A 121896-nucleotide genomic window follows, 5' to 3' on the forward strand; every position below is an offset into this window, starting at 1 on the left:
ACCCCATGCCATCTCTAAATATATAGCCCACTACCATTAATCTATTCTAAGCCATCAAAGGGTACCCCACTGTTAAATGCATTGGGTACAACTTTGGCTATATAAGGGGGCGGCTCAAATATCCCATTTTTTAATGACCCTTTACACCAAAGATTGTATTAACATAATTGCCTAACTTAGTGGCAAACAACTCTACTCAAAATTTTCATATATTAATCACTTGTCGTCTGGTTCCTTGGATTTGAATATGCATCATATAGTTTTAGCACTTCTTTTATGGCCCTATTGCCTTTGTTTATGCTAACTTATGAAGGAACAAATGAATATTAGGCAACGTTTGCAAAAAAAAGCTACCCATATATCTTCTTCTTTTTTCAATGCTTTTTAGGGTACTAACAATTGTGTTTAATTCTATCCAAAGAAAAAAAAAAAAAAACAATTGTGTTTAAAACTTTGGTCAAATTTGGTTTTAGTCCCTCTGATATTTTCAACTTTAGAAATTAGTCATTACACTTTAATTTGATGTGATTTGATCATTTACTTTACTTCCATCATAAAAATATTTGTGTCACAACATGATAAGTTAGGCATGATCTTTTTAAGAAAAAAAATCATGTTAACATTTTAATAGATTATGTCAAACTAAAACATAGAGACTACTCGATTGACATAAGCCTTATTGTCAATGCAGGAGAATATGAGTTTGAGTGCGCTGAAGCGTATTATCCTCCTATTTATGGGTAGGGGAGGAACTATAGGTAATTCTAAGTATTGTATCAAAAAGAGCAGATATAATCAAAATCTATAATTAGATTTTTTTTTTTAAAAAAAAAACATAGAGACTAAATCATAAATTTAAGCATAATAGAAGGAACAAAACTAAAATTTGACCTAATCTTTTAAAGAGTCACGGCTTTTGCATGAAATACGCGTCCGCATGTTTTAATTAAGCTGCTAAAGCCAATCCACTTCTATATTGTATTTGCGAAAGCAAAGTGGGATGGTATAAATATGAGAAGCCTTCAAACGTTTGTACATTGTGGAAGTTGGCTAGATAGCTAGCTAGCAATCAAATTACAGGGTGCGACCAAGGGTTTTCCGGGCTTCGATTATTGGGAATGGCCATTAAAACTCGTACGTACTCTGTCGTCGATGGCAAGCTGGAAATGACGATGGATGAGTTCAAAAGATGGTTAAAGATATTTGATGATGATAAGGATGGAAGGATTAGCAGAGACGAGCTTGCCGATGCTATACGAGTCCCCCGCGGTGGATGGTTCACTAGGAGGAAGAGCAAGCTTATAATCGGATCGGTGGATGCCGATCGTAATGGCTTTATTGATGATAATGAGATCAAAAACCTTGCGGAATTTGCAGAAAAATACTTGAACATTAAAATTTTGTATTTGTAAAGTGATTATTTGAATCGTATCCCTTTATTTATTCCTTTTTGGTTGATCAAACAATGTTAATAATCCGAGTTCTTTTTACAGAAGATAAATCCAATAGATTCAATCATCTTTAAAATATTGCATTCATCTCAGTATGTACTTCAGAAAATTGGGTTGATTGGATTACAGATCTCCTATGAACTAACAATGAAATTTTATTTTGTAAGAGCAACATATATATATATATATAAACAAAAATTAAAACTACCCTTTTCTCCCATGAATGTATTCAACTTCACGAACTTAATAAGAAATTAAAATGGCTAAAAAAATAAATCTTGCATGAAAAGTTTAATCTGCTTGACACAATGTCTAGAACTACCTATAACTCCTCCTTAACCCATAAATAAAAGGATAATGCACATCAGCGCACTAAAACTCACATTCTCCTACATTAGCAACAATACTTATACCGATCAAGTGAAAACTCAATCAGTGATTAATACTTAGTTAATCTCAGGTAAGTAAAATTATTTAACTATTTAAGAGTAATTTAAGAAATCAACGGAGGAAAAAAAACAATCTTAAAATGCTCATTTTTCAATTAAATGAACTTGAAAATAAAAAATTTGTCATTCTAGAACCTATATTTATATTAAGCTTCTAACTTAGTTGGTGTCATATTTCAACCGGGCACCAGTTCATTTGGAAAAATATTAAAATACCCTTTTACATTTTATATAAAATCAATAACAACTCAACTATAGTAAGATTTGAACTTGTGTCACAATAAATTTTAAATATTTAAGTTTATCATTTCAACCAAATATTCATTTAATTTTTATATAAATTTTTAATAAATATATTTATTAGGTAATCTTTTGTACTCATATTGTAGGTGTGCTATAATCTAATTTTTATTTAAGACACTCGTTTTTCGTGTTAAAAAGAGACGCAATTCGAGGATAGAAGAAAAGATTAAAAATATCAAATTTTACAAATAAATATTAGTGTAATAATAAAATACATTATATTTTTAGGAAAAAAACTTAAGTTGAAACCTTAAAAGATGAAAAATATTTAATTCTACACAAGAAAAACTGGATTTTAAACCACAAATTTATGAAATATCAATAGCACTACCAAAGCCATCAAGGGGTACACAGCTTTGGCTCCTATAAAGTGGCTCAAATATCCTTTCTTTAATGCCCTTTTTTTGGCTACCAATGGCAAAGAACACGCATCAAACACTTTTAGTACTTTTTTATGGCTTTTATAGGGTTTGTTTATAATTAAGTTAAGAAGGAATAAAAGTATATTAGGCAAAGTTTGCAAAAAAAAACTATTGATAAATCTATTTCATTAATGTTTCCTATGGTATAAACAATTTTGAGTCTAAAATTTTGGACAAATTATGGGTTTAGTCCCTCTACTATGCTAATCTAAATAGTTAACACCGTTTTTGTCATAAAAAAATCCATGTCAGCATGATGTAGGGAGTATTGTTTTTAAGAGAAAACCCATGTCAATATTTTAATAGGAAAAGTTAGTGTTACTTATTTCAACTAACTAGTGACATTATAAAAGTAGAATACTAAATTATGCTAAGTTAAAGCATAGATATTAAATCCTAAATTTATGTTTAGTATATGGACCAAAGCAATATAAAAGGTTAATGGTGTTACCTATTTTGATTAATTAGTAACATTGTAAAAGTAGAATGTCAAATTATGTCAAATTAAAGCATAAAAACTAATTCCCAAATTTAAGTATAATAGAGGGACCAAAACTATAATTTAACCTTAAACTTTTAAAGACTTTTGCTTTTTCTTAAAATACGCTTCCGGCATGTTTAAATTAAGCTAAAGCCAATCATTTTCAATATATTGTATTGGCAAAGGCACAAAACACAAGGGAATGGTATAAATATTAGAAACCTTCAAACGTTTGTACATTGGGGAAGTTAGCAAGCAAATTACAGTGTGACGAAGGGATTTTCCGGGCTTCTATTTATCGGAAATGGCTTTAAAACTCGTGCGTACTCCGTTGATGGCAAGCGGGAAATGACGATAGATGAGTTCAAAAGATGGTTAAAGAAATTCGATGATGATAAAGATGGCAGGATTAGCAGAGACGAGCTTGCCGATGCTATACGAGTCTCCAATGGTGGATGGTTCACTAGGAGGAAGAGCAAGCGTATAATCAGATCGGTGGATGCCAATGGTAGTGGCTTCATTGATGATAATGAGATCAAAAACCCTGCGGAATTTGCAGAGAAACACTTGAATGTGAGAATTTTGCATTTGTAAAGCGTTCATTTGAATTGTATCCATTTACTTTATTACATTTTTTTGTTAATCAATGGGAAAATTCCGAGTTCCTTTCATCAGTGTACACAAAGGGTAAATCCAGTAGATTCATTCATCTTTAAAAGATAACATTCATCTTAGTATGTACTTGAAAGAATTGGGTTGATTGGATTACAAGCAATCCTATGAACTAATAATGAAAGATTTATTTTGTATAAGCAACAAATATATATATATAAACAATAATTAATACCCTTTTCTCCCATGAATGTATACATACTGGAAATGTTTGTGGGATCACAATAATTCACTATACAAATTATTAATCAAACTACAATTAAGCCAATATAAAGCTTCAGAGATTCTATAAAAAATTTCAAATAAATTATTTTCGACGATAACCGAGAATTGGCCGAAATCTGCACTTTCGAGAGCAGGGTGAAAGTTCTTCAAGCAGTCTTGATTATTTATAACCTGTAATTAGCTACCGTTATCGTGTTATGAACAGTTTATGGTAATAGCTGGTGGTATCTCGGGAAGTACAGGCAAAACCAACATCAAATTTTTATGCCTGGACAGCTCCGGAATGATCGAAGAAATCAATCATCCATCTATCTTGGCGTCCAAATGCTAAAGCAACATACTTGAATGTGAAAATTTTGTATTTGTAAAGTGGTTGTTTGAATCGTATCTCTTTATTTATTCCTTTTTCTTTTTTTTTTTTTGGTCTATCAGACAATGTTAACAATCAAGAGTTAATCTAATATCAAACCTCGGCATACACATTCATCTTATATTTATGATGTATGAACTTTAGAAAATTGGATTACAAGCAATCTCCTATGAACTAATAAATAATAAAGAAGGTATATTTTGTATAAACAACGGTAAACTACATATTTAGCCACCCAATTATCATTAATTTTTATTTTGGGTACTACAGATTAAAAATTTGCAAAAAGGGCACCATATTACGAACCATTTTCGTTTCGATTACCCGCCGTTAATTTGGGGTTAGACAATGTTATTGTACATTCATTTTAGTTACCCAATTTTAATAAATTTTCATTTTGTTTACTCGTTTTATACCAATTCAGGGTGTTGTGAAATAGTTGTACCTTCCTCTATCTTCTTGGTATAAAGTTGTTGCTTAAGGTAGAGTCGGTTCATCAATGACTTCGTCATGTACTTGCCATTTTATTGGAGCCACAAATAAGCGCGGTGGTCTCTTCAGCTACTCCTTGTAATGCTGTATCACTTACACATAGTAGAATAACACTATGTGCTGTCTCTATTATCCCCTTCTTCTATTTTTCAAGAGTGTGTTAGATAATTTAAGCAATCATTGGTGAACCAGCATTACCCGCATGTTGATGCATTATAGAATGAAGTTATTTTTGTCAATATATTTTCTCAACTTTGTATTTAGTTGATAACATACTTGTAATTATAGTAACGTTTTAAGTGAAAACAGAAGCAACAAAAAATAACACGAACACAACCGCTTTGTAAATACTATAAAAATAATTTAAACGAAGCTCTGATACTAATTTATCAAAAATAGATTGAACTAAGTATATTAATATGACCACAAATGAATTTACTAAGAATAAATAAGACTAACAACAAATAATGACAATTGAAACACCAAATATTTATTGCCACACCAATTTGTTGCCTAGAAATCTTAGACATTTTTTTCATTTCAAATTACAACTATATTAATAATTCCAATTAGAATCAATTATTATAAACATTAAATTGAATAACTACCTAAACACAAATTAATTAACATAATTAGAATAAATATGAAAATCCGGAAGTGAATGCAAGGGGTAAGCAATGATTTTGGTCCTCTCAAAATGGTAAAATTTCTTTTAAATCCCTTAAAAAATTTAAAAAATAATAAATTAGTATAATGTTAAAATTATCTTTTGACCCAAAAAATTTATAATATAATTCTAACCCCTAAATTTTTTGTTACCTCAATATTTACCCACACATTTATATAAAGTGAGACTTGAACGTAAAATATCGAGGCTTAAACATTGCCATTGAATCAATATCTTATTCACCGGATATTATCTTTTAAGTATGACTACCCTAACTAAGCTAAACTTTAATTCTTTGAACCCTCTATTCACGGTTAGCGATTGTGTAACAGCCTATTTCAGTGGTGTCGGAACAGTGATTTGAGATCACTAAATCCGACAAATGAGTAGGAAATATTATTAATTTAGTGAGTATAAGTTAAATGTGAAGTTAGGAAAATTTTTGAAATAGTGAAATGTACAAATATATATATATATATATATATATATATATTAAAATAATTAGAATTGAAAACGAGGTATCGAGACCTCGGGAATTTTAAATCGAGCCATAAATATTTTTATAAATATTTATGGAGTGTTAATAAGTTAGTATTAAAGTTTCGTCAAGAAATTTTAAAGTACTGATAGCTAATTGAACAACAAGGACTAAATTGTATCAAATGTAAAATTGTGGGAAATGATTAAATAGCTTAAATTATAAAAGAAAGAGGGTTTAAAAGGAAAATAGACCCAAGATCTATTTGGGCTGGACGTCAAGAGAATGAAATCACCAAGAAAATAAGGGTAAAATTGGAAAATTGTAAAATTTACTTAATAAAGCTAGGACTAAAGTGGAATTATCTAGATTTCTCTTTATTTTTCTGCATTCTCATCAGCAAAAACACCATGGAAGAGTTCTATTAAGCTGGTTTTTCATATTTTACTGCAAGTAAGTTCAATTCTTGATTATTTATTGAAATTTTTGTGTTTTTGTGACTTTTACAACTAGGTCCATTTGTTGAATTCATTAGTTCTTGATTCTATGAAAGAAATTGAAAGTTTCTATGAATATGTGCTGGAAGTATATGATGATTTGATATAGAATTAGAGCTTTAAATTGTTTATATGCTGATTTTATTGAAAGAATTGAATAGAAAGTGAATGTTTGGGACCTAAATTGTAAAAGAGTTTGAAGTTAGAGTTTTATGTGGAAATTCTGAATTTCAATAGTTATGAAATAACTTATAATGTCTAGGAAAAGTATTAATTGAGAAAATTAGTTTAATTGAGGGGTTAATTAAGTAAGGACTGAATTGTATGAACTGTGAAATTTGGGCTAAAATGAAAATCAACATTTTGCACTAAAACAGTTTTGGACAGCAGCAATAGTCTAATTTTGAAAAATCTCCAAAAATTGTATAAATCTAACTAGAGGATGAATAAAATATGAAATTAAAGCTTATTGAGTCTAGTTTCTTATAGAAGAAACGGTGTAAGCAATGGAATTGTAAATCATGAGATATAATAAGTTTTGTGAGATAATGTCAGAATGATTTCGGGTTCCCCTTTTCTGAATTTGGAAAATCAACAAAAATTGGAGAAAAATAATTAAGGGATTAAATTTATATGGTTAAAATCCTTAAAGAGTCTATTTTCAATAGAAATAAGTGGGAACATCATCCGAATCTCGTACGATGAGATAATTAATTCTTAGTGAAGAAGGGTCGGAACTGTCAGACAGCAGAACAGGGGCAACTTTAAAGAATTAACTATACTTATTGGATAAACCAAAAAATTCTGAAAATTTTATGGTAATAATATAAGTAAGTCTAGTTTCAGGGAAAATTAGCGGATCTTAATTTCGAGTTATGTAGCTTAAGATATAAATAATTTAGTGACTATGACGCAAATGGACAGTTTTGAATATACATAAGTAAATAGTGAAATTATTGATAATGTTACTTGTTGCATGTTATATAAATTAAGGATGTGGAATGGAGAGGAGGAGGAGGAAAAATATGTATGAATATTCATCTAGCATGGCTAATTTGCATGTTTTAGGCTCAGGGACTAAATTGAATAAAAGTAAAACTTTATGGGTAATTTTGTAAAAATTTCAGAAATGACCAAATTGCATGAAATGGATTATTTTATTATTTAAATTACAAAATTGAATGAAATTATTAATTTAGCTCAAGATCAGGGAAAAACATGTTATAAGGATTAAATTGAAAAGTATTGAAATTATAGAAAATTCTGACATTTTATAGAATTCATAGGTTGTTATCAATTTGTGTGAGAATAACGGCTGGAAATAAGGATTAAATTGCAATAATTTTATTTTATTTTAACCTAAGGATGAAATCGTCATTAATTAAAAGTTTAGGGGCAAAATGATGATTTTGTTTAGAGCATTAGTTGAATGTATTATAACATGAAATAAATGAAAACAACGATCAAATTTCTTTATAAAGATCTGGATGACTTGAATACGAGACTTGAACGTGGTAAAGAAAAGATATCGGATTAATGAAATATCTAATAAATGAATCGGTAACTCCGGTAATGCTCCGTAACTCTATTCTGGTGACGGATTCGGGTTAGGGGCATTACAGGTTGGCACAAACTAAGGTTTCCAATAAAATATATAAAGATGGTAAAAATACTCAAATCTAATAAATTTTAATTTGATTCGATTTGAGTTTTTTTTAAATCAAATTTTAATGTTGGTTTAAATTTTCAAAATACAGCTTTTATATATAATGTTAAATTAAAATATATAATAACAATTTTTTAATATTTACTCCAACATAATTATATTTAAAAATAATTAATAGTATAAGATAATAAAAATTAAAATTATTTATTCTATTTTGATAAAAATAAAATTAAAAATTATAACATATTGAATCGAGATGAGTCGAAATCGAATATAACTTTAATTTTTCAGATCGAATTTACTATGAATAAATTAATATCTAATTTCGAATGGAGTCCCCCATGCCATCTCTAAATATATAGCCCACAAACATTAATCTATTCTAAGCCATCAAAGGGTACCCATCTGTTAAATGCATATTGGGTACAACTTTGGCTATATAAGGGGGAGGCTCAAATATCCCATTTTTTAATGACCCTTTACACGAAAGATTGTATTAACATAATTGCCTAACTTAGTGGCTGACAACTCTAATCAAAATTTTCATATATTAATCACTTATCGTCTGGTTCCTTGGATTTGAACATGCATCATATAGTTTTAGCACTTCTTTTATGGCCCTATTGCCTTTGTTTATGCTAACTTATGAAGGAACAAATGAATATTAGGCAACGTTTGCGAAAAAAAGCTACCCATATATCTTCTTCTTTTTTCAATGCTTTTTAGGGTACTAACAATTGTGTTTAATTCTATCCAAAGAAAAAAAAAACAATTGTGTTTAAAACTTTGGTCAAATTTGGTTTTAGTCCCTCTAATATATTCAACTTTGAAAATTTATCACTACACTTTAATTTGATGTAATTTGATCATTACTTCACTTCCATCATAAGAATATTCATGTCACAACATGATGAATTGGCATGACCTTTTTAAGAAAAAAAACCATGTTAACATTTTTATAGACTATGTCAAATTAAAACATGGATACTACTCGATTGAGTCTTAGTTCGATTGGCGTAAGTATTATTGTCAATGCAGAAGGATGTGAGTTTAAGTTCGCTGAAGCGCGTTATCCTCCTAATAATGGTCGGGGAGGGGCTATGGATAATTCTAAGTATTGAATCAAAAAGAACAAATATGATTAGAATTTATAATGAGATTTTTTTTTTTTAAAACATAGATACAAAATTTTAAATTTAAGCCTAATAGGAACAAAACTAAATTTTTACCTAAACTTTTAAAGACTTTTGCTTTTGCTTGAAATACGCGTCCGCATGTTTTAATTAAGCTGCTAAAGCCAATCCACTTCTATATTGTATTTGCAAAAGCACAGTGGAATGGTATAAATATGAGAAGCCTTCAAACGTTTGTACATTGGGGAAGTTGGCTAGATAGCTATCAAGCAATCAAATTACAGGGTGCGACCAAGGGTTTTCCGGGCTTCGATTATCGGGAATGGCCATTAAAACTCGTACGTACTCTGTCGTCGATGGCAAGCGGGAAATGACGATGGATGAGTTCAAAAGATGGTTAAAGAAATTTGATGATGATAAGGATGGAAGGATTAGCAGAGACGAGCTTGCCGATGCTATACGAGTCTCCCGCGGTGGATGGTTCACTGGGAGGAAGAGCAAGCGTATAATCGGATCGGTGGATGCCGATCGTAATGGCTTTATTGATGATAATGAGATCAAAAACCTTGCGGAATTTGCAGAAAAATACTTGAACATTAAAATTTTGTATTTGTAAAGTGATTATTTGAATCGTATCCCTTTATTTATTCCTTTTTGGTTGATCAAACAATGTTAATAATCCGAGTTCTTTTCACAGAAGATAAATCCAATAGATTCGATCATCTTTAAAATATTGCATTCATGTCAGTATGTACTTCAGAAAATTGGGTTGATAGGATTACAAATCTCCTATGAACCAATAATGAAATGTTATTTTGTAATAGCAACAAATATATATGATTTGTCAAATTCGAATTGTCTTTATATGATTTCCAACGAGATTAGAAAATAAAAAGATCGGAAGGAATCCAACGAAATACTTTAAATGAAATGGGGTTCCCTCAAGAATGAACTCGGAGAAAATAGAGTAGAAATTAATATAATAAAAAAATTCTGATTCTAATAAGATCATCAAAACAAGAAGAGCGAAGACGCTCAATAAAAAAAAAAGTTTTTTTCTTCCCCAACCGGATTCTATTATTTTATTTGTTTTTTCTTACAACACGACAATTTTGATTATCAGATTTTTTGACTAAAGCATCAGTCTATATTTGATAATTTTGAATCAATTGAAAGGGTAAGCCTATTTATTTCTGGTTCTAAGAGCAATAATTCTAGCGGTCGATTCACTTCTTTCAAACAATAATTAAAACTACCCCTTTCTCCCATGAATGTATTCAACTTCTTGAGCTTAATCTAGTTGTTTAATCACACAATGCCTAGAATTAGCAATAATCCTTTCTCAACCCATAAATAAGAGAATAATGCGTTTCAGCACACTCGAACTCACATCCTTCTGCACTAGCAACAAAATCCATGCCAATCGAGTTAAGACTCAACTGATGACTAATACTTAGTTAACCTCAAGTAAGTAAAATTATTCAAGTGTTTAAGAGTAATTTAAGAAATTAAGGGAGGAAAAAAACAACCTTAAAATGCTCAATTTTCAATTAAATGGACTTGAAAACCGAAAATTTGTCATTCTAGTATCTATACTTATATTAAGCTTCTAACTTAGTTGGTGTCATATATCAATCGGGCACCAATTTAATTAGAAAAATATTAAAATACCCTTTTATATACAAAGTAAGTTAAAAAAAAAAGGTTGCAACTTGAGGACAAAAGAAGGGTTTAAAATTTTCATATTTTACAAATAAGTGATGGGTGCAATAATAAAACACATTGTATTTCTAGAAAAAGAACCCAAGTTCAATTATTAAAAATGACATTATTAGAACAACAACTATAAATTCCAAAATAATATATTTATATGTCGCAAAACAAATATGAAAAGTACTTAATTCTACACGAGAAAAACTGAATTTTAAACCACAAATTTATGAAATATCAATAGCACTACCAAAGCCATCATGGGGTACACAGCTCTGGCTCCTATAAAGTGGCTCAAATATCCTTCCTTTAATGTCCTTTTTTTGGCTACCAATGCCAAAGAACATGCATCAAACACTTTCCAAAGAACATGCATCAAACACTTTTAGTACTTTTTTATGGCTTTTATAGGTGTTTATAATTAAGTAAAGAAGGAATAAAAGTATATTAGGCAAAGTTTGCAAAAAAAAGCTATTGATAAATCTATTTCATTAATGTTTCCTGTGGTATAAACAATTTTGAGTCTAAAAGTTTGGACAGATTATGGGTTTACTCCCTCTATTATGTTAATCTAAATAGTTAACACTGTTAACTATTTTGGTTAAAATATTGTAGTAATTTTTTCTTTAAAATACTGTTTTTGTCATAAAAAAATCCATGTCAGCATGATAAGTTGGGAGTATTGTTTCTAAGAGAAAACCCGTGTCAATATTTTAATAGGAAAAGTTAGTATTATTGATTTCAACTAACTAGTGACATTATAAAAGTAGAATACTAAATTATGCTAAGTTAAAGCATAAAAATTAAATCCTAAATTTATGTCTAGTATATGTATCAAAGCAATACAAAAGGTTAACGATGTTACCTATTTCGATTAATTAGTGACATTGTAAAAGTAAATTGTCAAATTATATCAAATTAAAGCATAAAAAGTAATTCCCAAATTTAAGTCTAATAGAGGGATCAAAACTATAATTTAACCTTAAACTTTTAAAGACTTTTGCTTTTGCTTAAAATACGCTTTCGGCATGTTTAAATTAAGCTAAAGCCAATCAGTTTCTATATATTGTATTTGCAAAGGCACAAAACACAAGGAAATGGTATAAATATTAGAAACCTTCAAACATTTGTACATTGGGGAAGTTAGCAAGCAAATTACAGTGTGACGAAGGGATTTTCCGGGCTTCTGTTTATCAGAAATGGCCATTAAAACTCGTGCGTACTCCGTCGATGGCAAGCGGGAAATGACGATAGATGAGTTCAAAAGATGGTTAAAGAAATTCGATGATGATAAAGATGGCAAGATTAGCAGAGACGAGCTTGCCGATGCTATACGAGTCTCCAATGGTGGATGGTTCACTAGTAGGAAGAGCAAGCGTATAATCAGATCGGTGGATGCCAATGGTAGTGGCTTCATTGATGATAATGAGATCAAAAACCTTGTGGAATTTGCAGAGAAACACTTGAAGGTGAGAATTTTGCATTTGTAAAGCGTTCATTTGAATCGTATCCATTTACTTTATTCCATTTTTTTGTTAATCAATGGGAAAATTCCGAGTTCCTTTCGTCAGTGTACACAAAGGGTAAATCCTGTAGATTCATTCATCTTTAAAAGATAACATTCATCTTAGTATGTACTTGAAAGAATTGGATTGATTGGATTACAAGCAATCTCCTATGAACTAATAATGAAAGATTTATTTTGTATAAGCAACAAATATATATATAAACAATAATTAAAACTACCCTTTTCTCCCATGAATGTATACATACTGGAATTGTTTGTGGGATCACAATAATTCACTATACAAATTATAAATCAAACTACAATGAAGCCATTATAAAGCTTCAGAGATTCTATAAAAAATTTCAAATAAATTATTTTCGACGACAACCGAGAGTTGACCGAATCTGCACTTTTGAGAGCAGGGTGAAAGTTCTTCAAGCAGTCATGATTATTTATAACCTGTAATTTGCCACCGTTATCGTGTTATAAACAGTTTATGATAATAGCTGGTGGTATCTCGGGAAGTACAGGCAAAACCAACAACAAATTTTTATACCTGGACAGCTCCGGAATGATCGAAGAAATCATCATCCATCTATCTTGTCATCCAAATGCTAAAGCAACATACTTTAGCCGACAACTTCATATGTCGAATACAGGAGGTGGCAGTTTCCAGAAATTCCACGAATTGAAATCTTCCTGTAATCAATAGAAGTAAAGAACTTAAGCAACAACCCAGTACTAATAGTCGTTGTGAGATAAATGGAAAAGAAAACGGAGCAAAACCTGCTCGGAGGAGGTAGTCGGTGGAAACATGCCATGAACAAGAGCGTGAAGAGATGTATAAGATTTTGTGTCAACACGACGGTTCACGGCAACCTCACCCTACAAACACAAAACCATTAGAAGAGAAAGTTTGGGGTAAAAGTACCATGGAAGCTCTTGTATTATGGATCCTATACTCGAAAAACATGTACATAGATCACAAAGCAAATTAGTCCTTTTATTAAAAATTCCATCATTTTTACTGTTAAAAACTTGTCCTTGTGCACCAACATGAGGAGCACGTGATATGCCACATGTTACTGTCTGATTTTTCTATTAACCACGTCTTTTTAACAGTACAAAGGGATGAATTTTTAAAAGAAATAACCAATTTGCTATTTGATCTAATTTGCAGAGACTAATTTGCCCATTTTTTTAGTAGAAAGAGCAAAATACAATCTAATTCCTATCACAGGGGCTTCCATAGTACTTTTACCGAAAGTTTAGTGCAGTAACATCAGAAGTATACAGTCGCCTTTCTTTAAGCATGAAAGCGCTAATTAATTACCTTTGGGTTAATAATGAAGATTTTTCCTATCGGGATTCCAACCTTAACGTAGCTGATTTCATCGGTGTCTCTATTCCCGAAACCAGCATAGAATGGATTGCAATCAGATGGAAACAATGCCTTAATCTCCTGTAAATCAAATATATAGATAAATATATATATTAAAAAATTAAAATGTTCCGAATTTTGGACTCATAATGAGGAGCTCTTCTAATAACCGAGCAGAGAAACTAACCTCTAAGCAAGCAATCTTGAACTCATGAGGAGCTCTTCTAATAACTGAAAAATAAATAGGATGTTTCAGTTTAAATAATGTGGTTTGAGACATAGATGTGTAATAAACTCTGGTATGCTTGAAGGGTTAAAATCATATGACCCAAACCGGAATAATAACATATTGAATATGAATATGAAGCCCATTTAACTTCATAGGAAGCTTAATTCCTACATGATAGCAGAAACAAAATAAAATAGGACAAGGTTTCATTGAATTTATTGCAGCTCAAAGTGTCATAACAACTAAACTTTTGATTCTTTTTTTCAGGTTATAATTGCAGGTCTCAGTCTCATGCATCAGTTTCTGAAGGTACAGCTATGGCTTGTCATGTTATTTATTGCAGAAATGTCATAAATCTATTAAGTCACAGAAATGAAAGAGAGTTACCTTCTCGATATAGGGATGGAAAAAGTCCATCAGGGGATATAACAATTGGCCCATCTGGTAATGCCTTACCATCCTATAGATAAAAATCATGTTTGTCAAAAAGTTTCTCCCTTTTAAGAGCAATAGTGGTAAGTTAACACATAAGGACAACCGGAAACAAGAAACTTATAAAATATTTGAATTCACGGTTCAATAAAAGAAAAGCATTAGACTAGCATAGATTACCTGCTTAAGGTTGACTAAAAATTGTCTGGTGATATATGCCTGGGCTATTGCACGTGCACTAAGAAAAAGCAACTGATAACCATTTTCCTGTAATATGGAAGAAGAATTTTGATCCATTAATCATATTAACATTGTTATTCATATCCATGCATTAGAATCCATCTAAAATATAGTAAAGCACTTCTTTCTACGGTATGAAATAAGACAATGGTTGCACATATGCAATGGCCTCCACTAAGACCATATAAAGGTTGATACAATTCCTATACTACCCTAACACTTCGCGGACCCTTAAATCAAAGGATAATACATGCTTAAGCGCGCTTGAACCCATATCCTCCTAGTTGTTGCAACAACAACGATTAAATTTAGCTAAAGCTCAATCAGCACTAAGACCATATACGGTTCACAAACCAAAGGGATGTTTCTTTTTTTGGTTGTGCAAGGACTAGCAAAACCATGAACTAAGAAATTAAAATGGAAAATGAAGACAACCAACCTTAATAGCTGAAAATAAATGCGCAACACCTGTTTGTGACCAATCTATCCCGACCAAAGGCATGAACTGGCCAAGAACATCTGATCTGTAACCATATATATACAATTAGGGAAGCAAGAAATGACCAAGAGAAACCTTAGCTGCTGCACTTAAGAACTTAGGAAAGAACCAGATTATAAAAGAAAGCACTGTAAAAAAAAATTCAAGTAGGAATTCAAGACTATATTAAGTCATTCATTAACTTGAGCCAAGATTAAGACTTGCAGACAAAACAAAATATCACTGAAAGTTATCCAAAAGTTTATGTTAAAGCTGCATGTAAGAATAAATTAAATGCCAGTAAATCTAAGAAACATCCTTACTTTGTAATTGTCCCGTCAACGTCTGAGATTACTACACGAGTGTTCCATTTCCACAAATAGATTCTGGCATCAACCTGTTTATTACATGCTTTTGAGTGAGCACATCCAGGACAACAAGTGATAAATCAGGAATGATCTTAACAACATAAAACTAAATAAGATTTCAGAAAGAATATGTAACTTCAAGTAAGGATTCAACAAAAAGGACCTGCTGCTTCCCTAGCATTGGGGTTGAAAACGTGAAGGTTATATGATTCATCCCATCCTTTAGATTCAACGAAGCCAACTGTTCAGAGGTTGGAGTGATTGCCCTGATCATTTTCTTCATCTGCTTGGATTTAAGCAAATTTTTATCATCGTCAATAGCAGCAGTAACCTCTGCAGCAATCTCAGCATCCAAATCTCTGGTATCGGCTGGAGCCAGTTGCACAGCCTTCCTAGATCTTGATCTTTTCAAAGAAAAAGGCCAAAGCCTCCAGCTACCACTACGGGAAACATCTTTTGATGGATCCCCTTCAATGGATTTCTCCACTCTGTCAACTGGTATCATGCCTTTGGGTTCAAATATTTTTTCACTTCCAAACGCAACCATCCCTAAAATAATAGGTGCTGCTTCATCCCATGGAAAGTAATGACCCCCAATTCGAACAACAAGTTTATCATTCTTCACAACAGCAGCACCTAAAGAGCTAATTTTTTTGCTATCCAGTTTTTCAGCATCAAACACTTCACATGCAGCTTCGGCCCCCATCCCTTCATATAGTAAGTGTTTGCAAAGAGATATCTCTGCATAAAGCACAATGGATGTCACTTTCCACAATTTATAGCCTAGAGAGCAGTTACACCAAAAAGACAATATTTCTTTTAATGTTTAACCAAAAATCATAACAAGTAGTAGGCATGTTGTACTTTAGCATGATAATTAATTTCTTGAGTGCTTTCTATTGTCCTTTTGGGACCAAGAAATCTATTTTAATATAGTACATAGTACCCATGTTCTCTTAACGATCAAAGAAAAGAAAAATAAAAGGATAAAAAATTGCTCTTACCAACAGCAGGATTATAAAGAGTATTTTTCAGTTTCCCTGAAGTCTCGCTCTCATCACTACTAGACCTTTCATGTTCTAATGGTTGTTCCTGATCTGCATCCAACCTTTTACAGCTCATATCATCTTTCGTGCTTGATGTCCACTTCATGGTTCCAGAACTTGAGTCCATAGAATGGCTTACAGGACGATGGTTATTTGCGTCAAACTTGGCATCCAGAGACCACATATTAGGAAGTGATTCCACCTGCAACCCATTATTCTCACCAGCTAGTCTATGATTTCTGGAAATACTAATAGGATTAGATATAGTCCTTGACTTTCCTACAGAGTCTTCTAGATCATTTGACGGATTCTCCTGAACAAAATTATCAGGATTTAAATATGACTCGTTATTAACATTACACAAACCATTTCCTTCATTTTCTATACAAGCTGAAGGATGGAGATCTTTATTTACAGAATCTGGCTCACAAAGTTTGAGTTCATCGAGGTCACTAAAAAGGAATTGTTCATCATCAGAACTCTCTGATGGTGGAATACTTCTCTTGGGGTTACGATCATGATAAAAGTTTTGAGAATCATCAACGGACTCCAAAGAACAATGGACAACATCGTCAGTATTTTTCTCATCTTCAGCTTGATCACCCAAATCACTGATGGTGGAAGAGGTGTGAAAGCTATGTAACTTCATTTCTTCTAAACCAATTACAGGGTCAACACTAGCCATTTGAGAGCAGGATTCCGAGACTGTTATTTCCCCTTCAGAATCCAACTCCATGTCCTCCGTTTGCTTAAGAACCATAACCTGAGTTTAACCATCTATTCCATCAGTTTCAGTAACAATTTTTAATTATCAATCAAGAGAATATTATTCAAAGAAAAAGCTTAGGTTCTTATAAATTCAAGTGTGGTTGCCTTCAAAAGAGCAATGCATCATTAAATAAGGTGCAAAATACACTTAAAATCATATTTGTTTAAAATGTTTCGGCAACTATATTGAACATTTTGAATAAGCGTTTCACCTCTGGCACTAGCGCAGTCGTTGTAACCAGCGTTTCAGCATGAACACGTAATTTCCCATTTCCTACATCGGAAACGCTCATTATTTGATGAGTTTGTTCACTTGAACCATCCGAAGTTATTACCGAGCTCTCTGACATTTTGGAGTAAACAAATGGTTGAAGACTCTCTGGAACAACCTCCTTATTGGAATTCCCAAGGACTGGTAAAACAACATTCCTTTCAGTACCACCGGGTTCTTCATCAAACCGCTTGTCCGTAAATTCTTCAAAGTTATGTTGACATTGTAGATCAGGACCACTCATGTCTAAGACAGCACCCATGTCGTTCTCATTGTGATCAGAATTTACAACACTTTGGTCATCAATACTTACCGAATTATTGACTATTACTTTGCTTTTATCTTCCATAAAACCTTCACCTAATGATGAGGGTTCATCAAGTTGTTGCTCCACACCTAGATAAGACACTTGTATGCTAGATTCCTCGACAGAATACTCCACATTCTCAAGGCCGGAATGAGAACTGACCTTTTGCTCGTTGCAGCATTCAGTTTCCTCTAGTAATGTCTGGTGACCAACACCATTTTCCTCATCATGTACTGAAGAGTGAAACTGGTTTTCTTCAACATTATTCTTTCCCTCCTCATCATGTACTGAAGATTGAAACTGGTTTTCTTCACGAGTAATCGGTGTATGCTCTTCGGAGCCTTTATCATCCAATGCATCATTCGTTGAAGGTAATCCAGAACCATTAGTATTTGATCCATTAGATATAAGATTAGTAGACCACTTCACCTCCAACAAGTCAGCAGCAATTTCAGCACGCTCCAAAGGATCTAACCTCATTACATCAGCAGCACCTATAGCTTCCTGGTAACCATCCTCCTTCATCGACCTCCGTCCAAAAACAAGTCCAAATATCCGTGACCTCCGAGAAGTAGTCCTAGCCAAAATCTTCCCATTACTCACATCAACATCACCCGCGGAATTAGACCTATCAGCATCATAGTTACAACTTTTAGACTTCATTGGCATTCTATTAACAGACATAGGCTCATCCGTATCATATCCAGAAGGAAAAGGAAATGGAACACCTTCAGATTCCCCTTCTTCACCATCTACTTCCCTTAAAAAATATGCTTCCCCTTTATGATCAAGAAACATATGGAAATTCGCTTCAATTCCATTAACACAGATACTAACAACCTTTTCCCTGGTCTTTAAAACCCCTTGAAATTTACCAAACCGAACATACCAAGGTGATGTTTTAAAGGTCCCATCAGGTTGTTCAACTACAATTATATCAACAGCACCACCAAAGGGATGAAAGGGACCAGACACAGTATAAACACCACGAGATATATAGCTACCTAGTCTCCCCACAGCATACATCCTCTTCCCTTTGAAAATTCTAAAGACACACCCAGATCTTAAACAGTTGAAAATTCAACCATAATTTAAAATCCCAATCCCAAAAGATTGCCTTTTTGTCTATTGGGATTCTTCAAATCTCACTCCAAAAAGCATAGAACTTACAATTCTGCAAATACCCAGATTATAAAACTCAAAATCAATACATAATTCAAGAACCCGATCAATTAAAAAAATCCTTTTTCTTAGCTAAAGAAAAAATAACGCACCAGTTAGAAACTTACAAAACTGATGAACAAAGCAATAGCGAGACAATAACGTATAAACTTGGGAATTGTTCAATGCTCAGTGAACTCCACCAAAAAGAAACAAGAAAAACATGAATCAAAGCAAACCAAACAAGATTAATAAAAAAAAAAAAAACAGCTGAGAAACTCTGGGTTTTTTTCTATTTTATAGTATATTTCTCAGTTGTAAATTCAAAAGGAAAAAAGAAAAAAAGGGATTTGAATACTTGATTGAACCAATCAAAATAAAAATAAATAAATGGGAAAAAAAGAGGACAGTTGATGGAATTAAAGCATATTCGTTCTTTTGACCATTAGAATGTACCAAGAAACATTTATATCATTAAAAACCCAACAAATAAAAATTTTTAGAAAAATATGTATAAGAAAAAATTAAAGGAAATGAAACGAACCTGGGAAAATTCAAAGCTTATACAGTGAGGCTTATGAGCAAAATAGAGAGAGATTTTGTATGTTGGGTGTGTACCTCGGAAATGTCGAGACTCGAGTGAGTAAGAAAAAGAAGAGAAGAGATTACGTGTCAGCAGAAAACAGCCAAAGCCCATTTTGCTATTCTAAGTAAAGAGTCAAAATGTGTTTTGGTCCTTCTCTTATGCTCAATTTTCGCACTTAGTCTTTCTTTTAAGGGTATACTACACCATTAGTCACTAAACTATGAGTAAGTTTTCGTTTTGGTCACTTAACTAAAAAAGTTACAATTTGATCATTGAACTATTTAAAAGTTCTCATTTAAGTCATTGTACTGTTAAAATCAATGTTATATGGCTTTTTTTGTTCACACTGTTTGCACCAATCAAAGTTCTCTTTCTCCTTTTCTTCTATAATTTATTTTTTTTTCATGAAACAATTTTGAATGTTAAGAATTTGCGAATCAAATTCAAATAGCTTTTTTCTTTGATCTCCAACACTAATCATCAATTTAACTTAGATCTAAGGTATGTTCTTCTACTTGTCAATGAGTACTAATTTACCATACCGATTGTCGAATCATTGCTCGAAATTCGTCAGCAGAACTTTAAAAAAAAAAACTTAATAATCCAATGACTTAATTAAAAAATTTTAAATAGTTCAGTGGCTTAAATAAAATTTTTTAAATAATTCAGTGACCAAATTGTAATTTTTTAATTAAGTGACCAAAATGAAAACTTTCATATTATTTAGTGACTAATAATGTAGTTTACCCTTCTTTTAAGGGGAGAAGAATGGGTGATAGAGTACTCGAACCTTGGTTTATGATGCCAACAAATAATAATTTTATATGATTTTGAATATCAGTCTCTATCCTTTAAATAGGCCCTCTTTTAATTTTATAATATTCGACCTTGCGTCAGTGCACAAATTACGAACACGAGAATTAGCACAAAATATTGAGATTTAAAAGCAATTTTGACTATTACTGTGAGTATAACAGATCAGTTGTAATATTTATAAGTGTACAATAGAACACTTACAGCATTTCAACAACCAAACCCAAAAGAGGACAAGTGTACAGAGAATGAACAACGATTAAACATGCAATTAAGAAGCCTAGATAGTTAATAGCTAAGTGTTATATTACAGCAATCCATAAAATGAAGTGAATTAATCTAAATTATATCTGAAAGGACTAAAACTAAAATTTTACCTATTTTTAGCTTTGGCCGTTTTTCTCACTTTTGCAAATACAATCAAAACAAGAGTCATCTATTTATTTATTGTTATTAAATTTAAGTCTTTATTCAAACATTTTTATTTTATTTATTAGGAAACGTAAGTGTGAAGACAGGCTGTACATTTCTGGCTTCTTGACATTGACATTAATAAATTAATAAAATAAATTTAATAAATAATAAACGAATATTTGAACTTATTTCTCTTATCCAATTGAAACTCATCATTATGCATCAATTAATTAACCAATTAATTAAAAAATTAACCACTCAATTTGCATTACAATAAATTAAATATATGTAATAAATTTTAAAAATTTTATTTTTAATTTTTAAAATTGTTAATTATATAATATTTATATATTTATTATTACATAAATTGTTCAACGTTAAATTGGGTTTGTTTTATTAAATTAATTTGTTAGCAAATTTAATTAAATATATAAAAATGAGATTAAAAAAAGAAACAAAAGCGCCGACAAAAATGTTCTAAATAGGATAAATTAAGAATGATAATCTTCTTAAATGATTGGCAGACAATAGAGACACTAAAACAGCAGGGAAGAGTGATTAAAATTGTTGGCTATTGCTGGCAAACCATTAATTATCATTTTATAATTAATACCCTTTTGTTTGATTTCACTCTTGGTATTGATTTGAAAAGAGTTGAGTTTGTTGGGTGGGGGGGGGGGGGGATGATTAATTTTTTAAAAATTTTGGGATTTAGTCAAAATTTTTAAAATGTGAAGGGCTTAATAAGAATTTTTTAAAAATTTGGAAATTTATTGAACAGTTTTAAATGAGTTGTGCTATTATTTGAAGAATATTAAGCCTAACAACTAATATCATATTACTTGAGAAACTCATATGGAAGAGAGACAATTTATTACCTAAACTCTGTCACTTTTCAAGCGAATCTTCAGATTAATCTCTATATTTTAATTTAATTTTTCTATTCAGTATTATTAATAAGCTCAAAATAACAATTTTATTAATTTTTCTATCAAAGCTATATATTTTTTTAAAGAAATTGTTTTTACTATTATTCAATCATATATTTAGAGCAATGTGGAAATTTAATTAAGGCCCTTTTTTCTTAAATAAAATCATTTTGTTAAGGATAACAACTAGCAATATTATCAAATTGGGACTATTAATAATGTTATAAAGAAAAAAATCATATCAAATTTGTAGGATTAAATCTTAAATTTTAGTAATAATACAGGGATTAAAACTAGAATTAAACCATATACCTCCAACTGTTTGTGCTAAAATGGAACTGAGCATGAACAACGGTTTGTGTTAGGCGGATCATTGTCTTGTTCTTAGATATTTCAGCTACTTGTCATGGTATTTTTTTTAGACCAGTAGACCAAGTTGTTGCTGCTCATTGCCAACTACTTACCGTCTCACGATATCGGAGTTAAAGTTTTATATAATATTAAAAATTATTAAATTATAAAAATATTTTTTATATTTTAAATATGAATTTTTTAAAAAACTAAAATATTTAAATAATTTGAAAGTGAAAGAAGAAGGTTGGGGGCCTAGAGTACCCCCTTTAGGCCCCTCCTAGCAAGTTAGGTGAATTACAAAAACGTCTGCATGTGCACTCATTAGTGGTACCAATAATTTGTTGGTTTATAATCAGTGTATTTTATGTTTTGGTTTGTTTTTATGTTATAATTATATTTAGGTTCAAATATGTTTTATAGTTTCTATATTTTAGGAAAGTTGTGGATTTAATATTTATTTTTAATTGTATTTTTAAAATTTAAAATTTCGATTCTTACTAATAGCTGTTAAATTCATTAATTAGTTAAATTCGTTATTTTTAAAATTGACTAGGCAAACAAATTATATTTTTTATTCAGTACTATTGTAAGCTTGTTAGTTTCATATATCACTCGCTTGGAATTCAGTTAATGGATTAATAATTGTCATTTTTGTCGATATTAAAATTTGAATATTCGAAAAGTATAGGAACTTAGAATGATCCAATTGAAGAATATTGACTAAATCTACGACGGTAAACATAATACAGAACTAGTAACTGAATTTAACCAAACGAATTTAACTGTTACTATTTGAGTTAGAACTAGGATTTCAAAATTCGAAAAAGTATAAAGACTAAAATCGACCAATTCAAAAAATATAAAGACTAAAATTGATCAAATTAAAATAGATGAATTAAATACATTTCTTTAGTTTATAAATTTTAAGCTATTAGTGGTTAAAGATTTTGACATGTCTCTCAACAAGTTGTTGGTCTATTTGCAAAAGTTGACTTGTAAAGCTTCAAGTCCCAAGTATATATTAATTTCGCACATTCGATTGGTTTTTGGATTAGGTTTATCTTAAATCGAGTAAATTTGAGTTTTAAAATTTATGGATAATTTTAATTTAAATAATTTTCAAGTTTAACTATTTGAGTCATTTTGAATTTAAATTGTTTCATATTTGGGTTAACTTTATGTTCAAGTTAATTTGGATTTAACACGATTCGAGTAATTTTTATATTTTTACTTTTGATAATTTCTTGTCAATTTATTTTTTTAATCTTTAATCTAACAACTAGTTCGACTTCAACCATAGAGGCTTTTAATATAGTGTTAAAAACAATTTTCTAAACTGTAAATCCCTATATTTTGAAATGTACCATTTTTTTTATACTTATACATTCAATAATTATCGAGTAGAGCTTGAGCAGCTCAAGTTATCAATTGAGCCGAACTCAGGTTTAATAATAATTGACTCGAATAGCTCACGAAATTATTAAATTACATTATTACTCTCAATTTATATATTATTAAACATTAAGCTTAATTATCATGTCAAGCTCGAACTTGAGTACCAAAATTAATAATCGGCTTAATCAAGCTCAAAATCGAGTAATTCAATCATATCCCAAGCTAGGCTCGAGTCTAAAAAACTATATACGATTGAGTTCAAGCCAAGTATCGAATTTCAAATTTCGAGTAACTAAACAGTATTTGGACTGGACTTCAACTAGATTACCCCTTTCTTTTAAGTTGGAGAGCAACAAAGAAGAATATTGGTATTGGATGGATAAATAAGCGAAGCCCAAGCCCTCTAGTTCATAGCTAGTTGGGTCCATTTTAACTCCAAACTAGCTTGGGTCATTAAGAAAAATAAAGAAAAATTAAAAAATGTATTCAAATTAAGAGTGTTAAATGCTTTTTATATGAAATTTTATTTTTAAAAATATATTATATAAGAGATATTGATTTTTATTAGATTTTTAAAAAATTTATCAAATATTATGCTAAAGTCATAAAACAAAATTTATTTTATTAAAATAAATCTCAAAATTGAACCAAATCGAACTGATTTATCATAACGAGTTTTAAAAATCCAAAAAACGAACCAAACCAAATTGAGTTTAACTCTAATAAAATTCAAAGAAAGAGAAATATTGAATCAAATAATATACTTAGATAAGTAGTTTATCCTAAGCCATTACTTTTGATGTTAACATTATAAACCACAAATGGGAGAGCTTTGTATTATTGTGGATTTTTTTTATCTTTTGCAACTCAAACTCTTTATCTTTTTTCAAATATGTGGTTGATAGCTAATTGTAATTACTTGTTGAGTAGGCCTTGCAATTATTTTAGATGTTTAATCAAATCATCAGTTAAAACCTACCCTTTCCTTTTCAATCTTTATCATATATATATATATATATATATATATATATATATATATATATATATATATATATATATATACTAATGTTTAAGTTTTTATTAAATTAATTTCACGAGTAAATCGAATATCAATTCAGTTGAGAAATTACTTAAAACCCATTTATTTTACAAAGTAATAAATATTATTATGAGAATAATTTTATGTATGATATGATTTAAATCAAAACACCATAATCTTTAAAATATTAACTTTACTATTTCAACATTTTTATATCAAATTGTTATTTATCACAGTGTAAGTGTAACATAATTTAATATATATATATATATATATATATATATATATATATATATAAAAGCACAGAAGTCTTATATATAGTAAGGGAATCACAAATTCCTTTTACTTTTCTTTTTTTTTTTTTTTGTTATAGTCGCACTAGAAAAGGTAAGTAAGGATTCTGGCCCTAAAATAAAAAATATATGTTTTAGCCTTTATAAAATCCAAAAATTATAAATCAATATATGATAAAATTACATTTTAAGCCTATACAATGATAAAATTATGATTTAATTTTTCTAAAAATTATAAAGTTTTAATCTTACAATGAAAAATATTACATTTTAGTTCTCTTAAAAAATTAATGTAATTTTGATCCCTCCTATATATATATATATATATATATGTATTATGCCAATTAACATCAAAATATTGCTAATATAAAAATATGTGAATTTGAGTACACTAAAATACTTTTATTATTTTATTTAAAATTGAAGATAAATTATAAACATTTGTTCGGATCAATAAAAATCTTCCATATAATTTTCTCATGACACTATTTTTCTTTTTCCATTTTAAAGATGATTGTAAATATGGGATATTGATGTTGGTCCAAATGAAATAGACAGATCATACTTATATATATCACAGAAATCTCAATGTCTCTTTCACTTACCTTATAAATTTGTAACACTCTTTTGCTCTTTAATGTTTCATGTTCATTGAATTCTCATATATATATATATATATATATATATATATATATATAAATGCAGCTTCACGACAACATGGATCTTTGAATTTTGTTACAGTAATTAATTTTTCCTTGGTGAGAAACATTAGAGATTTTTCCAATTTTTGGGTTAATCCGATTTTGAATTATTCAAAATTCATTAATTTGATATGATGATAAAAAGTAATAAATTCAATCTATTCAACACGGATTTAAAATTAACATAAACAAAATATAAAACGAACTCGAAATAATTCAAATTTAGATAGATCCTATCTGATATGACTCTAATCCGAAATGATTCAAAGCAATACATGCAACTATCATCTTTTATCAGGCTGTTTTCCTATTTTTTTCATTGCTGTTTGAGAATAGAAGATTCCCATGAGTGAAAGTACCTTCCGCATCCCTTTGTTTTAAAGATTGGATTAAATTAGTCTTTTTATTTAATCTTTATACTATTAAAAAGAAATAAATAAGATCAAATTATAATGAAGTTAACATTTATGATCATATATGTTCTTTTTGAGATAATGCCTAGAACTATTCATTGCCCCTCTCTAACCCATAAATAGGAGGATAATGTGCTTCAGCACATTCGAACTCATATCCTATTGCATTGATAACAATGCTCATGTTAATCAAGTTAAAACTCAATCGACAATTATTTTTTTGTCTAAAACATAAAAATATTAAAAATATTAACTTTTTCAAACAACGAATAGCATTTTTTAAAATAACGAATATTAATATTTTATTTTATTTGATTCATTTTGGTAATACAATATAATAGTTAATAAACCAATTTGATTAAGTCTCTGTAATAGAGTGGCCTATTAGGTTGTTTCACCAATTCCCATGTATAACTAAATCTGAGTTTTCGGCCCTTAAATATTGGTTTCACTAATATCAGCAATGCAATCATGCGTAGAGACCCTAAAACCTTTTTTTTAAGGATAAATTATCCATATGATGACTAAATTATTAGTAAGTTTATATTTTGGTCATTCAACTTCAAAAAGTAACAAAATAGTCATTAAATTATTTGAAAGTTTACATTTAAGTTATTGGACTGATAAAATTGTTGCTATGTGACATTCTCTATTTACACCGTTTGCACCAATTGAAAGCTCTCATTACTCTTCTCTTCTAAAGTTTAGTTTTTTTTTTATAAAATATTTTAAACATCATAAATCTGCAAAGCAAAATCTAAACAACTTTCTTCTTCGATATCTAACGTTGATCATCAGAACAACTTAGATCTAAAGTATGTTTTTCTACTTGTCAATGGATAGTGATCCACCCAATGGTAGATCTTAAGACTAAATTTTGGGGCTAGTAAAATTTTCAAAATATTAGGAGTTTAATTTTTTTTAAATGGGCTAATTAAAATTTTAATATTTTTATGAAATTAATGAGAATTTTTAATTTTTTGAGGGGGATTAGTTAAAAATTTTTAAAAAAAATTAAGGGAGAAAAAATCAAAATTTCCCAAAATTTTGGGCCCTTATAACAGTCCACCCTTTGATCTATTGACCAATTGTCTAATGACTTAAATGAAAATTATCAAATATTTTAATGATCATTTTGTAATTTTTTTAAAATCGAATGACTAAAACATAAATTTACTAATAGTTTAATTATGTTAACTTTAATTTACCCTTAAAACATCAAAGAAAAAGCACTTCCACAATGCATATATTTGAGTGTGTGGTTGTATCACCAGGCAGATACAAAATATTATATGATCATACAAAGGGAGAGAATTCAGTCAATGGTTACCATCATTACAATCAATCATCCAACTTACATTATTATCAATGCTTTGTTAATGACACTGAAATGAAATCATTTGATATAATACTTCTTTTCAACAATTTTATTATAAATTTTAATTATATTTATTTTTTTTATATAATATTTAAAATTATTTATAATCCATTTTCAACTCATAAATAAAAGTAAATGTACTGCAACATACTAGAATTTACATTCTCCTGTATCGATAATAATACCCATACTTATCAAATTAAAACTCAGTCCGCAATTGATATCATATTTAAGCTTCCTAACATTGTTTGATAAAAAGCATATATAAATTGCACATTGTTGTTGTTGTACTTGGTACTATCAAGTCAATAAAAGTTATGTCCCACATCTCTTCCCATAGATACTACCACTTCTTTTTATGGCACTTAAAACCAGGAATGGCTTTCGTTCCCTTTTCGTTGGCTTTATTGATTATAAAGCCACACTGTTCTCGCTTTAGCTGCAGATACTAACATGGCCTTTTTATTATTGGTTTCACAATTAAACACTGTTTGATTCATGGGAAAATGCTAAAGACTGATCATTTTTTAAGGAAATAGGAGAAAATGGTAGCTTGGTGGTCTATTTTAGGGGGTCAGAAATGATCAAAATTTTGGGATTAAAGAGTATTTTTATCATTATATTAATTTGTATTTTCTTATAATTAAAAAAATTAATAGATTATTTTTCATTTTAGTGAGAGCTCTGATACTAAATATCATGATTCACACTAATTTATAAAATATTACCCGTTTAACCTATTTGACCTTACAGATTTATTCACAAAAGATGTCTCGTAAATTGGAGGTAATACAAATACTTGACCAATTCTAATACACAATTTTAAAAATAAAATTCAATCTCTAAGATTATGACACATAATTGCATTGTATTTTGTGCAAATATTAAAATGTTAAATATACCCACTATATTATATATGAAATGCTATCTACTTAGAACAATTTTCACTTCCATTATGAAGTTAATGCCCTTTACATTATTGTCACCATACGTGGACACAGTAAAAAAATTTAATTTTATTCTAAAACTAATTTCATAATTCATAATTTTCTTTACATTACTTTTTTATATACAAAAATATAACAGTAAAAGTACTATAAAGGCTTATGTAGTAAGTATTTTATCCTTTTTATTCAAAAATTGATAAATTAGTCACTGTAGATTAGATTAAAATTAAATTGATCCTTTTTGTTAAAAATTTCATTCATTTTTACCGTTAAAAACTTAGGTGCGGATAGTGTACCTCATGTAGATATATAGGAATCAATTTTTAACGGTAAAAATGGATAATTTTTTTTAATAAAATGATCAATTTACTCATTAATATAACGCATAGAAACTAATTTAACCATTTTTTGAACAAATGATACCAAATGCAAATGCTACTAAAAAAAACCCAAATTTAGCTATAATCTAGCATTGAAGTTTATCTTCCCCCCTAATTGAATTCTTACAATGAGCAATAGCAGCTTGAATTGCAGCCTGCAACTCTTCCATAGTACTATCACTTGCTGTTGGAACAAGAAGACCACTATTGGTAGGTGAGGTCCTCATTGAAACAGGAGCTGATGAACATTGATGATCCCCACTTTTTCTATTCCTTAAAGTACTTAAATTCCCAGAAAATGAATAAACTTGCCTATGGACATGATAAAGCTCATTATCTCTTTTCTTACCTTTAAAGAACAACACTGGCTTAACCATCTTTAAATACCTTTTCAACACAGCACTTACATCAAATCTAATCTTTCTCTTATTGTTTTTCTCTTTGTGATCATCTTCAACAACCCTTTTCTGCTGCCGTTTGTTGAAACTGAACAAAGAGAAAGACTTGGATTTTTTTGACCTTGTTGATTCAGTTTTGTTATTGCCGCCATGGTTGGTACTCTTGATATTGCTGTCACTTTTGCTAGTAGGCACAGGAAGGGTGGTGGTGAAGCTGTCTGTGGATGAACGTGGAGAGATTGTAGAAAGGTGAGAAAGGAGATGAAGAGGGAGTAAATGTCCATGGAAGAATATATCATCAGCTGGTGTTAAATCAATGGCGATTGATGATGATGAAGAAGAAGATGGTGGGGCTTTGGCTTTATCTGTATTAATCATCGTGTTGTTGTTCAAAGATATAGCGAAAGAGAATTCATGTGATGGAGATGAAGACGATGATGATGATACCGCCGCCGCCGCCGCCGCTGCTGCCGTTGATGGTTGTTGTTGCTGGTTATCTGTTGTTGATGATGAGCTTTCTTTGGTGTTTTGCTGGTGCTGTTGGTGATGGGAATTATCCATTGTTGCAAAATTTTTAAACTACGAAAGCTCTCAAAAAGATTGAAACAAAGATATCAGATTCTGTATCTGAATCTGAAATGAAAATTTTTGATTCTTTTTTTCTCAGCTTTTGTTTATGGAGGGGATGAGGATATTAGGAGCTAGTGGGAGAGAGAGATTGTTAAAATGGAGTTGGGTTTATTGTGTCCTTAGTATAAAACTACAACATATGTTTTTGGTTTATACATGTGAAAGGAGTTTTGGGTTTGAATTATTTTCTATTTATTTGAATTTTTTATTTAATTTTGATATTTAAAATTTAAATATTCTTTATGCAACTTTTACATTGAGCAAATTACCCTCTTTGGTTAGATTTAATATATCTTTAGTACAAAATACCACACGTATTCAGCTTATACATGTGGAAAAGTTTTGGGTTTGAGTCATTTTTTGTTGATATAGATTTATCAGTTAAACCAGTTAAAATTTTCGAATATAGGTTATTCGAACTTTTTCATTTGATTTTTGGTATTTATAATTTAAAGCTTGTTTATACAATTCATGCACTACTTGTAGAAGCAAATCATAGTCTTTAGTTGTGTTTAATGTGTCTTTAATACAAAATACCATAAATATTTGATTTTGATATTTAAATTTTAAGTATTTTTTATAAAACACCACATATAATAACAAATTATCGTATTTAATTGCGTTTAATGTGTCTTTAGTGTAAAATATCATATGAAATAAGTTTTAGGTTTGGATAATTTTTTGGTCATTTGTATTTATCGGTATAATTCACATGTTATTGGTGAGGACAAATCATTGTCAATACATATATCATAGATGACAACACTCTTGTAATTCGAACTCAAACAATTTTTAAAGAAGATGAACACTCGATCAATGAACCACAATTTAAAATTTATTTAAATATTTTAAATATGTATGATTTTAGATTCAAATTGTTTCGAGATTAGTTGGAATAGGAATTGATATATTTGATTTTATTGCATTAAGCTTCAAGGGAGGGAAAGGTTGTGGTGGCTAATGGCGCACTAAAGAGATTGAGATGAGATGATACATTTAGCAGTATATGGATCAAAAAAGGTTGGTAGGTCCATTGTTAAATCCAATAGCTTTTATTTTATTTTATTTTTTATTTTTAAATTGTTGATGAAAATATTTTTTCTTTTTTTTCAGATCACATACATCCAAATTTGCCCACAAACATGCAGATGATGGAATGGCTACTTTATTCCCTCAATATGTGACTTGCTGATTTTATTATGATTTTAGTCCTTTTAGTATGAATTGAACTCCTTTTGTTTTTATTTTAATTTGATAGATTCAAATTAATATTATTATTAGTCAAATACATAATTAATCAAAGGCGACGCCAGAAAATTTTTTGGGACAGAATAAAGTTTTATATTTTTATGATAGCGAAGTGAAATTTCACCATTTTAATTGTCTATATCTTTATAATTTTTAAAAGATCGATATTTATTTTTTCATTTCTAAGATTAAAGTGTAATTTTATCATATATTAATTTAAAATTTTAAAATTATAAAAGACTAAAATGAAAATTTCCATCTCTTAGCTTTGCCCCTGTGATTAATATATACAAATAAAATGCTTAAGGCTTATTTTAAAAGGATTTATACATCATTATCACTTTAATAGCAATATATACGAGTAAATATGCATCATCATCACTTTAACGGTAACAATTAATAATATTAATAATTTAAATTTATGTCGATTGAGTCTTAACTTGACTGGAATGAGTATTGTTGTTAATGTAGGAGGATGTAGCTTTGAGTGCATTAAAACGCATTATCTTCTTATTTATGGGTTGACATTATGTCAAAAACAGCAGATATGATCAAAATCTATAATGAAATTGTTTAAAAAAATAATCTAATTTTTTTGTTTATTTTCACCAAACTAAACCCTTTTTATCTTTTCACTCTTACAAGGAATAACCTAATCTACTCTGTCTTTTTTTTTTCATTGGAAGTTAACTAAATATGAGAAAGTTTGGGGTTTTTTTTTTCTAATTTTTTTGTGGCATTCGGTAGTTATATTAAATTCCGATTAAAGTTAAAAGTTAAATCAAATTAGGTTTTTAAACAAAAGACAAAATTCTTCCAAATTCTAAACTTGAAACTTTACTTAAAAGGAGTTAAAGTTTTTACTATTCAGCTGTTTTCTACGATAAAAAAAAGTTGTTTTTCAATGTGTTCAATCTTGACAAGGTAACGACGTCATTAAAAAAAAGGTCCCTAATCTTTTTCTTTTTTCATCGGAAGAAGTAGGATTTTTTTCTTAAAAAAGATATCTTTCGGTATTCAATAATTACATTAAACTTTGATTAAATTTGAAATCAAATTGAATCAAATCTCTTAAACCCGAAACTCTTTACCAATCTACTATTGGAGTTTTTGTTTAACATATACACAAAGAGGTGGTTTTCCAACAAGTTCCATCTTGACAAGGAAACAATGTGATTGAAGGAAAAGGTCCGAAGTTGCAACGACCCATAGTGTTAAAGGCACTTTTCTTTTTTAATGTCTTAAAAGTCCCTAGTCTACTTCCATGGTTCAACCAATTTGAAATATATACAATCTTTTTTCTTTTCTTTATTTTTTTTTCATTTTCTCAGTCATAATTTTCTCTTTGAAATGGACCCGATTTGACACACCACCACTTTCAATATTTTAAGTTGATTGATTTTTTTTTTATGATTATCAATTAATGGTTTGAATTTTCGTGACAAAAATGGATAACATTTTATTTAAAGAAAATTAAGGAAAATTTGACTAAGTTTATGTTTTTATTAATTAATTATTCGAAAGTTTTTTATTTAAGTTATTGGGTTGTGAAGTTTGTTTTTTTTTAAATTTCGGTTAATGAGTTTCAAGTGATGATTTAACAATCAGTATGATGAATCAGTACCCATTGGTGAGTAAAAAAACATACTTTAGATCCAAGTTGATCTAACGGCTAGTGTCGGAGATCAAAGAATAATTTTATTTATTTATTTTGGTTTGCAGATTCGTGATGTTAAAGTTGTTTCATGAAAAAAGACTTAACTGTAGAAAAGAATGCAAATGAGAACTTCCGATTGATGCAAATGGTGCGAACAGAGAAGGCCATACATAAGTGATTTTAATAGTCTAATGACTTAAATGAAAACTATTGAATAATTTAATGACAATTTTGTAACTTAGGAGTAAAGCCATAAATTTTTTTTAAAGGGATCGAGATTAAGTTATATATTTTTATGAGAGAGAAAATGCAATTTCATCATTGTATTGGCTTATATTTTTATGGTTTTCAAAAGGACTAAATTAAAATTCTAGCATTTAGGAGGGCCAAACAATAATTTTACCACATTAATTTAAGATTTTACAATTTGGGGGAGAGGAATAAAGCAACAATTTTTGGAGTCAATTTCCTACTACTCCCCTCCCGTCACATTTATTGTAATTTTTTAAAGTTAGATAATTAAAATGTAAATTTGTTAATAATTTAATAATCTTAAGTGTAGTATATTCTTTTTTTTTGTATGATTATCAATTAATGGTTTAAATTTTCGTGACAAAATGGAGAAGATTTTGTTTGAGAAATTAATTTAAAAGATAGAATATGGTTTTTGGTCTATGACTTGGTTATAGGTTTAAATGCAAATGATACTCATGGTTAGGATGGAGATGGAACAACCTCCCTACCATGTGGAAAATCAACGATTTTTTTTCTTATTTCTTTAGGTCATAAGAACTAGAGTTTTTATCATTAATTAAGTACTTTTTTTTTATGGGCGATGCGTTTATTTATTATAAGTGTAAAAATAACGATGACAATAAAATTAAATACTATAATAATACTGTAATATAAAATAAAAAAATAGAATACGCACACCACACTAAAAATAATCACCTGTTTAAAAAGGCGTTAGCATTACTTGCAATGAATCAGCTATTAACGCTAGTTTAGAGCTATGAGCGTGTGATAAGGAAATTGCAAAATCAAGCATTGGTGCATATTCATTAGTCAATTTTTGAATTAGGGATTGTAATACACTGTATAGATTTGAGATATTTGTAGGTATTTTATTGGGATAAATCTCAAAATTATATAAATTTTAGTTTAATGTGTAATTTTATACATGAATTTTAACTTTGATCTAATTCTCGTAAATTATTAACACAATTATTGATATAGTATAATTTTATATGTATAGATTATAAACAAAAATAAATAAATTTATGTATTTATCTTTTAAAACTTATATAATTACACTAAATCAAAGTTTATGTATCAAATTGCACATTAAATCAATGTTCATGCATAATTGAGGTTTATCCCTATTTTATTTGGTTTTTGATAATGTTTTGGGAAACTGATTGGTGATTGAATCGATTAAACCATCGATTTTTTATCTGAGGTCATTTAAAATAAAAAATTATTAAAAATTCAAAAAATACAAAAAAAAACCTATTCAACTAATCTGTACTGATCCATGAGTCAGCCGGTTTTATACCTCTCACTAGACCAATACCCCAACCCATCTAATCTAGTTCAAACAATATTATTTTTCAAGGATTTAGATAATATTAGGGTTCAAATATTCAAATTACTATTCACAATGAATTTGAAGCAAACCTGAATATTTACCTTCTGATACCCATCACACAAATCAGCTTTTACTTTTATGAATATGGATTTCTATATAAATTATTCGTATTTGCTTAAATTTTTATAAATAACAAATTTAAATATTTAAATTTATTATCTAATAAATAATTTAATTAATTAGGACTTAAATAATATAATGCAAATTCAAAGACAGAAATTGTAAATATCAACCCTAATTAACAAAGAATACATAGATTAAATGTGAGTTTAGATGAACGGTGCATTTACCTATAGTTACGATGAGATTAAATACTATAGAATGAGACAAAAAATAAACTAAACGCACCGCACTGCCCCACCCATCCAAACCCATACTAAGTAGGAGAAGAAAAACCATGTGAAGATAGGTCTACACATGATCTTGTGACAATAAGTTTAAACCGTCGGATTAAAATAAAAAGGATGGGGTTGATAAGAAAAAGATGGAAGCAAAAGAAAAGAGGCATTTGACAGTTTGGTGAGAGATGGTAGACCCACACACACGTGTATATAACAAAGTGGTCCTATTAGGGTTTACATTATAGCATTTAGGGTTCTGGGTTTTTGCACCATGGGGGGAATTTTGTTCATTTTAGTATAGGTCAACATCTCAATCATGGAGGCATTATTTTTTTGGTGGACTAACTCATCTTCTCCACTCAAAAATCTAATAATTCTATTATTTTATTTCTATGTAAAAAGATAAGGTGATGAAGATGAAGAAACAAACAGGATATAAAACAAAGATTTCACGTTCAGAACCCATTTTAAGATCCTTTTTGGTAGGGAAGCTTTTTCTGCTTTCCCCTTTTTCTTCTTTTGTCGTTGGCCACTCAATATCTTATAGACAAGCAGTCAACTAGGTCTAGGAGAGATAGAAATATTACAGAATAATCAACTTCAACAAAATTAAATGATAAAACCCCTAAACAATGAGTAAAACTTTCCTAGACCTTTTTATCACTCAATTCGACAACTCATAAATGTTTTTTATATGCGAAGTATTTTGTTTGGACTTTTTTTTTGTTAATCTAATTATAGTTTTAATCTCTTTATTATGTAAAAAAGTTAAAATTTAATCCCTTTAATTTGACAATCCATCATCTACTTATAATGTGTTATTAGTAGGTCCCCGACTCAATAACACCATTAGTATTCTGTAAAACAAAATTAAGTATTTGACAAACTATGAAAACCATGTTAAACATTATCCATGTTAAGAATTTGTGACTACTTTTAATAATGTTATCTCCACGATTTAAACCTACATTTTCTCTTTGAAAGTGTGCAGTGTATCTTATCATTATACCTAACAATTGTTAGTTCCATGGCCAAGATTATAACGATTAAAAAATTTTTACATCATTATTTTATCAAGAACTAAAAGTATTATTGATTACGACCTACTAATAACATCATAAAAAGTAAAAGGCCAAAATATTCTTTGAGGGATTAATTATTAATTTTCAGCATAGTAAAAGAACTAAAACAAGAATTAGACCCCCTTTTTTTTGTTTCTAATGCAATTAACGACGGTGTTTAATAAAAATCCTACTCTTAATCAGTTAGTTTATTCGATTTAAATAGATTATAATCAATTGATTAGTAATTTTATTTTCTAAAACCAAACTCTACCTAATGTTAAAAAAAGTAAGGCAACTTGCCTTTCAAAAAGAACTTCAATGGTACAAGGAAGAGGGTGTGGAAAGCGAGTTCACATGTATGTTGACTAGAGTCCACATCCTCCAGCCAAGCCGTGTCTACTCGTCCCCACAGCAAAGCTGGTCCCAACTGTAATACATATCTATATTCTCACACACATGGGGCAAGATCCAGCTACTAGGTTATATCATAAATGCATCAAGACAGTACAGGGATACATATTTACATCAACCAAGTATATGGCTAAACGATTAAAAAATAATAATGGAATGGCATTGCTTAAAAGAAATAATAATAATGGAATTTTGCAGAATTTTCTATACCAAAGATTTTTACCTTCCCCAGTTTGTCAAAAGGAAGGAATGAATAACCAATGATACATTAATAAATTTCATTCAGCACACCCCCCTAACTTTTTCACAAATGAGTATTGAGTACTTATCAAATTCCCTATATTATAACATTACATTGAAGTCCACTGTCATTTAATGTTAGATCTATGAATTTGGAGCAACTGGTATACGATGGGATGAATAGAGATGGAGAAAAGAATTACCTTCAAGGCATGCTAGGATCCACTGCCGAGTCTATGAAAACCTTCCTGATATTTTTTTTAATCATTTTTGTCTTCTTACTCCCAAAGCCGGAACTTGAGAGTATAGATTCAAATGGATGCTGGATGCCCACCGATAAGAAATTGAAGGAAGTTACTATTTTGAGAATGCACTATTTCCCCGTTTATGACCACCGCTGGAACAATTGACAGTGCCCACCAAACCCAACAGTATTTGGAAAGATCTAGCTAGTCACTATCACTACCATGTCTATCTGAAAAAGGGGAAAAAAAAAAAAGGATCAAGGATTTTTACTTTAGCAACATAAATTAGAAATGAAGAACAGATAGGAAGGGAGATAGGTCTGTCATTACTTCCTGATGGTCTTTTTCCTTCCATGGCTTCTTTCTTCTCATTGCAACTAGAGCAAAGGAATGGACCGTCCCATGGACGTAACTTTACCGGATTAGATGTGCCAACATGAATAGAAATGCCCTCTCCGGGCTTCATCTCCAATTGACAGACTGCACACATGAAAAGCTTAAACATGTTGCATAGTGGATATTTAGTGTCCAACCTGCATACAATAGAAGGGTCCTCGTGAGATAAAACTCCTTCATCCTCTCATCATTCATAGCATGCCATGCCCCATGGTACCGGTGGCCAAGAAAGTTTAAAATGGATTCGATGCTTTATCTGACAATCGATGATCAAATCTATATTTAAAATAATAATAATAACCTTTCCGAAAGCCAAGCAGATCCCTCCTCAAATAATTCCTCCACCACATCCGGTTCCATGTAATCTTTATCTTGAGAAGATGATCCAGAATTCTTCTTGCGAAACATGGCTTTTAACATACCTTTGACAGGCTTCTTTGGTGGTGGCAGAGCAGCTGGCTTCTCTTGTGGTAAGATATCAACAACAATGCAGGTTGTATCATCTCGAAGACCCTTTGGCTTTACAGCTTCCTGTTCATTAGATACCAAGGAATCAGAATACATGAAGAAATGCAAACTTATACCAACATATTGCTCCCAGCAGCAATAGTTAAAGAGCACAATGTAGACGAGAGAATATCAGTAGTATACTTTCACAATCTGGGCAGCTGCTGCATCTGGAGGCATTCCACGACAACAATCAAGAGCTTCTTCAGCTGTTAAAGCATCCCAAACACCATCACTAGAGATAATCATCCTACCACCAGCCGTAGACAACTGCAGAAAATAGGCTAGTTGGTAAAATAAAACAATTAATAACAATCAAGAAAATGTCTTCTAATTTTAGATAAAACACTAACTCGTTCAAACGGACCCTTTTAAAGAAAACTGATTAAGAAAGAAAATTACAAATGCAAAAGCACTTCAACGTGCAAGTATAGGACACATGAGGATACGGATATGAAATTAATGGCTCTACTTATGGAGTTAATGATCACAAATTCAGAAATGTTACTGGTTTGGAAGTTTGAGGAACTCCATTACAGCCAAGTACACATCCAATCTCTTAACATAGTGGCATAAGGGAAAAAATTAACATGTTGTGAAGCAAGATGTATAGAACACAATATTTGGAGCCAATGGCAGACAATAATGGGAGCCTAGCCACTGCCGCCGCCACCCCCCCAAAAAAATAAAGATTTTCCAAGTCCCCTAGCATGGATATGTTTTCATATTAAATACATTTAAATGGACCCTCCAACATTATTATTTAAGTTTTATCTTAATTTTATGCATTAACAATGAACTAAAATAACATTGTTGTTAATCTATTCATGAATCCACTTATCTTTATTTACAAATAAAAGATTAGTAAGCTTGCAACATATATTAAACTCATAACCATACAACGATAAGAAAAAAAAAAATTTTGACTTCCTAGTTTCTCACAATAACTTCTCGTATATATTTCAATCTTTTAAATATCTTTGTGATTGTTTTCAATGTTCCTGCTTAATCATTTGAGTTACCACTTACCAACAGCCTTTACAAAGCCAATTTTTTTGTTAAGAAGCTTTTTTTCAAATATATATACATATATTCTTGCCTTCATATGAATATCTTAAAAGTTCTGTTTTTTTCTCAAAATTCAGATGTTCTTTTTGATGTCTCTGTTTTGTGCTAGATAAATCAGCTTATCTTAACCATTTATGAAAAACTTTTCTTTTTACAAAACTTAAAACTAGATACTTTTGCTTATTGAGATTTTATAATGAAGACTAAATTGATAACAGATTTGAAATTTATGAATCGCTAAAACTAATGCATTTCATGAGATTTTTATTTTTTTAATTTATATATTGTTTGCATATATCTTTTATATATACAATTTTGAAGAAATACCAGAAACAAAAATAGAAGAATATATAATTTTAGTTGGCCCTTTCAAATAAAATATCAATATCCAATGCCATTAAGTGCACAAGTTAAATCAAGATATCAGGACAGGCAAACTAAAAGATATAAATTACATTATGCAAGTAGATTATGAAAGAGTAAGACAAACCTTTACTTGCTTTACGTATGGAACAGGAACAATGAACTCCCCAACGTCCATATCACCAATGGATCGTGAAAGACACAAGCCTCCAGGCCAACATCTCAAAGGACCAATCTGTAAAGACACTTTACCATTAGGTCACCAGCTTCAATCCACACAAATGATCAAATAGAGTTTTCTCCCATACTGAATATATTGAAATTCTCAACAAAGAATCAACCTATCATTGTTTACAAAACATATCAGTATTATGTTTCATATTTCTGCAACAAAACAAGATAGGTACAAAAATGTTGTTTCTAAATACAATTGTTACAGCTAAAATTAGTAAGGTCTACAAAGGGGTCCTCTAATCCACAAAATTATCAAATAAGTTTAATGTCTTTTTGGTGCATTTGTCAAAAGTGTCACACATGCCTGAAACTAGCTTCTGGATTGTGTTTTCTAAGTATTGTGGTTGCACATCCATTCACATTAATGTATCATTGTGTTTTGCTGATGGAAAGAAAAGGCTAACATTCTAGAGAAAATTTGTTAAAGCACACAAAAGCATTAAGATGCACAACCGTAGGGGAAGTGGAAATACCTCTGCACCACCACCAGCATTTAACCGACCAACCTCACCCCCACTTGCAGTGATTCGATGCCTCCTAAGAAGATGAAAACAGGAAGTAAGGCCTCAATATTTTGGGGAAAGTTTCAAGATACAGCAAAGACTATGCCAAAGACTTACTCCTCTTCATTGCATTCAAGCCTATGATCAGCGGACAAGTGATATATTCCACCTTCAGCTGATTCAAATATACAGCGGGAATCACCAACAGATGCCACTGTTACAACCCATCCTTCTAATATCACAAAGGTTACGGTAGTTCCTGACGTTTTTGCTGGAAAGAAAACCATAGCATGTCTATCAACTACTAAACATGAGAGAGTGAACTCAAGAAGTTATTACCGAAAACTTTAAAAATTAAAAGCAAAATAAAAAGCTAATAATAATATGTACTATCCTCTTTATTGCAATCCCCCCCCCCCAAATGAATGGAAGAGACTCCGTGCTTATGTACACGAACTTTTATGGTCAAGTAAAATTATCATAAAAAGTACGGTATAATAATTACTGATGAAACAGCCTGGTGTAACTGTTGGTAGAGCTTGTGAATTATCAAGCTGGACAGTGATCGATGGTGCCAACTTAATTATATGTAGACCAATTTCATGTTGACATATCCAACTTAACTATATGTAGACCAATGTCATGTTGACGTATCCAGACTATCAGTTAACTATTGACAAAATAGTCAAAAACCAAAGATCAGAATAATAAGATCATGTGAATATTGGACAAGCTGATCTATAGATAAATATCTGCTAATCTGCTATCCCTTTTTGTTGTATAAGGGAAAGCACTACAGCTCCATGATAGCATCCCAACCAAACAGTGACCCCACTTAACACCTGAGTAACCACAGGTGGCACAAATCAACTATCACAAAACAATATCTACCAACTTCCGAAAAGCAACTCTTCCTACATATCAGAACGTTTTCTCCATGGATATTCATAATGATAAATTAGTAAAATTCCATATCTATATGGGCATAAAATAGTTAGTTGAGTGAAAAAGGATACTACCTAAGTCTACATTGATATGAGCATAAGTACTACAATAGAGGAGTGCATGAACAACATGCATAAACAGTAGCAACCACTCCCAAAGAAAGTGCATAACTGTATAGACAAATATTCCTTTTTATCCAAAGGTTATCCTATAAAACATATACCATCACAGATGTGTTGACATAAAAATAAAATAATTCTTACCTCTCTGTTGAAAATCTTTATCTGTTTTAACAAAACCTGCAACCAAAGCTCTCGGAAGGGCAGCAACCCATTCATCTCTATTAAGATCTGCCGGAATGGCACTTAGAACATTGTTAAGAAGATTCTCTTTCGTGTAAATAGCAGCTGCAGATCCATTGTGTCCGTCAAAGAGCTGCCAAAATATATATATATATATTTTTTTAAATAACGTTTAGCAATACCAGCCTATAAAAGTTTGTAAATCTTTATATTCCAGTGCTGCAAATTACATGCTTTTATGATTAACGTTGATTTAGGTAGTATAGAGACCCAAAATCCATACCCCAAAAACCGAGAATGTGGTGAAACCATCTCCTAGCGCTCTTTGGCATTCTGTTTTAAGCAACGTAAAATCTTCACCTTTCTTGCTGTGACTTGCTAGCCCGTGTACAATCTCCGGGTCTTCAATCTTTTCGCTAGCTAATTCTCGTTTCAATAAAACCGACAGCGGTACCGTTTGATGCTCACCTCTCGTAGACATTGTTTCCGAATTTTCCAAATCCAAAAAAAAACCACGTCAGCAGCTAAAATTCCATCTCAAAAACAATGCCTCTTAACCCTCCATGGATTACACTCAAAGATCCTAAAAGACGCACACGATGCAGGCTTTTCAATAATCAAATCGCGAAATAATCGAAATTAAGATTTGAATCCATCAACAATAATCTGAAACAATTACAATTAAACAACAATGGCTAGGGCAAAAAACATCGAGATCTTCCACAAAAAAAATCCGATTTACATAAAAGTCTGAACGAGTCGATCAGATTCTTCATCGAAAACCGGAATCAATGTAGACATTAAAAAATTACAAAAAAAAATCCTATAAATCTGTTAACCAAAATAGAAAAGAAAAACAAAACGAATCTTAGATATGGATATGAAAAACATAACAAAATTGAATAATCCAAACGAAAAGAGAAACGGAAAATTACAAATTAATCGATTGATTTGCAAATGGAGGAGGAGATTACGACGCCGGGGAATTGAATTATTCGCTACGATCGAGAGAAATGCAGATCGTGGCGCCCTGCAAATAAACAATTTTTTTTTGTTGATCGATAAAAAAAAAAAACCTCTTTTTGTGAGAGAGAGGATAAATGAGAAACATAAAGGGGAAAAATTTTAAATAAATAAAGAACAAATCCCCCTTTTTTACAACGCCCTTTTTTTTGCCTTCCTATAATATCTGACGTGGCAAAAACGGCGGGCTTATGCTTGACTCGGCTGCACGAACCAGAAATAGCCGTTCGTTTTCCAAGCCGATGTATGTATTTGACCTTTGGGTCCCACCGTTGGGTGTGTACCGACCGTTGGATTAAGGTTGATTTAGAATCTAAAGATCATAATCAAACGTATTTTCAGTACTATGGCTCACAATGAGATATATTCGTGGGCCACACCTTTACACCCTTTTTTTGGTTTATATAAAGGTCTAATGTTGTTTTATGTCCTATATTGTGCTGAAATTTAGGATTTAATCCCTCTGGTTTTAACTTTGTATAATTTGGTCAATATAAAGCAATCCCTTTACTATTCATTTATATAGTTATGGTTATGTGAAAATCCAATCAGTCCTTTTTAGATGCCAAATTAAATGTTTAATGTCACTTTTCTTTAGTGGAATCAATTAATAATATTGTCAATTTGCACCTACTAGTAACATTGTAAAAATAAAATATTGTTGAGGAGTCAAACTCACAACATGTTAAGTGTTGTGTTCTTGGGGTGTCTATGCTCAATTTTAGTATCAAACTTTTGTTCCCACATCCTTGAAGAGGGCATGAGGATGTTCTTTTAGCTGAAGAAGAGTGGTTCGCACAAATGAACAATAATGTAGAAATGAGCTACAAGAGGTGTTCATTCTATCATAAAGAAGTTCGTATGCATTTGAAGAAACTACAAAGGGGGAGAGCCTCACCTACTATGGAAACATCTTACCCATAAATGGCATATGTGCTATAAAGGTCATGGGTTCAAACCCACACCATGAATAAACTCTTTAATGAGGTGCTCATATTCGATGGTCTATTTAAGCATAGACAACACTTCATAAAAAATTTTACAGTAAAATCAGAATCGCTCATGGATCTTAATATTACTACTCAATTGTGAGAACCGTCACCAACAAGGGTTGGATCTAGTGATAAGGCACAATGCACTCTCAAGGAAAAATGCATGTTTGAACCTTGGAGATAACATTGTTGAGAGGGGCAGTTACAAACCTTAAACATGAAAAGTGAAATGAGCATGAAGAATATAAATAAATAAATAAATAAAAACGTGTGAATCGTCCCCCATTGACCAAAAATGCATCTTCTTACCTAACAGCATAGTGTAAGAAGGATTATGTCTCAACAAGGATCAAATTGCTTCAAATTAGAGTAGAAGAGTAAATATCAAATTTTAACATAAGCTAAGGACTAAAGTAAAATTTAAACCCTTTATAGAACAAAGCCGACCACTAGCAATTTGATTTTGATGTGTGTGTTTTTATTAAAAATATTTTGAGTATTAATTTAAGACATGGCTGGCGCCGGTTATGCAAAACGACATGTAGGTGCACGATAGCGAAAACTAAGAAAGGACTAAGTCAATTTGTCAATTTCCCCCCAGCTCCCTTACGTTACGAGACGGGGAAAGCAAAGCAAATCATGAAAAAAGGAAAAACAAAATCAATCAATAATCAATAAATGTTTACTATTTAAAAAAGGGGTTAATATACGTAGCTGTGAGATTAATATGGGCCCCATTGACCATGGGCCCACTTAATTTAAGGAACCAAAATTTCTCCGATTGCCAACCGAACCCTTTGACCTCCATCTGGATTCTGGAGCCCTCGGTCGACCGCGGAATTCTCGGAGCCAATTGCTCTCTCTATTTAACTATCTCCTCATCCTAACCATTCCCACTCGCACTTAAACCTTTACGTCTCGAATTAATTTTGATTCTGGTCAATTTAAAATTAATAAATTTATATCGGATTTTAATTTTAGAGTTCTGATCAATTTAGCACTTGAAATGTATTAAGATTTCATCATTTCGAGTTTATATTGTATTGGATTTGGCTCGTTCTGGTTTAAGGTTTTCATTTTTCGAATTAGATCATTAGGAATTATTTTGGGTTCAGGTTAATTTGTCAAGTTGAATTGAATCAATTTTTTTTTAATTTAAACTAAATTTGAAAGGCTTACATATTATTTATCAAATTTTACGTTGATTTTTCTTTTATATTTTTCAAAAGAATACTAAAATATAAAAAAATAAGGTTGATGGAGTATTAGTTCGATTAATATGGGAATTGTTGTTAATACAAAAGGATGTGGGTTCGAGTGCGCTGAAGCGCATTATCTTTCTATTTATGGATTGAGAAGGAGCACGGGTTGGGTATGTTTTTAATTTTTATATCCAGTAAGTATGTTTTAAAATTGAATATACTTATTATCCACATTAAATTCAAATATTATTATTATAATTAAATTAATCATCGATTATTTTGACTCCACTAAATATCCTTATTTAGTAAGTACAATTTTAAAAAAAAATCAATTGAGTGTTAACTTAATCGATATCGTTCCTATTATAACAATAAAAAGATTTAGAATCAAGTGTGTAGTTACGTTTTTCTTTCAAGTGGTTATAGATAAATATAGATATCGTATAAAAATTTTAAAATACAAAAAAAATTTAAACCCATTATTTAAATAAATAAAATAAATTTAAATATCTATTATCCAATTTCAAACCCGTTACCTTTAAATGTAAAATAATTTCGAATAATAAATATACGAGTATTAAAATATTTAGAATATTTAATTTAATAGTTATCTTAATCCGAATAAAATAAATCAAATATCCACAAATATCGAAATTTGCAAAAGAAGCAGGCGCGTGGAAGTGATTTATAATGTCCGTTTTCTTGTTGTTAATGGATTAAAAGTGGAACATGTTCTATAAATAAATATATACATATGTTGCAAGCTGGAAAAAGTGAATGAGTGAAGGCCAGCTTTTCTGATTGTTTTTGCCTAATCAACGACACAGCTCACCACATCATATTCCATTGCCCCCCAACCCCAAAAAAAATTAAAAGGAATTTTGACTTTGAAGTTTAAGATTTTGACAATTATGTCATGTTTATCCATATTTTTAATTTATAAATAATAGAGTTGTATGACCCGTATCTCATTTGATTTGATCTGAAAAGTTCGAGATATAACTTACTTGTTAATTTATAAAAGGGTTCTTTATCCTTAAAATAACGTATAGTTGAAAATCTATTATATTTTTGTTTTTCAATATTAGTGAATTTCTTCTCCTCTTTCTATGATTTTTTTCGATAAGGGTTTTTCACATAAAATCTATATGTTCTTATTTTTCTTTCTTATTGCTTTACGGTCATTCTTACTGCCATTATCGGCATATACTATAACAATAAATTATTAGGATGAGAAAAAAATTGTAAAAGAAAAATTGATTTGAATCGTAATGTTTAATTTCGATTCAATCTTGTTTAGATTCAGTTATTATTTAAATGTATTTAATTGGGTTTGATTTTTTATCAACAAGTTAAAAAACACATAATTATAAGAACTAAATCAATTCTATTAAAAAATTAAACTTACGGTATTTTAGGTTCAAATTTTATTATGTGTATTTTTAAAACTTTACGTATAAATAAAATGAAAAAATACGGTCAAGGTAATGCTTGTTATTTAATAAAAAGAAATGGATTTTCAATAATTTCACAAGTAATATACTATTTAATAAAGTATATCAATTTTTTGTTCGGATTAATACCAATGTGAGAAAAACATTACACTTTACATATCAAATTGGACAAAAAAAGTTTTAGATACGAAAATAGTAAAAGTGATATGTTTCAAAGGATAAATCATGTTTTAAGCCTTTCAAGTTTAAAAACTATAAGATGTAGACCATAAGATGCGGTATGTGGTGTGATGATTTCTTATCTTATCCTATAATTATATGGTCAATGATTCGATCCTCGTTCATGAGAATAAAACGTATTTCATGATTAATCATTTACTTTTTTGAAGGGTATTCATGATAAAAAGATTAATCACTACTATTAACGGTGGATGAAATATATTGCAGAATATTGAAGATTAAATAAATATATAAATATGTACTTTCTCAACCATATTGTTTGACATAACTTAAAAGACAACAATAATGGCAGTTGTATAGGACTTGCTTACTTGAAACATGGAATCCGATGTTATATTATATATATATATATATATATATATATATATATATTTAATGTTTTAGAATTTTCATTATTCAATATCGGTATTGAATTGGATTAAATTTGAAATTGAGTTCAGTTGAATTTTTAAATAAAAAATAAAATTCTTTCAATGCTATTTTCTTCATCTACAAAACTCAAACTCAATATATTGTTTAAGAGATATTTGAATCCTAAATGAAATTGTAGGTTCCAATTAGGGGTGTAAATGAGTCAAGTCGAGATTGAATACTATCAAGCTCGTCTTGAAATCCGATGCTCAATACTCGATTCGAGCTCAATCAAACATCTATTTTTAAGTTTGAGTTTAACTCGAGATATATTCGAACTAGTTGAGCTCAATTAAGCTCATTTATCAAATTTTATACTCGAGTTCTATTCGTTTACCAAATTTTATACTCGAGCTCAACTCCATAATTAAGCTTAGGGTTAAAAATATATACTAAGAACAATAACATAATTTAATAATATAAAAATATAAAAATATTGATAAAACTCGTGTTGCTTCTAACCAAATTAAATTATCTTGACTGAAAACTCGAATTAATCGAACTTGATTCGATAATTACCAATTCAAATTCGATTTTTTTTCAAATTCAACTAAAATGATGTCTTTTATCAATATTTTACCTGCCATAGCATTTGATAAAACTTTAAGAAATTAAGAAATATCAATGATTATCTAACTTTATAAGAATACTTCCAACCAAAATGATAACCTAAAACTCACTCTTTTGGTTTGAAAAATTTGAAAAATCTAAAAAATTCCATGGAACCAAACTTACCTACTTAGCAACATCAAAGTTTAAGATGAAATGAAGGCTCCCAAATATAGGAATAAAGATAAACTTAGCCCCTAACGTTTATTCATTTCATTATTTTGGTCTTTAGGGGTCATTTTGGCCCTCAATCTTTAAAATTTAGTTAAATTATTTGCTTTTGGATAATAAAAAAAAATTATTAAACTATTAAAATTTTAATGCTATTGATGTAACAACTCATGTGGCATTTTACGTATATTTCATTGCTAATACGGATAAATTTTTTAAATGTTTGTACGAAGTTTTTTGAAATTTGACGTTTTTTTAAATATTTATAATTATTTTTTTGAATTTTTATAACTTATACGTGGACTGTCATACAAGTGATCACATTAATGCCGTTAAAATTTTAACAATCCAGTCAATTTCCAGTTTAAAAGCAAGCAATTTAACTAATTTTTAAAAGTTTAGGGTTAAAATACCCCAAAAAAATAAGGACTAAAATTATAAAATAAGAAATATTAGGGACTAAGTTTATCGAATAAGTTTTACTAAATTTGAATCAAAATCTATCAAATAAAAGTAATTATGCCTTTCTCTCTCTTTTTCTTTTTTCTTTTTCCATATTTTGTTTTCAAAGTCCATTTTTTTTTAACAATAATTACGCACGATAGTTCCAAGTGTTGACCTCGTGTGAAAAGTCCCAGAGCCCAACCATTTTCCAAATTAAAGTTAAAAAGCTAATAAATTAGGGGATAAATCTCAAGATTATACATTAACTTTGAATCAATTTACAATTTGGTATATAAACTTTAATTTGAAGCAATTGTACAGATAAAACTTTGATTATGGTTCAAATATATAAATGATACTTCAAATTTGATTCAATCATACACATTTAAAGAAATAAATATATCAATTTATTTTTATATGGGATAAATATAATTATTTATGTATGCAACATATAAACAAAAAATGATGTTATGTCAATAGTTCATTAATAATTTGTGAAAATTAGACCAAATAGAAATTTCATATATAAAATTGTACAAAATCAAATTTTATGTATACAATTTTGCATTAAACCTAAATCTATGTCTAGTTTTGAGATTTATCCCGATAAACTATGAATATGGATAATACTTGGACAAAACAGGACCATTTTACTCATCTCGATATGATTAGATTTTTATAGTTCTTTTAATTCATTTTTATTTAAAATTTTAATATTCGAATTCAATCTCGAAAATAAAATTCTCAAACTTCAATTTTATCTATCTCAAGTATTATATATATTTTTTTATATTATAATTTTTAAAAAACTTGTGATTTTTAAATATAAAATACATAAAATAGTTATAAAAGGTATTTTGATTATTTTTTGGAGTAAGACGATGTCAGTTCGATCTAAACCTTTTTTTTTGAACAATCTCATTATAAAATATATTTGTTCTTTTTGATATGATATTTAGAACTACCGATAACCCTTCCTCAACCCATAAATAGACACACTCGAATCCACGTCCTCCTGTATTGACAGTAATGCCCATGCCAGTCGAGTTAAAACTTTATTAACCAGTTCGATCTAAACCTAATTTCAAAAATTTTAACTAAAAATTGTTCTCGCTCTACTCTTAAATTTAATTTTTTTAAAATTCTTATAAAATCATATCGAATCAAAACCCGGTATATTCAATTTATTTTATTTACCATCCCTAGCCAATGATTAAACACGTTTTGAATCATTAAACATGTGTTATTCACCAAAATCTAAAATCAAATAATAATAGTTGAATTTAGATTTCTCGAATAGGTTTTTTATGTATCAAAAGAAATTTAGAAGAAAATTTAATTCATTTTATTATTTTAACAATCTCATTATATATTTTGATCATATTTATACTTTCTTTGATATAATGTCTACAATTACCCATAGCACCCTCCTCAAACTAGACTCAATCCAATATTTTTTTTGGTAAGTTACAATAACAAGATAAAACCTGAATAACAAACGCAACTAACGTTCTTCAAACTTAAATCATACTTAAAATAATAAACACTCTTAACTATCACACAATCACATAAATTTTTACATTAATTATGTGTAATTATTAGCAGTTGGCCAGACATATATACGTGGCCAACCAGACACATGATTGAGCTTTTGCTGAAAATCAATATTGTCAGCGTCTATTGTTAGGGAAAAAAAAATCTGAGAATAAAACATGAAAAATATGAAGACTTACTATAATTTTAGGTACATAATTTGTACTTTATAACCATTATTATCTAAATTTATATATAATTAACTCGATTAAGAATTTATAGATAAACCAAATTATTAAGAAATATTATATTAATAGTGGTTTTTTATAGATCTAATTTATATATAAAATTTTAAATTATTTTAGTTTATATAATTTGAGATTCGAGTGAAGATTAAGATTAAACTTAGGTTGATAGGATTGAATTTTAGTTCGAGTGAAGATTAAGATGTTTAAATATCATATATATATATATTTATAAAACTTTTTATTGAATTGTTATATTAATGGGTTAACTTTTTTTAGTGAAGATTAAATCGACATTATATTAATAAGTAAATTTATCATTTTTGTTAAAAAATCTCATCTATTTGTATTGTTAAAAACTAGCGTGGTTGACAGAATAATCAAACAGTGACATGTGGCGTACCACGTATACCCTATGCTGATGCATATGAACCAGTTTTAAGTAGTAAAAATGGATAGAATTTTCAACTGAATGGCTAATATACTCTTTAATCTAATGTAAAATGATTAATTTATCTATTTTTCGAGTAGAGGGATAAAATGCAATTCGACTCTTAATATAATGGTCTCTATGATACTTTTACCATCATTTACTAATCTTTGTCGTCAAAATGAACTCATGTTTGTATTTATCGAAAAAAATTAAAAATTAAAATAAAAATATTAAATTTAAATAGTATAAAAATGACAAGGGCTAAAAGTAAAACTAAACCTTATAAAAAATTTGCTTAAATTTTATAGTTGGCAATTTACTTATTGATGTAACATGAAAATCAAAGTTGTTAATAAAATAATTAGAAATATATATATATATATATATGTAAAAATAATAAATTTGGAACATAAACGCGTGTTTAAAAATAAAGTGTGCATAATAAAATTAAAATGTGTAAAAATATTAAAATAAAACTTTAGTTTAGTGGTAAATTAAATATTGTATTAATGTAATTGATTAGGGTTCAAATTTCATAATATGCTTATTTTTATTATTTATTAAATAAAAAATTAAAATATCTTTAAATAATATAATTTATTTTAATTATGAAAAGATATTTTCATGATTTTTATAACTGAGTTGGTGACTTTGTAATTTTTCTAAGCGAGTTGGTGTCTTAGTTAAAAATGATACCAACTCAAGTAGAAACTTAAATAATAGTATAATTACGTAAAATATTGTTTGTAGCATCATTAAACATGACTCACGAATATGACTTTTAGATACATTAATTTTAATTTTTTATTTAAAAATTATATAAAAATATGAAAAGATAAAAATATGGTTAAAATAATAATAATTTAATAAAATAATATATTAATGATTTCTTCATACTCGATCCACTGGTGAGAGTTTTATTAAAGTGTAGATAATCACGTCTATTTAAAAAAATGTAGAAAAAGGATAAAGTGGGTAAAAAATTTTCTTTTCAAAAACCTAAAATTTGTTGATCAATCAACTGGTAACCCTCAACCAACACCGAATTAATCCCCACTTTTTTTAAAAAAATAAATTAATTACCTTTCTTAGTTCTTTGTTATTAACCACAAAAACTGAAACCCTCAAACGCACGCAATCATAAAGCTGGAAATCAAGTTCACTGCTGTGAAGGGTCTTCCATTTTTCTGTGGTTTAAGGAAAGTTTGGTTGGTTGCTGGGATCTGGTAAAATTTTCCTGTTTAATCGATCTGTTGGGGAGGTGTGGAAATTAGAAAAGGAAAGGGGAAAACAAAAAGGAGAAAGGGATATGGTGGGATGAGGGAAAAATGGCTAGAGAAAGTAGACCCAAAGCTTTGGGTTTCGGGCAGTGCTCGTATAAAAGGATAACACTGATTGTTTGCGTCGTTAACATTGTTATTGCTCTCTTTGTTCTTCGTTCTCTTTATTCTTCGCTCTACATTTATTCAAATAAAGATAATGGCAAGTTTTTAAATTTTATCAGCTTTGCGCAATTTTTGTTGGATTTTTTTTAAGAGATTTTGTATTGTTTAGTGTTTTGAATTTCTGGGTTTTTGTTTTTTTTTTTCTTTTTGTAGTTGTAAAGTATACACCAGATCAGATTAGGGAAATGGAAGAATCAGATAAGATTCGAAGAGCTAGTGAACCTATAGAGCTTGTTAAATTGGTATGCAAAAACACCCATATTTCCTCTTTTTATTTTTTATTTTTTAATTGTTCACATTTTGTTGGTGATAACACTTTTAATTATGGGATTACTATTTGGCCTTTATATATAAAGATTAAGCGAATAAAGCATGAATTTTCGAGTGATGAATCGTTGGCCGAATTGCCACGGGCGGTTAAGCATAAGATAACTGATGAAATCTTACAGAGATTGAGAAGTTTGAGACCAAATGCCAGTATCAGTGACCAGCAAGGTTGGTGTCTTAGTTCCCTTTTTAGTTTTTGATTGTTTTGTTTAATTGTATTACAGTTTTAAATTATTGCATTTCTATATGTTCTTATTTAGTAAGTATATAGATTGAACATTTATGATATATCCTATTCAGGAGTGTTAGGTTTAAGTTCAAAGATTGTACCTTTGTATCTGTTAATGAATTAATCAGAGTCTTAAACTGCATCTTATTAAGGAAACTTTTAGATGTGTGATTAGTTGGTTTAGCATGCAGGGCGAAGCCAGAAAATTACCTTTGCCCTGCTAGAGATGAACCATAATTTTTTTCTTTTTTTTTTGGGGGAGGAGTACAATTTTACCATTATATTAACTTGTAATTTCATAAATTTCTAAGGGACTAAAATGCATAAACATTTGGGGGGGGGGTGTAAGGCCACTGCCTGCCCTCCCTTATCTATTCCCCCAGCAGGAGATATAAGAAATGCTATAATGACATTGCACTTTTTGAGTATGCAGAGTTAGTTTTATCGATACATATTGTTAAGTGGTATTATCCCTCATTTGGTAAGTATTAGGTTTCTTGTGGTGTTATATTAAAGTTGCGCTGTTTTACCTATTACAGACCGATTTTAGGTTGGATGCTTAAGACATGGTCTTCATCATCCTTTTTTATGCCAAAATAGTGCTTGGTTAGTCCCCTCTTGTTTTAGTTGAAACATTACGACTGCTGGAAAATGAGCTTCCAATGGAATTCTGTGATAAATCCTGAAGAAATCCATTTTGAAACTTTATTTCCATCATACGTGATGTGTGTTTGTGATGTTTTCATAATTTGACTACCTTAAAAAGCTTTATAAAATTAGGGAAGTTCAATTCCTAACACATGTAAACTTTAGGATTCATGTTGTTTGATTTCCTTAGGCATCACGTGTTATGCTTTCTCTTCCTTTCATCTTGCTAAGGTCTCTAATCTTATTGATTCAATATCATCCAATTGTCCCGAGGTGGAAATGCTTTATATTCAATTCATAGCAATTAACAGCATGGATCATTTCTTTCATATTCATAATCTCCTCGAAGTTAGCTAGCCACTAAATCACAATTTGCAGAACTTTGTGGTTCATTTGACTGATTGCATTAAGATGAAATGCAACATTTTTTTATCAATGAAAGCATATTATGCATTATGATTCTTGATTGAAGAAAGCTTTCGATTCATTGGTTAGGATATATTTCTGATAATAAATTTAAAGGAAAAACCCATGCTTTTTTTGTTGGTGTCCATTAATTTTTTATGAGAAATTATCCTCAAAGAATTTTGTGTAGTACTTGTAAGATACTAGTATATAATGGCCCTCTTATCATATCCTGTTTTTACATTTTGCTACCTTTTTCCCCATTTTTTCTTGTACCTTATTCCTTTATGAAATAAATTGGGTCCGAATAATGATTAAATGATGTTCTATCACCTTTTATCTCTTGTCAATGTAATCAGTCATGGACTTCTTAGAAATAGATATAATTATTACTTTTAGGTGTCTTTACATGGTCGCTTGCACTGACTTGGATAGCAACTTGTACTTGTCCTTTTGTTTACTTTTCTCTTTGGTGTAGAAAGGACTGTGTTTCTCACTTTTTGATGTTGGTTTTGACTTGTACCTCAATACATGCTCTCCTGCCGACTGTTTAGGAATGTAAAATAGGTAGAAAATTGCTTTAAGCCCGAGGGAATAGTTCTAATGAGGCCAAAGTATAATTTATGATGGGAAGTGCAAGTTTCACGGTTTTGACATTGCCCAAATCAAATGTTTATTGGTTTCATTTTTAGCTGGCAATGCTTTTCTGCTGGATGCTGATCAGCTCTAAGTCTAAAGATTTTAGTTTTACGAGTTGACAGAAATGGAAGCTTGTATTGCTCTATGTGTTGCTCTTTCCATATCAACTGCAATTTGATATTAACTAACACGGTTTGGTTAGAATTTTTTAGGCATTAGTTACAGGTTATCATACAAGAATTTTCTGTGTGTTAGAAGAGTTGAGTAATCAGCAATGGCATAGGTCCCATGTTTAGGGACGAACTAATCAGCTGTGGCTTTTTTCGGTTTTTTTTTTTTTCATTATAATGTACTATTTTTGTGATATCGTTATTGGGTTAACAGAAGCGGTTGAAACCTGGCGCAAGGAGAAATTAAAAGAAGCCAAAACGTTGGCCCTCGGAGGAGAGGGGTTGAATTCAACTCTTTTGCAAGAGGAAGCAGGTAAATTGTAATCTGGACACAGCATGTTTCGGTACTTTTTGTATGTCATTGAGATAAAAGCTTTAACCTTCTTCCTTTTTACAGAATGTTAACTTTACCCGAACATACCATTTTGTAGGGATGTTAGTAAAAGCCTTGCAGTCCAATTGGGCTGCACTATCGGAAGAAATCGGCCTCTGGATACCAACTGAAGTCATTAATCAAGAACATGATGATAAGCCTGAGGGTGTGGAAGATACAGGTAATTGTGCAAAATCAATATATTAACAATATTGAAAGCCTGTCACTAAGGTGTAACTCTTTTATACTGCAGAAGAGGAGGACCAAATTTTAGCTGGGAGGCCGCTTCCACCACAATGCCATGCTGAACTTCACACAGATTATGATGGTGCAGCCGTTAGATGGGGTCTTACCCACCACAAAGAAAGTGCAGCCGATTGCTGCCAAGCTTGTTTAGATCAAGCGAAAAATGCAAAGCCAGGTGAAAAGAAATGCAACATATGGGTTTATTGTCCGTCGGAGAACGGTTGCTATTCCCCAGATATATATCAACACAAACACATGGAATGCTGGCTGAAATTCGTAAGTCTCCTTTTGTATCCATTAAGTTACGGTAAAAGTACCATTGAGGCTTCTGTATTAGGAGTTTGATTGCATTTTATTCAAAAAATGGGTAAATTTGTCCCTATACATTAGATCAAAGAGCAAATTAGTCTCTCTTTTATTTTTGTTAAAATTTCATTTATTTGTACGGTTAAAACTGGCGTGCCAGATCAGTTTTTAACAGTAAAAATAGATTGAAATTTTTAATAGGACCACTTTGCTCTTTGTTGTAATGTATAGGGATTAATTTGCTATTTTTTCGGTAATTTGACTCTGACTACAGGAGGCCTTCATGGTACTTTTACCATCAAGTTACACTTCTTTGCAACGTAAAAGCTAATCCGAATTTTAAACAAAAAATTTGCAGTCAGAGAAGCCAAGACTGAACTTTAAAAACCGATACTCTGAACAATATCGAGACAGACACCCAAAAGCACCTGTTATGGTTCCTTGGGTATCAGGTATTATTAGTGAATGACTGAATTTTTATTCTCGGAGACACCGAGAACAGGCAGAGTCAATTCGAGGCAACATAAGAGACTCTAGTTCTATTGAAATCTTTTGATGATGGCCCCATTTTATCTCATAGAGAAATAGACCTATGGTTATTACAATGTAATGTGTTGTCTTTTTGGCACATGGGGGGAAAAATGGAACCTTTTCACCTCCACTTTTGACATGGAAATTCTTTTTGTACCAGTAATGGTGTCTATTGGATGTGGTCTAATTTCCATCTCAAGCAGAATTTGATAGACTTTTATGAGATGAGAAAGAGACCCTCTTATCGTTCTTTGGTTGAGATTACAATTAAAAGAAATGGAAAAAAATTCCTGCAATGGCAATATGAATGTGAACGAATTCTTTAGACCTCTTAGTTTTTGTTTTGTTATTGTTTCCATGGTGTGAGTTTGCAGCATTATTTAAATTTGTGTTGAATCTGAGTAATTATTCTTTAAATTATGATAACAGTTATGCAGGCTAAAATTTTAGGGCAAATGGTTGCTCAAAGTAGGTTTTTCACTCACTTCAGTTCACAAGCAAAAATTAGATGAATGTTGATAACGGTTGAATCGAATATTTGTACATGATTTAAGACTTGATATACAACATTTAAGAAGTTCTTATTTAATCATTTTCAAAAAAATTTAGTCTTTATTTTAGCACTTTTAAAAGTTTTTAACTCCGTATATGATCATTTCGAAAATATTCAACTTAAGCATTTAGCTAAAATAACTATATATCAAATTTTTAAAGTTGAAAAATTAAATATAGTTTTGATTGAAATAATAAAGTTGAGAAGTAAATGTAAGGTCGGTTGGTTGAATCTTATCTTATGGCTTAACATTTAGTGTTTATCTCGTAATATAATGCATATTCTTATTATTGTGGATTTTTTTTCTTTTTTATTTTAATTAACTTAATTTTTTTCAAATAAGACTTAAGTTTGATTTAAAATAAAATTTATAATTATTATACTTACTCTAATGATTTATTTATTAGAAATGGAGATTAATAAAGTATTAAAGAACGGAATTTGTTTAAGAAAATAATAAAGGTAATTTAATAAAATGTGCTTCTAAATTATCTTATATCATCAATCAAATATCTCTAAATGTGATATATCGGATATTTCCTTTTATAGTTTTATTATAAAACGTAATTTTATATATTTTTGAACCAAACGAGCCCAAAGGGTAAGTAGTGGCCTTGGCCCTCTCAATAAAGGAAATTTCTTTTAACTTCTTTAAAATTTATAAAATTATAAATTAATAATGGTAAAAATTCTACCTTTAAGTACTTTAACCCTCAATTTATTATTCAATTTTGGTCTCTTAAACAATATTTTAGCTTTGCTTTGAGTTCAAATTGTGTATTTTTTAAAAAATTGATATAAAAGATAAAAATCCACTCAAAATAATGTTTGTTGCTTTTGTAAAAAAACTGAGACGGGTAAACTAATAAAATAGAGGACTAAATTTATAAGTTGAGTAAGATACAGGGACTAATTATAAAATTTAAAATAAGGGACGAAATTTATAAGTTGAGTAAAATAAAGATACTAATTATAAAGTTTGACCAGTAATTTCAAGATTGTTTTGAGGACCAAACCAACCAGTCTATCCCAGAAACAAAAAAAACACAATCAAATCGGTTGTTGGAAACAAATCGATTCGTCGTCTTTTAATCATCACTTAAGTTCAAGTTTAGGAAGTTAGATCATTAGAACTTAAAAAGGGATTTAATTGATTATCACAAGCAATTGTTGGGAGAAAAAAGTTTAAAGTAGAAAATTTTGCTTGCTTCAATAGAAATTTGCTCCAAATCTCGATTCTACTACAACATCGATAAACCCAATTCATTATCGGAGCAAAGAAGCTTTGTTTTTGAATCTTGAAGACGTTTATCATCTTTTCAGGTTAGTGTTTTTATTATTTCTGTTTATGTTTTTTTTGGAATGATTTGATTCTAGTTTAAAAGTTGTTCATTTTGATCCTTTAATCATTAACATGTTCCACAACTTTTCTGGGTTTTGTTTTATAAATGTTAAAGGTTGTTAATTCAGTAATTTAGAGTTGATTAAATTGTTAAATTTTGGTTATAAATAGAGATTTTAGTTCAAAAAAAAAAAGAAATTTTAGTTCGAATGTTGATATTGTTAGTATTTTCTGTTAAAATTTAGTATAAACTATGTGTACTGAGTTTATAATTGTTTGTGTATATGAAGTTGATATGATTGCATGAGCATATTGACGGCGAATTTTGACGGAAAATGGTGAATTTTGATGGAAAATACGAATTTTGACGGAAAATACTTCAAACGAAGCAGATGGGTTCTGGGGAAGGGAACCCTCATTTCAGTGTTTTTGATGGAGTGAAGACTTTCCCATTAACACCCGAAGCTCTCATGGCCGATATCAACACCGCTATCACTAATCTCGAATACGCACGTGCCACGGCTTTCCTCGATTCCCCGTCTTCGTCATTGTCGAGAAACAAAAGCCTTTATTCATCCGAGTATGATGCTCGGCTGGCTGATGAGGCTTATAAAGCCGGTTGTGCCGCATTAGCTGCTGGTAAGCTCGATGAAGCTTTTCATTCTTTGAATGTTTCACTCTCTAAATGTCCGCCCGAGAAAGCCTCTGCTGTTGCTAAGCTTCAGTCTCTTATATCTCTTACTTCTCAACAACTCAACAAATCTCCTGTTTCGGACTAGCCCTGTGTTTGTAGGGTACTTTTTTCTAAATTCGATTATCACCGTTTGAATTGAATTCCAGTTAAAATTATTGCATTATGTTGCCTCTTTCATATGCTTTTGCTTTGTGATTCTTAGATTGATTACCGCTTGGTTTTTAATTTTAAACCATGTTTTGATTAGTAGCTAGGAAAAAAGGAAAGGTGCATCTCAATAGAGATGTTCTAGCTAAATAGGTGACACTTAACTTTCATATCCTTTCGAAATTCGGGCTGTTGTGTTGATTCCGGTTTAAGTTCCTTCTAGGTTTGCTTATGCAGCATGTTTTCCTCCTGATTGGATTACTTCTACTATATTCTTAGTGAGGTTAGATGGTATCATAGTTTGTTCGAGTCAAAGAACTATAAACTATACACTGTGCCAGTAACGTACAAAAAATGGTAAAAGTACCATGGAGGCCCTTGTACTAAGAGTTAGATTGCATTATGCCCTCTCTACTAAAAAAATGGACAAATTAGTCCTTGTACGTTAGATCAAAAAGCAAACTGGTCATTCTGTTAAGAATTCCATCCATTTCTACGGTTAAAAACTGGTCGTCCAAGGTGGTTTCTTTTACAATATTCTCGGTGAAGTTAGATAGCCTCATTGTTTCTTCGATTCAAAGAACTGTAAACCATACATTGTGTCAATTCCATACAAAAGACCACCTCGAGGTTTATTCGGGATTTGAATACTGGCGGTCGAGTTAAACTTTTTCAATACAGCTTCTGTCATCCAAGGTGGTTACTTTTACAATATTCTCGGTGAAGTTAGATGGCCTCATCATATGTTCGAGTCAAAGAACTGTAAACTATACATTGCATCAATACCATACAAAAGACTGTTTCGAGGTTTATTGGGAATTGCATACTAAATCATCGAGTATATCAAATTCTAACATTTGAACATTGTGTACGATTCATTCATGTTCTAGTTTTTTCTGTTTGGTTCTAAAATTAGGTGGGAAACCAGACAAAAAAGCTTGTCATTATTTGTTGCTTTTTCCTTTTTCCATTCATGAAGTTTGTCTGAGGTTGGAGATTACTTTTTCTTCGTTTCTGACAGATGCAAATGCTATTAGTTGGACTGTCCTATCATATTTCATGATATGATTTAATTGATGATATCACATTTTCCCTTCTAGAAGTATAGTTTTACGGTTTAGGGTTGAGTTTCTTAGGGTAAATAATGAGTGTTAGGAACATGAAGCATGTATGTTTATTTGCACCAAAACAGTTGCTTTAGTCGTTTGTTCTTGTCTTTTCATACAGTAATTGCCACGCATGCATGCAAATATTTCACCTGATTTGCTGGTTGTCTATACCCCGGCTCAGGTAAAAGTATCATGAAAATCCTTGTATTAAGAGTCAGATTTCATTATGCTCCCTTTACTCAAAAAGGGGTAAATAAATCGGTCCTTTTGTTAACAATTCCATCTATTTTTACGGTTAAAAATTGTTTTATGTATGTCAGCATAAGGTAGATGTGGCACGTCACATGTAACTGTCTAGTTATTTTGTCAAGAACTCCAGTTTTTAACAGTAGAAATGAATGAAAATTTTAAACAGAAGAATTAATTTGCTCTTTGATCTAACGTATAAAGATTAATTTAACTGTTTTTGAGTAAAGGGGTAAAATTCAAATTAACTCCTAATACAAGTGCCTTTATAGTACTTTTACCCCTGACTCGTTCTAGAAGAACTCAACTTTAGAGTTCTGTTATGTGTTCGAGGGAAGTTGATACATGAAGCAGACGGATGAATGGAAACTATTGGTTCTTGGTTGAAAGATTTGATAGCTTAGATATTAAGTAATCAATGTATGATATATTTTGGCTTAAGTCTGATCATGTATCGATACTATTTGGATATTCCGATTATTAGTTAAATATTTATCTTTATCCTTGCAGGCATGAAAGACCAGTTCTTCGAAAGTGGTGCCATTAAGAATTTCAAAAAGTGTCAGTGTTAACAGTTAGATTTGAATTTTGAAATTTAAAAAGTATAAAAATTAATGTTTTAAAAATAAAAGCAGAGGGTCTAAATTTTAAATTTATAAGGAGTGTAAATTTAGGGTTAAAAAAAAATTGCATATAACAAGTTTTATATACCAATAAAAACTTGGCTCGATTAAACTAGTTCATATGATTTGTACCTTGAGCTCATGTTCAAACTCGTTTTATATATAAATTTTATGTTTAGGGTTTATGTTTGTATTATATTAAGAGTAAATTGGTAATTTAATATAAATATATTATAAATAAAAAAGGTATGTTAAGCTCGTGAATTGTTCAAATTGAATATTTAAGGTATTCAAATTCGACTTGTTTGTTAGCTCGAGTTCGACTTGACAATGACTCAATGGTATACTATTATACAAGCTCAACTCGAACAATTTAAAACTTGACTTGAAATTTATTATTTGAAAATTCTCTTAGAGCTTGATCGAATACACTATTATAAAAGTCAGAGCTTCGCTCAATTAACCTTGTTTATATGATATACACAAAAATATACTATAAAAAAAGCTCAACTAGATTCACCAATTGCTCAAAGTAATAAGGTACTCAAGCTTTAGCTTGCACAATAACTTGAACATGGCTCAATAAATGATCAAATCATATTCAAGTTTTCTTTCGAGTCAAACTCGAATAATTTGTAAGTAGGGATGTAATTGAGCCGAGCTAAGGTTGAATACTAATAAACTCGATACTCGGTTTAAACTCAATCAAACATTTATTTTTAAGTTCGAGTTTAGCTCAAGATATAATCGAACTCAATTAAACTCGTTTGCCAATTTTTGTATTCGACCTTGGCTCGATAAGAAAATTTAAGGTTAATAATATATGAATTAGTTGAAAAAGACAAAATCCTTATTGTCCCAATACAATCCGTCATCGTTTGGTACCAAGTCTCAGTTTTCACCGTGACTTCAGCTTCAGGAAATTACTTGTAAGTAACTCCAAAGGAAACTATTTTATGGAAAAGGTGAAAACAAATTTATAAATTCACTTTGAAGGGTCTCAATAGGGAATTTATTTAATCCCAAATTATTTGTTGATATGTCTTTAGCCCCCCCCTTTTTTTTGTGTGTTTTAATTTAACTTAGTCTTTACCCCAAAGGATATAGAATCCCAGTATTTTCAGTAAGCTGTAAAGCCATTATCAACACAAACATCAAAACAAATAAAGGAACTATAACAAGTTGGTTAAATTCTAATTTTGGTCCTTCAACTATGCTCGTTTTTGGAATTTAGCCCGTATACTTCTTTTATGATGTTCTTATACCTTAATTTGGTACCTTTGTTCTTATAATATTATTAGTTAGTCCAAGTAGTTAATATTATTATACTATTTTCGATTAAATTTCGGTATGAAAAAGAGCTTTATAAAGATTATATTGACTTTTATAAAAACATGCTGGATTAACCGAGGCTATTTAAGCAGTCACTAGTCAATTAAATGATATTCCTATAACACCTGAAAAGTTCTAATGATATTATAAAAGTAAAGGATTAAATTATATTAGATTAAAACACAATGAATAAATCCTAAATTTAAGCATAATAGAGGATAAAACCCATAATTTGACCACCATATATGTCTATAACAATCAATGCTTTTTTATTTAACTGGAATAGTTAATCGTGTTAACCATTTAAACTAAGAATCATGTCGAATTAAAGTATAGTACTTAAATCTCAAATTCAACATAATAGAGGGACCAAATCCATAATTTCACCATAAAAGTCTTATAATAATCATTGTTATATAAGAATATGTATAATATAAAGTCAGTGTCTTAAAAATCAATTTGGCATTTCCAAACATGAGTGTCTTTTACCAAGAAGAGAACTCTCATCATTCTAAGAGATGCAAATTCATAGCTACACTTTTAAAGGAAGCATTTTCCCATTGCCATAGTTTCAATGGTCGGTTTTCGAGTTCGGGTCACGATGACGACGATAACGCAACGAGTGACATTGATGACGAGTCTGAGGTATCAACAATTTCCCACTCTTCCTATACGTACGAATGTTCATTCTGTTTTGTTTCGTTTCTTTCTTTGTTTGTGATATGTTGTTTATAGGTAGTAGTTTCGGAAATCCGGACTCGAGCGATGGAAAAGATGAACAGAAAGACGAGTTCAATGACGGGAAGCTTTTCGTGGGTGTTATCTCCATCGACGGGAGAGATTTACATAAGCTCGAATCATTTTAAAAGAAGAGACAACGATAATGAAGATGATGAATTCTTTTCAGTAGGGAGTTGTTTTGCGTTGTGTTCGAGTGGTGTTAGTAGGGAAGCGTTTACGTCGGCTAAATCAAATTTCTCCCGTTGTTCGAGTTTAAAGAATGTTGATTTCCCAGAGATTTGGAAGTTTGATTCGGAGGATTTCCGAAGGCGATCGATCATTAGGGAGTTTTGTCATTGTGAAGGGTGGCCATTTGGGTTATGTAGAAAAGTTGTGTTGCTACCACCTTTGCCTAAATCACCCTCGGAATCTTGGTCTTGGCGTAAAGGGACCAGATTAGCCAAGACTCCATATATTTAAATATGTTACAAGTTTCTATACTTTGATATAATTCTTTTACTTCAAAAAATCTTTTTATCTATAAAAAATTTTAGTCCAATCATTGACATCCATCAATGTTTTTAGTGTCAACAATTGGACTAAGAAAAATTATGATACTAAAATAAAGTACAAATACTAATAGTATCTTAGTCACTTTTGTTTCAAGTTTCTCTTTTTCTTTCAAAATTTAATATGAATACTTTTATATATTTGAAGAATTGCACTCTTACATTTATACTCAGTATTTATATCCTAATAAGAACTATTATTAACCCTCATTTGCAAATATATGGGGTAAGATTAGGTCAATAGTAGACCTGTTTGAGGATAGAATTATCACTTAAAACTCAAGATTTACTCAAATTCAAAATAGTTGAAGTTAAAATATTAAATCTAAAAATAAGTTTAAATAAAAAATTAAACCCATTTAAAATATAAGTTCAATCCAAGCTCAAATATTCATGCTAGCTCAATTTGTTTTCTAAATTTATAATATACTATATTATGTAATTTATAACAAAAAGAATAAATCATTAGTAACATATAATACTATTATGTAAACATTAAATAAAATTGATTACATATGAAAATTCAATAAACGAAAAAAATAAAAAAATAAAATATAAAATTTTAGAAAATAAAAGTTATATATGCATGGCCAAAATAAATGAGTTAGTTAGTTACAAATATGACAAATTTGAGCAAAATTTTAAACCTATATTTTAGATTAAATAAGTTCAAATAAATATAAAATGTGTTAATATCATACTTAAAATTGACTTGAACCCAATAACCCTTAAGCTGGAGAAAAATTTTCCCATAAAAATTTTCATGCAAATTTTCCCATGAAAAAAATTTCAGAAACATGATTTTACATTTTGATTTATTGTTTTTTTGACAACATAAGCCTTTTTATTTAGCTTTCCAAGCAAACTCCCAAGGTTTTCTAGGAGAACAACACCAACTTGTCTCCTACTATTCATAAACATGATCTAAAACAGAACAAAAAAAAGAGTTCACATGAAATGTCTCAACAATTTACTGCTAAGCTCTTTGTTCCACATAAGATCCAGAGAGTCCCGAGGTTCCAAGAACGGTAATCTGCATCGAAAGCAACCGAAAAAGATATTAGACCAAATTACATTTTTCGCAATTGCATGATTCATACACCTAAAGTTTGCGTTAAACTGTTTCCATGAATGCATATAAGTCTCGGCAGATGAAGATGGATTGGAAAGCAGGTTATAGTTTAGCCCGGGGTTCAGCCTGGTGTTCTGGAATACCGGACGGTTAAGATGTTAACCATGGTCACAGAAGAACAAATAGCAATTAGCATATACAAGCTGAGGCATCTTAACCTAAATTGTAATTCTCTTGTTTCGTATTAAACACGAACTACGAGAAAATGATATGAAGTGAATGAATAAACCGTGTTAAAACATGGTCGAGGTAGATCATGCAGTCGTGACTGAATTCATAGATATGTTGCAAATAGTATATATAATCTGAGGCATTTTGGCACTTTAACCTAAATCATAATTCTCTTGTTTCGTATTAATACATGAACTACATGAAAAATGATACGAAGTGCATGAATAAACGCTGATCATGCAGTCGTAACCGAATTCATAGATATGCTGTAAATAAGTTTATTACCTTTCCCCACTCAGAACCTAGGCCACTACATCTCATCTTTAGGTAGATCATCTTTGATCCCAACTCATTCTCTACCTTCTTTCGCAAGTAGGTTTCGTTAGGACCAAATGCATCCAAGTAAGTCGCGTATCGTTGGAACACTGTCTTAAGTGCAGCAGCAAACTCGCTTGATAAAGGTTTTACATTCTACGAAATAAAGGATTCGATTCATCAGATGCCAACAATCGGCAATAGAAAGAAAAGAGAAGGGAAAAACGAGGTCTTTATATATTATAGTAATACCTCTCCGCTCATTCCGATGCTGTCATCGAGTTCCATTTTCATGGTGATTAGAATACCACCAAACTCTTCAACAGCTTCAGCAGCACGGAAAACATTTCTCAAAGCTTCCTGACCGGCTTTGTCATCAGTATTTTTCGACAAGGCTTTCTTTGCATCTTGTACGACCGAATAGGGAAGCTCATCCCAACTTGCAGCCATTAAGTCCTTGAAAACATTCAGAATCTCAGTGTCGTTTATGTCAGGCAAATGAGCTGCATCTTCACTAAAATAGCGCATGCTTCCCGATCTCAACGCAAAGGACGACCTCCCATCTGCATATTTTCACTCATGAATTAAGAATGTCTTGGAACTTGATACAAGTTGGTATTATTACAAGTTACAACATGCTACACAATCCACTAGAAGTTCGTATACATTTAATGCACTCTATTTACAAATCTATACACTGTCTACGTCTAAATTTAATTTCAACGCCTTTATCAAGGTAATACCAGCCCTTAATCGTAAGCAGGTACAAAATATAGTTTCATTAAAGTAGCTGCGTCCTAATATCATACACACAAGTACACATCAAAAACCCATAAATTAGCAGAAAACACCCACAACCTTAAGGGGATTGTGAAGAGCTTAAAAATCCAACCTTCAAGGAGTATAGTTCTGTTGACAGGATTTAGATTGCTTGGGAAAAAGTCTGTGAAATGTCATCCATTGAGGAACGACAGACACCTCAACAGGTCCAGCATTGGGCTCAGAATGTATATGTTCGGTTTTATCCCTGGGTTTTGTCTCCCAAATCCGCTGAGAGCCTGAGTGCGTTTACAGACTGGTTCTGCTGAGAGCCTGCCGTGGTGGCGGTTCCCGCCTCCACCTAGCAAGAAAACTCAACATTTGCAAATCCTACCAAGAGCAAATGTTGAGATTTACTTGATGAGTGAAAGTGCTCCCGCTCTCTTGGCAAACTCAGTCTGTGAACCCACTTGAACTTTCAATAGACTCAGGAGACAAAACCCAACAATAAAACTGAACATAGACATCCAAGTCTAATACCGGACCTGCTAAGAGGTTCGTAGGCCCTCCTCCTCGGGTTCTTGGCACAACCAGCCTCAGAACTCACTCGGACTCTCAGTAGAGTCGGGAGATAAAACCCAGAAATAAAACCGAACATAGACTTAAGGAGGCGGTAGGCCCTCGGCAAATGATACTTCACAGACTTCTCCCCGAACAGTCAAAATCCCTCAACAAGTTCAAATCTCGCAGACGTAAAAAAATAGCTACAAATTTGAAATCTCAAGAAGAAAAAGTTAGCCACGAGCTATATTATTGCTAAAACACTAAATCTAAGTCGATAGACTCAGCGATTCCCAATATAATCAGAAAAGCGAGAAAGATAAACTCAGCGATTTCCATTATAATTAAAAAAACGAGAAATGGGTAATCAAAAAAGAATCCAAAAGAATAGAAAAAAGTACCAGAAGGGGTGTTTCCAGGCGGATTAGTGGCGATAGGCGATGAGATAGAGAAGAAACTCCGGGAAACCAAGTGGCGACTGTGATTGATGGCGGCCGTGACAGCAATGGGGGTAAAACGGGAAGATCTGAAACACGCTGCTCTAGAAACGGATCTCAATGCCATCATCTTCTCCATTGTTTTTTGAAGCTTTTTCCTTTTTTAGTTTTTAATCAAATTGGCAGAGTACAGAGAAAAGCAGAGTCAGCCAAGTATCGAAAGCGTTGTTTAATAAACGGGAAGCTTTGGCAAATCAATGTTTTTAACAATTTTGGGCTGGGCTTTAGTCTCATCTTAATTAACAGCATTTAGAAAGGCTTAGGGTAAACTACATACAAGATCATTAATTTATTAATAAGTTTATGTTTTGGTCATCTAATTTTAAAAAATTATAAAATGATTACACAAACTATCCAAGTTTTTTATTTAATTCATTAAGCTGTTAAAATTGCTACTGTATGGCCATCTTTATTCGCACCATATGAAAACTGCATCAATCGAAAGTTTTCCATCCCCTTCTCTTCCTAAATCAAATTTTTTTATAAAATAGTTTTGAATGTAAAAAATCTATTGATCAAAATCTAAACAACCTTCTTTTTCGATTTTTAATAAAAATCATCAGATTAACTTAAATTTAACCAATATTTTTATACTCATCGATGAGTATTGATCTATCATATCATACCAATAATTAAATCATCGCTAGAAACTCATTAGAGAGACTTCAAAAACAAAGACCTTAACAACTTACTAACTTAAATGAAAACAAATGATACTCAAAATCCGTTCACTTGAGCAAAGCTTGATAATAACCTAATTATATTTGAATTTCTCCAGATCACGAATGTAAGCCCAAAAACATGCAAAACCACTGTTGAAATCAAATTGGACTCGACAATCAAATCAATTAAACCAAAATTCATGAACTGGTTTAAACTTACTTTTTGAGTGAACCATTTGAAACTAGTTAAACCAGACTAAAAAACTGTAGTTAATATTTTTCATTTTTTTATTATAAATTTTTAATAATTTATTTAATTAAACCTAATCCGATTGATTGAGCTGAACCACTGGTCTGGTTTTAAAAAACTTGAGCAATAATTGCAATATGAAGAATCTCAGAAAACTACCAGAAGGCAAGTAACAAAAGTTAAACATCTTCACAATCCCACTTACACATCAAAGAGGGGATAACAGAGAGATTAATGAGACAACATGACAGTCCCTTTCAAATTTGACAATACAATGGCAGTTTTTTGACCAACAAGCTATGATAGTTCCTGAATATGAAAAAAGAGTATACAGGTGCTAAAAGAGTTTTAGAACACCACCGTGTCGAGCATAGTTCCCAATGTCTGAACTATGTTTGACGACATCAAGTTCGAGACATGTTCCTCTAAGTGCTTCTTGGCATCTTGTCGGCCGACATTTGCGATCGCCAGCTTCTCAGGAGGTAATTCATCTTCCTCCTGCACTGCCTTATTGTATTTTATAGCTAAATTCAGCATTTCCTGCACATATCAAAATAAACCAACACAACATCATCACTTTATGGAAGATACCTCGCTTCCATGGGGGACATCAATATATATACACATACATACAACAGCATAGCTTGGATGATAAAGTCTATTCAATCACCTGAACAGTCTGCTCATTAGTTTTGGAATGAGTATCAAAACGTCTAAGTGTCAGTCCATCTGTCCACTTCTTCTTGTGAAGATTCAACAGCATCTTTTCCTCGAGTTCATTCTTCCGGTAGTTAATGGCTATGGAGTAGTAATGTCTGTTTAGCCCATGTATTAATGCCTGACAAATGAAAATGGTGAGATGAATGAGACATCACAAGTACAAGAAGATACACGAAAACAGTAAGACGTATTCATTTGGCACTCACTTGAATAGATGGCTTATTAAGATGCCCGAGATTAGATGTTGTCTGACGTGGTTCTTGGCCAAGCATCATGGTTTGTGGGTTGATCAAGCGGAATGCATCAATCACTACTTTCCCTTTAACACTCTGAATTGGGTCCACCACCACTGCTACAGCCCTTTGGTTCAAAGCTTCAAAACTCTGCAAGCAATAAAATATGTTAAATTCCGAGCATGAAAGACTTTTGACACGTTTTTGATGTCTTCCAAATGATCAAAGCTTCAAAACCAGGAAAGGTGGAAAAAGAGAGAAGGAACGGGGCAGGAGAGACTGGAGAGTTTAAAAAACTATGAATCACAATCAATACAATGCAGCGTCCAAAATGATTGCCTTACAGGTATCAATTAAGGACAGTGTTATCAAAGCAAAACCCATGCCCTTGAACCACCCCACTCCCTAACTACAGAATAGAAAGAATTGAAACGTAGAGGAAAAAGAACCCTATAAGACAAATAATATCGTGAAACTGAATATAAGAGCTAGCTAAGTTGAGTTTTTTGTTTCTTTGTAAGAAAAGAATGAAATGATCAATGGGCTGCATCAATGCTAACACTGATGGAAGATAAAAAAAGGCTCATGATCTGACAAGAAAATCTTCTAAGCTACAGTAAAATAGTAAGTGTCCTAGCATGTGTCTAATGCAGCACTATGCAAAGAAGTTTGAACACAACCTGCTGTGTGTTTATGTCAACACCAGACAGCCAGCAGCCAAATCCAGGATGTGAATGGTACCAACCCACCACCATCTCTGGTCTGCAAGACCAAGCAAAAGGGTCAGCTCAATTGAGAGAAACAGGTAATCAAGGGGTACAAAACCATCAAATCTTGTTAAAAAAGTATTATTTCTTCAAAGCTCGAGTTATTTCCAGCAACAATTATAAGCTAATATGAAAGAAACTCGAGAGTAGCTAATACCTTCCAGTTTGTTTGAGCATATCAAGCATATTTGTTTGAAAAACATGATCCACAGCTTCAACACTGACACCAGTACCACTCTGTGGCATCGCAAAGACATCCACAACACGTACTGTGTACTCATCAACAAACTCTCCCAACATCAAACCCATAACTTCCATGGGAACTCCAGCTCTTCCTATAAAATTTTCACATCAAGCAAAACTCAGAAACAGAATCACAACAACCATCAGGTATAGGTTATCTTAGACCTAACAATTGGACAGGTCAAATTGATTTTAGGTAGAGTCAATCTGGATCAAGTTAATTCAAGTTTTAAATTGTTCGGATCAGTTCCGAGTTCAGATCACTTCAGGATAAGGTGAAATCTGGTTCGGGTTGTTCATTTTTTATAGTCAAATAACATCAGGTCGGGTTTAGATTCAGGCTTTCACGTTTAGGTCAGGATTTAAAAATTAAAAGTCTAAATTATTCCTAAAATCGAAATTGAAACAGCTCACATGTCTCATAAGCAAGTAAATGAAAGGCAGATCAGAAAATCGAAGTTTTTATTCAATAAAGTAAACCCTAAAACGCAAAAAGCAATACAGTATAACCCATCGATTGTTTCTATCAATTTTCTCAACAAAAATATAATGCAGAGAAACCCTAATCACTTAAGCAAGTAAAATCAGCAGAAGAGAATAGGAAGTATGTATATATAAATACACACACAGAGGGAGACAGAGAGGGGTACCGTGCTTGAGCATTTTGAGGAGGGCCAAAGAGGAGATGTAGACCTGCTCCGACGAATCGAGAGTCGGCGAATCCGGCGGTGGGTGACCCAACGCGCCACCAGCACCGGCGAACATCCTGTGCAATCGTTCCATACCGGACATCGTCGATCGGAGTTTTTGGGAACTTTTCTTTGGCAGCAAGACAAGTGAGAATTTCTCTGATTTTTTTCTGTCCCTTTCGCTTTGCAGCTCTCTATAAATACTTATGGGCTGTAAAGGCTAATATATATAATACGGCTTGTTATGTCGGTCCAGGTCCGGTCCAATTTAAGCAATAGGTAGTGGACCTAAATGGCCCAAAAATTAAATAGATGGGCTTCTTTGAGCCCAGTAATCAGGGTAGCAATGGAGATTTTTTACTTGTATATAAAAAATAATAATAATAAATTCGGTTCATTCTGATCAAATCGAATCCAAACCTAGTTTAACTTGATTTGATTCTAAAAATTACGTTTAACTTAAACTTATGCTAATTCGAACTCAAAATTGACTCAAACTTGGAACAATCTAAATTAAAATGACATAAACACAAAATAATCTAAACTCAAACTAACCCAAACAAATAATCTAAAATGATTTAAACTAAAATTGATCATAACTCAAAATTATTCGAACCTGAAATAACTCAGAGACATTAAAACTAAATAGCCCAAAATCAGTATGACTCAAAACCCAAAACACTTCCAACCCAAATCAGATAAGTGAACAGATGTTGATATATGTTGGTAGCAATATCCTAAACTAAATCATGCATTATCCCACAATTATCCATCTGTTATAGAAAACACTATAATGGACTATAAATAGATGGTATTGCAATGGGATTGTGTGATGCTTAGGGTGCATAATTTAATTTGTTTCTCAATATTTTTAAAATTAATAAATTGATATTTCTAAAAAAAAGTAGAGTAATTTAATTCTTTTTAATATTGCAAGTAAGTAATTAAAGACAATTAATTACGACGTTAATGTCTTTTGTTAGTTGTACATACTTTTGATTGCTATAACAACGAATTTAGTCCTTAATGTTTACATGTTTTGTCAAATTTATTGATTCTAAAAAAATCAACAAAATTAGCCTCAACATTCACACATGTTGCATGCTAAATTTGTTAAATAAGGACCACATTGATAGAATGTCTAAAATTTAAGAGTTGAATTTGTTATTATACCAATCAAGGTTACGTATAATTGGCGGAAAATATTAACTTTGAGATTAATTGTTCTTAATTGCTCATCTTCTAAATTGATAGAGATTAAATTGCTCGAATTTTTTTAGAGGAATCAACTTGTTCAATATCAATATTGAGAGGAATTGGAGAGGTGTTTTGGCCTCTCTCTTTTTTTTCCCTTCAGCATAAAAAATGAGTGGGGAAGAATTTAGTAGGAAATGTGAGATTTAGTGTAGTGAAATTCTTCTCTAGGCAAGGCCCCACAAGCGTGATTAAGTCCGAATTACAATAACAACTACTTGTATTTTAGATTTCTATTCTTACTATGTTTGCATGTTAGTATATCATTTGGTATACCCATGTTTCTTGGCACACTTCACTACAAATATCACATTTTCACAAGGTTTGCATTATTTATTTATTTAGAAGAGTTTACAAGTATGATTACATGGATAAGTATAATACAAATCACATTTAATATATGCTCAATCAGCTAAAATTAGAAAAGACCCAATACAAATATGATGGACTGGAAACCAGAATAAATTCAAACAAACCCACACATGGTAGGACTCAAACTTAGAATAATCTAACAAAAAACCTACACATAACATTTTCAGTATATATATCTTTTTGGTATAATCACAAGTTCCTTAATTCGTTTTTGGGATAAATCTCAAAACTGTACATGAATTATAGTTTAATGTGCAATTGTATACATTAATTTTGATTTTGTGCAGTTTTATATATGAAATTTTGATTTGATCAGATTCTTGTAAATTATCAACACAATTATTGATATAATATCATTTTATGTTTATATATCACATACATGAATAATTATATTTATCCAATATAAAAATAAATTAATATATTTATTTCTTTGAATATGCATGATTAAATCAAAATTAAAATTTCAAGTATATATTTGAACCATAATTTGAGTTTTACGTATATAATTGTACTAAATTAAAGTTCATGTATATACATTAAATCAAAGTTTATATATAATTTTGAGATTTATCCTTTTATTTTACTATCTAAGACTAATCATATACGAGTTAGAGGTGAAATTTAAGTAAAACCCTTCTAAAATGGCAACTCCAACATTTACAATTCCACGTGATAAAACTCAAATCCGATGCTTAAAACCTTAAAAATGTCAACTTTCCCAACACTATCAGAGCATTAAAGATTGATATGTCACTATTTCCTCGAATATTCCTTGAACTTCTTGATTTTTTTAATATATCGTAATCAATCATTTTTAACCAAATTGGAAGTAGATAATTATGTATATAAATAAACACAAATATATGATGGTTGTTAATAAATTACAGTTAAGGTTATTAACTTATTAATAAATTTACGTTTTGGTCATTTAACTTTAAAAAGTTATAAAATGGTCACTAAACTAGTCAAAAGTTTTCGTTTAATTCACTAGGCTGTTAAAATCGCTGCTGTATAGTTTAGTTTTTTTTTTCCATGAAACAGCTTGAATATTACAAATCTTCGAACTAAAATCTAAACAACTTTCTTTTCTTATCTCCGACATTGGCCTTCAGATCGACTTGAATCTAAGCTATGTTCTTCTACTCTTTGATGAGTATTGATCTACCACATTGATAGTCAAATTATTACTTGAAGCTCATTAGCCAGATTTTCTTAAAAAAATAAACTTAATAACTTAATGACTTAAATAAAAATTCTGAATAATTCAATGACTATTTTATAATTTTTTAAAATTGAATGACTAAAATATAAATTTATTAATAATTTTATAACTTTAGGTATAATTTATAGAGATAAAATCCAAAAATGAATGGGCATGGATTCTTAAAACCCATGACCAATTAACTCGTCAAAAGACTATAATTATTTGGAATAGGTTGGTAGCTATCACAATCATGAACCAAAGTTGACGAGTAGATACTAAACACATCAGCAACATTCCAAAGGGTCAAAATTTGAGCACCAATAATTAAATTTATTTAATTTATCCACTCACTCTCAATATCAATCCACATGCTGATAATAAAAATATCAAATTATTATTAAATAATTGACTTTTAATTCAACTTGCCTAATTGGTGGGGGGGTATAAATTCATAATAGTGACGAAATTTCATAAAGTTAAATTTGTTGTATTCTTTCTTTTAAGTTAATTAAGAGTAAATTTTGATGGATAGTGCAATACGTATGGTCTATTTTTTATTTCACGTTATAATATTATTGTAATATTTAATTTTACCGTCATTATTGTACACCGTCTATCTAAATTCATACTAAGTATTTCACATTAATTCCTTAATATCATTAGAGTTTAGGGTTTGTTTTAGATTCACAAACTTATTTTTTAATATGTTTTTTAAAAAATACTTTATATTTATGGGTGTGGAGTTCGATATATAAATTGAATTGTATGTATAAATTCTGTTGTACAATCGTTTGTGGATAATGAATTGACTTTATTGTAAACTCGATAGTCATGAATGTCGAGATGCTACTAGTAATTTTTTAGAATTCTCTTATAAAATCTTGTATTTTATCGTTATGAAAATAAGGTTGATGTAATGGAACAATAATTCAACTCTTGCGTGTTGAAGTATGTTGTAACTATCTGAAAAAAAATGATGTAACTATTTTTGAGTTATTTCAAATAGAAAAATAATATATATTAGTAATTTTTGTGTATTAAGAAAACTCTATTCTTTTATAAATTTGAAGGTTTTTTATTATTTTATAAATATGATGAATTTTGATATTATTAGCAAAGGTTAAAGCTCTGAATTTTTAAGTACTTGAATTTAAGTCTCACTATATGTAATTGTCATATGTGGGTTTTCAATAGATGTGAGTCGGGTTGGGTCTAGGTTAGGTCTATATATGCTATTAATACACATTATGTTTGCTTAAGCTTGGTCAGAAATATGAGCTTCAAATTTTGTCAAAACTCATCTATATTTATAAATGACTAATCCAATCTTGTTTTAGGCATGCCCATGTTATTATTATTTTAATTCTTTTAAAAATGATATTAGTTTTAATTTAATGTTTTACTTTTTTCCATCTATTAAAAATTTCAGCATACATAACAATTTTTAACGTTTACATTTTAGTATTAAATATTGGATTTATTTGTTCTAAATTACATAATACATAAAAATAAAATAAATATATATTACAAAGTAGAAAATGCAACGTGCCAGGCCACACTCGAACCTTGAATTTTGGAGCCCAAACTTGGCTTATATTTTAAATGAGCTTGATTATTTACCCACACTTGTTTTTCAAATCTTATACTTTTGTTCAAATCCTCCTATATTTCAAACAAGCTCAGGGCTTGGACGAATATATAAAGCCATTGAACATGTCTACTCTCTAGTCTTACTAGGCACATCTTCCATGTGTAGATTTTGTTCGGTTATATTCTAATTTGATTCTATTTTAAAATTGATCATATGGTTAAAAATATCATGGAAGTCACTATACTAAGAGTTAGATTGCATTTTACTCTCTTTACTTAAAAAATGGGCAAATTAGTCCCTTTATATTAGATTAAAGAGCAAACTAATCATTTCTGTTAAAAATTTCATTCATTTTCACTGTTAGAAGCTAGCATGGCAGATGAAGTAATTAGACAATTACACATGGCGTGTCGCGTGTACCTCATTCTAGCATACATGGACTAGTTTTTAACAATAAAAATAGATGGAATTTTAAATAGAAAGATCATATTGCTTTTTGATCTAACGTACAAGAAATAATTTACCTATTTTTTGAGTAGATGAGACAAAATACAATTTAATTTTTAGTACAAAAACCTCCATAGTATTTTTACTTTAATCAGAAATGTATTTGTATTTCGATGTAAGCTCTAAACAAATAGATGAAATTAAATGGGACACAGACTAAATTAGCACATTGAAATGTTATTATTCTTGTTGCAATACATTCAATCCAAAGAAAATCAATAAAGTTCCAACAGCAATGAATTACAAAACATCATCCCATTCGGGATTTTTATTAAATCATGGAATTATTTGTGCTTACAATATAGAGAAACCACTAAATTTTAATTTCAACTTCATATTTTTGTGCTTCAGCCTTCCCTTGGGGTGACCTAAGATGCCGACGGTGTCTCTCTTGGGACAGTAGTTTCGCAAACCTACAATTATAAACATCAATTTTTTTTTCTAATTAAATACATTTTGGTCGGAATTGAAAAATAAAGTTTTGAAAAATCAAACAATAATTTTATTGTTGTTTTGATTTATAATATTGTTGAGTATTTTTCTCTATTCCTTTAAGATGTGATGTTTGTATATTTATATGATATGCGTACTGTTCATTGATATGACATATTGGGTAGGTTTCATGCACACAAAATATGTATCCTATTCTAAACCTAACACGTGTTTATACAACCTCATGCATATGTAACTTCGCAAGAGAGCAAGGTTGACTTGTGAGCTCAGCCCGCAAGCTCAATAGAATCTGACTCAAACCAATTCGGATTTTTAAACCAGTAATGATAATTATCCTAACAAATATATAGAAAATTTTTCATTTTCGGGGACAAAGCCCTTGCGCTCCCCTTAGTTTCATCATTGAATGAAATATGACTTATGCAAAGTTTGTAGTGTTTAATTCCTCTCTCTCTCTCTATAGATATATGCATGCATGTATGTATACCTTTTAAGGGCTTCTTCATTAGTTTCTTCTTTGAAAGGCTCAAAAATGCCGGTTTCCAAATTAACCCTAGAAACTTGCTTCTTCAACAGTCCCTCACCGACTTTCACCAGTTCATTCAAATTATTCGCAGTCGCTATGTCAACAGATGATACATCCCCAGATAATCCGTCATCCTACATACCATTCAAAGATGTTAATAATTAACAAATCAAAACTCAATTACCAGGAAATTGTTGTCAAGGGTACACACAAACTTCAATTAAGAACGCTAGCAAGGGTGGGGTAGAAAAATTAGGGGGTAAAATGAATTATAAAAAATGCAATTTTACTATTATATTAACTTATTATTTTACCATTATATTAACTTATTATTTTACAAATTTAGAAGGAGCAAACTATATTTTTACCATTCTTGAGACTCCCCTAAAAAAAAAACTTCATAATTTATTTATTTAGAATTATGTATTTATATAAACACAAAAATTATATATACAAGATTATAAACTCAAAAAATGTGTAAAACTAAATAAAATTTTGGCTAAAATGGTAAAATTAAAATCTAAAACTCTAATATTTTAGGCTGAAATACCAACATAGACATATAAAAAATAATAAATACCGTCAGTAATAATATAATTTATTTTGTAAAAAGAATTTATTTTAAGTTATTTCCGATTGAGTTGGCATTTATCGATTTGCAACATCAACCCAGTCAAGAGTTTTAAGTATAATATATAGTGCAGTGCCATATATGAACTTTGAATTTATACGATTTTTTATAAATGAGATTTTGATTTGATTTGATTTTCACAAATCACTAACAACGTTATCAAATTAGCATCATTTTAAGTTGATATATTGCATATATAAACAATTATATTAATTCAATATAAAATAAATATATGTATCCATTTCTTTAAATGAATACCATTGAATCAAAATCAAAGGTTTTATATATACATATAAATCACAATATTTAAGTTACATATGTATGCATCAAACTAAAATTCATGTATCAAATTGCAAATCTGACCAAAGTTCGTGTATAAATTTAATATTTATTTGAAAGAAAAAACTAACAAACATTTTCCGAGTAGGTAAATGCATGCATTAAATTACCTGGATACGAAGGTATTTATCTGAGTGAAGAGCTTCAAATACTACAGAAAGGTGAAGGTCTACCATGTCTCCACTAGCTTGAGTAAATACATCCACCAACGGCGTCGAACCACCGCTGGTTAGCCACCCTAACATACCCCATTTCGCCGACTGTTTAGCATTGTATCTCTTTTCGTCTTTTTTAGAGCCAGTCCCCAATGAAATAACCAGAAATTTCCCATAATCCATGGGTTTCGTTGGAAAAAAATCAGGGTTTCCCTTAATGATCTCCTTGCTCACTTCCCCCATTGCCACTAAAGTCTGAAAAATAAAAGGGGCTAAATCCAAAATATACATTTATACAAACATAAGTATAATTTGTAAAAACAGCTCTCCCATCTCTCTCAATTTCAATATTGAGAAAATTGATCTCTCTTGAAAAAATCGAAGTAGTTTAGTTCCTGTCAATTTTGAAAGTGAACAACTAAAGACAATTAACAGGTGTTAACATTTTCCGCCAATTATACATAAATTTGATTGGTATGATAATAAATTTAGCCCTTTAGATATTCTATCAATTTGAGGCTAAATTTATTGAATCTTTTAGAATCAAGATCAAATTGACAAAATATGTAAAAATCGAGGGTTATATATATTATTATACCAACAATATATATATGTACAATTGATGGAAAACATTAATATTGCGGTTAATTGTTCTTAATTTCTTACTTTCAAAACCGGCAGGGATTAAATTAGTTCGATTTTTTTGGAAGGGGCCAGAGAGGTATTTTTACTATTTCTTTTAGTAAGGACTAAATTGTAAACTTTGTAAAAGTACAAGGCCATGACAGCATATTTGACCATGTAATTAAACAGATATCAATTTAGAAAATGCATACCGGGTTATTTGCAGCCACACCACCATCAATGAGGTTATATTCTCTCACGTCCCCGTTGTCGGTTTGGATTTTAAAGTAATGGGCAGGGAGATATGTTGGTGCAGCTGAGGTTGCTATGCATATGTCTGTGAGCAAGGCATCCAAAGTAGGTTTTTTCTTCACCTGCATGTTGAAACACAACATAATAAGACAAATCAAACATCTATCTATCTATCTATCTATCTATCTATCTATCTATCTATATTGTTGAAGGGAAGTTGCCTCCAAGAAATCTTCAAAGTGCTATTTGTCTAGAGTCGTTGAACCTTTTAATAGGTTGGTATTGTCTTAGGTTGAGTTAAGATTTTGTTTCCCAACTCTGTGGAGAGCCTGAATGCATGAAAAAGCTACTTGGGTCATGGGTTTATAAAACGGGAGCATTTAGTTGGGTCAGACTGTGTGTGATGCACAATCACTCACCCAAGAAAATGGTGATTATTTTCCTATGGTATGGCAAACCCAAACCTATAAGATATAGGTCACTAGAGGGGAGACATGATACCACTTGATCTAGCTACTATCACGCAGAAAGATCTTGCTCAGTCAACTTCAAATGTGACCTTGCTAAACGTTGCATAGCAATGCATGCGTGACCTTTACATGCCCCACACATGTTTCACAGTGCTATATAAGCCTTTCCCTATGGCTTAGTTAGGGAATTCCTTCTTTCTCTCAACACTAGAAATAAGAGCATTCTCCCCCATCTCTTATAAAAACACTTGTGATTCTTGGCCTCTGGGTGAACTGCCATCAACCACCAAACCCGTATTATCCTATCAATATATATATATATATATATATATATGTATGTGTATGTTTATATAAGAACCTGATAGCTTGAAAAAATGGCTGGCTGGAGATGCTTGATATCAAATGTTGGGATAACAACGTTAGTTAATGTCTGGTGCAACCTTGTTTCTCCTAGCTTGTCTTTAACAATGTTATGTAAGAACTTGCCATCATATTTTGGTCCCGATAGAGCTTTGATAACTTTTGTTGTTCGAGAAAACAATGGACATCTGGTAATAAAATAAAAACGTTACTTAATTTTACATAATAATAACATACTGTTGAATCATAATTTGGTCGGTAAAAATATTATGGAGGTCTATATATTAGAAATTAGATTTCATTTTGCTCTTTCTATTAAAAAATGGACAAATTAGCCCCTGTACATAGATCAAAGAGTAAATTGGTTTTTCTGTAAAAAAATTATCTATTTCTATTGTTAAAAATTAGTATACATATATATATCAATCCGACGTACCCTGATTATTTCGTTAATCAGGTCAATTTTTAATCGTATAAATGAATAAAAAATTTAACCAAAAATTAACTTATTCTTTTCTCTAATATATAAGAACTAATTTAATAATTTTTGAATAAAACAACAAAATGCAACCTAACTCAAACATGTACCGTACCCTGGTTGAGGAAATATGTTAGGACAATTAGTTAGGTAAAAGTCTTTAATGTCTTTGGCAGCAAATAATGGTCGATTCTTTTCGTTCGGACAAGTTAGCATGGCTGTCACCAAGCCGCCGGTGCTGGTCCCTGCTATCACATCGAAGTAATCTGCTAGTCTTGCATCTTCACCGTCCAGTTCCTATGTAATAACACAAAACGTAAAATCTTTTTACTTAGTGATAAGCAAAAGGCCACGAATGTACTTACGTAAATTTGTGACAAAAGGACCATTCGATTACGATTTGCACCTAAAAACTCGGTTCAATTAATAAAATTTGACGTAGTTATTAAAAATTAATAACATCAACTTCATTAAATTAATAACTTGGAGTTCGTCAACTTAAATTTAAAATTTTCCCAATCCTAAATGACCGGAATAATTAATTTTGTATAACTTGAATAAGAAATTTGAAGTGGCTAGAGCAGGAAATGATCATCTAAACCTAAAATGACCTACTCCTAAATCCACCTAAAACCAAAACAACTTAAACCAAATACAATTCAAAACCAACCTAACTAGGGATAAAGCCAACATAATAAAAAATGATCAAATGATAAATTTTTGAAAGAGCCAAAGTATTTTTTATTTATTTATTACTATTTCTATGTATGAAGTATTGTTGAGGGGCGACTCCTTCGGCCTATCAAACTCCCAATAGTGGTAAGGTATTGTTTTCGTATCAAGATTTTGTCTCCCTCCTCGACTAAGAGTCATGTACGGTTCACAAAGGAAAACATCTCGGTTTAGATTTTGTCTCCATCCAAGGCTCAAGCAGTATTATACTTGCAAATGTGTGAGCTATATGCCTTAAGTTGGTAGTTCAAGTCTCCCCGCACACACAGGTGACCTACATAATGACACCTCTCCTTTGAGCCTTACAAGTGCTCTCCCTTTGTGAACCATACATGGCTCTCAATGAAGGAGGGAGATAAAACCCGAAAACGAGGACATTTTAAAGAATTCTCTCGAAAAAATCCTCCCCACCCGAAACAAGTATAAAAAAATCTTAATAGGGGAGAAGGCCTCAGAGTCCTGACCGACCTCCATAGCTACGTCCCTAAACTCAGCCCTCCCAATTGATACATACGAATGTAGTATATATATACACATGATTGTGTCATTGTGTGCATGAACATACATATTATAGAAACCAAATGTACGTACGTACCTGAAGTTGAGATTCTAAGAAACCAAGTATGGTTCCAGGGATGATCCCTCTTATTCCACCACCATCAATGCTAAGTATGGTGATTAAATCTCCATATGTAGGAGCTTGTAATTGTTCCTTTGCACCCTCCATATCTATATATCTATATATATATATAGAATCTAAATGGTATTTGTGATAGTAGTTGTGTGCTATAAAGGGGAAGACTTGATAACCCTTAAAAGAGCTTAATTTGATATTGGTTGAGCATATAATGATTTCTACTTAGGTATTTATAGCCACATATTGATCCTATCCATAATAGTACTATGTGTGGGAAAATTGTATCAAATTTGACCAAACTTTCTGCTTATCTTTTAATGGGATATTAATGGTAAATTTGAAAGAAAATCTAAGAGTGCATTAATTACGTTTGTAGCATTAACCATGGTTTTTTTTTTTAATTAAAGACTCGGTTTCCTTTTGGAGAATTGTTGGTTAGACCAAGTTTGTAGAGAATTGTAGGTACGAAAATGTTAGGTGATTCATTGAAGATTTATAACCTAACTTCTAAGTACTTTCATAAGTTCACGGGGGGTTAGGGGAGGGGCAAATTTAGGAATTTTTTAGGGACGAAATTGAATTATAAATTTTTGAGATATCAAAATATGATTTTATTATTTATTAATTTAAAATTTCATTATTTTTAAAAGGACTAAAATAATTTTATTCTGTTTTTAGAGACTAAAATGTAAATTTTACTATTTATAAAAAACTGAAAGGTGAATTTTCCATTTTGGGAGGACTTCGCCTGTCCCCTAGATTTGAAATATTCATTCTTTATGCGTGCCAATTTTTTATATCATATCTAATATTAGAATGTCTAAGTACATTGTGACATATTTTGTGTTATTTTAAATAAAATATATATTTATGGTGTGTATAACAAAAAGTTTTATCTTTTTTTTTTTCGTGACTAAAGGTGTTCATGGACCGAATCGAGTTGAGTTTATACATGATATTAACATACTATATGTTTAGTCAAACTTGACTTGAAATATAGACCGAAAATTTTCCCATTTTAGGCCTGTCCATATTATTTTTAATAAAAATAAAAATATTTATGTTATTTTTAATTTAATATTTAATATTTTTATATATTTTAATTTATTAAAATTTTATATATAGTTTTCTTAACATTTTTTAATGTTTACATTATAGTAGGATTATGTACTATTATAGATCTAATTTTTATATATTATAATTTACATAATATATAAAAATAACATAATATTTTACATTACAATTTTTTTAAAAAAGTTTAAATTAAGTTGGACTCGAGCCTTGAATGTTCAAATCCGAACTAGACTCATATTTTAAACCATCCCAAATACGAAAACACCTTAACCTAACCCTGCTCTAAACAAATGATGAAATTAAATGGCGTAGATTTAATTGCGACAATGAAATATTAAGATTGTACGGATACAACACAAAGAAAATGAGTAGAGTTCCAATAGCAAGGAATTACAAGTAATTATCCCATTTTGGGATTTTTATTAAATCACAAAGTTATTTGTACTCTAAGGTACAAATATGTGTTGTTTTATTGGAAGTGCAATTTACTTCCAATATTTATGGGTTAAAACTACTAATTTTTAACGTCACTTTTACGTGTTTCAGCCTTCTCTTGAAGTGGTTTAAGATGTCGTTTCTGTCTCTCTTCGGACAGTAATTTTGCAAACCTACAAACATCAAATTTTCTCTAAATAAATACATTATGAAATCGGAGATGAAGTAAAACTAAAAAATTAATGGGACCAAGATGTAAATTTATGGGGGGCAAATTCCTATATATTACCTTTTAAGGGCTCTTTCGTTAGTCTCTTCAGTGACAGGCTTGAACTTGCCGGTTACCAAGTCAACCCTAGAAACTGGATCCCTCAACAGTTTCTCGCCGACTTTGACCAATTCATCCAAATTTGTCCTCGTGGCTATGTCAACAGATGATACATCCCCCTTTAGTTTGTCATCCTACGTACAATTCAATGATGATAACAATCAGTAGATTAAAACATTGTTACCCGGAATCTCTTTAATGATTTTCGAACTGGTGCACAATTTCAGTTAGGGAATGCTAGGAAGGGTGGGGTAGAAAATTTTTGGGGTCGAAATTGAATTTTAAACTTTAGAAGGAAGAAATATAATTTTACGATTATATTAACTAATAATTTTATAAATTAAAAAAAAATGAAAGCCATTTAAGTCGTTTTCCCATGGTTATTTGAATCAGCCTCAAATCGATTGGACCGTACCAATTAGGGTACTACTAGTCAGAAGAAAGGCTTTAGGTGGGTGACTTGGTAACCTGTATGTTTAAATTTTTTTTAATGATTTTTTAAATTGAATTAGACAGACTAATAAATCGATGGCTTGACCGATTCGAACTAGACAGATTAATGAACTAACTTGTTATCAATTGACTCATAACACAACTTAACGAGGGGCTTTAAGTATAATATAAGTAGATAAGTTTCAGAAGAAAATTGTTCTACATTTTCAATAAATTGTATTTTGTTCCTTTTAAATGAATCGAGAATACTATCTCTACCTAACTACGTTTCATATAAGTAGTTTCCATTATAATTTTCATCCTTCGTACCAAATACATTTGTGTTCTCGGAATATTGGATAAAAAAAACCCAGCACAATTGTTAGGTATAATGATAAGTCGTATTGCACTTTTAAGGAGAGAACTGGATTCAATTCTTGAAGATAACATTGTTAAGAAAGTCAACTATGAACCCTAAACATGAATAGTAAAAAGGACATGAAACATAAAAAAGGCTAAAATATGTCTGTAGTCCTTGCACTTGTTTTTCCAATACTTTAGTCTGTTTACTTTTTAGATTTTAAAATTTAGGTCTAAATGTTAATATTGTTAAATATTTTTGTTAAAGTCGGGTTAATTACAACATCATTTTTAAAATTACATAACTATCTAGTGAGTAACTTGTTTATTTCAAAATGTCACAACAATAAATTTAACAAAAAATTATCAATGTTAACATTGGATCTGAATTTTAAAATCTAAAAAGTAGAGGGATTAAATTTCTAGAAATACAAGTATAGGGATTAAATTCATATTTTTTAAAAAGTACAGGAATTATAGGCAAATTTAACCAAAATATTTTTCAAATTAGGTGCGAATGCATGCATTAAATTACCTGGATTCGAAGGTATTTATCTGAGTGGTCAAGAGCTTTAAATAAAACAGAAAGGTGAAGGTCGACCATGTCTCCACTGGCTTGAGTAAAAACATCCACTAACGGCGTCGAACCACCGCTGGTTAACCACCCTAACATACCCCATTCGGCCGCCTGTTTAGCACTGTATTTCGTTGTGGTTTTTGCCTCAGAGCTAGAGCCAGTCCCCAACGAAATAACCAGAAATTTACTATAGTCTATGGCTTCAGTACACCGCTTGGAATTATCGTTTTTGTTTTCTTGGGTACCCAAATCAACGTTTTTGTCAATAATATCCCTGCTCACTTCCCCCATAGCCAGTAAAGTCTGAAAAAAAAAATGCAAACTAAGGACAAAATTGTAAATTTGGTAAAATTACAAGGACATTACTGCATATTTGACCGTATAATTGAATAAATTTTATCATTTTGAGAATGCATACTGGGTTATTTGCAGCCACACCACCGTCAATTAGGTTATATTCTCTTTCCTCTTTTTCGATGCATACTGGGTTATATGCAGCCACACCACCATCAATTAGGTTATTTTCTCTTGCCTCTTTGTCCATGCATACTGGGTTATTTGCAGCCACACCACCATCAATGAGGTTATTTTCTCTTGCCTCTTTGTCCATGCATACTGGGTTATTTGCAGCCACACAACCATCAATGAGGTTATATTCTCTTTCCTCTTCGTCGATGCAGACTGGGTTATTTGCAGCCACACCACCATCAATGACGTTATTTTCTCTTTCCTCTTTGTCGATGCAGACTGGGTTATTTGCAGCCACACCAACATCAATGAGGTTATTTTCTCTTTTTTTCCTTTTGAAGACTATGGTTTTAAAGTAATGAGCTGGGAGATATGTTGGTGCAGCTGAGGTTGCTATGCATATGTCTGAGAGTAAGGCATTCAAAGTAGGGTTTTTTTTCACCTGCATGTTCAAACACGACATGATAAGACAAACCATACAAATATGTATATGTATATGTATATGTATATGTGGGAACCTGAAAGCTTGAAAAGATGACTGGCTGGAGAAGCTTGATATCAAATGTTGGGATAACAACATTAGTTAACGTCTCATTCAACCTTTTCCCTTCTAGTTTTTTTTTAATAATGTAATGTAAGTACTTGCCATCATATCTTGGTCCTGATAGAGCTTTGAGAACTTTTGTTGTTTGAGAAAACAATGGACATCTAGTAGTAAAAATAAAAATGTTACTTAATTTTATGTGATAAAATACTGTAAGAATCATTATTTTGGTGGTAAAAGCATCATGGAGACATTTAATTAGGAGTTAGATTGCATTTTGATCTTTTTCTTCGAAAAAATAAGTAAGTTTATCTTATATATTAGATCAAAGAGTAAGCCGGTCTTTCTTTTAAAAATTTTATTCATTCTTACGGTTAAAAACTGATCCTGTACATTAGCATGAGGTATACGTGGCATGTCACGTTTTACTACCTAGCTATTTTGTCTGTCATACCAGTTTTTAACAATACAAATAGATAAAATTTTTAACAAAGAAAATTAATTCGCTCTTTGATTTAACATATAGAAGCTAATTTACTTATTTTTTAATAGAATGAACAAAATACAATTTAATTTTTAGTAAAATAATCTCTATGATACTTTTACTGCAAAAAAAATGTACTGTACCCTGGTTGAGGGAATATTTTAGGACAATTAGTTAAGTAAAAGTCTTTGATGTCTTTGGCAGCAAATAATGGTCGGTTCTTGTCGTTCGGACAAGTTAGCATGGCTGTCACCAAGCCGCCGGTGCTGGTCCCTGCTATCACGTCGAAGTAATCTGCTAGTCTTGCATCTTCACCGTCCAGTTTCTATGTAATAACACAAAACATAAAATCTGTACTTAGTGATAAGCAAAAGGTCAATGTACTTATCGTAGTCTATGTCAATTTGCTTTGTATATATTAGACCTTTCTACTTCTATTGGGAGAGAAATTGACTCTTTTTTATAAAGTTTTTAAAGTATTGTTTGTTTGTAACGACAAATCCATCAACGGATCAGTATGTTTCTAGTTAAAGTTTCGTCTTCAATTCTATAGAGAATTTGAATGCCTAAGATTGCCGGAAGAAATGACAAATTGATAGAGCGGGATTGTCTCATCGGGACTGTGAATGGTGCACGGCTACCTACTAAAGGAAATGTGAGCATAGGGCTTATAGGTAATCTTGAGGAGCACACGATACTATACTTTATCTAGCTCCTACTCAGTGAACCTATCACCTCTTCGCAGAGTGGGGAGACAACCTTGACAATGGACAATACCACAACCAGTTGAGAGGTCCATTGACCTTTCCTTAACAAACTTAAACATGCCCAACTCGAATTTAAAATTGACTCAAACCCGAAATGACCAGAACAAGTAACCTTAGAGAACTTGACAAATAACTAGAAGCGATTAAAAAATAAAATGATTTGAACTTGAAATAACTTGATTTGAAAACCCTAATGATCAAACTCAAATGACGTGGGTCCTAATCAGCCTCTTTAGCTCCCTAAACTTGACCCAAATTAATAAGACTAAAATATAGCACATGGTATATGTATGTTTATATATATATATATATACAGACATGCTTGTGTGCATGCATGTATATTATAGTGAACGAGTGTACGTACGTACCTGAAGTTCAGATTCTAAGAAACCAAGTATAATTCCAGGGATGATCCCTCTTATTCCACCACCATCAATGCTAAGTACGGTGGTTAAATTTCTATATATAGGAGCTGGTAACTGTTCCTTTACACCCTCCATTATAATCTAAATGGTATTTGTGATTTAAAGGGAAGTTTGATAAAACCTTAAAAGAGCTTTGATATTGGTCGAGTTTATATTGATTTCAACTTGGGCATTTATAGTCACATTGATCCTATCCTTAATGGTACTATATGTGGAAAAATTGCATCAAATTTCACCAAACTTTATACTTTTCTTTTAATGATATATATGTCAATGGAGCATTAATCGAAGGGTTTTGTTTGGTTTTTACTTTTCTTTTTGGAGAATTGTTGGTTAGACCAAGTTCCTAGAGAATGGTAGATACGAAATTTAAGAGTTAGGTGGTCCATTGAAGATCTATAACGTAACTTCTAAGAACTTATTAGTTCCCAAGTAAACCATATCTATTAAGACTGCATTGTAATGGTTCAACATTAGCATGAATTTTTTTAGGTTTTATATATGCATGATTTGACCTTTAAATTATACATATCTTTTCACTTTGGTATGTAAATTTTTCTATCCTATTTTGGCACTTACATGATCATTTTCGTCCCATTTTACCTGAAAAATTATCGACGTCCAATAAAAACGTGACATGTTTCACATTCTAATTGGCAACTTTTATTTTCTTGGGTCAATTGAGATGAAAATGATAATTCAAATATCAAAGTTGGACAAAAAATTTTAGAAACCAAAATGAAAAAATAGATATAATTCAGGTGCTGATATAGCCTTTAAACTATATTTTTTTTTTAATTTGGTACTTAAACTTTTATTATCCTAATTTTGTATTCGAATTATCCTTTTCTTCTTAGTTTATCCAAAAAAAAAAATTACCGACATCCAATTAAAATGTGATGTCACATTCTAATTGGCAACTTTCATTTTTTTTTTGGATAAATTGAGACGAAAGTAATAATTCGAGTATCAAAGTGAGACAAAAATAATTTAGATACCAAAATGAAAAAAAACGGGTATGGTTCAAAAGTCAAATCATGAATTAAATTTTTTTTCAAAAACGTTTAAATACATTCAAATTCATGATTTTCAAGCGGCTCGGGAAGAAGTGTGATTTGGTAATGGGGGGTAATTAATGATCGGTATTATGAAACATTCTCTACTTTCTAACATTCAATTATATGTTTCTTGCAATCCATTTTTGTAAGATATATTAGATCTAAATATTATGTAAATCAAATCCTTCAAATCATAAACAATTATTTTAAGATCTTTAGAATAATATGACTTTCACAAGCTGAAGAACTCGATAAATTGATTTCTCCCTCTTAATCTCTTCCCTTAATTACACAAATCTTAAGTGATGGAAGTTATAAATTTTAATGCATTTTTGCATGTGTAACCCTAATAGGTAAAGGGAAAATCGATTTATAATGATCAACTTTTAATCTAGCATGTCTATCAAGTAACCAAATAAATAGATAAAATTTAACTTCTATTCAAAGTAAACCATACAATCTTACCAATTTTTTCCTTTCCAATTATATTATTGAGCAGACAATTTGTATGTCCAAGTGGTGTGTAAAGCAACTTTAGTGGACTGGGTTCATGCTCTTTCTATTGGATTATTTGGTGTTTGATTCTACAATGGTGGGGTTTGATTTGATTATTCAATGGCAGGATGCCCTCTTTTAGAGGTACAATGAAGAAGAGATGATTGGTGGTTGTGGGTGTTACAATGTCGACAATTTGGCTTATGAGAAATGAAAAACCGTTTGGTAATAAAGAGTGAAAAGGGATACGTAGCTTTTGTTTCTACTTCAAATTTAGAAAGTTTCGATTTTAATATATGATTTTGACTAATACTCAATTTAAAGTCTAATTTGGATAAAAAAAAAATCAGGTATCAATATAAAAATAATTGTCAATTTCAATGCTTAATTTGAACAAAAAAATTTAGGTATGTGAAAATAGTTATCAAATTTAGGTCCCAAAAAGTTATTTAACCCTTTTAATTTCCCCATAAAATGGAAACTTAACCATTGTAAAGTTTTAAGTTAATTTAATAGTAAAATTGTATTTTTGACTCTCCTAAAATTTAAAATTCAATTATGCTATCTCCAAGAGCAAAAAGTAGCAAAAAATTTATAGTTTAAGAGCAAATTATATTAGTAGTCACCCAACTATGATTTTTTCTGTTCTGCTCACCTAATTATGAAAAGTTACAAAATAGGCACTCAACTATTCAATTTTGTCTTTTTTTTATCACCCAACTATCTTATATTTTTTAGGTCTTTCTGTTTTTATGTTAGTCAGTTGATGACAAAAAAGAAGAAGAAGACAAAATCGAATTATTCGGTGACTATTTTGCAACTTTTCACAATTAAATGGCTAAAAAAATTACTAATACTTAAATGATCATTTTATAATTTTTATAATTAAATGACTAAAAAATTACAATTAAATAACCTCTAGTATAATTAATTTACCCATAATTTAATCGCTTAAAATTATAAAATTTTACATTAACACAATAATAAATTTACATTTTAATTTTCTTAAAAATTTATAATTTAAATCCCACCCCTAAAAAAAATTCTCGTATCGCGCCCACGTAAAAGCATTACAACACATTCAAAAATTGAAGCTGATATCATCCTTTCATACGTATGATGCTGACGACAGATGTGAGGTACTCAAGAAGGAGAAATAATGGACCTCACATGACAATTACAACTATGGATAGGATGGATAATATTTTTGGAATCGATTTACTAGTTAAATTAGTCATATCATCAGTTTTTATTTAATTATATAGTTTGATTTAAAATTAAAAATTATTAAAAATTAAAATTGTAAAATTTTATTAAATAATTATAATAAAATTCGATTCAACCTGTTTGTATCAATTTATAATTCTTTTTGGATTGATATCTCGATTAATTCTCAATTCAATTAATTCAACTGATCAATCTGATCAAAACTTTTAAAATCGTCTTAATTAGAATTGTTCATGAGTTAAATGATCATTACGAATTCAAATTATTTCAAACTTATGCGAATCATTTCGAATTCATGTTGTTCAAAAAGCTCGAAAGATATGAACAATGTTTTCAAGAAAAACCAAATGTTAACTTATGAATTATAGATTATATTTAAAAATTTTAAAAATAATATTTATTTATTAGAAGTCTATTAAAACCTAATATAACTGATCTTAAAATCGACTTTACCAACTTAATCGACTTGATAAAACCGACACGACTAAATAGCACCAATTAAGTCGGTTTCAACTAGAGGCAAATTTAAAGGGTAGGCAAGGGCCTTAGCCCCTCACCCCGAAAAATATTCAATTTAATCCTTTCTTGAATAATGAAATTTTAAATTAATATATAGTAAAATTATACTTCAATCCTTTCAAAAAAATTAAAAAAAAATCTATTTAATCCCTTTAGAAGTGATGAAATCATAAATTAATAAAAGATAAAATTATATTTTGATCTCCAAAAATTATAATTTAATTCCAACTAAAAATTTTTCTAGAATCTCTATGTACTCGAAGAATCTTTAACCGATTCTTACATTCGAATATGTGTCTGACACGAATATAAACACAGGTAATTAAAATAAAAAAATCGGAACAATAAACCCTGACATTTCAATGATGATAGCCAGTTAAACACCACCACTAACAACCCATAATGCAATGAAACTACAATCTAAGTGATGTTAAAAGCACCAAGAATCAACTATTAATTGACCCATTACTTGATGCAAAATCCTGATTATCTGTTTGTTTAATAATAAATCGATCAACAATCCTCACAGTATTCAGTGGATCTTGATGACTTACACATGCACTCCACTTGCTAGGATGTTTTATCCGGTGGCTCCACTGTTGCGGCTGTTTCGCCTCTCCGTCCCAATCGGGATCTAACTTCCATTCCCTTGGAACCTGCACGTCAAATGGACGAGTGTCCAAATGTATATATTCGAAGTGTGTGTGATCAATCAGTTCAATCAGTTCAACTTACAAACGAACTTAACCGACCTTTCAGAAATAAAAACCGATTGCAGAACTGACTTTAAAGAAAAACCGCAATAACAAAACTGACTTAATTCAATAGGTTCGATCTATTGAGAACCTTAACAGAAAAATAAGGAATATTGGTGGATTTTGTTATTTTATATTTGGATTTGGGGAATATTATAATGGATTTAGGCTACGTTAATGCAACTTAAGTGTGAGTATCGGATATGAGTATATATCCGATACGGATATGATTAAGTTTTTCTAAGTTTTTTCCATGTATTTGAAAGATCCTTGTAAATCATATCTTCATATCCATGTATCAGACACGAGTTCTTCAAGAAAACAAAAGAGTGCAAGCAACATAGGATTTGTGTTTGGGGAATATAAAGTCAGTTAACAAATACCCTAAACTAATCCAGAAACCGAAACCAAATTAACCAAATTGCCTGGATTCGGTCAGTTAACTTGGTTTTAACCAAAATCCATCTGAACTGTTAAAATCGTTGAGAGAAAACAGATAGCTGTGTTCTTAACATGCAGCTAAAGGAAAAAGGCAATTTCAAATGTCAACGAGAAACCTAAAGAAAAAAGATGGTAACAAGTGAATAAATATTGGCTTCTTACCTTATCGATTGCAAGAGTGAAAACCTCGAGATCACCATCACGGTTAATGTGGAATCGTGTAAATGACTTGTAATTAGCAATTCTAAGAGAGGAGAATGCTTCATCAAAGTGTATATGAAGCCAGTTAATGCAAATATACAAGTAGCTTCCAAACACCAATGAAACCACCGGGGTCGAGAAAACCCAGAAGTAAAGGAAGACAGAAGCATAATATATAATAGCACCTCCTCGGGAAAGTGACTGTATTCCGTACTTGCAAATATTGCTCCGAGTGACAGCAATAACCTGGCAGGCAATTTTTTTCCATCAATATTGACAAGTGAAAAGTTGGTAAAAGTACCATGGAGGCCCCATGCTATGAGTCAAATTACATCTTACCCCCTTTACATGAATCTTTGTAAGTTTGATTAAAGAGCAAATTGGTCATTTCTATTAAAAATTTTATCCATTTCTATCATTAAAAACTGGTTTGGTTGACAAAATAACCAAACCAGCCACTTGTACCTTATTTTGACATACAAGTACCAGTTTTTAACCATAGAAATGGATGGATTTTTCAACAGAAGAATTAGTTTGCTCTTTCATCTAAGCGTACGGGGACTAATTTGCCCATTTTTTGAGTAGATCGGGCAAAATGCAATCTGACTCTTAATACAATGGCCTCCATGGTACCTTTGTCGTGAAAGTTATCACATTTCCCAAACAAGGAGAGGTTTCTTACCTCAGGAACATCAAATGCAGACATAAGATATTTGATACATGCAGGATAAAGGCCAAATGTCCATTGCTCTATACGTGCTCGAAGACCGGTAGGATCTGGAAAATGTTCAGTTTCCACCGATTGGTACCATTGGTACAAAGAGTGGTAACCTGAACACAGTAACTAATCGTCATTAACTTCAATTAAAAAGTCGGCATGAATACAGTCATCACGAAACTATCACTTATTAACAATCCTACGATAGCAGAACAGGTGATTAGAATGTAACTCACCAGAAGTAGCTAGCAGTTTATGCCGGATACATGTCTCCAGACCTAGTTCCAAGAGCAGCATGAGAATAAGGGCTGAAGCTAGATGTGCAGAAACATGAAGAATTCCAATTATTGCACGTTTCTTGAGAGCCAACTTGGAAGGAACAAATGTGAATGCCAACATCAACAATAGCACCACACCAGCCAATGATACAAAAGAATGTTCCAGCATGTATACAAAAGAATTCCACACCGTGCCAAAGAAACTCCTAAGATGACCAGAAAATGAATCATCTTGCAATATGTGATCGAGCTGACACTAGAAAAAGAGGGAAACAGATTAGTCAGTAGAACATTACAATATTACATGAAACTTTCTAAGAGAGAGAAGCGGATCACAGCCAATAATCAGGTCATTTTAGGTTCAATGAGAGTTAAAGTTAGAAAAACTGAGTCAAACTTAACGAACTTCAAAGGATTTAAAAGAAATATACCTGTGGAAATATAGAAAAAACCAATATGAAGTATATAATACCACCAATGAAATCAAACTGCCAGTTCATCTTACGAAACTTCAAGATATTTCCCAATGCAATCTGCACCAAGTTACAGTCCCAATTTGAGTGAGAACTTAGGGAACAAGACAAATGAATTCAAAGCAATAGAAAAGAAATGGAAAAGTACCCTGCTTGAATCATCAAAAGAAGGATAAGCAGCTTTGCACTCGTATGTTTTCCCATAAAATTGGCTAAAATTACTAAACACGTGAGTAGGGTGTAAAAATGCACCTCCGCACCCATTTACAAGAAGATGCTGCACATGAACTGGACCTTCTGAAGGAACACATGAATGACGCATATAATGATGCAGGTCCCCAGCAATTCGAAGTTTACACCTTCCTTTTAAGTAATCACATATCAGGTGTGAGACATTCTCGCCCGAAACATTATTCCAGTACCAATCAAGAAGCCAGTGTGGTTCATGGGTCATAATGATCACAGAATCATTTTCACCAACCTGAAAGGAAAATGTAGGGTTCAACCAGCATAACGTATGAATCGCAGTATGCCTTATGCCTTAGGCGTCAAAATCAAAATGCATCATACAGGACTCGGACAGAAAACTAGAGTTATAGCAATGTGAAATCTTTGGAATGCATTAATGCATGACATTACTATGAAACCATAAAAGATAGATGAGTCTTCCATTAGGTTAAAATACACTCCCTCCTTCACTTAGGTGTACTTTCGGTAAAAGAACCATGGAAGCCCTTTTACTAGGAGTTGGATTGCATTTTACTCCCTTTACTAAAAAAAGGGCAAATTAGTCCCTATACATTAAATCAAAGAGCAAACTGATCTTTCTGTTAATAAGTCCTGACAATTTTTGTCTTTAAAAACTGATCCTTATATGTCAACATAAGGTACACGTGGCACTTCTGATTATTCTATCAACCACGCCAGTTTTTAATAGTAAAGATGGATGAAATATTTATCTAAAAGGACCAATTTGCTATTTGATCTAATGTACTAGAACTAATTTGCCCATTTTTTGAGTAGAGGGGGCAAAATACAATCTAACTTCTACTACAAGGGCTTTTATAGTACTTTTACAGTGTATTTTCTCGTAGCGAACATAACAGAAAGGGATAGATCTTAGAAGTAACGATACCTTGGTCTTTACTAATTCAGAAAAGAACTGGAACTGGTATACATCAATGTCGGCATGGAGTGATAAATCGAGACCAAATACCCACCATCTTTTTGGGAGCTGCAAAGCAAAGTAACTCTTCTTTTGTGGCATAAACCAGCCACCCAACCAGCTCTTGTGGCATATATACCTCATAAAAGTATTAAGTCCATCGAACCAATCTGTAAAGTCAGAAGTATAATTCCATTGCACTAGGTTGAATCTTTAGATAGCAATAATAATAGTGAACTTCTTTATTAACAAATACATGAAAACAAATTCTTTGAATTTTTCTTACATGAGAAAAATAGATCACTGAAGATAAATTTTGCGTTAAAAAGTACAACCTACCATGATTTCCAGGAATGATAAAACACTGGGGTCCATTGTATTCCTTGAGTTCAGAAACCCCTTCAGGTAATTCGGGCTTGTTTACAGCAATGTGATCGGGTTTGTACCAAGGTGGAGGCTGGAGAGCATATTGAAAAGGACAAAAGAGGCGCCTTTCATACGTAAACCTTGATGGATTAGGATACCTACACGCAACCAGGTTATGAGCGATAACTAGTACTATGAGAGTACTTTATGACCAAATCATCAACCAAAAATTCAAACAGCTATGTTAAAGGTTCTAGCTTCACGAATAATAAACAATCAATATGAAAGTCCTAACTTACGCAAGATCTCCTCCAATAAGTAGCAGGTCCCCACGTGGCAGCGTAAGTAGAGAATCATCTTTAGTAACCTGTATGGAAGGCTGAGCAAGTAGCCGAGCCACAGCATATGACGAGTTTCCACCATCACCGGTATCAGCCATGAAATCAAACCATAGATCCTCCCTTTCACTCAAATGATCATAAAAAAGATCATACTGTTGAGCTCCTTCAGGGACCCTGCTCATTGAAGCCTGACAAAAGGCATAAAGGGGGATAGAAAGTCATTTGTTGATGGAATATTTATCAGGAGATTTATCCTTACAAAACAAAAAAGGAAAATACATCAATGCATAAATTATCAAATTTTAAAACTCTACCTGCATCATGCGCATGTCAAACCGGCCAACAAACACAGTTACTGATACTAAGAGGTCAAAAACAGTCTTGAACAAGTCAGCTGATGTTCTGCAGAGTTTGTGATAAGCATACTAAAGTTAAAAAGATTGAAATCTTTTCACTCCTACCACATGGTGAAGCAAAAGGTAAAAGACAAAGAAATATTAAATATTTACCCTGAATACCAAGGAACCATATCTAAGAAATCTGGTTTCATCTGATTCTTTTTCAGCTTCTCATATTCTTCAACAGACAAAGGGTGAGTAAGAGCCCACCTGAATTTGATGTAGAACAACAAAAATTTAAGATAAATAGTAAAGATCAAGGCATGTAGAAACAAAGTGTACCTCAATCCTATAAAATATATATATCTTAGACTCGGAAACTAATAAGATTGATCTAAATGACAGATAATCAAGAAACTGGGAAATGATCATCAATAGAATAATCATGAATGTTCACTGTCCAGTGCCACTGCTATGAAAATGAACCTCAATGCAAGAATACCTAGTAATCTAAACAGTGGATCTCATGCAAGATATATTACAATTCTCATTCAAGAACATGCAACAAATAGAAATGGTTCACACATTTTGGAACAAGCTAATATACTGCTACCCACCCTGTTGACCTTTCCACTACATAATTGGCAATGTAAAGGCCAATAAATGTAGCCCACAGTGAGTATATAGGAGAAATTTCATCTGAAGGACCCGAACATGAACCACTGCAAGCTATCTGCAAATAAAATATCAAGAGAAAAATACGTAGTAAGGATTAAAAACTACAAAACACACCATAAGAATACCCATAGAGTGATACAGACAATATAAATCTTGTATTCAGTAAGAGCCGTACCTCACCATAAATAACCCACTTCGACAAAAGTGGATAATCACTTGCAGAGCCAACTGGAGCAAACCAAGATGAGCAAACTTGGTCTTTCAACTCGTTCATACGAAGAAAATTTGCAAGCCATGTGTTTCTCTCACCTTTTTCCCAAAACCAATTAGAATTTTTTCGTACAGAAGGTTTCTGCTTTAACATTGCACGGTTGCCGCAATGACTATAAAATACACAGCAGGCTATACTAATAACCTACAAAGGGCAAGAGAAGAAAATACCTATAAGCAACAGCATCACACGAAAGGTAAAACCTGCAGTCTAAAGAAAAAACCATCATTTGCATCTTCAACACTTACAGCGCAATTCTGGACAACAGTCAAAATTTCCGGCCTCCTTCCAGCCACACGAGAAATAAGACCAAGATACCACAGACCAAAGAATATAATGTGGAAGACAAGGAGAAAGAGAATAGAAGAGAGATATATTGACAAAAACAAAGACAAATTCATCCTCATGTCCACTCCCATTGACTGAAAACTCGGAAGATGATACACGGCTGCAACTAAAATCCACGCTATGTACCTGTGAATTTAAGTTATATGAAGCCACAAATAAGCCATGGCTGCTCATTATCATCCAACTGAATATCAATTTGCAACATGATTAATGAAGGCATCAGATTAGAACACTCACCATCGACTGAAATTTGAATAACTTGGCTTGATAGTCTTCCCAATAAACGGAGACGAAAAGAAATAAAAGAATCCAAGTAAACAGGCATACATAGACCACCATTTGATATTATTATCCAACTTTTCTATCAAAGTATGCATGTTATCTGATGAGATAAAGAACAAACAACCCACAACTACTGCAATTATTGCATGACGCGAATGTTCATGCGGATAAGGGTATTTATGCGTTAAAATCGTCCGAACCCTCTCCATTCTGGGTAATAATCCAGCTGGACGCTTATCAGAACCCATTTCTCAAGAACTATTTAGCTTAATTCAATGTCTCACAAATTGCACCCACATTTCCCCCACAAAGGAAGTTGAAAACCATGGACATGACCTGCTCCAGGTTCCTGATAACAATACTGTATAAAGCCTTAAACTGAAAGGAAAAAAAAAACATAAAATTTAGTGAATTTCTAAATTAGAATATGTAACAAAAACAGAAAAGACTACTAGATTTTAATAAGAAACTTTTAGTTTCCAAAGTAATTAACAATCTAATGATCCAACAAAATCAAATGAACCATTTCCATCAAGCTAAATGTTCTATAAAAAGAAAAAAGGGGCTAACTAATCCAACACGCAAAAACCACATTGATTATAAAGTTAAAACTGTAATCTTCTGCTTCAAAATCATTAATTAACGTAAACCCAAAATTAAAATTCTAGTTCTCTAACTATTTCCTATTTTCCTCTGCGATAAAAAATGCCACTAGGGTTTTTCGTTTTCGCTTCAAATTATATTAAAAATAATAACAATAATAATTCGTTATTACAAAGTTTTTAAATCAGTCGATAACAATCAGAAAAAAAAAAGAAAAGAAAAAAAGAAACAGAAAACAACCAAAGGGTCTTTGATCATTTGAAATTTTTGAAATAAAAAGTTCAATAAAGATAGGAAGGGTACCTGAAGAGAGAAAAGAAAGGATGCATGTAGAAGCAGTTGATAATGGCAATGGCATATTCTCTTTCAGTTAGAGAGTTTTTAATTATTGTTATTAAAGAGGGAATGATGTTGAAAATGAATTTTTTAAGTTCAGGATTTGTGATGATTGAATTGAAAACCGTTTGATTTGGGGGCAGATTGCTTGAAGGTTAAAGAGAGTTGAGAATCCGACAAGTGGAAGACGAGCTACTGGTGCGAAATGTTTTTAAAACTCAACCCATCCGTCGGATATCATATCAATCTTCGAATCAATTGATTTAATCTCATTCTCCTAATAAATATTTAAGTCAACTTTCGACTAATCGATTTGATTCAATTCAATCATTATTGTTGAGGTGCCCATTCGAATTAAATTAGACTTTTTTATATTTATAATTAATTTATATTTTTTATGTAAAATAAATATTTTATATTAAAATTAAAGCTATTTTCACATAATTTTAGTAACAATATATTGACCAAATATGATAAATTATAAATATAAATCTCAAAATTATACATAAATTTTAAATTAATATGTAATTATATACATAAACTTTAATTTAGTGTAATTATACACGTGAAACTCTAATTATAGTTGAAATGTATACATAAAGCTTTAATTTTGATTTGATCATACCCATTTTAAAAATAAATTCAAATTATTTATATATGTAATATATAAATATAAAATTATATTTTATCAATAATTATGTTAATAATTTATAATAATTGAATTAAATCGAAGTTTCATATATAGTCGATTAACTCTTAGCTTGATTGGCATGTGCATTGTTACTAATGCAGAAGGACGTGAGTTTAGGTACGCTAAAGTGCATTACTCTTTTATTTATGGACTGAAGAGGTATTATGGGTAGTTTTAATACTTATGTCAAAAAGTTTTCATGGATTCCACGAATAAGCAAACAAGTTTTGCAATTGATGTACGTTCATCCACTTCATTAATATCTGCAAGTAGATATAATTTTAAACTCTTCGAACTTTTGAAATTTAGTCATTATGCTTCTATTTTTATGAATTTAATATTTTTACTTATTTGATTTGAAAAATAAATTCCAATTATTAATATTGTTTATAGATTTTCGTTAAATTTGAATATGTGGCATTTTAACATTCAAAGGTACAATTTAAAATTTTAATTTTAATTATAACACATATTCAAATTTAACAAAAAGCATTTAAAGATATTATCAATTGAATTTTATTTTCAAATTAGACAAGTAAGTGATTAATTTTTTTAAAATTTAAAAGTAGAGATACTAAATTTCAAAAGCCCCGAAAGTACAGGGAGTGTGGACAGAATTAAACCAATAGAAATTCCCAATATTCAACAATGAAAGGAAAAAGTAAAAGGTCAAAATCCATTGTTGATCATTCTACTTTTATAGAATTAGTCCCTATAATTTAAAAGTTAAGAATTAGATTCTTGTACTTTTTCAATTTAAAATTCTAGGTCAATCATTAACATTAGTATTTTTGTTAACTTAATATATTTATTTTTCTTCAATCATAAGGGTAACCTAATCAATATGCCAAATTGACAAACTTTGATGGAAAATACTAATGATGTTACATGTTGGACTGAGGTTTTTAAAGCGAAAAAGTTAGAGGACTTAACTTTTAACTTTTTAAATATAGGGATTAAATCTTAAAATTTGTCAAAGTTTAGTACCCTACAATATATTTAACCAAAAAAAAAAAAGAAGCAACTAGTTGAAGATAAGCATACACAAGATGGGTCCATTGGTCCTCCATATGAGCCTAATGGTCTACTTTTTTGGGCCAAAGCTAATGAGCTCTGCTTTGAACAAAGCAGGCCCGTGAACCGGTTGCAAGGAACCCATGTGGTTTACATCCATTATCAAATATAAGTTTGATATTTAAAAACTATAGTATACATCAATTACGCTATCAAATGTTAAGTGCAATGATAAGGTATATTTCATTTTTAAAAAGAAAACGTTGTTTTGAACATTAAAGATAATATTAATGGCAAAGGCAGCCACGAATCCCAAATATGGATTGTAAAATGGACATGAAAAATATTTTTTTTAAAATGCCCCTATCAAGCTTTAGCTTTGTTGGTATTATTGCTATACAAGTTCAGGTGTACTTAAGTGTGTTTTTCCCTCCGATTTAAGGGTTGAGGCCGATTGGGATTTAATTTTGTTGGCATCGTTGTTATTGTAGTAATGAGGCATATGTAAGTGTGTTTTTTCTATGATTTAAAAGTTGAAGCCAATTGAGATTTAGCTCTGTTGGCACCATTGCTTTTGCAACAACAAGGTGGGCATGGGTTTGACCACACGTAAGAGCATATTTCCTCTAATTCAAAGGTCAATATGAGATTACATGTATAAAGAAAATATATATGGATTAAGCTTTAATTTTGTTGACATTGTTGCTATTACAATAATGAAGAAGACGTGAATTAAATGTGCTTTTTCTTAAGTTTATATGATCGAAAATCACATCAAATAAACATTTTGAATTATAAATTGCAATCAAGTGAGCTTTGGAATTTTTTTTTTTCATGGAAGTCCCTAATCATCTGTTAAACGTTTATGTGAATATATTGTATTTAAAATAGTAAAAATTAAAAAAAAAATAATATTCTTGCTTCACTGTTTTCCCAATTAATTTCAAACCCACATTCATTTTCCATGATGATCTTCTCCACTAAATTTTCCTATAAACCCCTTTTCCAAGTACACCATAACCATCAAGTCCAATTCATAGATTCCTTTGACTTACCAAGATTATGACAACATGTTCAATGGCTAGGATTTGACGGCTAGTTAAAGAGAAAAAAAAAGCTCAATTCTCCATCCCATGTTCATCACTTAGTCACAACCAGACCCAATAATTAATTCAACGAATCTGATTGATTTTGGGTTTGGATTAATTTGATTTCTAGTTGAGTTTCAGATTTGAGTTGGGTTAGAGATGAAAATGGATAGTGTAGATTTGAATATTTGTAGATATTTGATTTATTTTTTTTGGTGAATTTTGAATATTGTAGATTTGAATATTTTAATTACTACCTGTAATATATTCGAAGTAGATATGGATATTAAGCTTTAGTTATCCATTACCCAAATTCGATTTACTTTTGTGAATTCAAATATTGCGGATAATGAATAATATATATGCTCATTTACTATCTGTTTATCATTCATGAATATTTTTTATAAACATGTTTAATTATATGTTTATGTACATGTTCATTTAATGTTCACGAACATATTCGTTTAACTTAAATAAATAGACACAAACATACATAATTTGAAACAAGTGAACAAAAACATATATCAAACATATATAATTTGAAGTTCTTAATGGTCACGAATCAAACACGACAAGCTTAAAAAATAAATGAACACGCATGAACCAAAGGTTTCGTTAGTTCAAACTCGGTTCATTTACAAGTCCTATATATCAAATTCACTATCGTTTCTATTTTAAGTTAAGTCATTCAGATTTGCCAATCAAATTTTTCGAGCCAAGTCATATTAGGTTTAAGTCGTTTTAAGGTTACTTATTGGAGTAACTTCAAATTTGAGTTATTAAAGTTTTGAATCAATTTTGAATTTAAAATGAATAGGTTCAAGTTATCAAAATTTTATTATCAATGGACTTTATATTAAGAGTCAAATTGCATTTTATCTCCTCTACTCAAAAAATGAGCAAACTAGTCCCTATACATTAGATCAGAGAGCAAACTACTCATATCTGTTAAAAAATTTTTATCCATTTTTACTGTTAAAAAATGGCGCGACTGATAAAACAATCAGATAGTTATTCATGTCACGTATACCTTATACTGGCGTACAAGGACTAATTTTTAAAAATTGAAATGAATAATTTTTTTAATAGAATGACCACTTTACTCTTCAATTTAACGTACATTAATTAATTTATTAATTTTTTAAATAAAAGTGATAAAATACAATCTGACTCTTAATACAAAAACCTTTATGATACTTTTATCGATCAAATTCAAATTAATTGAATCGAATTTTCAAGATGCAATGAACTAATGGGAACCCATATCTCCATTATCAAAACCTAGCTTATTGGGAAAATAACAACTTCCTCAACTCGAGGAACCAACCATGCTTTAGCCATGCTTTAGACACCCGCCAGTACCTCTCCCCCATTCCCTTATAGTGGAAAGCTCATAGCACACTATACAAACATCATTAGCTTCATTTGACTTCAATATTCTTCATTATGGGTCCTTTTGGATTTCTATGGGAGCACAATGGTTCATGCACGTTTTTTACTTTTAATGGTAAAAGCTTTTAAATTGCATTGTGGTCTCCTATCGCTACTCGCAAGTGCTTTGTAAAATAATTGCATTTTGGGGTACTTTTATACAATACAGTAGATAAAAGTATTATTAAGGTCCTTATACGAAATTTAGATTGTATTTTACTTTTTTGACTTAAAAAATGGATAAATTAATCCTGATATATTCAATCAAATAGCAAACTAGTTATTTTGTTAAAAATTTCATCAAATTCTATTATTAAAAACTGATCTCTCTATGTCAAAATGATGTACATGTTGCATGTCACGTGTAACTATCTGGTTATTCTGTTAACCATGCCAATTTTTAACAGAAAGAATTTGTTTGCTCTTTAATTTAACATATAAAGATTAAATTATCCGTTTTTCAAGTAAGACTCCTAATACAAAGGCCTTTGAAATGCTTTTACCCACTATGGTTCTTTGAATTTTAGATATAAATTTTGGTTTTTGATGCTCTAGCTAGCTTGGCTACATACTTTGCTGCTATACTTTATTGATTACAATGAAAATTCTAGTTTTTTCTTGTTGATTAATTTTTACTTATGCTTTTCGTTCCTATACTTAATTTGATAATTATAATTTTAAAATAAGTGTTTTAAAATTTTATTTTATATGGATTTTATTTTATTACATTCATTGAATTGATGGTATCTTTCCTAAGATAGGCATCAACCTTGTACTTTGATGAGATACTCATAAGAGAATTCCACTCAATCTTTCTCTTTCAAAATCCTCCGAATTCGTCCTAATCAATTTAATTATAAAACGTAAATAATTTGAATTTATTTAACACAATTTAAATTGATCTGAAAAATTAACCAAAATTTAAAATGATCTAAATTTAAATAACTTGAACAAGTAATTTGAAATGATCTAAACATGAACTGATCATAACTTATTGAAATATTCAAAATCTTATTGACCCAAATAATAGAACTTCAACTTCAACCTCAAACACAAACCCAACTCCAAAATTGAATTGAATCAAAATGACAAATTTTTTTTTTTTAAAAAACGCAAATTAATATGATTCATATTAACTTAATTCAACTCAAATCCAGAATAATCCAAACTTGAATAACCCAAACAATAACCCGAAATGATATGAACCTAAGTCGACCAAAATTTAAAATGATCTGAATTCCTATTGGCTTGAACCAAAAAAATTCAAACTCAAATCATAATCCAAAATTGACCCGAATCAAAATCACACGAAAAAAGATTCTCCAACAGCCGTAGCAACCACACAAAATCCTCCTTAGATTCTTATCAAACCAAGTGACACATATTGCACAAATATAGGCTGTGCTAGCTTGTCACGCAACTAAGGTTATTAACATTAAAATAGTAACAAACAACAAGGACGAAAATGAAAATTATATAGCAGTAGAAAAAAATTAAAATACCACATGGTATTTCAACCATCAAATGTTGAGCTTGGTATCCTCTCAAGTCAAACAAGGTATGTGATGATTCTTTTTGAAATTTTAAGAATGGCAGAGAATTCATTTTATTCAAGTTTGGAAAGATTTTTGAGGGGCACAAGGAACATTGGAAGACAACTTGGTTTTCCACTTCATGTTCTTTGGGAACAAAAGGCAAACAGGTTGGTACCATTTTTGATACTTGTTTTTTATATGTTTCCCTTTGCTATATTTATGCTGGGAATCTTTTGATGAGCCAAGTTAATGTTCATTCTTTCTCTTCTTGATTTTGGTTAATGAATCGAATGCATATGTGCAATTCTTAATAGAAATGAAAGAAGAATGGTGAATATGGGAATCTAGAAAAAAAAAATTGCAGGGTTGAAATTAAATTATAAAATTTTATGAGAGTTAAATAGTAATTTTTTTTCATTGCAAACTTATAATTTTACAATATTAAGAAAAATTAAATCGTAATTTTATCATTTTAGGAGAGTCAAAATATAATTTTATCATGTATTGATTTATAAAATTTCTAAATTTTAAAGGGGCTATAGCCTGGGAATGGGGGGCAGGCAGTGGCCTTAGTCTTCTAAAAAATAATAGATTTATCATTTAATCCTTTAAAATTTATGAAATTATATATTAATATAATGGTAAAATTATACTCTAACATTTAAAAATAATTTTTTGGCTTTCTCCCTGGTTATAGCATAATTTGGAGGCCTTCACCCTCGAACACAGGTTGGTTCATAATTTGAGTTTTACCAACAATCTCATTTGATGGGAAATTAATATGTATCACTTTTAGCTCTTTATGAGATCGATGTCATGCTCCAACCCTAGATTAGGGTAGCCTTTTGTTCCTTAAATTTTTATTGACAGAAAAAGGAAAGATAACTATGGCTTGGATTATTTTATTTCGGGGACCCATGTCAGTTTAGTCGAGCTTTTTTATGTGTTTATGTCATTTTATGTTTCAATCAATTTCGAGTCAAGTTATTTTCAAGTTAGAGTTGGACTAATTCAGATTATTGAGTTTGTGAGTAGTAAATCCAAAGAGAGGAAAACCCTGGATAAATTGGCTTTATTGCAATTTCACCCCTAATATTGTTTTGTAATCCAATTTAATCTTTTTAGTATGAAATTTATAAGTTTACCTCAACAATTTATATTCTTATCTTACTCCCCTAAAATCAAAATTTCCTTTGTACGATAAAATCAAGTTGGATCGAGCTCGGATTTGGAATAATCAAAGTCTATATCTAGCCACCACGTGATACGTATTGCATGAACGGTGTACATTCCAAGAACTTTTGAAGGTAGAGATTCAATGAAGCAAAATTGAACCCAAAAAAAGTCTACATGTTGCTTTTATACTAAAAAAAAAAAAAAGGTCTCATTCATCTCAGCAAATGCGTGAAGTTACCCCCTCCACCATACATATACGATGTTTTCAAATATAAAGAAACAATGGGGAACAGATAGTTGCATGGCAAAAAAACAGCACACTTCAAGATTTTTTCAACACAACATTGGACTATACTGAAACATGTCCTGTCATAATGGAATTCAATAGGGGACATCCATTATAATCAACCAGGCTCCACAATGGTAGCTTCTGATAGTTCTATAAATACCCATTTCCCAAAGCATTAAGGCCATATCTCAACTTCTTTTATTTGTTTTTCTATATTCCATTGTTAGGTTTTTACAGTTATTGAATATTTTAGTTTCAATGGCTAAAAACAATATCCTTTTTGTTGGTGCCCTTCTCTTTGTGTTGTTGTTTGCTTATGGAGTTTCATTTAGTGAGGAAAGGGTTTTGAAAGCTGATCATTATGAAGCATTTGTTGCAGACAATGTTGGTACGGAGTATGATACCGATGATTTCAGGCCGACAACTCCCGGTCATAGCCCCGGCGCCGGTCATTCTACTGGACCAAACAGCGATGATCGTAACTAGGCCTATCGCCTATCATATAAATTTATAGTTGATGCATAGATTGTCAGTATTAAATATAAACCTTTTATTATATATATATATATGTCGAGGATGTAGGATAATGTGACGTGTCATGTGTACTCGTTTTTAATAATTGTTATGTTATAATGGATAATTAAGCTTGTAATGTATTAAGTATACCAAAAAATGCATCTCATTTATTAGTTAATAAAAGTAAATTTGGTTTTATTTATATTTTTATGTCAATTTAAATATTACTAAGTTTAGGTTTGGACCAAGACCTTAAATTTTAAGATTTCAATTTTAGTCTTTATTGGTACTTTATTTTTTTGTATTATTATTTAAACCCATGCTATTTCGGAAAAAAGTGAACACCCAACTATTAGACTACAACTTAAGGTTCATTAGTACTTCATTTTTAATTATGTGGTATATATGATTCATTGATAATGTGAGGGTGTAGATAAAAGGGGCAAGTATTGGCCTTGGCCCTCCCAAAAATAGTAAATGTGCCTTTTAGTCCTTTTGAAATTTATGAAATTATAAGTTAATATAATGGTAAAATTGCACTTTAACTCTTTAAAATTTAGGATTTATCTCTGAATTTTAAAGTAATTTTCTGAATTTCGCATTGAATAAGGTATACAATTATACTACATAAAATGTTTCACAATCTTTTCATCAATTTTACAATTATACTACATAAAATGTTTCACAATCTTTTCATCAATTTGAGACATAATATTAATTATTATATGTTGGATTTTTTTAAAATTATTAAATGTTTTTATATAATAAAATTATTAAATGTGGGCATGTATATGGATCAATGAATATGTGAGTAATTTTATTTCGGATTTGACAAATAGGCCCAAAAGTGTTATCATTGGGCTGCTAGCCTTTCTTGTGTTTTGATTCATACAGAACATGTTCTAATAACATGCCAAGTTGTATTCGAGCCGAAAAAAGAATTGTCAACTTGCACATATCAAGGGGTTAATTTCACTTAGAATCCCTAAATTATGACTAAGATTTTAAATTAGTTCAAAAACTTCCAAATACTTTGATTAATTTTTTAAAGTATCGGTATTATATCAATTAAATCCTTTAGTTGAACTTTATAGTCAGCTTGGGTGTTAAAATGATAGTTTGGATTTTAGGTTGGACATTAAAAAATATGAATCAAAATTTAAATATGTGTATGTATCGCATTGAATGGATCTCATGTCAAGGTTTTCAGAATTAGATCGATGGTTGAATTGGTTTGACCTTTGATTCTCGGCTTGAGCAGCTCAATCGATTTCTCAAGTTTAATTAAATAAATTATTAAAAATATTAAAAATAGAGAACCTAATTCAAATGGATTGATTGTCTAGTTCAATCAGTTCACGAGTCAAATGGATCCTAATCCTCATTCCAAATCGATAGTCTAACCAATTCTCAATCCAATTAACTGATTTTTTTATATGATGAATCAATTTTCGATTTGACCAATCAATCCGATTTTGAAAATAATGTCGGATGTGCTAAAAAACAACCAATATCATAAATAATTAGAAGGATTATTCATTTTCTTCAAAATATTAGATCCAATTGCTCGTGCTGTAGTCACAAATTTATTTATAATTAGATTAACATATATTTAATTTTAGGAATTTAACTTTAAATCCAAACCAAACAAATAGAGGATTAAATTATTAAAAATAAAATATGAAGACTAAATTTAAAATTTTAAATAGTTCAGGGACTGAGATAAAATTATACCTAAATTAAATCCTCGAAATCCTAAAAAGGAGAAAAAAGTTAAAAGAATGCAGCTGGCGGCGGATTCATGGTAGGAGATAGAGACCCACATAAACAGTATCACGTGCATGTCACCACTACAACATGTCAAAATCCAACGGTTAATATTAAACTATATCTTCACTCATCTAACGATCGATTAATCTCCACGTTTCATGTTCCCCGTCACCCTTCGCTTAAGTCCTCTGCTTATAGTTTTAAGTGCTTTAGAAATTAGACCCTAGCCGTACCTTTTTTTTTTCCCTGAAAATACTCAGATTTAGCTTTAAAGAAAAAAGAACAGAAATTAATTTCAAAAAAAAAAAAGAACAAAGAAAAAGAAATTTGATTCAAATTCAATCTTTAATAAACATTCAAAATCTTTTTTGAAAATTTAATTATCTATTTGTATTTTTTTAATTAATAGCAATAAAAAAGAGATAAGGATGCAGCAAAACGGTGGTTCGGATTCACAAACGGAACAGAATCAACGGCCTCAACAACAACAACCTCCGCCGCAACCGCATCCACAGTGGGTGGCTATGCAGTATCCTCCGACTGCTGCGGCGGCTATGGTAATGCAGCATCAAATGATGCAACCGCAACACTTTGTTGCGCCGCCACCTCCTCCGCCTCAACACTACGTGCCTTATCATCATCAGTATCATCACCAGGGTCACGCGCCGTCGCAGCAGCAGCAGCAAGGATCTGGTGGTGGCGGCGAGAATAAGACCGTTTGGGTTGGTGATTTGCATCATTGGATGGATGAGAACTATCTTCATAGCTGTTTCGCTTCTACTGGCGAGGTTGAAGCTTGATACGAATTCCTCTTAACTATATTGATTTGTTTTTAAAAAAAATTAGATGCTTAGTTTTAATTGAATGATTGGCTGTGAATATGTTTATATTTCATTAATTATTGAAATTATATTTGTTGTGGTTTCTGCAATTATGGCACTGTCAATCGATTGATATGCTTGTGTGACTGGTGTGTCTGTAAATGCACGTGAGAATGCTATAAGAGCACTTATTTAGTACTATTTATGGAAATTATTCAAATTAAATGCATCTTCCTTGACTATTATTGATGAAAATGGTAATCTTACGAGTATTGTTATAGGGTATTTGTAGCAAAAAAGATGGGGTTGTATATCTATGTCAGTGTTATTGGTCTTGGTATGTAGCTCTCGTGGTTGTATATATAGAATCAAATACTATGAATGGGATGAGTATGAACCAGTAAACTGGGTCTAGTCAATTATTGATTTTGCTATTTGAGGCATTTAAAGAAAATACCATACAACAAAAAGTTAATTAACTAGAGCCTGAAACAAGTTTGGAATTTGACTTTCTTGATTGAAGATATTGTTTGGAATGTTAAAAAGCTGTTCACAACATATATTATGAATGTTGAGGTTAAATTACATGTTAAATTCAAAATATCTTCACTTTTTGGCCTATGTTGATCTATGCAATATGTTCAGTACATTTGGCTTAAATGTAAAATTCGCATATTGTGGTAGAGCCTTTGCTTAAATTTAAACCAAGTATGATTGATTTTAGAAGGCAGAGGATCAGGAAATATAGAAATCTGATTTAAGGGTTCTAGTTGCTTGCCTAATAATTGATATTTGGAATTTATTTGAGCAGATTGTGTCCATTAAGGTCATTCGCAATAAGCAAACTGGTTTATCTGAAGGATATGGATTTGTGGAATTTTTTTCACATGCAACGGCAGAGAAAGTTCTTCAAAATTATAGTGGCATGTTCATGCCTAATACAGAACAACCATTCCGCCTGAATTGGGCTACTTTTAGCACAGGAGAGAAGCGCTCAGAAAATGGTCCTGATCTTTCTATTTTTGTAGGAGATTTAGCTGCAGATGTTACTGATGGCCTATTGCATGAAACTTTTGCTAGTAAATATCCTTCTGTTAAAGCTGCAAAAGTTGTAATTGATGCTAATACTGGTCGATCAAAGGGTTATGGTTTTGTGAGGTTTGGGGATGATACTGAAAGGTCCCAAGCCATGACTGAAATGAATGGTGCATATTGTTCAAGCAGGCCTATGCGTATTGGTGCTGCAACTCCCAGGAAGTCATCAGGGTATCAACAGCAATATTCTTCACAGGGTATTTGATTATTAAACGTGCTTTTCCTTTATTTGTTCTGTTTAAGCTTTAAAGGATTGGTACATCTTAAAATTTTAGTTAAGGAGCTACCTTTATTGCTACAAGTGCGTATCTTTTTACATTTTGTTTCTTGCTGCTTGCATTTCCTTGTTTTTTTTTTCTTTGAGGATGCTTTGTAGTTGTAGATGTAAAAAGTTTATCTGAGTCTTGCCTCACCTTGCCCTTTCATATTTGGTGCTGCTTCCCTTACTTTGACTTAAAATTTCAAACCTAGCAGATCAGTGATTCCTTCTGAGACACTTTATGATTTATCTAAGCTGTCTTTCTTTTGGTTATTAGATTTTGTTGACATCAAATCATAGCTTTTTGGGGCAATAAAATGCTACTTTTCTGTTTGTTTTTAGTGTAACAAAGTTCTTACATATCTGGCTTTTCCTTTTCTGTTGGGCAACTTGGTTTAGTATGGGTTTTGATGGGCGGCGCGTTTACCTGCTGTTAGTGTAAAAATAGCGGTGGTGGTGAGATTAGATACTGAAGTGATACTGTAGCGACAAAAAGTAAGTTAAATGCACCGCATCGCACCTCCCATCCAAACTCACACTAGCCTCTTTTGATGGGGTTTATGCCTTCCTAGCATTTCTATTTGTAAGTACCTTTTTTCATGCAATATAAAATAGCATCATCAGTGACCACAGCTGAATTTCAAGGGTCACGATTTTTGTTTTCTTTTATGAGCAATAAAATATCATAGGAATTGTTAAAAGTTGCTCAGCTATTTCGTATGTTGCTTTCAGTAAGGACTAGTTCGTTGTTGGTTTTGAAGAAATATAAAGGTTATTATACCGACTTGATTTTTTTTAAAATCGAAACCATCATAGATTTGTATTCTATGAGAGAAGCTAATTGGGTTATCTCAAATTTTGATAATGTGTGATTGACAAATTCCATTATTGTTTCATGACCGTAACATACTTTAAGTTGAATTATGTCTAATAATGAATCTTTAACTTCTTTCATTCCTTTTTCTTTTCATTTTGTTTAATAGAAAAGTTGACTTTTGTGGCAATTTCATGATTGGCATTATAAAATAATGTGAGTGCTCGGATAATTGCCAGCTCCAGATGCTTATTTACCTGGTTTTATAATTGCAACCTTGCAAACCTTTTGTTGTTCATTCTGGCCCCATCTATTTTCGACCACTGAAGGCAAATTTAACCGTTACAGTATAAAAGCCTTTAGGATTTTGCTTGATACATTCGCGTTCTTTTTTTTCTTGGAAGGTGGCTATGCATCAAATGGTGCTTCAACCCAATCTGATGGAGATTCTTCAAATACAACAGTAAGTTTTTAAGCTTCTTCTGGCTTTAACTCTTAGGAGGACCAAAATCTGTACCTCCTTTGTCTAATCAAAATTTATTACAGATCTTTGTCGGAGGGCTTGACCCTAATGTGACCGAGGAAGATCTCAGGCAGCCTTTCTCTCAGTATGGTGAATTGGTCTCTGTTAAAATACCTGTTGGAAAAGGATGTGGGTTTGTACGATTTGCCAACAGGTGAAGTTTTGGCTATAATTTTTTTGCTTTTGCCTATAGAAGACTACTATATTAAAGGTGTGATCTAGTTACTGTTGAGTCTTTAACAGGAACAATGCTGAGGAGGCATTACAGAAGTTGAATGAAACGAATATCGGCAAGCAAACAGTGCGTCTCTCTTGGGGTCGCAATCCAGCAAATAAACAGGTCTCTATTCTCTATCCAGTTCCCCTTTCACCATTAAGAAAGGGTTAAAGTACCTAGGAGGTCCAAGTATTATAGGGATTAGATCAAATTAGTCTCTTTATTATTAAATGGATTAACGTAGTCTCTATACTATTAAAAATAATCAAATAATTGCAAATTGTATCAAAGCTAACATTTATTGTTTAGAAAATATCTTGAAATTTTTTTTCAATTGCAAACAATTGCAAATAGAAGATTTCATTTATAGAACTATAAAAACTTTAAAAATACTCTCTGTTAAACAATAAATTATATTTTTTGAAACAGTAAATGTTAATTTTATTCCAGTTTGGTCTTATTCGATTCTTTTTAGTAGTACAAATTGAAGGCCCTCTCAAGTACATTCACCTTAAGAAAGCTATGGTGAATTATTCCTAACCTATTATTTTGTGATATTGCAGTTTAGGCCTGATTACAGTAACCAGTGGGGTGGAGCTTACTATGGAGGGCAGGTCTACGATGGTTACGGCTATGCTTTGCCACCACCAAATGGCTTAGGCATGTACGCGGCTGCAGCCACCGCATATGGGGCTTATCCAATCTACGGCAGTCATCAGCAGCAGGTAAGCTAAAATAATAACAGCAGGAGAGATGTTATAGCTCTACTTAGACACTTGAACTAGAAAAAAAAAAGAGGGGTAAAGGGGGACTGGCTTGTTAGTTTGTTACTCCATAGCTCTCTCTGGGTTGTGTAGAATTCTTACATAAATCCCTCCAAATATGGAGTGGAACTGAATTTTGACCCCTTTTTTTAAGTAGTTTTGTTTTTTTAGGGATTGGATTCATTATTTAATTTTATGTGTTTAGTTAAAAAGGGAAACTTGGTGATTGGGATATATGAATTGGCTGACGTGTGTGGTAGTGTGCTTGAATAATTTAAGTTATATTCATAAATAAGAATTTGTTCCTTTCATTTGCTTCTTGTTGTTCACGTTTTCACTCTAATTGGAACTTGGAACACCATTTTTGGTAACTTGGATTGCATTTAAGCTATATTATAGTTATCTGAACTGGATTGGTTTGACCAGGAACTGGTTAGAATACCGGTCCGGAAAAAGGCTTTAGACTAGTAGAGCTGCGAATTGATATGGACCAGTTGAATTATTTTACGAATTTTTATGGTTTATTTAATCAGATCTTCCAAATCGGTTAGATCAATTAAGGAATATATATTTTTATGTAAATTAGCATGTTAAAGAATATGTTTTACATTAGTATCAGCGTTTTCCTTTATTTCATTTTTATGTAGTATCGACTATTATATTTAATTTTGGGTGACATTACTTTGAATGTTTATTACTTCTTCTTCTTCTTCTTCTTGGTTTTAATTTTTTTAAAATTATTTAATAAAATTAGAATATTGATTCAGTTATGCTAATTAAATTTTTAACTAGTAAATCAAAATCAAATTGAATTAAACACATTTAAATTATAATGGAACCGATTTTAAAAATCAAATTGAACTCAATTTTTTTTATTTTCTCCATTTTTTCCTGTTTTATCTCATTTAAAAATAGACTTGATGGTTGTTGATCAAATCTTAACTCGATTGATATGGATATTATTGTCAATATAAGAGGATGTTTAATCGAGTGAATTGACTCGTACTCGTTAGTTATCTCAATTTTGAATTTAGTCTAAGCTATTCGAATATCCAAAAATATATATATATATATAATAAAGCGGGAAAATAATTTTGGCTTGCGAAGCAAATATTTGATTAATTTGATAAAGCGTCAAACACATTTCATTGGCGCCATTTTCGCCTATTCGTCCACTATCTTCTTCTTTTTCTCTGCAACTTGACACTTTCAGAGCCGATCTCTTTTTCTCTCCTTCCATGCTCGGAGCTTCTTTGATTTCATTTTCGTCGGCTTCGTAAGTGATTCAGCATTGTTAACATTGAAGTAGCTGCAAAAATGCACAAAGCTCATTCAATCTCTTGTTTAAACTCTCATCTCTTTGGTACTCTCTTCTTTTAGATCCTTTCAATCTGCATTTTCTTTGAAAGATGATGCATTAAGATTTAAGAACGCTTAAATGTTATCATATTGTTTTATCAATTTCTCTACTTCGTTATCTGTTTGTCTATAAAACAATTCCAGGCGAAAGTGGACATGATGCATCTGCGGGGATAGCTCAGTTGGGAGAGCGTCAGACTGAAGATCTGAAGGTCGCGTGTTCGATCCACGCTCACCGCATTATAATTTTTGTTTTTCCAGACAAGTATTTAGATGATTAATTGGGTAAGGTGCCAAACAAACAGCGCCCCTCGTCCTCCGCTGCCATGTTTCTTCTTCTCCGCAACTCCACACTTCATAGCTTACTCTCTTTCTCTGCTTCCATGATCGGAGCTTCTTTGCCTTCGTTTTTTGTCGTCTTCTCAAGCTTATCAACCCATTGAGGCTCTGGTTTGAACTCGCACCTCTTACGTACTCTCTTCGCTATTTTTTTTTTTAAATCCTTTCGATTTTGTCAACTTCTCTAAATTTCTGGGTGATAGAAAAATCTAATAAGCTACGATCGATTATTAAAATTTAACAATATTATAAGGTTAAATGAAAATTTGGCATTCAATGTATCTATGGTATGATCTGTATCAATCTAAATTGGAGTCGAGTTAGTCTGTACAATAGTTTTAGTCAAGGTAGAAGGAAACTGAATTTAGCATACCATTGGATAAACTGCAAATAAGATTTATACCAGCAGAAATGGTTTTAACACTTATATGGTGGATAGCTCAGTTGGCAGAGCATCAGATAAAAGATTTGAAGGTCGCGATCAATTTTTTTCTCGTTAATATTGCTTTAAATATGCTATTTACGAGTCGAATTGATTTTGGATCTGTTTTGGACTCTCAATATTCTCCTCAATTATGTTGCTTGATATTCATATTTTCACACTAGTTGGCATACCATTTTGGTAACTTGGATTGCTTTTAAGCTTGTTGATGCAAAGATCAGACAAGCGGAAGTTATAGTAGTGTTGGTCGATTTACTTCGTTTAAGATGGCGCAGAGAGCCGATTGTCTTAGCGGTGAATAATGAAAGGAGTAAACTCTCTTGTGGAGAGTTACGGAGGAAGATGAAGCTTGCCAATTTCGTATTGACGAGGAGTTATAAGACCTCTTGTATATGAGTGAAGCGTTAATTGAGATACATTCTTTGCTCAATTTAAAATTAAAATATAAATACTCGTATTTTTAGTAAATAGGTGAAGAGTTGGCGAGAAGGGCCAATTATTAAATTACACATGTTTAGTACGGTTGAAAGCGTATGAATATGCTAATTGAGCAATATCTATTTTGGGTGTTTGATTTGTAAGTTTGTAATCTTATATCATATTAGTAATTTTATCTTGAATTTCAAGACTTTAATTTGGAATTGATTTTTTTAAAGATGAAAATGTTTATGTGGCATAAAACTATTAGAAAAAGGGTACAAATGACGTAACGTTACTATTTCATACAATCATTTTCTTTAGATTAAGTATCTTAATAGGCTAGAAGCAATTCTTCAATTAAATTTAGTGAACAGTTTACTCTTAGGGTGTTTGTTGTATTTTTTTTTGTTGAATTAGTTAAGTGCATTAAGAGGATAGAAATTGTTTTAATAAATTTAGTGAACAGTTTTCTTTCGAACTGTTTGCTTTATAACTTTGTTGAATTTAGCTAAGTGTCTTAAGAGGTTACAAGCAATGCTTCTATTAAACTTAGTGGTTCTTCTATTGCATTTAAGTTATGTATTTGTTTTGTTATAGTTATTTAAATTGGATTTGTTGGGATTTGAAATCGATTAGGGTATCAGTTCGGAAAAAGGTTTTAAACTAGTAGATTTGTGAATTAGTATAGATTGATAGAAAATTAATGGTTGAACCAAATTTTCATATTTTTTAAATAGTTTTACAAAATTTTTAGTGAATTATTTTATTGAATTGTTTAGACCAATCAAACTCATGAACTGGTGATCTGATTAGTTTTTCCCGTTTCATTATGTTTAAGAAATATATATTATCAGCTAAATTAACATGTTAATATTTTGTGTTACATAGGTTGGGATATGTTTTTACATCGGTACTTGTTCAGATTTAATTTTTATATTTTTGAATTTTAATATAATCATCAACATCTAAGATTTTAAAAAAGTAGCTAATAATAAAACGGATATTTAATTGATTAAATGCATAAGGCGCCAAACACATTTCAATGGCGCCATTTTCTCCAGTTCCTCCCGCCATGTTCTTCTTCCTTCTCTTCTAATCTGCAACTTCATACTTCAAAAAAGCTGATCTCTCTCCTTCCATGATCGGAGCTTCATTGCATTCATTTTCGTTATCTTCGCAAGTGATCCAACATTGTTAACACTACAAATCTTGAACTAGCCGCAAAAATGCTCATTCACGTTCTCTGGTTTAAACTTTTAGGTACTCTCTTTGATTTCTTTTCTTTTTGTTTTTCATCTCTTTTAAATCATTCCAATTTTATCGATGTCTCTGTTGTGTGTTTGATCAAAGTTTACTCTATTTTCCATTTTTATTTTCTTTTACAATTTTACCGATGAGTTGAATCGATTTTCGATCGGTTGTGTATTTTTAATATATTTTCTCGATAACATTGCTTTAACTACGCCATTTTTAAATCGAATTGATTTTAGATCTTTGAATTTCCCTTATGAGTTGAATAAATTTTGAATTTTCAATCTTTTTTCTTGATAATATTGCTTTAATTATGCTATTTACCAATCAAATTGATTTTGGATCTGCTTTAAATTTCTCTTGCTTTTACTATTTCACTTATAAGTTGAATTTTTTTTGAATCGATTTAGATTTTTCAATTTTTTTCTCAATAATTTGATAAGGCGCCAAACACATTTCAATGGCGCCACTTTCTCCTGTTCCTCCATCATGTTCTTTTTCTCTGCAACTTCAAAAAACCCGATCTCTTTCTCTCCTTCTATTATCGGAGCTTCTTTGCTTTCATTTTCGTTGTCTTCGCAAGGGATCCAGCATTGTTAACACTACAAATCTTGAAGTCGCCATCGTCTCCAAAGAACGAATCAAATAGCTCTGAGGTACTTCTTTGATTTCTTTTAAATCCTTCAAATTTTATCCATCTTTCTATTTTTTTAGAATAAGATAATGTATTAAGATTGCATTAACGTTCTATCATATTGTTTTGTGTTATCAATGTCTCTACGTTGTGATTTTGGATCACTCTAATTTGAAAATCGAGGTAGTCTGTACAATAGTTCTAGGAATTTAGGAGAAAGCCTGCAAATACGATTTAAACCTGTAAAATTGAACAGTAAGCATCTGCGGGGATAGCTCAGTTGGGAGAGCGTCAGACTGAAGATCTGAAGGTCACGTGTTCGATCCACGTTCACCGCATTTTTTATCTTTTTGATTCAAGTCAATTGGGGTTAAGGTAGGTTTAAGGCTTAAATTTTTTTTGGTCGGTCCATAGAATTAATTAAGGTTTTTAAAATTTTAAGTTCTAACATTTTGAGTTAAATCATTTAGTTTCAGGGTTTGGATTTTTTTTATAATTTATTACGATTTTTTATCATTCTTTAGTTTTAGTCACGTGTTCGAGCCAGTTCTAACATTTTGAGTTAAATCATTTAGTTTCAAGGTTTGGATTTTTTTTATAATTTATTACGATTTTTTATCATTCTTTAGTTTTAGTCACGTGTTCGAGCCAGTTCATTGCATTTTTTATTTTTTTGGATTGGGTTAATTGGGATCAGGCAGCTCTAAGACTTGAGTATTCTTTTTTGGATTGAGTCAATTGGGGTCACACAATAGGTTTAAGGCTTGAAATTTTTTTTTGGGTCGGTTCATAGAATTAATTAAGGTTTTTAAATTTTCAAGTTTTAACATCATTTATGTTCAAAGGTGTTTTTTATATAATTTATTTTGAGTTTGTATTATTCTTTATTTTTTAGTCACTTTAGGATTTTTTTTTTCCAACACTTTGGAATTGAATCAATTCTGAGTTAAATTTATTTTGTATTGAGTCAATTGGGATTTTAAAATTTTATGTTCTAATGGTTTTGAGATTGAATTTTCCGAGTTTAAGGTTAAGTTTTTTTTTTGAGTTAACATGTAGTTTACTCTTTGAACATTTCTAAAAGTATTTATTTAGTACTTAAATTTATATTTTGTCATCTAAATTGGTGTTTTCGGATTAATATTGTTATTTTGTGTTGATGTAACACGAATAACTAATCTAATGGCGATATGTGTCAACGTCTCGATATACTATATAATGAGCATAAATTAAAATATATATATATATTTAAAAGCAAATAAATTAATTAAGAAGTATAATTTTTTAAGTTCATTTTAATATGAAAAATTATATATATATTTTAATTTGTATATTTTAAAGTTTTCTTTTTTTTGAAGATTTTGAAATTTATATATGTGGTACGTTAGTATAAAATAATGATGTTAGTGTAGAATAGACCTGGTCATGAGTTAGTTCACTCACCCAAGATCGAAGGCCTGCATGAAAAATTGGAGAGTTTAGATAAAAATACGAGACCCAAAATATTTATTATATTTATGTTAGTGTTTTTAATATAAATATTTTACAATGTATTTTTAATATGTTAGAAAAAAATTTTATTTTAGCATTTTTTTAGTACTAAAGTGTACTATATATTTTTTTTATTTTTAAATAAAAATTAATTTAAAAAATTAAATATGTACAGATTGGGTTGGCATTGGGTTTACTTTTTTTAAATTGGATCGGGCATATGCAAAAATGTAAACCTATTTTTCGAGTCGGGACAAGCTTAAAAAATTAGTCTAGATATTTTGCATGGACCCATGAACAAATATACCAACCTATATGACCGAATACAAATTTAGATGCTATTTCAATATTTTTAGAGAAATTCGAACAGAAAACTACATATTATCTATTTTTTTAGTTCATTACGAGTTAAATCCTTTTTTTTTTGTCATTTTAAATTTGGATATTTGAAGTTGCTTTTTCGAATTTTTTAGTTTCTATCTAATTTAGGTTTAAGTAAATTTGGATTAAGTTGATAAATTCAGATTATGAATTTTTTGAGGTAAAATCAAATTATATTAGATTCAAATGGCGCTACTTTCTCCTCTTCCTCCGCCGCCATGTTTCTTCATCCTCTACATCTCTGCAACTCCACACTTCGTAGCCGATTCTCCTTCTCTGCTTCCATGATCGGAGCTTTCTCTGCCTTCGTCTCCGTTGCCTTAGTAAGTTTATCGACGTCATTGACGCTCTGGTTTGAACTTTCATCTCTTAGGTACTCTCTTCTTTGATTTTTTTTTTTTAAATTTCTTTTGAAATCCTTTCAATTTTTTATCAACCTCCCTAAACTTCTAGGTGATAGGAAAATTTTAATCAGCTACGATCGACCGTAAAATCTAAAAATATGATAACATTGTTAAATGAAAATTAGTCTGTGGATAAATTGTAGTAAGGGCAGATGAAAATATGAATTCAGCATCTCATTGGAGAAATTGCAAATAGGATTTAAATTTTCAAAAGCTGTAGCATTTTTCTGCGGGGATAGCTCAGTTGGGAGAGTGTCAGACTGAAGATCTGAAGGTCGCGTGTTCGACCGCATGGCTTAAGGCTTTTAAGCTTATTTGTGTTGCTTCATTGAGTCAATTTGGGTTATAAATTTTTCCAGCTTTATTATTTTTTTGGATATCTTTATTGTTTTTGTTGGTTTCAGATTAAGGTAGATTTAAGGCTTGAGCTTTTCTTGTTGGTTCATCGAGTCAATTGGGGTAATGATATTTTTAAATTTTGTTTTAATCACTTTCTGTTTGTATCATTTTGAATTAAATTAGTTTTGAATCGAGTTTTTGAAAATTTAAAATTTTAGTTTTTTAAGTTTGAATTATTCAAATTTGAGGTTTAAAATTTTTTTATTCATTATGAGTTTATATCATTTTAGTTATTTATTCAAATTATTTTAGATTTAAATTGTTTGGAATTCAAGTGAATTTAAATTTAAATCTAAATTTAAGTTAAATAAATTATGATAAAATCGGATTAAAATAAATTTAATTTTGAATTAATCGAATTGAACTATCAATGAGGATTAAAATTTACTATTATATTAATTATTTTAAATAATCACATTATAAAAATAAAATATCAAGTTATATTAAATTAAAACACATAAATTAAATTCTAAATTTGAGAATCATAATGCATCAAAATATGAATTTCAGCAATTGTTTAAAGAGAAACTGAACGGCTCGCGGTAGATTTTCTGTTAAAGCGGGAAAATATTTAATTGGTTAATTGGGCAGAAGGCGCCAATCGCATTTCAATGGCGCTACTTTCTCCTCTTCCTCCGCGGTGTTCTTCTTCTCCTCGACGGCAACTCCACACTTCACGGCCGATCTCTTTCTCTCCTTCCATGATAGGATCTCCTTCGCCCTCGTCTTATTCGATCTATACATTTCAATGGCGCTACTTTCTCCTCTTCCTCCGCCGTGTTCTTCTTCTCGGCGGCAACTCCACACTTCACGGCTGATCTCTTTCTCTCCTTCCATGATCGGATCTCCTTCGCCTTCGTCTTCGTCAATCTTCGCAAGTGATTCAGCATGTCATTGACTTCAAATCCTAAACCACTCGTCGCCGAAAGAACAAAGGAAAAGATGCAAAAATGCTCATAGTCAGTTCTGGTTTGAACTCTCATCGCTTTCCTTTTCTATTCTTTGATGGTAAAATCGTGTTCTAAAATTTTGAAGTTATAAGTTAATACAATGATATCTAATTTCAAAAGAATTATAATTTAATTTCTGCCTCATAATATGGAAATTTTGACTTCGATCCTGAATATTAAGATTGATTATCGTTTGTTGTGTTGTTTTATATAATTGATTTGTGATAATAATATTTATGATCTTGTTAAGTGAAAATCTGGCATCAATATTTTACAGTGTGATCTGTATTACTCATAAATTGAAGTCGAGTCCAGCTTTAGTCTGTAGAACACTTAGAACTGCATTAAGTGTTATAGCTGGGTTTCGAATGGTAGACATTTGGGTATATATTGGAGAGTGAGATGAGATTTTAAAGCACAGATTAGAAAAGCAACGGCGGGGATAGCTCAGTTGGGAGAGCGTCAGACTGAAGATCTGAAGGTCGCGTGTTCGATCCACGCTCACCGCATTTTTATCTAATTTTGAAGAATATATTCTTTTAGTTAAGTTCAGGTTGTAGCTCTTAGATTATCTATGTTTGAAGATTTTTCTAGTTAAGTTTGGGTAAATTCAAGCTAATTATTTTGGGTTTGGTTGTTTGTTATCGGATAAATATATATTTTGGTTTTGATTTAAATTAGCACATACATTAAATGATTTATTTCAATTTATTTGAACCATGAAACTAAGTTCATATACCTAATTAAATAAAAAAAAATTTAACTACTAAATTAAACTTTGAGGTCAAGTCCTTAGTACTTAATTGAACCTTGAAGCCATAAGTTCAAATATCGAAAAAGTATATTTACCCTTTATTTTCTTAATTGAAAAACAACAATCTTCCCTCATTGATGACTTCAATGCAAAGATTAGATCTAACTTTGCTCTCATTAGAGTACAAAATGGGTGGTAAATAAAACAAGGAAAAAAGAAGAAGAAAGCAACCTGTTTCTTTTGGAAATCCATTAATGTCTAGGATTAGATGTTATGAATCTAAAATGCTCATGTGAAGTGAAGGAGTGAGTGGCAAACTAGTTATGGGTGTTGGTTCTTCTTAGGCAAAACCAAGAAAATAACAAGATACAAGCTAAAGCTAGCTTTGTAGTTGTTTTACTTGTGCCATGAAACAGAACTAGAAAATAAGATTGTTAAAAAAAAGTTTAGGTATATTGATAAAATATAATAAAATGTGATTAACTAAAACATGTTTTAATAAATTAAATAGACATGTTGGTTGAGTTTCAGTTCAATTGATATCGGTATTGTTATCAATACAGGAGAACGTGGGTTCAAGTGTGTTGAAGCAAATTATCCTCTTATTTATAGGTTAGAGAGGCGTTATGAGTAGTTCTAGACATTATTTCAAAAAAAAAATTGATAAGAAAAATTAACAAATAACACGATAACAAACATTACACTAAAAACATTGTTATTTTTACTTTTCTTTGTTTAAATTTTTACTTTTTTGTTGACTTTTTTAGTTTAATTTTAGTGTTTTTTTCAAATACTTTAGTTTTGATACTTTTTACACCTATTATAAAAATATTTATAAATCCGTTAATTTTTATATATGGGTCTTATCCAACGTATTGGACCTATCTCTAATATATTCAACTTATTATTAATAATAATTATAATTAATTGGTTAAGGTTAATTACTTAGTTTCAAATTGAATTAATCAATAACCAAAATTTTTAAAAACCTTCAATTGATCCATAATTGAATTAGATTCGTTGACCAACTGATTAACTGAACTAATGTGGTTTGATTTGTTAATTCTGTTAAAACTAGAAAATGCACGCCCCTAACTCCAAAACACAATGTTAAAATATGTCATTGTGGGTCGTTAAGGGTTTTGGTTATTTCCTATTTAGATAATTTCGAATTACTAGTTAGTTTATTTTGAGTTTCGATTCATATTGTTTCAAATTTGAGTTAATTCACGAATGAGCCAATTTGAGTTTAATCTTTTGCCTATGACTTTTTATGATCAAATTGATGGAATCAAGTTTGGATAAAACTCATAGATCTAATGAAGACTTATGAATGTCTTTTGCAATGATGATATTTCTAGGGACAAAGTTGGGGTTGTGTAAAAGCAATCATACTTAAACTTTACTTTGAACCCCAACCCAATGTGGCTTTTGGTTCATGCCACTTAATAAAAGATATATACCTTTTTTCACTTAGTTGCTTTTGCCCTTTTTTTTATGAGGATATGGATTATTGTATCAACCCCCATTGCCAATTTGCTCATCCAATTTTTCTATTTTGGCTTGACTCTCCTACTTGAAAACCTAAAAGACTCCAAAAACCCATGGGAATGGACTGATTTGTAGTTTCCATAGACAGTAGGACCACTAACCTTTGATGCCTATGCCTTTTTGATCTTTGATGTCTTCAATACTCAAGACATTGTTGATTATGATCTATTCCCGTTCACATTCACACCAATTCCTATATCCTAATGATTTGCTTGAAGTATTGTTTAACTTGAAATCATTACTAATTTCTCATTTTAGAATTTGCACTTTGCATTATCTTTTCCTTAATGTTGAAATTAATAATCATTAAGCTCAAATCGTAATATATTCTAACAAGCGCAAATATAATAAATGTTTAGTGGATGAGGTGCTCTCACTTGATACCGCTAGAGATGATAACAAGGCAAGGTGGAGTTATTTTTTTGCCCATCTTAGCCCCTACATATTTATCCTCAACATAACCAGATTTGACTCGAAATTAAATGTTAATTTACCCACCTTGAAAAATTAAAGATATTCTCAACTCTAACTTGATATACCATAATTTTTAACTTTTTATTTTTTTATTAATAATAATACTATTTTTATTTTTAATGATATTGTTAATTCTTTTATAGGTATAGTTATGCCGAGAAATACTAATATAAATTTTATTATATATATTTTAAACTAATATTATATGTAAAGAGT

General features: G+C 30.8%; 15 protein-coding genes, 1 long non-coding RNA gene and 3 other non-coding genes across 25 annotated transcripts; 11 read left to right on the plus strand and 8 right to left on the minus strand.

The window, feature by feature from the left end:
- The first annotated feature begins 3285 nt into the window (after positions 1–3285).
- Positions 3286–3707, plus strand: LOC128293928 (polcalcin Phl p 7-like). Its single transcript, XM_053029505.1, has one exon. The coding sequence runs from the start codon at positions 3455–3457 to the stop codon at positions 3698–3700; it is 246 nt and encodes an 81-aa protein (XP_052885465.1). The 5' UTR covers positions 3286–3454; the 3' UTR covers positions 3701–3707.
- Positions 3708–9555: 5848 nt separating this feature from the next.
- LOC128293846 (polcalcin Phl p 7-like) lies at positions 9556–9922 on the plus strand. The gene has a single exon (XM_053029401.1). It carries the CDS (start codon positions 9629–9631, stop codon positions 9920–9922), a length of 294 nt encoding a protein of 97 aa, XP_052885361.1. The 5' UTR covers positions 9556–9628.
- Positions 9923–12090: 2168 nt separating this feature from the next.
- On the plus strand, positions 12091–12926 carry LOC108481804 (polcalcin Phl p 7-like). Its single transcript, XM_017784883.2, has one exon. The coding sequence runs from the start codon at positions 12216–12218 to the stop codon at positions 12504–12506; it is 291 nt and encodes a 96-aa protein (XP_017640372.1). The 5' UTR covers positions 12091–12215; the 3' UTR covers positions 12507–12926.
- On the minus strand, positions 12713–19925 carry LOC108483342 (phosphatidate phosphatase PAH2-like). 4 transcript variants are annotated; one of them, XM_053029511.1, is made up of 13 exons: positions 19749–19925; positions 17678–18671; positions 16656–17460; positions 15815–16392; positions 15607–15680; positions 15245–15329; positions 14746–14832; positions 14521–14593; positions 14092–14135; positions 13857–13985; positions 13310–13408; positions 13080–13222; positions 12713–12982 (listed from the first exon to the last, which is right to left on the minus strand). In XM_053029511.1, exons 2-12 carry the CDS (start codon positions 18566–18568, stop codon positions 13166–13168), a joined length of 2922 nt encoding a protein of 973 aa, XP_052885471.1. In that variant the 5' UTR covers positions 18569–18671; positions 19749–19925; the 3' UTR covers positions 12713–12982; positions 13080–13165. The 4 variants fall into 4 exon arrangements, with proteins under 4 accessions (XP_052885471.1, XP_052885470.1, XP_017642175.1 ...); XM_053029510.1 differs by having other exon boundaries at positions 17678–19088; positions 19749–19917; XM_017786686.2 differs by having other exon boundaries at positions 17678–19217; positions 19749–19905.
- An 8861-nt stretch (positions 19926–28786) lies between these two features.
- On the minus strand, positions 28787–30044 carry LOC108482228 (BRI1 kinase inhibitor 1-like). Its single transcript, XM_017785339.2, has one exon. The coding sequence runs from the start codon at positions 29803–29805 to the stop codon at positions 28933–28935; it is 873 nt and encodes a 290-aa protein (XP_017640828.1). The 5' UTR covers positions 29806–30044; the 3' UTR covers positions 28787–28932.
- A 5864-nt stretch (positions 30045–35908) lies between these two features.
- Positions 35909–42193, minus strand: LOC108483638 (probable protein phosphatase 2C 12). 2 transcript variants are annotated; one of them, XR_001871128.2, is made up of 11 exons: positions 41982–42193; positions 41330–41629; positions 41008–41179; positions 39917–40070; positions 39770–39833; positions 39190–39297; positions 37776–37901; positions 37426–37655; positions 37059–37261; positions 36687–36958; positions 35909–36259 (listed from the first exon to the last, which is right to left on the minus strand). XR_001871128.2 is itself a non-coding variant. In XM_017787143.2 (10 exons), the coding sequence occupies exons 2-10, from the start codon at positions 41525–41527 to the stop codon at positions 36933–36935; spliced, it is 1281 nt and encodes a 426-aa protein (XP_017642632.1). In that variant the 5' UTR covers positions 41528–41629; positions 41982–42193; the 3' UTR covers positions 36460–36932. The 2 variants fall into 2 exon arrangements, 1 of the variants encoding a protein (XP_017642632.1); XM_017787143.2 differs by lacking the exon at positions 35909–36259 and having other exon boundaries at positions 36460–36958.
- Positions 42194–50708: 8515 nt separating this feature from the next.
- Positions 50709–55451, plus strand: LOC108483755 (uncharacterized). The gene is made up of 7 exons (XM_017787321.2): positions 50709–51285; positions 51402–51490; positions 51605–51743; positions 53881–53979; positions 54098–54220; positions 54293–54561; positions 54950–55451. Exons 1-7 carry the CDS (start codon positions 51132–51134, stop codon positions 55058–55060), a joined length of 984 nt encoding a protein of 327 aa, XP_017642810.1. The 5' UTR covers positions 50709–51131; the 3' UTR covers positions 55061–55451.
- Positions 55452–56653: 1202 nt separating this feature from the next.
- LOC108480941 (uncharacterized) lies at positions 56654–60100 on the plus strand. 2 transcript variants are annotated; one of them, XM_017784091.2, is made up of 3 exons: positions 56654–56998; positions 57308–57656; positions 59724–60100. In XM_017784091.2, exons 2-3 carry the CDS (start codon positions 57410–57412, stop codon positions 59783–59785), a joined length of 309 nt encoding a protein of 102 aa, XP_017639580.1. In that variant the 5' UTR covers positions 56654–56998; positions 57308–57409; the 3' UTR covers positions 59786–60100. The 2 variants fall into 2 exon arrangements, with proteins under 2 accessions (XP_017639580.1, XP_017639579.1); XM_017784090.2 differs by lacking the exon at positions 59724–60100 and having other exon boundaries at positions 57308–57863.
- Positions 60101–61608: 1508 nt separating this feature from the next.
- Positions 61609–62607, plus strand: LOC108481805 (uncharacterized). The gene is made up of 2 exons (XM_017784884.2): positions 61609–61813; positions 61904–62607. Exons 1-2 carry the CDS (start codon positions 61643–61645, stop codon positions 62366–62368), a joined length of 636 nt encoding a protein of 211 aa, XP_017640373.1. The 5' UTR covers positions 61609–61642; the 3' UTR covers positions 62369–62607.
- A 594-nt stretch (positions 62608–63201) lies between these two features.
- Positions 63202–66466, minus strand: LOC108480628 (succinate dehydrogenase subunit 5, mitochondrial). The gene is made up of 4 exons (XM_017783677.2): positions 65797–66466; positions 64328–64638; positions 64046–64231; positions 63202–63490 (listed from the first exon to the last, which is right to left on the minus strand). The coding sequence occupies exons 1-4, from the start codon at positions 65969–65971 to the stop codon at positions 63434–63436; spliced, it is 729 nt and encodes a 242-aa protein (XP_017639166.1). The 5' UTR covers positions 65972–66466; the 3' UTR covers positions 63202–63433.
- A 446-nt stretch (positions 66467–66912) lies between these two features.
- On the minus strand, positions 66913–69663 carry LOC108480424 (26S proteasome non-ATPase regulatory subunit 14 homolog). Its single transcript, XM_017783423.2, has 6 exons — positions 69418–69663; positions 68682–68859; positions 68438–68519; positions 67731–67907; positions 67475–67642; positions 66913–67344 (listed from the first exon to the last, which is right to left on the minus strand). Exons 1-6 carry the CDS (start codon positions 69557–69559, stop codon positions 67153–67155), a joined length of 939 nt encoding a protein of 312 aa, XP_017638912.1. The 5' UTR covers positions 69560–69663; the 3' UTR covers positions 66913–67152.
- A 4882-nt stretch (positions 69664–74545) lies between these two features.
- Positions 74546–80273, minus strand: LOC108481036 (patatin-like protein 2). The gene is made up of 7 exons (XM_017784201.2): positions 80000–80273; positions 78788–78969; positions 78193–78382; positions 77325–77486; positions 76444–76743; positions 75325–75497; positions 74546–74797 (listed from the first exon to the last, which is right to left on the minus strand). The coding sequence occupies exons 1-7, from the start codon at positions 80129–80131 to the stop codon at positions 74698–74700; spliced, it is 1239 nt and encodes a 412-aa protein (XP_017639690.1). The 5' UTR covers positions 80132–80273; the 3' UTR covers positions 74546–74697.
- A 1155-nt stretch (positions 80274–81428) lies between these two features.
- Positions 81429–86078, minus strand: LOC108481806 (patatin-like protein 2). Its single transcript, XM_053029983.1, has 7 exons — positions 85879–86078; positions 84887–85068; positions 84234–84423; positions 83666–84157; positions 83206–83550; positions 81840–82012; positions 81429–81723 (listed from the first exon to the last, which is right to left on the minus strand). Exons 1-7 carry the CDS (start codon positions 86008–86010, stop codon positions 81630–81632), a joined length of 1608 nt encoding a protein of 535 aa, XP_052885943.1. The 5' UTR covers positions 86011–86078; the 3' UTR covers positions 81429–81629.
- On the plus strand, positions 83931–85243 carry LOC128294094 (uncharacterized). The gene is made up of 2 exons (XR_008284344.1): positions 83931–84028; positions 84948–85243. It is a non-coding gene; the product is annotated as an uncharacterized LOC128294094 (long non-coding RNA).
- Positions 86079–89424: 3346 nt separating the features above from the next.
- On the minus strand, positions 89425–97177 carry LOC108480422 (uncharacterized). The gene is made up of 16 exons (XM_017783418.2): positions 96796–97177; positions 95845–96267; positions 95508–95733; positions 95164–95403; positions 94928–95043; positions 94482–94580; positions 94287–94374; positions 93931–94160; positions 93605–93789; positions 93236–93435; positions 92249–92581; positions 92059–92160; positions 91586–91883; positions 91314–91462; positions 90593–90877; positions 89425–89890 (listed from the first exon to the last, which is right to left on the minus strand). Exons 2-16 carry the CDS (start codon positions 96135–96137, stop codon positions 89681–89683), a joined length of 3054 nt encoding a protein of 1017 aa, XP_017638907.1. The 5' UTR covers positions 96138–96267; positions 96796–97177; the 3' UTR covers positions 89425–89680.
- Positions 97178–106516: 9339 nt separating this feature from the next.
- LOC108483605 (polyadenylate-binding protein RBP47B-like) lies at positions 106517–111142 on the plus strand. 2 transcript variants are annotated; one of them, XM_017787090.2, is made up of 6 exons: positions 106526–107126; positions 107971–108451; positions 109732–109790; positions 109874–110004; positions 110094–110190; positions 110631–111142. In XM_017787090.2, the coding sequence occupies exons 1-6, from the start codon at positions 106767–106769 to the stop codon at positions 110799–110801; spliced, it is 1299 nt and encodes a 432-aa protein (XP_017642579.1). In that variant the 5' UTR covers positions 106526–106766; the 3' UTR covers positions 110802–111142. The 2 variants fall into 2 exon arrangements, with proteins under 2 accessions (XP_052886156.1, XP_017642579.1); XM_053030196.1 differs by lacking the exons at positions 110094–110190; positions 110631–111142 and having other exon boundaries at positions 106517–107126; positions 109874–110008.
- Positions 111143–112357: 1215 nt separating this feature from the next.
- TRNAF-GAA (transfer RNA phenylalanine (anticodon GAA)) lies at positions 112358–112430 on the plus strand. The gene has a single exon. It is a non-coding gene; the product is annotated as a tRNA-Phe (tRNA).
- A 3111-nt stretch (positions 112431–115541) lies between these two features.
- Positions 115542–115614, plus strand: TRNAF-GAA (transfer RNA phenylalanine (anticodon GAA)). Its single transcript has one exon. It is a non-coding gene; the product is annotated as a tRNA-Phe (tRNA).
- A 3723-nt stretch (positions 115615–119337) lies between these two features.
- On the plus strand, positions 119338–119410 carry TRNAF-GAA (transfer RNA phenylalanine (anticodon GAA)). Its single transcript has one exon. It is a non-coding gene; the product is annotated as a tRNA-Phe (tRNA).
- Positions 119411–121896: the final 2486 nt, after the last annotated feature.

The sequence above is a fragment of the Gossypium arboreum genome, chromosome 6 (assembly GCF_025698485.1).
Source record: "Gossypium arboreum isolate Shixiya-1 chromosome 6, ASM2569848v2, whole genome shotgun sequence".
NCBI classification, from domain to species: Eukaryota; Viridiplantae; Streptophyta; class Magnoliopsida; order Malvales; family Malvaceae; genus Gossypium; species Gossypium arboreum.

Excerpts from the sequence above, each read along its gene's own strand:
- LOC128293846 (XM_053029401.1), top strand. The coding sequence starts at position 9,629 with ATGGCCATTAAAACTCGTACGTACTCTGTCGTCGATGGCAAGCGGGAA.
- LOC108481036 (XM_017784201.2), bottom strand. The coding sequence starts at position 80,131 with ATGGAGGGTGCAAAGGAACAATTACAAGCTCCTACATATGGAGATTTA. Across the intron at positions 78,970-79,999 it reads TCTTAGAATCTCAACTTCAG|GAACTGGACGGTGAAGATGC; the intron begins GTACGTACGTAC and ends GTTATTACATAG. Across the intron at positions 76,744-77,324 it reads GTGTGGCTGCAAATAACCCG|ACTTTAGTGGCAATGGGGGA; the intron begins GTATGCATTTTC and ends TTTATTTTTCAG.
- LOC108480941 (XM_017784090.2), top strand. The coding sequence starts at position 57,410 with ATGGGTTCTGGGGAAGGGAACCCTCATTTCAGTGTTTTTGATGGAGTG.
- LOC108483342 (XM_053029510.1), bottom strand. The coding sequence starts at position 19,069 with ATGTATGCTGTGGGGAGACTAGGTAGCTATATATCTCGTGGTGTTTAT. Across the intron at positions 15,330-15,606 it reads GTTGACGGGACAATTACAAA|ATCAGATGTTCTTGGCCAGT; the intron begins GTAAGGATGTTT and ends ATATGGTTACAG. Across the intron at positions 13,986-14,091 it reads TCAAGATTGCTTGCTTAGAG|GAGATTAAGGCATTGTTTCC; the intron begins GTTAGTTTCTCT and ends TTTGATTTACAG.
- LOC108481804 (XM_017784883.2), top strand. The coding sequence starts at position 12,216 with ATGGCCATTAAAACTCGTGCGTACTCCGTCGATGGCAAGCGGGAAATG.
- LOC108480422 (XM_017783418.2), bottom strand. The coding sequence starts at position 96,137 with ATGGGTTCTGATAAGCGTCCAGCTGGATTATTACCCAGAATGGAGAGG. Across the intron at positions 92,161-92,248 it reads CTTTTGATGATTCAAGCAGG|ATTGCATTGGGAAATATCTT; the intron begins GTACTTTTCCAT and ends AACTTGGTGCAG. Across the intron at positions 91,884-92,058 it reads TTTTTTCTATATTTCCACAG|TGTCAGCTCGATCACATATT; the intron begins GTATATTTCTTT and ends CTCTTTTTCTAG.
- LOC128293928 (XM_053029505.1), top strand. The coding sequence starts at position 3,455 with ATGACGATAGATGAGTTCAAAAGATGGTTAAAGAAATTCGATGATGAT.
- LOC108481806 (XM_053029983.1), bottom strand. The coding sequence starts at position 86,010 with ATGGAGGGTGTAAAGGAACAGTTACCAGCTCCTATATATAGAAATTTA. Across the intron at positions 85,069-85,878 it reads TCTTAGAATCTGAACTTCAG|AAACTGGACGGTGAAGATGC; the intron begins GTACGTACGTAC and ends GTTATTACATAG. Across the intron at positions 81,724-81,839 it reads AACGAAAGAGCCCTTAAAAG|GTTTGCAAAATTACTGTCCG; the intron begins GTAATATATAGG and ends TGATGTTTGTAG.
- LOC108480424 (XM_017783423.2), bottom strand. The coding sequence starts at position 69,559 with ATGTCCGGTATGGAACGATTGCACAGGATGTTCGCCGGTGCTGGTGGC. Across the intron at positions 67,643-67,730 it reads TTAATAAGCCATCTATTCAA|GCATTAATACATGGGCTAAA; the intron begins GTGAGTGCCAAA and ends TTCATTTGTCAG. Across the intron at positions 67,345-67,474 it reads CTAATGAGCAGACTGTTCAG|GAAATGCTGAATTTAGCTAT; the intron begins GTGATTGAATAG and ends TGATATGTGCAG.
- LOC108483755 (XM_017787321.2), top strand. The coding sequence starts at position 51,132 with ATGGCTAGAGAAAGTAGACCCAAAGCTTTGGGTTTCGGGCAGTGCTCG. Across the intron at positions 51,744-53,880 it reads CAGTATCAGTGACCAGCAAG|AAGCGGTTGAAACCTGGCGC; the intron begins GTTGGTGTCTTA and ends TTGGGTTAACAG. Across the intron at positions 54,562-54,949 it reads TGGAATGCTGGCTGAAATTC|TCAGAGAAGCCAAGACTGAA; the intron begins GTAAGTCTCCTT and ends AAAAATTTGCAG.
- LOC108481805 (XM_017784884.2), top strand. The coding sequence starts at position 61,643 with ATGAGTGTCTTTTACCAAGAAGAGAACTCTCATCATTCTAAGAGATGC. Across the intron at positions 61,814-61,903 it reads ACATTGATGACGAGTCTGAG|GTAGTAGTTTCGGAAATCCG; the intron begins GTATCAACAATT and ends TGTTGTTTATAG.
- LOC108483638 (XM_017787143.2), bottom strand. The coding sequence starts at position 41,527 with ATGTCTACGAGAGGTGAGCATCAAACGGTACCGCTGTCGGTTTTATTG. Across the intron at positions 41,180-41,329 it reads CCACATTCTCGGTTTTTGGG|CTCTTTGACGGACACAATGG; the intron begins GTATGGATTTTG and ends ATATTTTGGCAG. Across the intron at positions 36,959-37,058 it reads AGGAAAAAGACCATCAGGAA|ATAGACATGGTAGTGATAGT; the intron begins GTAATGACAGAC and ends CCCCTTTTTCAG.
- LOC108483605 (XM_017787090.2), top strand. The coding sequence starts at position 106,767 with ATGCAGCAAAACGGTGGTTCGGATTCACAAACGGAACAGAATCAACGG. Across the intron at positions 110,005-110,093 it reads TTTGTACGATTTGCCAACAG|GAACAATGCTGAGGAGGCAT; the intron begins GTGAAGTTTTGG and ends AGTCTTTAACAG. Across the intron at positions 110,191-110,630 it reads GCAATCCAGCAAATAAACAG|TTTAGGCCTGATTACAGTAA; the intron begins GTCTCTATTCTC and ends GTGATATTGCAG.
- LOC108480628 (XM_017783677.2), bottom strand. The coding sequence starts at position 65,971 with ATGGAGAAGATGATGGCATTGAGATCCGTTTCTAGAGCAGCGTGTTTC. Across the intron at positions 64,639-65,796 it reads GCCTGGAAACACCCCTTCTG|ATGGGAGGTCGTCCTTTGCG; the intron begins GTACTTTTTTCT and ends GAAAATATGCAG. Across the intron at positions 63,491-64,045 it reads TAGGTTCTGAGTGGGGAAAG|ATTACCGTTCTTGGAACCTC; the intron begins GTAATAAACTTA and ends CTTTCGATGCAG.
- LOC108482228 (XM_017785339.2), bottom strand. The coding sequence starts at position 29,805 with ATGGATAATTCCCATCACCAACAGCACCAGCAAAACACCAAAGAAAGC.